The sequence below is a fragment of the Pteronotus mesoamericanus genome, unplaced genomic scaffold (assembly GCF_021234165.1).
Source record: "Pteronotus mesoamericanus isolate MK-2021 breed Mesoamerican mustached bat unplaced genomic scaffold, CSHL_Meso_final contig_2, whole genome shotgun sequence".
Lineage (NCBI taxonomy): Eukaryota > Metazoa > Chordata > Mammalia > Chiroptera > Mormoopidae > Pteronotus > Pteronotus mesoamericanus.
Window position 1 is genome coordinate 21213903 of NW_026555084.1, and position 120093 is coordinate 21333995.

General features: G+C 42.7%; 2 protein-coding genes and 1 pseudogene across 5 annotated transcripts; 2 read left to right on the forward strand and 1 right to left on the reverse strand.

Moving 5' to 3' along the window:
• Positions 1 to 17224: 17224 nt before the first annotated feature.
• On the reverse strand, positions 17225 to 53689 carry NDFIP1 (Nedd4 family interacting protein 1). The gene is made up of 8 exons (XM_054568261.1): positions 53404 to 53689; positions 39416 to 39503; positions 34408 to 34538; positions 30686 to 30773; positions 29645 to 29769; positions 27689 to 27755; positions 24642 to 24747; positions 17225 to 18270 (listed from the first exon to the last, which is right to left on the reverse strand). Exons 1-7 carry the CDS (start codon positions 53464 to 53466, stop codon positions 24644 to 24646), a joined length of 666 nt encoding a protein of 221 aa, XP_054424236.1. The 5' UTR covers positions 53467 to 53689; the 3' UTR covers positions 17225 to 18270; positions 24642 to 24643.
• On the forward strand, positions 53496 to 91424 carry LOC129066309 (eukaryotic initiation factor 4A-I-like; annotated as a pseudogene).
• A 16616-nt stretch (positions 91425 to 108040) lies between these two features.
• Positions 108041 to 119013, forward strand: GNPDA1 (glucosamine-6-phosphate deaminase 1). 4 transcript variants are annotated; one of them, XM_054568262.1, is made up of 8 exons: positions 108672 to 108715; positions 109344 to 109498; positions 109578 to 109707; positions 112480 to 112581; positions 114035 to 114217; positions 115197 to 115381; positions 116987 to 117161; positions 117838 to 119013. In XM_054568262.1, exons 3-8 carry the CDS (start codon positions 109584 to 109586, stop codon positions 117936 to 117938), a joined length of 870 nt encoding a protein of 289 aa, XP_054424237.1. In that variant the 5' UTR covers positions 108672 to 108715; positions 109344 to 109498; positions 109578 to 109583; the 3' UTR covers positions 117939 to 119013. The 4 variants fall into 4 exon arrangements, with proteins under 4 accessions (XP_054424239.1, XP_054424238.1, XP_054424237.1 ...); XM_054568264.1 differs by lacking the exons at positions 108672 to 108715; positions 109344 to 109498 and adding an exon at positions 108041 to 108125; XM_054568263.1 differs by lacking the exon at positions 109344 to 109498 and having other exon boundaries at positions 108660 to 108715.
• The last annotated feature ends 1080 nt before the right edge of the window (positions 119014 to 120093 follow it).

Consider the following 120093-nt stretch of genomic DNA (forward strand, 5'->3'; position numbering starts at 1 on the left):
TTTCAACAGGATGTTTCCAGGACTTGCCTTCTCCTCACCCTCTCCCCACCTCTGACCCCACCCCAGGTATTTGCAAAGCTAGTTGTCTAAATACCACTGAACAATGACATTTTTTTACAATGACCTTGGTTTGTCCTGTTACCTGTGAGAGAGAGAAAGAGAGGAAGAAAGAAAGAGAATGGAAGGAAGGAAGGAAGGAAGGAAGGAAGGAAGGAAGGAAGGAAGGAAGGAAGGAAGGAGGGGCAGAAAAGAAAGAAAACTGCCTGGGTAGAAAGCTTCATAACGAGGTACTGTTACACCATGGTTTGGGTCAGACCTGGGATGAAATCCCAGCTACAACTTCCCAGCTGTAGGGCCTTGGGCAGACGACTTGACATTTCTATGCATATATTTCCTCTCCTGGAACACAGGTGTGGTAACATGCACCAGCCAGACGCATCGTAGGTGCTTGCTTTGTTCTGTTTGTCCTCACTTTGCAGTTTTCCCTAATTGCAATCCCCTGCGGCAAATGTCACAGATTGAGGACACACTGGGGAACACACAGGTGAGCAGTCTGCAAACTTTCGGGGCCAAGTTCACCAGTGATGCAGCTATATTTTAGCACCACAACCCTCAGTCTAATATAGACCCACAACTTGAGCCCAGGGGACCACAGGCACCCAGGAAGAGAGTGAAGACTTCCTGTTCTTCACTCTGATGCAGTTTTACATTTCACCGCCCTCAACAAACCACCACCCTGAGCCACATCACCCTGGATTAACCTCCACAGCTTTTGCAACCCACATCCACTCAGCACCAGGGAGGGTCCTGCTTGACCCTTACCCCCAGGACTGCCCTCTGGCTGTCCTCAAGATACATGGGGCACAGGCTCACCCAGTGAGGATTCAGCCATCTCTGAAAAAAGCCCAGTCTCCTCCCCTCCCTGCTGCTGAGCTCACCTGGGCAGGCTCAAACCAGCTGACACCTGCTTTCAGCCAAAAACCCAACAGTCAGGATGTTTCCACAACATGGGGGGAGGGGGGTGCAGAGGGAAGGGAGGAGGGATGGGAATTGGGATGCAACCTAAGCATTCACTAACAGATTATTAAAGTACATTCTGATACAGTCAGGTGATGGAATACAACTCAACCACTTAAAATGATGTGACGCCAGATTATGGCAAAAGATGTCCAGGATAGAGTGAAACAAAAAACAGGCTACAAGGAGTGTGCACAGTGTAATGCAGTTTGAAAGTTAAAATGAAACTTTTCCGTGCCTGTGTGTGTAAATTTTACACCTGTATACAGGGGTATGCACCAAAAACAGATTGTAAAGTGAACCAAAAAGATCACAGGGGCAATTACTCTGTGGTGGAGTTAGGTGTAATTATTTCATCCTTTGATTTGCTCATCAGTATTTTCAATAATGGCCATGCCTTACTTTTGAAAAGAGGGGGAAAAAAGAACTTTAAAAGAACGTTCAGAATCGCCTCACCTCTACTCCTTCTGGCTGAGTCACACCTCACAGAGAGAAGAGACGAAGGCCCAGGGTACCAACAGCACCCAACCCGGGTCCGCGGACATCCCTCCTCCGTGGGAGAGGAGTTCGCCGCCGCGGAGCGGACCCATCTCAGGGCCAGGATGGTCCTGGCAGGAGTCACTTTCTAACACGTCCCGACATGTGTTTCCAGTAACGCTGTTTGTGGCCGCTTTCTTCTCTTATCGCTCCTCTGTGACCTTTGCTGGTTACAGACTCACTGGCTGGAGCCAGGTGGATTTGTTTGATTTCTGTTGATGGTTATTAGGAAGAGGAAGTGCCAGAAGGGATTACCTCAAGTTTAAACCTATTTCCAGCAGAGTCCCGGGGCCTTTAATTACACATCTCGGGTCTGTTTGGTAAAGAAGTGGTCAAAGATGTGCTTTTTATCTCTCTCGGAATCTCCTGCAACTGGCAGCATTCCATCCGCGCCTGGTGTTTCTGTAAACTCGAGCCACGGCTCCCGGTGGGAGGAGGGGCGGTGTTGGCGAGTGGAGCGTGAACTTGAAGGCTGGCGTCATTTTTAGCAGCGCCGTACCTGTGAGTCCTTGGCCAGGCCCGGCCATTCGGGGGAACAGACTGTACGGGAAGACTAGAAACTGCGCCCCCAAGAGCTAGAACTCTGTTTTTGGGACCAGAACTACTGCAGTTCTCAGAGTTGTGTCCCTGACCAGCTACTGCTGACCCACAAGGATGAGGACGGTCAGAACGAGAAATGCCCAGCCCAATCCAACAGCAGATTTCTCTTTTTCACAGACTTTTTTTTTTTTTCCTTCTTCTCCACATCTCGGTAGAGGAATTCCTGAGACACCACAGGAGGTTCGGTTCCAGACCACTGCCGTAAAGCAAGTCTTGCCGTAAAGTAGGTCTTACCGTAAAGCAGGAGTTCCGGTAAAGCGGTTGATCTTGCTGTCAAAGGGTCTCGTTTTCAAATTATGAAACAGGCACTATCAGCGAAGCGCAATAAAGTAAAGCGCAATGAAAGAAAGCATGACTGTACTGAAATAGTAACGGCCAGAATCGCCACGGACAGGCAACCACTGTGTCTGAGGTGATCAAGATAACTAACTGGTCAGCTGAGGAGCAGAAAATACCACTTTTCTGCTGCCCGGGGTGCCTAGTCAGATGGCCAAGGAACAGGTGGTTCTCAGAAAGAACCTTTTCCACTCACTGATTTCCCCAGGCCGTTGAGATAAAACAAACTCACGCCGCCTACCCCTTTCCAAACGGGTAGGCTGCCATTCTCAGTCTCACTTGAGGGTGAGCGGGATGCCATATTACAAAGTGCTAATGGCCTGGCCCAGGCGAGTCGTTCAATTGGTAAGAATGTCAAGTGACACCAAAAGGTTGCAGGCTCAATTCCCGGTCAGGGTACATATCTATGTTGACTGTTCGATCCCCGGTAGGGGCGTTTTGGAGACAATCCGTTGATATTCCTCACACCGATGTTTGTTTCTTCCCCCACCTTCCTCTCTCTAAAATCAATAAACATATCCCCAGGTGAGGATTTAAAAAAAAAAGAAAGAAACCCAGAATTTTTTTTAAGTTGCTAAAGGCCCAAGACTGGGAAATCTAACATGTAAAATGCAATTTTTGCATTGGCGGGGGTGCGGTATGAGGTTGCTCTGTTACTGAAGGTCTGAGCACAATTTTGTTGTAACAGCAAAGTCAGGAAATCAGGAATTCTTTAGCTTCTTGTAAGACACAGAGATGTAAGTCAGATGCACACACAATTTCAGACCATACGACTTCAAATTTCCCTTTAATTTCTGTCTCAGAGGGGAAGAACTTGGCGAGAGACATTTGGTTAGAATACAAATGAGAACAAATGGAGTTTAGTCAGAAGCCTCTTTCAACTTTGGTTGGGACCCCTTAACCAATCAAATTCTGCTCCAGGCAAAGCTAGTTCTTTCCTCGCCCAGGACCCCAGCCATCCTCAGCCGGAGCACATAGCGAGGGAGCACAGATTCTCGCCCTAGTCCCGGGAGTCCGTCAACCCCTCAAAGCGAGCTAAGTAATAGTCTTCTTCTTGGCACCACTGTCTCATTAGAGCAGTGAGAACAAGCCCTGGTAGACACAGAACGTGGTCTCCACCAGGAGCCCTTTCTCTGGAGTCAACCCAGCCACCTCCCGGGCTCCCAGCATCACACTCCATGAGATGACCGGGCCTGAGTAGGAAAGGCTGCTGGGACTGGGGGTGTAAAGGCTGTTTAGTGCACCCACAGTTCCGATGCAGTGTAGACATACAGACTTCACATCTTACATCAGAACTGCCCATACACTGGCGGAACCATAAATGATTTAGGTGGGGCATAACATTTTTCATTTGATAGTTATATAGTTATTTCAGGGTGAATTCAAGAAAAATGAAACTGGCACTTCAATGGTTATTTCATGGACAGTGTCTAGGATGAAGCTAATAACATTTAATAATAAAAAAGTTATTAAATAGTAATTTAATAATATAAGCAGTATATAAATAGGGCAAAATTCATGAAGCTAATTTTTAGATGGCTAAAGTTTGGGACAATTCTATGCCAGTTAAACAAATTAACCAATGTGCACAAGAAGCTCGAAGAAGTGTGTTGAAACACAGAGACAAACTTTCCATGGTACTAAGAGCTATGGAATCAGAAAGCCCAGGTTCAGATGTTATAGATCTATTATTTACTTGGCTCTGTGACTTTGGACAAATTGCAACTCTTTAAACCTCGGTTTCTTCATCTGTAAAACAGAAATAAAAATTCTGATTTCAAAAAATTATTCTGAGACTTAAATGAGGCAATCCTCATAAAGTGCTTTGCACAGCATCTGGTATAGAGTAAGTGCTTAGACAGTGGGAGTGATGATTATAAACAGAAAAGACTCATTTTAAAGCAGGCTACCCATCTATCTGTCTTGAAAATTTCCTTCCAAGAGGATGTAGCCCAAATAGTACAGGAGCATTTAGCCCTGTGGGTCCTGGAACCCCTCCCAGAGAAATATGTGTGCAGACACACTTGCAAATGCCAAAACTGCATACAGTTTTAAGCTGTTCACATTTGATACCTCCTTTCATCACTTCCTGAGCTGACTACAGACCTGGTTAGCTAAGATGGAGAGTCAGGGTATGGAGAGGTACCTCTACTCACTTCTGCCCCAAGAAGGCCTGGAGTCAGCCTACCTTCTGGATGCATTCCTAAACCAGACTTTGGTCCTCTCTGGGTACCTCTTTAAAAAAAAAAACAAAAAACAAAAACAAAAACAAAACCCACTTCACCCAGGGATATGTTTTTATTGATTTTAGAGAGAGAAAGGAAGAGAAAAAGAGAGAAAAACTGATGTGAGAGAAACATGGATCAATTGCCTCATGTATGAACCTGATGAAGGGATTAAGCCCTCAATTGAGGCACGTGCCCTACTGGGGATGGAATCTGCAACACTTTGGTGCACAAGACAATGTTCCAACCAAGTGAGACACCCAGCCAGGGCTCTCTGGGCGCCTCTTAACACACAGGCCACCACAGCTTTAGCCTCTACATGGGCAGAATGCAAATAAGATCTCAAGGACCCACACACCCGTACCCTCAATAACTGGCTAGTTCTCCCTGCCCTATCTTGGCACAGTACAGCCTGGCCTTGCAATTTTTAACTCAGTGATGATGGAGGTGGGTAAACTCAAGGGACTAGCAATGTACCTGGAAAATCATGGGCCCGGATAAGCTGCTGATACCGTGTGCCTGCATTTCCGCTGGTTCTATTTAAACACTGATAGACCCTTGGGCAAACAAAAAACCCTTTGTGTTCTGAGCATCCACAACTGCCATCCGGAGTCCATTCTAGACAAGGCCAAGGCTCAGGGTAGGCGGAGTCAGAGTGGGAGAGAGGCAAACTGTATTTGTACTTTATCAGATAAATGTACACAGGCCGGAGCAAGCTGATCTTCCATCCTGGGACTCTGAATCTTTGTCCCTGGCCTCTGCCCCACCTCATAGACCTTGTAACAATGGAGATGGAGAAAATATTTTCTAGGAAAATTCATTGCAGGTCCTGGAAGCAGGACAAAGGGGCTAGTTCAAGCTATGACCCACCTACATCGCACTAGTAAGTAAGAGATGAATGATTCAGCTCAGAAAGAAGTGCAGAGAGGAAGCTGGTGAGTTTACCTGCTCGCACTAATGTAAACCGGATGGAAAGTCAAGCCCAAAGAACTCCAAGCAAATCAGACTGCCATGAGGCCGGAGGACAGGGGTTGTTTCTCTTAACCATTTGACTCCTGGCTTATTTAGTAAACAGCATTTGTAAAGTAAGAGTTTTGAATGTGCATTTCTTTCTTGAATACAGAATGGATTAGAGCAGTTAGGCCAGGGCAGCAACTGGGAGCTTTGTTACAAATGCAGAGTCTTGAGCCCCAGACTGGACCTCCTAAACCAGAATCTGCATTTTAACAAGATTCCCGGGCAATTCGTATGTGTGGTATGGTTTGACAAGCACTGGCTGGAGTATTTATAAGGCTCCTGGAAAGGTGTATTAAAGGATAATAAAATAGTGTGCGTGGTTTCTTTTCAGGTTTGCAACAGATCTTAACCTAAATATGGAGTATAAAAAAATAAGGTTCAATTTAAAAGAATGAGACTAATTATAGGCTTGTAAATATAAAAAATTTTGCTTTCAGTTATCAGTTCTCCAATCTAAATGAAGAAATATTTCTCATGAATAGCTCAATATATATGACATAAATTGGGCTTCAAACACCCTCCTCTGGCATGACAACAGCCTTATTCTTGGAAGTCCAAAGACTACATGCTCTTCTCATTAAGTTTCAGAGCTGTACACATTAGAATTAGGGGCATTTTAAGAGATTAAAAAAGCACCCCAGATTTAGCATTATTGACAAAGGCAGATTTTACAAAAATTAGACTTGAAATATTTCCGTAATCGAAAGAGATTACCTTTGGGAAAAAGAGGGAGAGGGCAGAGAGGAAGAAGTATCAATCAGTGGTTAAGATCTGGATCCTTGCTCTATCTGCTGTGTGACTTTACCCAAGTTACTGGACTTCTCTGAGTCTACTCTCTCAATGTAAAATGGGGATAATAGCACTTCTGCTGTTGAATTATTACAGGTTTAAAAGACATTATGCATTACCCCTTGCTGGTGTGGTTCAGTGGATGGAGCGCCAGTCTGTGAACCAAAAGGTCACCAGTTTGAGTCCCGGTCAGGGCACATGCCTGGGTTGCCGGCCAGTCACCATTTGAGGGCATGAGAGAGGCAACCAATCGATGTTTCTCTCCCTCTCTTCCTCCTCTCTCTAAAAATAAATAAATTTTAAAAATATTGTTTTAGAAAAGATGTTATACATGAAAAGCACTATAATAGCATTTAGACATATTAAGTGCTGAATAAACGTAATCTATTAATAAGAAATTAGTATTGAAATACTGTCTCAAGGTGTCATTCTACATAATTTGAGAGAGTGGAGACACCAGGATTTTGCTCTGTCTCTGTCCAATGCTCTAAGAGCCTGCAGAAATCACTTCATTTGAGCAGTAGCTAGAAAGATTCCTATCTTTAGCTAGGCCAGCCTCATTGGCTTAGAGGGGAAATAAAAACACTGAAGTACAAGCTGGGGAGGCTGAGGCCAAGGTCAAGGTTCAGGCCAGATGGGGACAGAACAGTGAGGAGAGGTGTGCATGAGTCTAATTCATGCAGAACATGCAAGGACCAGCAAACGCTTAGGTGGCTGTGTTAGGGTGGATATTCCAGCCGTCTTGGCCAGAATCCCCCATTCCTATTTCCAGTAAAGGGGAGTTGGCAGGCTGGAAGCCTTGAGGGAAGAGAAAAGAATGTGTTAAAGATGAATCAAGAAGCGGCAGGAAAATAAAAAGAGGGAACAGAAGCAGGTGTGCACACAGAAGGGGCAGGTGTTGCATCGTTGCTAAGAGTTCACGCTCTGCAACAACACAAACCAAGTTAGTCTTGGCCTCACCACTCAAGAGCTGTAAAGGGCAGGTCAGTTAACCACTCTGAGCCTCCCTTCTTTTTAAGTATAAAAGGAGGGTAGTAGTACTACCCACCTCAAAGGTTTGGGATGATAATAAAATTGAGGTAAGGTGTGTGAAGAATGAAGGAGGGTACTTACTGGTGGGAAGTGCTCCATCAATGGTACCTATCACTCTATACATGATGGGCATCTATTACACAATAATAACACACATACATACTGTAAATTTAATCCCTGGGGTGAAGGAATTTGATGTGAATCTCAGGTCATCAGAGAAACTGGGTCTCTTTTGGACCTTTATCAGTGAAATGTTATAGGAGCCTTTGTTATAACTGCTGCAAAAAGCCTAGTCATTCTCCTTAGCAATGGAACAGTGGAAAGAAGAGGCAATAGAAGTCGGCTTAAAAAACACTATCATTTAAGATTCATTAGAACTAGTTGAAAAGCTGGAAAAGACAAGATAGTCTCCAGTGTAGCAAAAAGACTGTAAAAAATGTAATGTCTGACATAAGTATAAAGGCTTCAAAAGGGACCTCACCTCACCAGACTGTACTGGTAGGCAAGTACCACACTACGTAAAAATGGATAAATTCACAAAAACAAGGCCGAACGAGAACAAATAGTGGATTTTGGTAGTCAGATTAAAGGTGACTTTTAGATTTGTTGATTGTCTTTGCAAAATCAGGGTGTTTTTGTAAACTCCTGGAAGATCAAGGGGAAACAGTGAATGATGGGCTAACAGTTTCAGCCACGGTGAGCGGGGAGCTGTGGTACTCACCTCCAGGCAGCAGTTTCCAAACCCTCTTTTAACTGCAGAGCCTTTTTTTGGTAAATAAAATCTTGAGACCCCAATATATGAAGCAGATCAAATGCTGCTTTTATTAAGTAAATCCATTTATATGTTCAATTTTAACCCTTGTTCCACTTACATCTGTAAATGAGAGCACAGGTTGAATACACATTTGAATAAAGGCTGGAGATACTTTTGGAAGACAAAATTCCACTTAAACGCTTACAGAATCCTGTTTCTTGGAAGGTGGTTTAGAAACATTGAGAGAACTATAAAAAGTAGGGCTAGCCAACTGTTGGGTACTTTTCCACATAGACCCAAGGCTTGCCGTGGATTCACGCACAAGTTCTTTATGTTCATGTTAAGTGGGGAAGAACAGTGAGCAGGGGACACCCCAATGTCTTCTGTTTAATGATCGACCCAGATAGCGCAGAGGGGTATGGAGAAGTGGCGAGCCTGAGGACACTGCAACAAAGGCCACATCCACGAAAAGCTCCCAGATGAAAGGAGGAAACAGGTAAGTCATACCTGGGCAGGCTTGGATTTGTGGGGCGGAGGCACAGACATGCAGGCTGAGAACATCTACCTAGGAGCAGTCAGGAATGAGAACCAGAGGGCTTCGTGAAGGAAAAGCAAGCCTATGATTTTCTTGCTGGGTGAAGGAAGGCAGAAAGGAACGTGTGGGCTGACGTGGCCCAGGCATGATGTGGAGAAAGGAAAGGGAGACCCGGCCACTGAGGAAGTGGCCCTCGCTGCAGCTGTACAAAAGATACGTGTAGGAATTTAGGGCAGGAAAAGGCAAAGAGTAGAGTATCTAAGAAGCACAGAAAACCTCGTCAGGGGAGGTGCAGAGAAGCTGGCAGAGAACAGGGGAAGGAATAGCAAAGAATTTAAGGCAAGTGCAGAAAGAAACAAGGTAAAGGCTGAGAGTTCAAAGGAGGCTTTGAAGACCTAAATCCACACACAGAGATAGTGGATAGCAGATTTTGTAATATAATACAAATGGCCCAAGAAAAAAGGAGACCAGAATTTTAGCCTGTAGAACCGAGGAAAGGAAATGAGAGTTCGTTGATTGGATTTACAGAGTTTTGATGTGATGAGTGTTGAAAAATTATTTGCCTCAGGAGGGAGGCTTTGGTTGCTTGCTGGTAAAGAACTCGTAATAATCCCTTTTATAGTAATCTGCGAGGATCAAACGAACATGTATATAAATATCACGTCCTACATAAACACATGATGGTATTACCAGAAAAGCAAGAGGAAGTCATATTCTCATCTGGGCTGCAAAAACTTAGGAGGAAGAGGGGTCTGATTTATCAGGGATGATCTAATGACAGCCTTTAGCAAAGAAGGAATGAGGACAGAGAAGTTAGGAAGGCTACGTGGTTCTGAGAAGGGAATGAATGCCCTTGGTTTCAATTACAGGTTTGGGCTTTTCACGTCCTGCCCTGGGATCCAATGCTGTTGCTGGTTGGAGAGCTGTGTTCTCTGCGCCAGGCACTTCCCCTACACTGTTCTATCTAGAACTAAAGATGGCCCTGGGAGAAAACATTCTGGTACACAGGTTAGGAAACCAGAGCTTGGATAGGGCGAGCAAATGACTCAAGATTATACAGCTAGAGAGAGTTGGAAGGAGTGAGTGTTCAAGCCCTAGCCTAGTTGACTGCTGCTCACCTTTCCCTCCGCACCTGGCTTTCCAGGTCCCAGACTCGCAGCACCTGAGGTGCTTCCAGCTTCACCCTCCCAGGCTCCCTCAGGAGTGGCTTCCCCAAGTGGCAGTCATCTTTCCTTCCTTGGGGGTATTTGGTTTTATAAAGATCTTCAGTGCCGTTCTGGTGAAAACGAGAGGTAGATAATTATAACTTGAAAAGTATGAAAAGCTTCTTCTACTACAACACAAATAAGGCAGGTAAAATGGTGATGTACTAAGATTCCTTGGACAGGAAAGCACTTTGTCTTCTGTCTTGCCCAACCTTCTCCCTAGACCAGAACCTCCTGGTGGCTAGGGGCTGTCTTGTACAAATCCTGCATGCGCTATAGCCAGCATGAGGTCATGTATGTTGTAATCAGATAATAAAAATGAAAATTTATTAAATGAAGGCCTAAAACAACTATATGCAAGAAGCTAGAGCATTTCAATTGTGCAATCCACTGTACAGCATAATACCTATAGTTAACGATATTGTATTATATACTTAAAAATTTGCTAAGAGGGAAAGAAATTTGCTGAGAGTAGATCTTTCTGGTGAGAAGAGTTCTTCTCATTGAAAAAAGATGATAATAATAATAAATAGTGTAGGAGAAACTTTTGGAGGTGACAGATATGTTTATGACATAGTCGTGGCGATGATTTCCCAGAGGTGTATTTATCAGCAAAACCGTCAAGGTCTATACATTAAATATGTACAGCTTTTTTTTTTGTCAATCATACCTCGAAGAAGTGGTTTTAAAATAAATAAAAAGAAAAAAAGAAGACAGAGCATGAGTATTTCTAACATATAGAAACTGTATTTTCAAAAGTAAACATTTATCACTCGTAACACAGGTGATTTTCCAAATTTCATCTGTAAGTCATTCCGAGGGGAATAAAATACTGCAGCTGGAGGTGAAGCCAAGGCAACTTGGAGCCCAAAGATGTAGGGAAGGTGTCTTGGCTTCTCCTCATCTGTCTGATGTCACCAGAGCCACGCTCTCGAGGGCCAGCTTGGATAAACTTATGACCTCTGTTTGGCCCTGTGTTCCTAAAAATTTTATGGGTAGGTCACTAATAAACTAAGTGTGTAAATGCTCCACCATCTAGTTAAAAAATAATAACCTCATTGCTACTGGAGTTGACTTACACTACATATTTTCTGCAAAACACATTTGTTTACCTTTCTTTCTAATAAAATACAACCGGCAATAAGTAAAAGGCAGTAAAAGTATCCATGGTTTGCTATTAAAACATGATATGTTTTTAACGACAATTTTTAGTATACTGTTTTTGGATGGATCAGGTATTACTTGAAAATAAGCACCCAGTGTGGGCATGATTGAGATTGGCACTAAGGTACAAATAAAATAATGTGTCCTAAGTACAAAGTGTCTATACTCAGAGAACTTGAACGTCTCCCTCTGAAAGATCATATTGCACTTTAAAATGGCCCATATACTTCTACCAATGAGTCACTTGCATAAAAATGCCACCATAAAACACATTAGTCTTTTTGGTGGGTTGTTTTTTTTTTAAGGTTTAAACTATAGTCTAGTGAATTTAGTTCATCACACTCTTACATAAATGCTACAGTCGGGGGTGAAAGAGTCTTTGGGATTTCAGGGATTTTCTTTTTTTGTAAAGAAAACTTCTTGAGGGGGTATCCAACCACTTCTTGGAGACATAATCATATGTAAATAAAAGTGACCCGAAAAAGAGAGGAATTAAAAAAAAAATCCTTAGTCACTCTTTAAATTTATTCTTCAAATTAGACCAACCCTTTTACAGGGGGCTCCTAGCGATCAGCTGGCAGTCTTGTCCTGCAAGTGTCAGGGATGAAAGCTGGGCACAGAGCAAAAGGCGCCGATTTGCTCCTGTCTTCGCGGGACCTCCTTTCCTAGCGAATCAGACTCCACTTCATCCAGAGCCCTCCTCACCCATCCAATCATCCTCCCCCTCCACCCATGAAGGGTTCTTAAAGATAACATTAGGCAATGCCACCTAAACAAAATCCCTTCAGAATATACAAAGGTTTGGAAATGGCTTCAGAAACTAGAGAGTGGTTTTCTGTTTTCTTATTTTGGAATTCTGAGCAAAGTGCAACATTTTTTGATCATTGGATCTTAAAAAGAAAAAATGTAGCAGTAGGTAATAAGCCACCCAAGTTAGGTTTACAAATTTAGACACACTCTTTTCTCTCTTGCAAACTATTCAGGACAGTGCTCCCAGAAAGTCACCACATGAAAGGGAACACAGCCTGGGAACGGCAGACGTGACATCTGTTGAACTTACTGTTCCATCTGTCGCTGACATGGGCCACATATAAACCTCTGGAGCTGTTGAGGACTTCAAGGGGTCTCCTAATCCATTCTTTTTTCCTTTACCCTCAGACTGTTCCAAACAAGGAGGATCTACCCTATTTTTAAAGAGCCCACAATCACTCTTAGGCAAATATTTAGAAATTAATTTCCCTATGGCCTTTCCCCACAGCTCTGCGGACACAGTCCTTCTCATACCCCTGGTATAAAGGGAGGAACATATTGTAGCCATGAGCTTTGAGAAGACTTATGTAAAGACAAAACAATTCGTAATTTTACCCAAAAATCAATGCCATGAAAGTATACTAAAGAAAAACCAACTCCCAGTGAGAAGCGTTAGTAAATTTCTTCTATTCAACCTTCTTCTGCAGAGAGTGAAGATTTGAAATGAGTCCTCGCCTATTATCCTTATTTGGAAGCTCTATGAACTGCTGCAGGAACCAAGTCTGACCATTTGTAATTCTACAGGATGGGTGTTAGAAAAACACTGATTTAAAAAAAAAAAAAGTTTGCTTTTAATACTTAAATCTAGGGAACTGCTGCTAAATCACTGAAGTGCTTAAGGTCCCAAACAAGTAGGGGACCTAGTACAGATTAAATGCCATTTCACACATATAGCCTCAGGGACAACATACACAACCACCCCAAACAAGGCTTTTCTCATACATGTGCCCATGGGGATGCAGACCTAAGGCTTGAGAGTCACTGAGTCAGGCTTAGAAAAAAAATGGACTGCTAATTTTGTTTCTTTAGGCCACCAGTGCCCACTTTTGTTTTCCTTTCAACAACTGTGTAGTACCAAATGATGCTAGTAATTAAAGGGTTGGTGAAAATATTGATCTATCCAGTGGCTCACTTAGTAATTTATTTGCAACCTCAGTTAAAATGTAAACTGGAAATAAATCATCAATGGAAAAACCCTCAGTGTTGATAGCCAAAGAAGAAAACATACCAAAATGACATCTAAACCCAGTGACTGATAAATACAGCCTGTAAAGCATGCTGTCAAAAATGAAGACGTGGAAATCAGGAAGCAGATGGCAAAATTCTTTCTGAAACCTCATTTAAAGGGAACATTTCAGGCATTTCTGACTGCTGTGCAAAGGGGAAAAACGGATGTTTCATCAAGTGTAACTCTGAGTTATGATAACAAGTTGCTCCAATGTTCTCTATTTGGCTCAGAAGTAACTGGCTTACGTCGGGGAAGCAGCTCTTGGTAGGGGGCATGAACGCAGACCCCAGTGTGCAAGGTGAAAGACCGCTGCAGCTCAGGATGCATTCCAGAACTAGAAGGCAGCACACTTCCTTGGTTCTATAGTTTAGCTGATAATGCTTTGTGCCAAGAAATCCCCTTTTCTATTTGAGAGATTTCTTTTAGGTTTTTGACCCAATTTCTCATTTCCCAGACTGTGTATACCTCTTGTGAACCTGCCAGACAACTAATGAATAACAGTAACTACTCTCTCCTCAGATCTCCATCACTACTTTGTAGGACTTCAAGGAAACCGCTTTTCTTGGTTTTGGTGTCTATAAACCTGCAATCACATGTGGGTGGAGGAAAGTTTGTGAAACACTTCATTTCCAACATAAATGATCCAAACAATCAGTTTTGGAGCAGGATGAACACCACACAATGCCGGGTTGGGAGATGTCCATTTCACACAATTGCCTCTGTTTCTGACCTGGATGGAATCCTGCATAAATCCAAGAGAATTCTCTACATGTCATATATTCTCTACTCAGGTTTAAGAGCTTTGCATTTAGGTTTACATCTTACTAATTTACAAATTGATGAACTTAAGAATTAAAACTCAAAATCAGGAAACATGCTTTTTGGTAAAAAACCCAAACAGATATTTAAATGAAAACAGGTATCAATCCAAAACTTGAGTATTATCTCCATTATACAAGTGACAAGGTCTGAGGATAACTAAAGGACTGAAGGGACCAGAATGCCATACAGTAGATGGAACATCTCAAGTTTCATAGACAGGGAACTGTCCTCACACAGACAGCTCGCCATTCACATGGTTTCCGTGAGAGCAGGTCTTTCTTTAGGCCACGAAGCTGCAGGTGATACAATGCTACAGAATAACATTATAGAAGAGAATAAAAGAACTATAGAATAGGGTTCTAGAATAGCCTCTTTTTAGAAGAGGGGTGAAACAAAACCAGTTTCTGTCACTATCTTTTCCTGCTAAAAACCTTTTACTCTCAACCTAAACTTACTGTCTCCTTTGGCAATTCCTGGTCTGTTCCTTTGACATGTCCTCCACTTTGTAGCAGAGCCTACAAAGAACCAACATTCAGACGCTACCTGTCAAAGAGCATTTTTTGAGGGTGCCCTATAGGAGTACAAATACACACAGGTCTACAGGTGTATGCAAAAGGGAAATCTAAACCAAGAATACTTTAGTTTTGGCTTAACAAGTACTCTCACTCAATCTACCTTACAGGCTATAAATATTACTCGGGCTTATAAATATGCAAAACAAATTTTTAACAGTGCACAAACCATCTACAGAAACACATTTTGTATTCTGATAGGCCTCTCAATATCCCTCAAATCATCTTCAGAAAGCTTGAAAAGGTGAAAATCTGCATAGTTGAAAACACCAGCAGAATCTAAAAATTGTTAAAGTGCATCTTGTACATGATTTACACGGATGCATCACTGAGGCGTCAAGAACCAGATTTGAGGAGGTAATAGAAGCCACAATTACCTTTTCATAAAATACTCCTTCATGCTTTACATAAGCATACAGTTCTATGTCTACTCTTGGCATGTTTCAAAAGTTGATTCTTGGTATTTACTAGGATCAGAGCCAAGTGATTGTCAGTACCTACCATGCCAACCCTTAAGAAGGTCAGACACTGGGAACAGGTGCGAGGGATGGACTCAAAGCTGAGGCCGGTGTGGTGTATGTTTTTGTAGATCTTCACCTGAGAATCTTGCCACCTCAGGCAACCACTTAAATAATTACTTCTATTGGTCCCAAAACTCCCTTTCATTAGTTATTTCTTCCTTTAAATATGAACAATTTACAGCTAAGTGGAATATATCCTAGTATAATATAGAGAAGGCCAAAAAAAATTTCATCTGTGCTTCTAATGGCTCATGATGGACCACAGCTAAAGTCAGATAGTTTTTACTTACCACAAATGCCAAACTAGAAATCTTGCTGTTTCTTTAAAATTTGGAACAGAATTGATCCCATTAGTAAAGATACTCATTCTCATCACTTTTTTAACAAGTAAATCTTAGTAACACCTTTTCTTCTCACACAAAGCAATCTAATTTTCCAGAAACAAAAAAAAAAGGAATGGCTAGGTAGAACCCTTTAGACATAGTTTGTATAATTCCAAATGGTAATAAGTAAAAAAAGTGAGGAGCCTCTGGGTCACGGGTGAGCCCTGGCTGTCCCTTGGCCCAGGGTCAAAAGCCAGTTTATTTCACAACCTTGGGTGAGCAACAGTGGTTCTTCAATATGCCCTTTCAAGTAACTTACTTTAAAGACACACCTTTTTAATAAGAGGCTTATTGTTAATAATAAGCCTACCCACAGGAGACAGAAAAGAATGGGAAAGAAAAAACTAAAAGTGTACAGTATAAACATTTTTATCCTGAATAGTAAGGACTATAGGTGATATAGTGGTACCAACTTTATGCGTGTGAAAAGGCTTTAATTTTTAAAACATTTAAAAGAAAAAATCATCTTCATGAGTACTTTTAAAGCATATCAAACTGTAGGCTTACATTTGACAAAATCTTATGCACCACCAAATATGTAGAAATAGGAATTCCAAATATTTCAGTTCTCTGAATACACAGAACCAAATAAAGCAAAAGGACCTAAAGAATAAACATGAACTGAGTCCACAATGTTTGAGTTAGTGTGATTTAGGGCCCTTCTATTTTGTCCTGTAAGATAATTTAAATAGTTCCCTCTGTTGCACATGTCCACACATTCAGTTCAGATTGTTAGAGATATAGCCACTCCAAAACTTAGAACATTATAGGCTATATATTCTTCCAAACTCTATTGTTGATATCATCTAACTCAAATTTTAAAATCTTCAAAGAAACTTCCGCGAAGGCCCTGCTTATCTATTGCAAAATATAACTTTTAAACAAGAACATATTATCCTATTACTTACAATAATCAATAAATTAGAATGATTATTGCTGTGTCAGTCCAGGAGGAACTCGGTTTCCCTGTTTGGCTTTCAAACAACCTACACGCCGTGCATCACGCCCTGACACCCCGAACAGACCTCCTGCGCAGACCCAGCCGCTCCGCAGCGGCAGGTAAGTGATACGCACAGCTCTCCCACCATGTGAGTGCTGTTTGTGTGTTCCTTGACCATTTTGCTGCATTTTTTTCCTTTATATTTTATTTGTGTAAGTGGAAGAAGGAAAGAAATCAAATGGCTGACATTGTAAGTCACTGGTCTCTAAATTTAACATAATTGAGAATAGAAATCAGAAGGCATGAGGACTCTTTTGCCTCTATTGGGTACTCACAGGACTTAAACCAGTTGGCTGTGGTCAACTGAGAAAACAGGCGAATGCCGGGAACATGCAGAAAATATTGAAAATGAGTTATCTGAGATTATGTCTAAAAAATGAAGCATAACTAGGAATCCAGGGTGACTTAATATCTCTACAACTCCTCCCTATTCTAGTCCATTATCTTTTGAAGAACCCATTTTCACATACATTTCTAGGAACGTACTGTGTGTGATATAAAAGAAGGGAACTTCCTGTGCTGAAAAAGAAGAAAAAAATTGCCCAAGACCAATTTATTTTATATTTATAGAATGATTCTGTATGAATCTGTATGAATGAAAATTAGGAAAAAAATTGCCTTAGCAACAATCAACAAATGCAAACTAAGAAATTAAACACTAATCTACAGCAAGAGTTGCTACACAAGAGACGTTTATTAATGTTCTGTTGTATTTACAGTTTTAACATAGCAAACCAAGGTGAATAACCACTTGGCAGAAAGCACATCATTCTACATTTATAACACATCAGTTTCTGCTAACACATTATAAAAGCAAGTAGTACATACAGTATGTTAGGGATCATCTCAAAAGTTCCAAGTTAATTCCGTCTTTTCTCATATCAGCTAATCCCTTCCCTCCTCCTAGCCCTAGGTCTAATCATCAGGAGATAAGAGAAAAAGAAAAAAGAGGGATAGGGACTCTAATCATACAGAAAGTAACAAGAATTGTATTTTAGTAATTAAGCTGTATTTGTCCCTGTCCTTTCTATTTTAAACAGTGACAACACATTTACAATCCCTTAGGTACACAACAAAGAACAATAGGTACAGCAAAATTTAGAATACAGACTATAAAATTAATGCTTATTACTTACCAATTAAGAACATGTTCTTGACCATACCTTGAATGTAGTTTGCACTATGGTTTTGCTTCCAGGTGTTCACAGTACAATTGAATAAAGTTCTAGATTAATTTTAACAGCAAATATGAGTTATGTGCAGAAATGCAGTCATAACTAAAGTTTTAACTTTTGAGAAAACCCCTTTAGAATGGCCAGCATTACACATATCTTACACTAAAATATTTAATTTCAAAGTCATTTTGAGATGGAGGATGAATAAAGCAAGATTGCCCCCTACTGACTACAGGGACACGGTTCATGCTATTTAAAATGACTACAAACAATAGATAAGGCATTATTAATACATCACAGACTTGATTGCGAGAGCTTTTTCAAACATTAACCACTAATGATTCCATGATTACAGAATTCTGCATTAACTATTAAAATTTTACACCTAGGAACAAATAAAGAGAAATGATCTTTTTCAACAGTACTTTATTTTTTTAGAGCAGGTGATTATTCCTCTGTGTTCTGCATCTTGATTCACTTCCTGCAGGTGTTCTCTTGCTTCTTGAGAGAGAATTCATAAATGCAGGAAGACCTTTGCCAGAAAACATCTGCCAGAGAAGGATATTGAATATTGAAACTCTAGTTAGTTTGCTATTTTGGCGGAGAGAAGGATGTGGTCACAAAAGAAGGCAGGATGTTTAGAGACGCAAGAAGTACATTTTAACATAGCTTTAAGATTACTATACACTGACATCATAGCATTCAATAAACATTAAATTTTCAGTTCTTCAAGTTATCAAGGACTCGAGAACTAGAAAGAACTTGAATGCTTTCTCTAAAACCCATGAAGTTAGGGGCCTCACTCTCCAAATTTCCTAACAAAAGAACGGAATGCAAGTAGCGATTCCTTCATTTAACCTCAACCAATGACTGAAACTTGGGGACAAAGAAACAATAGGAACCAAGTACACAGGTCATTTTCCTAATATACCTGAAGGCACTGTTTACTCTGCCAATTCTGCCAGATCCCACATAAGGAAAGTTTCCAGTAAGGATGCCAATGATGTCACGCTGCCTTAGAGCAAAGCAAAGGTAAAAAAAACACAAGTATCACATGTACTTTTTAAAAATCAACTAGAAAAATCAAAGTATTTTTGGGTTGTATGTCTAAAAAGAAAAAAAGGAGGATAAGAAGAAATCTGTAGCCCCAAACTATTGGGTTGGCTAAAAAGCTTGTTTAACTGAATAAAGTTCTAGATAAATTTTAACAGCAAATATGAATTATGTGCAGAAATGCAGTCATAACGAAAGTTTTAACTTTTTCGTACAGTTTTTTCCTGTACGATGGCTCTAGTGCTTAGTTGTCTTTAACTTCATTAGAAACAATTTCGTTAAATTGTACTGTGACAGCTGTCACATCAGTGTGCATTAAAAAAACTTAACAAAATTGGTGAAATTTTGTGCAGCCATTTTAGTATTGAAGATGGAAGAATATATGCAACATTTGCATCACATTATGCTTTATTATTTTAAGAAAGACAAAAACACAACTGAAACGCAAAAAAAATTGTGCAGTGTATGAAGAACGTGCTGTGACTGATCAAATGTGTCAAAAGTAGTTTGCTAAGTTTCTTGGCACAACGGACATTTTGGCCAAACAATTCTTTGCTGTGGGGCTGTCTTATGCAATGGAAGATGTTTAGCAGCAGCCTACTAGAAGCCAATAGCAGGAGAGAGCTGACCTACTCAAAATATCCAAATCAATCAAGTTATTGGTGAAAATGAAACATGTCTTTTATTTTACGGAAAAAACTAAATGGGCTTTCTGGCTAACCCAATATTTTTTAAAATAAAATGTACATGACTGAAATAAATGCTCTTGAGCATCATGTCCATATATTTTGTTAAATGCAGTTTTCATCCAATATTTTGAGGCATTTCTGTATTGGCTAATATAATAAATTGTTTTGGTTCTCATGGAAATAATGGGAAAAAGTACAAGTAGCTACCCATATTAATGCTAAAAAAAGAACCACTAAAGAGATATATTAACTACTGAACAAATATTCATTGAGAAAGTACTTTGTGCTACTCAGCACCACATGAGAGTTGGAGGGCTCACATATAGGCAGGCCCTTAGCTTCCTTTCTATCTTTCCAAATTATTGTAAAAGTCACAAGCAGTCCTTTTATATCTTTTTTGATTAGGTTACTGTGTAAATCTTTGAAAGGCTGACAAACAGAGAAGCTATAATACTGGAGGAAATCAATGTAATTCTTTTTAAATGGTTAATATTTTCCCAAACTCAAAATTCAGTTGGTGTTTTGAATTGAAGCAAACCAGTGATATTGGCACAAGTGCAACTTTTCTTTAGACTGAGAGACCTCAAAATGTGCAGGGACAAAGACGCAAGAATTTAAGGAATTCTAAAAGCCAAGCAGAAGCAAAAAGAAAATTGGTAGACTGATGTCTAAGGGGGTTTTTTGCAATGAGCCTAGACTCAATACAAACCCAAGTAACTTCAGTTTTATCAGTTTCCATAAATATATTTTTAAAAAAAACTAATGTAATAATCCTTAGGTTGAAACACTAGCATTTTCAGGAATATAAAACACGGCCCAGATGACTACCTGGTCTCTTTCATTAGTGCGTGCTGCTGCCCCAGAAGTTAATTACCACAGATTCCTCAAAGTCAGAGTCTCCCAAGAAACATTAAATACCCACTAAGAGGACCTAGATGGATTACTAAGGGTGATCTTCAGGACCACATAGACTCAGAATGAAAAAGGCTTCAGGGGGCACTCACTGCTCTCTAAGACCTGGAGGAGACCTGTTCAGATCAAACCGACTCACAGTTTGTTACAAAAACAATGGTGGAACAAGAACTGGAGGACAGACAGGTTTTAGGGGCTGGGGATAACTTTACTAAGCTGCAGATCACGCTTCAGAAACAAAAGGAATCCTACAGCCTACAAATCATTTAATTTCAAGAGGAAGACATAATTTCTTATTGGACATTGTGATTTTTTTTTTTAGAAAAGCAAAAACTGCACTGGAAACATTTCTGCTGACTTGCTACTTTAGATCACAGTCCAATAAATCAAACTTTAACTTGAGGTGAATTTTCTCTAATAAGAGAGGTATTAGGGGGCAGGGGGAAAGTACAGAAAAGGGGAAACGAAAGCATTTGGAAAAGTATCTGATGCCTGGAAGGCGCGGCTCAGCAGGTCACAGCAGCAACCACCTGACTGCAAAGGGCCTCGCATCTCATTAACGTGGCAGCTCACAAACCCTCTTTCTTCCTATTTGAGATGTTGCTAAAGTAACAGAATTTAAAATCTATTACGTTTCATATGCACAAGTGCTTCTGGAAGAGCATTTATATACCAGTCAACTGTTTTACCACCTTACAGCTACTTAATTACCCTTCAGTTACCTGGCACAGCCAGAGAATGTATTCTCCAGTTAACTGGTAAATAAGTATGACCACCTTACATTTTTTAGCATTTCAGATACAGATGTAGAAGGCGTGTTTCTTTTCCACAACAGAAGGAACATTCTGTTGTTTCGCTTCCTCGCAGTCACACTGCCCCTTCTCCTTGATGCAAGTGAGCCACCTCCGGCAGCTCCTTCCGGCTTTTCTCCGTGTGGGGTAGGAAACCAGACTTCCTTTTGTAACTCTAAATGGGCTTCAAAAGGGAACTTGCAAACTGCCCCTATGATAGTAGCACGTGGGATTTGGTGTTAGGCTTTTGTAATAGTTACTTTGGTTTATTGGAAAGAGGCCTCTGGGGTCATTTCAAGAGGCGGGGTGGGGAGATGAAGGGGGTGGTGTGTGTGTGGTGTGGTGTGGTATGTGTGTGTGTGTGTGTGTAGTGGTGCGTGCGTGTGTGTGTGTGTGTGTGTGTCCATCCGCGTCCAAATTACATCTTTTGGGTAGCCAGAACAGAAAGGTCACTATTCTTATACCTTGTTCCAGGGAAATACTAGATCTTCATACAGCATGGGAATTAAGTTATTTTGTTATAGCAAAGTTATTTTTAAAATTCCCTACCTTTGTCTCTCTGGCAAAAAGTAAGCCTCCAGCTAGCTTTTAACTAGTGACATCTCCATTAAAGAAAGAAGTCTCAATGAAAGAAAATAAAATCTTTATACATGATGGTTTTCTAACACATCTTTAAACTTAATTAAACTAAATTTCCTCTGAACTACAGAAAGAAAACATTCTATATTCAAATCTGAGTGGACAGTTCTTATCCCTGTCAATGGACAAAAGAAATTCCGTCTCATGGGATGTTACAGCTTATCCCCTCTGGGGATACCGAAAATTAGTAAGGAAGTCATTAGAATTCTAAATGCTGCTCTAAATCCCCAAACCCTTAATTTAGAGCTCTGAATTTTCTGGGCATGTCAGGAATGATTTCAAATCAACTAGAATGGCAAAGTCAGGCAGAAAGCAAAGAAACCCTATTCTGCCCTCCAATGGGGATGCTCAGAGGCCGCTAAGTTTCCGAGAATGCCTAAGGCACTGTAAGGCTTCTGACCGCAAAATACAGGGACAAGCACAGCTCCAACAGCATTATTACTGAGGACTGCCTAGTTCAAACCATAACCCTAAAGATGCTTTATTTTAAACTTAAGATACTTCCATGAAACATTTCACAGATTTCAGAAAATCAAAACAAAGTCAACCAATTTATGAACTCCTACGTATGGTCCCTAACAACTCAGGAGCACTGAGAAGTTCAGGCTCCCCATCTGGCTCTCTGTTATGTGTCAGCAGCAAGGTGAGGAAGGCGTGCCATCCTTAGGAAAAATCGAAATCTCTCTCTAATGTAAGAATGAAGAGACCAGACAGAGGTGTACTCTCAACCCATTTGGAAATTCAAAGCGGCCTTTGATAAGACTTAGAGAAAATATTGTTTAAAAAAAAAATCTGTCCCCTTAGTATACTCTGGATGAGGGAAAATCCAAGACTGCAGGTGATTTCAGAGGCCTTTGTAAGAAGGTGAGCAGTGGCAACCCCCAAAAATCAATTTCTGAATCTTTGGCAGGTAAGAGTGAAACCTAAGGCTTGGAAGTGACTGTAAAATATAATAAGACATAGAGAAAAGATGGCAATGGTAACTGCATAAAGCTGCACAGAACACCTGATAAGCCCCTTACAGCTACGATGCCCCAGACACAAACAGAGACCCAGCACAGGCACTAGGGTCGAGGCCAGCGGCCTCCATGTCCCTCCGTGTCCGGACTTTGTAACCTAGTTCAAATTCGTGCCACACACTTGTAAACACACAGCAAATCATAACCATTCTTTTTAGAAAAATCATGAACACAATGGTATCCTTAATAACTAAAATTTAATTTTCAAATAAAGTGAATATTTCCTTGAAGAAACCAACTTTAGCCAAGACAAGGCTAAGTTATTTGTATATTTTAACTTTTATAAGAAATGTCTTATGAATACACCTTACCCTGTATGTATCTGAGCTTATCTATCACTAAAGCCTTCTGTTACTTACATAAAAGTATATTCAACTATACATGTAAAATGCTTAACACAATATCTGATACATGGAAAAGTTGATATTTGTTACTTGAACTCAAGTTCTCATATTATTCTGTTGCTTAAAAACTTTCAATGCTATCCCACCAACTGGCAAATTAAATATGATGAATACTTTCTTTTCTAGAAACACGCTTTCTGAGACCTAAACAAGTCTTCACAATTGAGAAATCCACCCTTAGCATATGATTAGCTCTATAAACTATGACATCCCAACAGTGAATACAGAACAAACTGACTGATGTTCACATGGGGTCAGCCTTGAATTGAGCCAACATGTCACTCGGTTTTGATGCTTCTCTATGAATTCTGTTGGCTCCATGGCAAATGGGCTTAGTACTCAAGATATTTGAGAACACTGTTCAACCTGGCTTTCTAGCCTGGACCCCCAACACTCCTTTGTGCTGTAATCAAAATGCTGTCCCTTGAGCAAGCCTCCTCCTTCCTAGCCAATTTCTGCCCTCCACCCTGCCTCCAGCCTCCGGTGATTCTGAAATTCTTCCCCACTCTAGCTAATCTCCACTAATATATATTCTACCTACCATTTAAGGCTTATCTCAATTGCTACACCCTTTCCAAAGTCTTGCCTGAGAACTTCAACTGTCCTGGGCCCCAAGTATTGCTCAAGATACCTAGGAGCCAGGCCCAGACTGATCCACCATCAACAGTGTTAAGGAACAAAGAGTGACATCCGGGAAGGCCTATTAGATGTTGGTCCCAGAGAGGCCTCTCTGGGGCACTCTTTCCCAAGACCCACTTCATCTTTTGTAGCTACTGATGTCAGGATAGAATCAGCCTCTGGGGAAAAAACCCCTGTGAATCACAGAGCTTCTGGGGGGCTTGGTCTCCCTCTTCTGGGCAGGGAGCAGGCCCTTTCTGCCATTCCTTTCGTTTGACCCTCCCCATCACCAGCATGGTAAAATCTGGGTGGAACCCTGAAACAAGGCATCAGGGAAGCCTCCCTAAGTTTTAAGAAATGGAAGGCTTGGTGGGCTTGCTAGTAGCCCAGGCCAAAGGAGTTCCTAAAGAGCTCTGTGGTCTCTCCCAGCTCAGGGGTTTGGAGGCCCTACATAATTACCGAGTGACTAGGCCTGAAAGTCTCCTTCCTGCTACTGTTTTCTGGAACTGGTACAACCCTGAGTCCCAGCCCAATACCCCGGCTCCCTGATGACTCAGACCCCTGCCTTGAGAGACCGTTTTCTCTTGTGGCAGTTTTTCTAACTTACCTTTTCCCATGGCTTTTTGTAGAAATTCCCCTCACTAAAACGACTAAAAAGCAAGGGCTATGGCTTCCCTACCTTCTCTATATCCTCTACCACAGGAGGTAGCTCTACTCTAAAATCTCAACAGAAATTTGCAACGTGTCACATGATTACACTGACATTAGAACAAAGTTCGTTTTTATTTTAATACCTTTAATATATAAAGAGAACTCTGGTCCTGGGGAGATTTGAGAAAGTTTCTGGCATCTTCCGGACCTTTGCATAATTGATAAATCCTCTGAGAAACAGGAGAAAGCCTAATTTAAAAAAGAAAAGTCAATAATAAGTTTATAATTTCCACATTAAGTCCCCTCCCCAAAAATGTCCCTCTTGGTAGCATTATTTCATCGTTTTTCTGCTAAAAATTATCAAAACATGAACAATTCCCTCCAAAGGATTTCCACATCAGATTTTTCATTTCTCAGTGAGAAAAACATAATCTCAAGAGTCAAATAAAAGTCTCCTTTGCACATTCAGAATCTAATTCATCTGAAAAGGAAATACAGAAGGGGCCAAACATTTACATTTGAAAGCTTCAATGAAAAGCATTATCAAAACCTATCTTCTGAATTCCAAAAAAAGCATTCCAAGATAACTAACCCCCCAAACCCACCCCCAAAAAAGAGAGGTTATGAACTGTTTTTTCTCAAGTAAAAAGAAACCTCATCCTTGTCATGGGATTTTTTCTCCCAGCCACAGTATGTCATGTTGACCACTAGATGTCAGGATCCCCTTGCCTAATACCGCAATTCTCTTCTCAACTCTAAACTCTTATTTCTTTATTCTCAAAAAAATACAGACAAATAGGCACTCTGCCATTTAGTTACCAGGCAGGTAAAAGAGCAAGACTGATTTTGTATGGCTACAGCAGAGTCTATACTTCCCCAGACGCCGGCACCTCCCGAGTCAGCTGGGAGGCGACACGCCTGTGCCCACGGTAGCTCAGACCTGCCGGGCCCTCCTCCTCAGGAGATCTCGGTCCCTGAGTCTTACATACATTTTTAAACACCTTTATGGAGATAAACTTTACATACCATAAAGTCCCCCCATTTAATGCACATGATTCATTGAGTTTTAGTATAGTTATGGAGTTCTACAACCAAAACCATAATACATTTTTAGCACATTTTTTTAATTACCCTTAAAAAGAAAAATCTGTACCCATTAGCAGTCACTACCCATTTGCCTGCACCATGCTCGCCTCTCCCCAGCTGTAGGATACATTTTAAAATATACGGAGTAGTAGAAAACTCTTTTTACTCATATAAAACAGATTTTTGGCTGTAACACCATTCTGTTCAGGGCAAGAGGCAACAATGCTACGGAGCAGGGGTCCACCTCTCCATGCCCGGGGGGGGGCGACGGGACCCCAGTGAATAGAGAGCACAGAGCCTGCACAGAAGAGAAGCTACCACTCAGCTCCTGAAAAAGAGTGGGTACCATGCGGGAATTAGACGTTTTGCTAGATATTTCAACTTTAAAAAAAAAAAAATCGTATGTTTTATGTAAAAACTCTTCATTTTTAAATAATGGCAACTAATCTAAAAAGCTTCTGAAAATAACTGTTGAACAAACAAACCACAACTATAGGCCAGATGCACTATATGAGTGACCAGCTTAAGATTATGTATTATGGTTTTTCCTGTACAGGCCTGGTCCTTACAGGAAAAACTCCAAAAAAGTTGGTTCTCTCCTATAAGAGAATTTGCAAAAATGACCCAAACACTGGGTCTGAGTGCACTAAGTAAACATCCAAAGTCTTACCACTTCTTGCTTACTAGTAAGCAGTAAGATAGCAAGAATGATCAATTTTAAGTATTATAAGCTTATGTCCCATAAAACTTAAATAGAAGAAGGAAATCAGTCCATTACATTTCTTTAAATTATCTATGCTATCAACAATCAACCTGACAATATGCTCAACGGCTCTTCTTTAGTCCATTCAGGATCTGCTTGGACTTTAGGCTTGGGAGAAGAGGAGTCAGTCTTTCCCTTAAAGATACGGTTCAGAGAATAAGCAAGCCAAGGAACTATCCCTCCAAAGTAACTCTCCTGTAGATCACTTTCATTATTAAGCTTCTCAACAATAGTGGGGAAAGGGATCACTCTTTCTCTTTCCTTGGAATTCCAATGACTAATAGTAGAGTAGATGATGTATTGGGGAGGTAAGGGATGGCATGAGGAATGATTTGTATTTTCTAAATGAAATTTAGGGTCTGCAGCGCATGGCTATCACCCTAGACAAAGAAGACAGGTCCTGAATGTATTGACCACCTGGTGGACACAGCGCTACGCTGTGTTGGCCAGACCGCTTAGCAGCACTGCCATCAGGGATCTTAATTAAGGGGGCAACAAAAAGGCCTAAAACAGGAAACAGGAAAAAGGGCTGTCACAGAAGCGGAGCAAGGCAATTTACCTCTAGGAGCTACAGGACCGTCCTGCTATTGTTTTATAGAATTGATGGTGGTCTCTTATTATCAAAAATATTTTCTTCACAAAGAATGAAGAAACCAACAGTATTTGCCTCAATGTTCATTTCTTTGCTTTAAAATATCTTGGAAGAAAATATTTTAAAATAAAAATAAATATTTAGAGTAAAAAATAAAATCTTAAGACTGATAACCTGAAATGTCTGATTTACTCCCCCCCCAAAAAATAAATTAAAAATAAAGGTCTTGTGCCTATCACAAAATAATTCTCATTCTCACTAATAATAAACCAAAGGATTCTGGAAACCCAGTAGTGGTTCTTCCAAAAGTAATGTTTAGCAGGGCTAATATTTTCTGTTTTCTACTGACAGATCCAACACATATACTCATAAGCAGTTCAACTGGTTACAACACGCTTATAAGCAAATTGGGGTTAAGTCTGTGAACACTTTATGGCAATGATTCACAAGGGGGGAAAAGTCCACAGACTATCGAGTCATCTCATCATGTGGCCCACTCGTCCCACGGGGAACCTGAGAAATGAACATGAATGGGTTACAAAAAACCTGCAACTACTAAGAGACATTTTATTAACGTGCATATTATTCTAACGGTGACAACAGCCTGATCTTTGAGAGAAAGTTTTTAAATTCTACTTATTCTTGACATATATTACAGTATAGTAAGCACAATGAGGATTTACTAAAAGTAATTTTACTCTAAAATTTAACAACCTTTTCTCTCCTTTGTCTATGTTAAAAGCACTTACCTAAAACCAGGAACACCCACCAGAGCCAATACTGACCATCAAAATATCCAGGGAAATAAGTGGAAAACTGAAAAATAAACCGAAACATTTCATAGCAGCTGAGCAGATACAACTTCACATTTTAACTTATGGGCACACTAAATATAAGACTTTATTTTGTACACAAATGCTGTTATTTAGCTTTTAAAAATTAAACTATTTTATACATTACTGCTCTGAAATGCTTATGACATAAACAAATATATTTACTTTCATGGAAAAGCAATCTTGAAATGATAAAGTCAGCTTTACAGATTTCTTGTTTTGAAAAGTGCTCAAATCTGTTTCATTTTAAAAATCTTTTCCCACATAATATTGGTCCTTTAAGAAATATGTTTTAATGATATTTTTTCTTTGCTCACCCAGTGCTAAAACCAACTGTTTGGCCTCCTTTCTAGTGAGCTCTGAGTTTATTCCTATTCCTCCAGCCGCGCCTTGACCTTGAAAGCCTCCTAATGATAGCCCTTTCCTTTACCAGGGATGTGGCACATGATGTTATTCTGGACAAGGGGAACTGAAGGCTGCTGAGAAGGCTTCTTTGCTCTTAAAGAGAAAATGAAAAGAAGCAATGGTTCCCTTTCTTCTGTTGAGCACTGTTGTGTTTCTGATGCAATGCCTTAAACTCCAGGAAGGAGCGGCTATACGCAGGTGCTGAACAGAAGTCTCCGTTGTCCCTGATGATGTCAGTGAAACACTGATTTAACTAACCTCCATGTCAGGAACTGTTTTCATAGGTGATAAATCTTCCTACTATTTTCTAAGCCATTTTGAACTAAGTTTTCTGCAGACAAAGCATCCTAACTGATACAAATCGATTCATTAAATTTAGTTTAAAATTTAGTCAATTTAGTTAAAAACTTAGTAAAAACAAAATTTGGTAACTTATCTCAGTTTTTTATTGGAGGTTTTGGTGTTCAAAAATTTAATACAGTTTGAGCACTAAAATACAGCATGTTATTGCTTACTAATGTAACAATTAAGATTTAGAGAAAGAATGAAAAGCCTCTTTAGGGCTTGGGTTCTTAACCTAAAGTCCTCATTTTAGATGAGTATATATTAGCTATCTGGAGAAAAAGCCCATAACTTTTATCAGACTCTCAAAGGAACCTGGAATCCTAAAAAATGTTAGTGACTTCTTTAGAATAAATAAGTTTGAAAAACTCTAGTGGTCAGTCAACACCCATTATTTAGTTAATAATGCCAATTTATGATGAATACATTGGTTTTATCTATATAGTTGTCAATAGCAATTAACTTATTTGAAATCAGAGGACACTTTAAGAGACTAGATCTTTTATAATTTTGAATTACTTGATACAATTCTAACTGCTAACTTCCAAACAAATCACTGAAGATACCTCTAATTTTCTTTACAGATATGACCCCATAATGGAGTGGCACTTGTCAAACAGTTCTGACTCCCCAAACATTCCAGCATAGCCAGTGATGCTCCTGATAGCCACCCTGGGAGGGAGCAAGGAAGAGAGGGAGGAAGCAGGGAGGAAAGGAGAGAGAGAAGGGGGGCGGAAAAGATACACTGAAACTAAAGTAATGACAGGAAGGCCAGCTTTTGACAAGACACCAGAAAGGTAATAACCTTCCTTTTATTATAAAACCAACTAATTTCAGAACAAACATGTATTATAAACATTAAAAACAGAGAAAGTAGATGGTGAAAAACCTGTAAGACAGATGCCCCTGGGCCACCAATAATCACTAGATTAGACTACAAAGCTTGTATGCATGAACCAGTTGCCACCGATACAGGTTCATCTTCATGAAACCAGAACAAAGACAAACCAAAAATCATTTTAAATGTTGACATAATGCAAGAAAAGCAAATGAAAAATCAAATATTCCAAGTTATTCTACTTATTGTTTCTCTACAGAGCCCATCTTGTCCAGTGTACAACTTACCCTGACAATCAGGATCCACTTAATTAGAGAGAGACCAAATCCTGAAATGGCCCCATACCTTCCTGCAGCTGAAGTGGTCAGGCAAAAAGACAGGAAAAACCCAATCCAGTTAAAGAGGAACGCCACTGCAAAGGCAGAGAGGAGAAGAGACGTCAGGTGTGCCCTGCTACTCACGGAGCACCAGTGCCCCCTGACCTGCTTCTGTTTAAGTGTTTTCCCCAAAGATAAAAAGGCGGCCGGCCAGGCCTCCATGCCCCTGACCCCGCACATCCCCGAAGCAAACAAGAAAACATCCCCTCTGAAACCAGGTAATACACTAATACATCTACTGCTGCTCACTTTCAAAAGTACCTTAACACTCACCAAACTAGTATACTTATGACTTTACTGTATGTGTTATACTTCAGGAAATAAATGCTTTAAATACTAAGTTAGTGGTCCCAAATAATCTGATTCAGGTCATTCATCCTCCTGCTTCTATAAATTTTGACACTTTACATACATAACATCACCTCTAAAAGCATGGCATTTCCTTCGTATCTTTTTAATACAACAAATAAAAGAAATAAAGTTGCTCGCTTTTAAGTGAAGCACATAGAAAGATAAATGCAAAATAACACCAAGTGGGAGAAAAAAACCACGCTGACTTTGACCTATTAGAAAACAGAAGCTTGCAAAACAAAATGCATCAGACAGCAGCACTTAATGTCTAGTCAACAGGTCAGGTGTGAGTAGGCGCACAGCTAAGGGGCCCTTGCAGACCTGAAAGATAAGGCTTAGCTCATACAGAAATGCAGCATCTGATTACTGCTTTAATTATTTAGTTATTTTAATATTTTCCATAGATATTCACAGAAGTAGAAGATAAAGAGAACGGATATTAAAAGTGTACTAAGCTCTGACATTTCAGTAAAAGGCACCAAATAACTATAATGTATTAAAATATTAGTTCAAACAGCTACTTTAATTCAGTTAGATTTAGCCATAATCCAAAGCAGTCTGGTCTGTGGGACATGCCTCTCCTACGTGGTATGTACTTACTGAAAAAAGTTAACATAAAAATCCCATCGTTTCCTATCCTCAGCTGGTCAGCATCATCAAAATCATCCCGAGCCACAAAATCCTCATCCTACACAAAAAGAAAAAAATAAGGTATATTCACAATGAATTATTTCTAGGCAAAGGAAAGACATCTAGAAAAAGAGAAAAGGATGAAAGTTTAAGTACCAAGAAGAAATTTTAGTACTTTGACTCAATTCAAAACTATAAGCATTAAGACTCAGTATGTTTTTAAAATTTCATTTTACACCTGAAACTTATGTTATGATCCTGTTACCTCAATAAAAAATAAATTTTAAAAAGAGACCTAAAAATTTTTTATTAATTTTTTTTCATTTCATTGCCTTAAAGGAAGGTATAGAGGAAAAAAACCAAATCTTTCTTCTAGCTCTAGTTTTTTCAACAAAAGATTTTTTCATTTTTATAACCCAAATTCTTTTAACGATACGCTTCAAAAATCATAAAAATTCACAAAGTTCCTTTTTTATACATACACCTTTAAAAAATGAGAAAATTTACTTACACATTTGGCTTAAATTCTAGAATGTCAATAGTCCAGGCCCTGTTTAGGGCCCAGAATATCAGCAGCCCAGGGCCTGTGAAGGAGCTACAGCTGCGCAGCACAAGTGCTTTGTGAGACTGACAGAGGGAAGCGGGGACAGCATGATCGCACGTGGAGAGTCTACAGGGCTGCCCGCTGCTCAGCTCCGTCACCATGTGTTTATATTGGGACACAGGTCTGAAAGCACCTCACTTCCAACTGTATTGGCAGACAGGATCTCTTCCATCCTAACTGCCGGTCTAGAAGGAACACTACTTTGACCACCATTGACACCAACATATGGTAGCCTACCTTTTCAATTAATGTAGGTATGAGTTGAGATACTGAAAAATAAATGAATATACACATAAAAGTGGTAGACTTGTACACAATCCAATGAGGGTTCCTTAAATTAAACAAACAAACAAAAAAAAAACTTTATAGGCAACCAACATGTGCTCTGCACAGAAAGGGGGCTTGGAAATCCACAGCAAGCTGTTAACAGGGTTTCCCCTGGGGGGTGGGAACTAGAGAAAGGGAAGGGTCAGTGGAAGCTTCCATTCCTAACTTAACACATTTTCTCTGTTGTTCAAAATTTTTATAAGAATGCATTTTATGTTTTTTAAAATACTAAATATCTAGAATTCTGACTTCATATTAGCAGAATAAATAAAGCTTTGCCAAATTAGAAACTAATTACGTTTTTTGCATAATTACTCCAAGATATACTACAAAAATACATGGAAATAATTTCCAATACAGACAGTCCCCAACTTATGATGGTTTGACTTTCTATTTTTCAACTATATGGTGGTGTGAAATGATATACATTAATAGAAACTGGCTAGGCTAAGATATGATATTTGTTGGGTAAGTTAATCAAATGTATTTTTACCTTACAATATTTTCAACCTTCAATAGATTTATCAGGACATAACCCCACCGAACATCAAGAACCACCTATATAATATTGCAAATGCCCCCTACCAATTGTTGCCAGATTAATATTTCTAAAACATCATACCTGTCTTACCATACCCCTGCTCAAAAACTCTGAAGCCCTGGCTAATCTGGCTCAGTTGGTTGGAGCATCATCCCGTAACTGAAAGATTGCGGGTTCGATTCCTGGTCTGGGCTCATACAATCCTCAGTCTAGGTGCGTGTGGGAGGCTATCAATCCATGTTTCTCTCATATCGATGTTTTTCTCTCTCCTTTCCTCTCTTCCTTCCTCTCTCTCTATAAGTAATAAAAAAGTGTCCTCAGATGAAGATCAAAATTTTGTGTGGGTTTTTTTTTCTTTAGGTCTGTGTGACCTACAAATAAATCTAAATGCCTCAGCCTAACATTCAGGAGATCCTACAACCTACAGATCTGTTCACAAACTCTTTGCTCAAGCAAAGCCAATTACTACATCCACAAAACTTGCCCTGCACCTGGCTGAATTTATACCTGCTTTCTGGGCTTTTCCCTCTGGACCATTCTTATTCACCATCTTCCCCTGATCACACAATAAAAAGTCACAGTTCTTATTGCTCACCGCTCCTACGCTGCTCCTTAGATATGGGTATTTGTGGGTTTTTTCCCCAGCTGGATTTTAAGCTCTTGTGTGGCAGAAACACTGTCTTATACAAAGCTTTCTACATACCCACTGCAAAATACATAGCACGCACTGTATGAAGGAGTGCTCTACATAGGTTTGCTGAATATAGAACCCTTTAAAGATGTTTCTAAATACAGGAGTGGGCAAAAGTAGGTTAACAGTTGTAAGTACACAAAATGGTTTATTATTGTATTATTCTTTATTAATTATATTATTTGTATTATAACTGTAAACCTCCTTTTGCCCACCTCTGTATGTACAGTTGTAAAATAAAAGCATTCTAAAGAGTTCTGTGATTAGCCAAAGCTAATCTCCTGGCCTATTTCCATAGGTCAGTTGCCATGTATTCCAACAGGTCTACAGAGTACATACAAGGACTCTGGAGCCTAGAATATCTGGATTTGGCTCTCATCTATGTTACTTACTAGCTACACAACTTTGGGCAAACGACTTAATCTCTCTGGGACTCAGTTTTTGCATTTGCAAATGGGGATAATATAATCCCTATCTTGTGAGGTTACTGAGAGTACTGGAAATAATATATAAAATACTATATAAAAGTACCAAGCATAGGACCAATCACGTTGTTTCCAATACATGGTAGTTACATTAAGACTGTTTTGTCCTCAGACAGGAAGTGCCACAAGGTTTCTTAGTTTCTCCCTGGAATGCACATCACCATCATCCTAGACCAGATTTATAAACTATTATTTCTGCCAAGCAGTGGTTTTAAGAGCCCCAAACCTAAAGGTATGGTCTGTAAACAATTCGTTACTCTAAGGCCTGAACTTTTGGGGCCTGTGGCATTACACTGCCCAGACTGAGCTACATACAGTTCTTTCTTATCTTTCATTCCAGTTTCCTGCCAGAACTAGAGTCTGGAGGCCTGATCACCCCACATTTCTGGGGACACTACCCTACTTCCCATTCTCCCAAGATCTGGTCCAAGGCCCTACCTGTATCAACTTCCACCTGGATGAATATTTAAACCACATCTACATCATTTACAGGTCTGGCATCAAGAACCAAGAGTGCTAGCTTTCATCACACGCCATCTGCACTCCCATGAATTAACACCAGGCCAGATGGGATCTGAATTCACTGCGCCCCGACAGACGGTGTAATCTGGACCGGTCATGGCACAGGGGTCATCTTAGATCATTGTGAGGACCCTTTAATTCCATAAACATGCACTTATTTATTATTTCCATAGATCTCCCTCACAGCTATCTATGCAACACCAAAAATTTAAGCGTGCAGAATCAAGACGAAGTCAATGTATTTCCTAAATGAGCCCCTGCTCCGAGACTTTCCCACCATGCCAGGAGACTTGGGAGAGTGGTGGCAGCAGTAAAGACTCAGAGGAAACGAGCTGGCCTGACCAGCGGTTCTCTGTTCATGTGTACATTTTACCTCATCATTTTCAGGAAGAGGTAAGAGTTTATTATCCCAAAATAAAATGTGCTTGTTTTTAAAAATTCGGTGTACTTTTACTAATCAATGAAATCATACATAATAAATCAAAGTGGATAATGAAGATAACTTGATTCCCATGGACTTACTCTTCCAGGAACCAAAGGGATAGTAGCTTCGGCCTTGGTCCTCTCGGCTTCATCGTAAGTGGGCAGTGTTGTAGCCACGTTGTAAGACGGGGGCTTTGGAAACCCAGACTCATCTTTGTAGTCAAAATATACTGCAGAACAAAAGGGAGTCACAAGTATCTGATGATTAGTTGAATACAGGGAAAAAAAGGACTCCTACGAACTCTGGCAAAAAAAAAACAAACCAGGCACCATAACAGCACATATAAAATAACTGATTCAAAGATGTCCACTAATAAAAGACTAGGAATGGTTTTTAAATTTATCTACTTTTCAATTATTTAAATTCCAGACTCACTTTGCTCTCCTAAGTGATTTGAACTCTTTTTTTCAATTGTTATGTGGTATACTCACAAAGGCATAATTATTATTAATAAAAATAGTGGCATAAGAAAAACACTTAAACTAAAAATACTTCACCCGTGTGTGTTTGTAAATCTGTACCGTAGTTTCCTCCCATTTATAAACATAAAAATCAACTTAAAAAGAAGTTAAAATTCATTCCTCACATGTTTGTTTTGGTACTTTGATTTTTTTCACATTATTTTTTCCATGTATTGTTTTCTATGGCGTGCCTAAGGTAACTGAGGTACAGAGCCATTATTTATCTGCATTAAATCTTTAATTTCCTCTTCTTAATGCTGTATCTTCATTCTCATTGAACTCTATTATAAAAGATTCAATATTTATTATTACAAAAAAAGTCTATTTACAAATCGATTAAATTTCTATACAATTTTTTAAAAAACAAAATTTTGAAAATAATTCCTATAGTTCATCAAGATTAACATTTTTCTTTTTTTTCTCTTTGGTTAATTGTAATTAACTTCCTATTTTACTATAATTTGATAATTACCGAAATTAATGATCAATCAATACAATTCACCTCATTAACAGAAAAAAGAAAAAATTCTATTCTTCACATGCGCAGAAAAGGCATTTGATAAAATTCAATACCTACTAAGAAGAAAACACTTAGCCAATTAGGAATTTTAAAAAACTTCCTTAATCTGACCACAAATCTCTGAAAAACCTAGGGTAAATGTCATAATGGTAAATTTTTAAAAGCCTTCTACCTTAAGATTACAGACTTAGATAAAAATGCCCAATATCACCACTTTAATCAAACATTATCTCAGAGGTGCTACTAGCTGATGCAATACGGCAATAAAATAATTGGAAAGGAAGAAATAACGGTCCTAATCATGGATGACACAATTGCGTACAAAGAAAACCCACGGGTACCCATCTGTAGACAAGCCAATGGAATATATAAATTAAGCAAAGTCTCTGAGTACCTACGTAATATAAACTATCAGTGGTATTTCCATATACCAGCAACAAAGAGAAAATAAAAAAATATATATTCCATTTATAATAGCATCAAAATACAGTGAATACCTAGGAATAAATCTAATAAAAAAATGCAAGATCTTAATGTTGACATGTACAAAATATTATTGAGAGAAATTAAAGGGGATCTTAATAGATAGATATGTCATGTTTACAGACTGGAAAATGCAATACTATAAAGATGTTAATTCTCTTCAAACTAATCCACAGAGTCAATGTAATCCCAACTAACATTCCAGAAGGGTTTTTGTTTTGTTCCATTTTATAAAAACTGACGAACTGATTCTAAAATATACATAGTCAAGAAGAACCAAAGCAATCTTAAAGAACAAAAAGGCTCAAAGACCTATATTAGATATCAAGATTATAGAGCTCCACAAATTAAGACAGTAGGGCACAGGTACAAAGATAAAAAAAGAAAAAATAGACCAAAGAACAGAATATTGAGTCCAGAAAAAGATCCCCAGATATATGGTCAGCTATTTTATGACAAAGATCACACTGTGGTACAATGGTGAAAAAATGGTTTTCTCAAGAAATGGTGCTGGACCAACTGGATATCCATTTGGAAAAACAACTTAATCTTAACTGCTACCTCACTCTATATAGGAAAAAACAACTCCAGGTGGAATGCAGATCTAAATGGGAAAAATAAAATATCAAAGATTTTAGAAGAAAATATAGGAAACTGTATTATTGAAACTAAAGTTCCACCTAATCCAATTTAAGGAACTTGGCTTTTTTCCATGTCAAAATAACTAAATAACTATTTAACATATATACATGCACACACATATATGCAGGTATACACATACACACATGTATTATATATTATAAAATATTCCATATATAACTTCCTATAAAATTTTAGTTTTAATCAAATCATACTGAAGTCACATCACAAAAAGAAATGTGCAAGTTGAATTAGCCCACTGCCATTGTGATTTTTAATATGTGAATAAAACTGGTAATTACAACCTTAAAAGTTGAGAAACATAAGAACATTTTTATTTCCCTATTTCAAAAGATTTTTAGAAAATGGAATCCATCCCTTACTGGTGTGGTTCAGTGGGCTGGGCATCATCCGCAAACTGAAAAGTCACCGGTTCCATCCCCGGTCGGGGTACAAGCCTGGGGTTACAAGCCAGGTTCCCGGCTGGGAGTGTGCGAGAGGCAACCAACGATCGTTTCTCTCGCACATCACTGTTTCTCTCCCTCCCTTCCCCTCTTTCTAAAAGTACATAAATAAAATCTTTAAAAAACAGAATCCATCCATATACATATCATAAAATTTTAAGTTTCCAGAAAAAGTTTTATGACAATCTTTTCAAGTTTATTTAGTACATTCAAAACAAAAAAATCTAATATTTGTTAGACTGTTCAAATTTATATATCACAAACTAAAATAGGTAAAGTGAATATACTAAACAATGACTTGTGATTTTTCTCCCCCACAACATGTGTGTTGCATTCTGTTTCTGTTTTTCTCATAAATGGACTAATAAATATACACAGTAAACATTTACCTAAAAAAAAAAGCCATGTTAATTTAATAAAGGCAAGAAGGCCATTTAAGCCATTTTAGAGGTTTCCTTTTAAAAAAGTAAAAATGGAAAACCCTTGTTCATAAATAATAAAAAGAATTAATAGTTTTGAGCAACTTATGATCTCTAAAAACCTATTTCCCTGACCTGGAACTAAAAGAGCTCATAGAGACCCAGGAAGTGAAAGGTTTTTTGTTTGCTTTTTTTTTTTAAGGCCTCTATGGAGTCAGATAAAATGCCACAAAACCCAAAGACTTTATTCAAGAGAGTTCTTCAGGCCTCATTCTACAGTTTACTCTTCCTCTACACCCAATCTTAAGAAGTTCTGTTATTTGCTGTTGAGGCCCACAGCAAGATTAATGAAAAATGAAAGAGGAAAAAGACCTCACGTTGACAGCAAAATGAGATGTGATCTTACAGCAAGGGGGGATTTGATTCTTGAGCCAAGAAGTTCTACGAGTCTCAATGAACAAAAGCATCACTACAGTACAGAATAAAATACATTCCAGAGAACTGTTTCTGTTGTAATCATAAAGAAAATTTTAAACAAAGAATAGGAGGTGTCAGTGACTAAGGGAATGATGTGGTTGAGAAAGATTTCTATCTAAAATGGTTGTAAGTTTTTACAGAGCAGAAACTAAGATATTCAGAAAAAATTACCTCCTATAAATATAAAGGACATTTATCATTAATAAAACAGGAATCCTATTTCTTATTAACCAGTTGAAATTTTCACTAACGTGTTTAATGTACGACGAGTACTGACAGTCTGGGCAGAGATGAGAGCACAGGAAACAGCACTGCAGTTCTTCGCCCAGTCTTGCTGTTGTCGTCTTAATTTAATTCCATGAGACACCTTAGAATTCTTCCAAAACCTGAAGTTAGCACTATTAGTTTCAGATACTTAAAAATAAAAGTAACTTAACTAATCCACGAAGACAGGGTTCAAAATTTGAAGCCAGAGTAGAGGTGAGAAATTTTTCAAGTTCTTCCTAATTATAATGGCAGCCTCGGGGCCACAGAGACTACCAATAGATTTCTTAAAATCCTTACCTGAGGGTATGTTTATTGGTTTGAGAGGGAAAGAAGGGGGAGGGAGGGGGGAAGAGAGAAACGCTGATATGAGAGAAACAGCGAATGCTTGCCTCTCACACCCGCCCTGACTAGGGATCGAACCCACATTCTGATGTGAGGGATGACACTCCCATCAACTGAGCCACCTGGCCAGGGCAAGACTACCAATAGATTTAATCTCACAACACTGGCGACAGCTGCCCGAAGTGCTGTTTGAAAAGCATTCTGAGGCTGTCTGGTATGAACCCTGTCTTCGACTTGACTATCCACCCTGGGGTAGGCTGAGTTCAGTTGGGGCACCATGGGCCACGTACTTGCCACTCTGCTTCAGTTGTGTTTTAGAGAATATGAAAGAGGTTTCATTAAAACTGGTCAGCTTTCAGCAATTAAAGCAGAACTAGTTATCAGGAAGCTCTAGTTACCAAAAGTCCTCAACTGTTGAGATTTTTTTCTTCTTCCCCCTCCCTCTACACATATACATGAAAATTAAAAAGATAATCTTGCATACTATGGGAAGATGAAAGGTCAATTAAGGATGGTTTAAACTATGAGGAATGTTTAAATTAGAGGAACAGAATGAGTTAGGAGACTTCTAGTTTGTTTGTTTTTTTAAAGAATTTACGAGCATAAAAAAACATAATATACTATATTCTACACCATAGGTACTAGAGTCACAAAGAGCAAAAGAGCTAATGAGGAAACTATAAAAACAACAAAAATTAGGTGATCACCTGGTTCCTGAATTTCTACTTCTTTTATAATAAGAGTCTGTTGGAATGAAATTGAGTTCCACAAAAAAAAAACCTACTGAAAAGGGGTTTGACCTGTTCTTCTCAACAGTAACTCGAGTTTGTTCCACCTCAGGCTGTGAACTAATTATAACGTCAAAGACTACTTATGGACAGCTGACACAAAGGTAAACACCAATGAACACACACTGGACCCAAGTCCGTGGCCAAGTGCGTGTCAGGAGCTCTGCGGGCACCTCCGGCACCTACCTGCGCTCTCCGCGGAGATGCTGCTGTAAGGAGGGGGAGCGTCGCCTGCAGCCTGTTCAGGCTCTCCCGGCTCTTCCTCATTCTGCAACTACATAAAAATGTCATGTTTTAATGCAAGTATAAAGCCAGTAAGACAGAAGAACCTGAAAATTGAAATAGCTTTTCTAGAAAACTAGTTGTCAGTGTCTTTCAAAAGCCTTAAAAAGTGCAAATCCATTACAAAGTATTCTGCTCCCAAGAATTTATCCTAAGGCAATACTCAGACAGAGGCAAAAGGGCAGATACACAGGATGGGGCAAAAGCAGGTTCATGCTGTGAGTACACAGAACACAGGCTTTATTCTTGTATTATTATTTATTAATTATTGTATTATTTTCCATACAAATAACTGTAAATGTGCTTTGTTACACCTTGTAAATGCCACTGCAGAAAAAATTAGAAACAACCTAAATTCCAATCATGGGAAACATTAAATAAATTACAGTTCACCTTGCAAAAGCCTACTTAAGCAGCCTAAAAATGAAAATGAAGAAAATTTGATGACTTGAACAGATGGATATTCATGCTATACTGGCACATGAAAAAAAGCTATATTTACCAAACGGTATGCATTATACAATTTGGTTTTGAAAGACATATATAATGGAAAGAAGGTCTAGAATGATAGGCTTCTACAGTTTACACTGTTTATCTTCAGGTGATGTGATTACAGAGGATTTTTAAAATTTTTTATGTATGTTCTCATTTTTTTGTAGTCAACATTTATCACTTGCATAATTTTTAAGTTATAAAAATAATCTAATAATAATATGTTAAGACAAAGACAAATAACAGCAAACCAAGGTTTACTGTTAAAACCAGTTTGCACACAGAAATTAGATCTTAAGACATTTACAAAAACAAAATTCTATCTAATTCTACATATAATCTGTCAATATATCTCAGCAACCTCCTCACTAGTCAAATGTACAGCTTCAGTTAGTTACTTCAACTCACACTGAAATTGTGTCTTCCTGCCATAGCCCATATGGTTAGTCTACCCAATTCATCTTCATAGAACAAAAACATCAGATTTAATTTTTCCAGCATGACAGCTGACTACAGCTCATTTAAAAGATAAACTGGCTGAGAATGGGAATCACTCTTCCATTCTTTGTTAAAGTAGTGACAAAATATTCACTGGGGTTCTGGGTCCTGGCTGAAAACCCCCATTTTCTCTTTGGTGAGCATAATACATACAGTCAACTAAGCCACTTATAAAATACACCAGCTCTAAAGCATCTGCTACAAAGAACTGTATCTTGAATTGAGAGAGAAAAAGAGAGAGCCTGACCTCTCAAAACATGAAGTAGAACTTTCCAGGTCATTACATTTTAACCAATCCCTATGCTATTCAAAATTGAAAGCCTATGAAACTTTTCTGATTGATACTGGAAAGCATTCAATTTCAAATAAATTCCTTTGCCAAATTTCCATAAACATCTACCATCTGATCAAATTTTAAAAAACCATGTAATCTAATGTTAAACTTAAAGCATTCCCAAAAAAATCACTGTATTCTAACCTAAGGTGTTGTACAATACAAACTGTTGTATTGTAACCTAACCTTCCTTTTAAAGGAAGGCATATGGGCAATAGACCAATAGTAAACCCAATGTTCCTAGGACACTAAATCACTAAATTATTTAAATAGAGCTCCTGAGGCCATGGTTCATTTGCAATACTTTTAACATTATCTGAAGCTCTGGAGAAGGTATTATTCTCAGCCTACTCCCACCTAACCATTCTTGTGCCTTGGGAGTGTTGCAAAAAGAAGCAAGAGGCTGCTGTAAAAACAGAGGCAAAATGTTGCCTTAATGTACTGTAGCCATAATGTTTTTTAAACCTGGCTTTGCTATCTTTGACCTGTTTTATATTTCCTGAGCTTGGTCAAATAACCATGTTGCCTCTGCATAATTTAGGTTTTGGAAAGTAAGCATGACAATTCTAAGAAATACAGAGGTCCAAAGAATAAAGAGGTATGATATGCCAGTATCTACAAGATAGGCTGCCTGTTTCCTAGCAACCTGGAAATGAGAAATTTGATCAGCCCACACCAGGGTAACAGATAACAGCAAAGAAATTCCAGCCGTCTCAGAAACCCCCATTTTCTCTTTGGTGAGCAAGAAAGAAACATTTATAGGTGACGTTTTTTGCGCCATAGAAATTCACCACTTCAGAATCATGTAGTAAGACAAAAAACAACAAAAAACACCCACTCTGACTACATACTGGGAAGACCCTAAGACCTCACTGTGCAGGTTTGTTTTAATAATGCTGCCAAGTTTAGGCTCCGTCAAGAAAGGTGTTTAAAATACTAAAATGTGGGAAGAAAAGAGGCCATCTCCTTCAAGAACTATTTAGTGACCACCATCTGCTAAATAACTGAATCCCTAAACATACATCTTTTTATACTTTGGGGGCATCCAAGGCCATGATTTTGACTCTGTCAGCCAAACAAGTCAGGTACACTAATGAAGGTGGAGGGACGGGGGTGTACACTCCAACTGGGGTGGGGATTAGAGTCAGGGTTTCTTATTTGGTTCCAAAATGTACTTTTAAGGTTCCGTTCTCCGGGCTCACGCCTCCCTGCCACAGCCCTGGGGCTTTCCCCTGGGGCTCTCTCCGGAAAGAAGCGGCATTGTCACTTTGGAGCTGGGGTTGGAAAGAGGCCCAGTCTCTTCCATCAACTGGGTCAGTGGGAGCCTTGGTACAACCTACCTGTCCCAGAGCCCTGGCTGTGGGGATAATGTGAGAGGCAGGACTGAAAGGTGCCGGGACCTCCTGCTTTCTCCCTGCTCTGTGCTGTTGGCTGGGGGACCCTGAAATCCTGTAACTGTGACAGACCATAAACACCTGTTGGGGGCTGGATTCTTTTGTCATTTTTTAAAAATAATTCCGATCAATTTTACTATCTCTAAATAAGTGAAAATGGCTTTTTTCCCAACATTTATACAATTATCTATGTATGCTATGTAAAGTACTACATTTAGTACAAAACTACCTATAATTACCTATATCTCCATTGCTGAGATAGGAATAATCCAACAATCTGAAAATTCAGATGGGCTTTCCCTTTATCACACCCCAGACTGGGCCTCAAGCCCACTTTCTTGACGCGCCTCTCTAAACTCTGAGAAGATTCCGTCACGGCTCCCCAGAAGAACCCTAGAACTCGACCATGCTCGCACTTTAGATTTATCACTCTCTGCTGTCATACCTCTTGGCATTGATCACCTGCAATTTATTGTTTAATATTCAGCTACAAATCGGTAGTAATGATATTTTGCCCTTTAGCTTTAGCCTATGAAATATAGCACATCTAAGTAATGGACGTCTTTCTTCTTACTACATCCCTCTGCAGCCTATCTGTACTGTTGCTATTAAAAATAAATATATGACATTTCAGCTAAACAAGTTTAAAGAATCTCCCAAATCGAAATCATTCATAACTCTCATTACTAATAAAAACAAACCTGAATTTAACAAGTCTAAAGACACATATCCTACTGGTTTCTTATTTGAGTTCCCACCCCAGCAAGAACACTTCCTCACTACTCCCCCCTAAGTAGTTCTAAAGATAATCTTCAACTTAGAAGTGAGTTATTTTTAAGCAATAGCAGAGGCATGGCTAGGACTAGGCCTAAGTAAGGAGCAACATCTACAATTGTGCCAATGGCAGTGCCTACAGGCACTTAAAGTCTTCATTAGATTCTCTCTGTTTACTAAGAATAGGATGACAAAAAAAACAAAAAAAAACAAAAAAACCAAACCCCTACTAAACCACAAAGAGGAAAAACTATGAATCCTTGTAGACAAGAAGAGGTATCAAAATATACCACATAATTCACATGAACACAAGCATGTGGAAAATAATGCTGAACTAACTAGAAATTCCATGAAGTACAAGTATTTGTATACCACTCATTACTTTTTTTCTTGGTTGAGTCCTATTTAAACAGCAAGAAAATTTTAAGTTATTTTTGTTGTATTTTTTAAAATTTATTGGGATGACATTGGTTAGGTTTCAAGTGCAGAGAATTCAAAATCCTTTCTTTTAAGTGATTATCAGTAAGTCTCAGAACATCCTGGACCAATGCCTAAACTCTAGCTTTACGTGATTTAACCACTTCTAATTTTAGAGTAAATTTATAAAACTTTTACCTTAAAATGCAATTTTTAAACCTCTCATTACCAACCCACTACTTCTGCATACTCTTTAAATCCTACCAAATGAGACGCTATAATTACCAGAAAGTAAACAGCACATCTATTTAGCCCTGGCTCTGCTATTGCATAAACAACTGACTATGCTATTTTACTCTGTGTTCAGAAACAGCCAAAGTTTGTGAGGACTGTACATTTTCTATTATCTTATACAGACTGTAGATTTTTAATTGTATACTGACTATAAATTGTGTTATTCTAACATCACCCAAATTCTTTATATTCTAGAACAGTCCTCTATTAATTGTTATTAATTAGGGGATAACATTTAATATAAGGTATATAATTCTGACAAAGAGAATCTCAACAATTAAAAGACCGTAATTTTTAAAAGGGTAAAAAACTTAATGAAAGATATATAGATGGCAGTCTACACATGATCCTCAATTTGATTAGTTATCAGAGAAATGCAAATCAAAACCACTCAGACACCACTTCACACCCACTAAGATGGCCATAAAAAATTAAAAAGGAAAATAACAAGCATTGTTGAGTATATGGACAAAGTGGAACACTTACACACTTACACACTACTGGTGGGAAGGTAAAGTGCTGCAGCCACTATGGAAAAGTTTAGCAGGTCCTCTAAAAGCTAAACAGAGTTGCAAACAGAGCTAGCACTTACACTACTAATTATATACCTAAGAGAACTGAAAACCAATTTTCACAGAAAAAAGCACACATGAATGTTCACAGAAGCATTATTTGTAATAGTCAAAATGTTCGTCAACTGATGAATGGGTAAACGGAATATGGTATACCCACACAACAGGACAGATAGGAATAGCCTGTCCAGTCTGAAAAGGATGAGGGAGTGACGCATGCTACAACATAGATGAAACTTGAAAACACTGCGCTAAGCAAAAGAAACCAGTCACGAAGACCACATACTACTGTCAGGTGCTATTTATATAAAATGTCCAGAAGAGGCTTCCAAAGGAGATAGAAAGTACCTCAGGGGTTACCAGGTGCTGAAGAAGAAAAGAAGGGAGAGTGACTACTACATCAAATGTAAGCACTGTGTTGTGATTCAAGCTTTCCACTCTCTCTGCTGCCTTTCTTCTGCCATGGCTCGTAACGTTCCTCCTGGATAGTCAGAAATTTGAATATTTCATTCAATGAAATTTTACCGGGCACTACTACATACCAGGATCGCACCAGTCTGTGACTATTTTCCCTTAATGTTTCTGAAAGGACACTTCCATTTTTTCATTGATTTACTAGAAAGACGGTTGTTATTTTAAGCTATAGTATCATTTAGGCTGGTAATTTGGGATGTTAAGAATGTAATTTGATGAGATGTGTTTAATAATGCTTTATGTACAATTATTAGGATCAGCATCTGTCAACAAGATCATACAATTTTTTCATTAACTCTATTAACAGAAGCACTATTCCTAGATGCTATTACAGTAAAATAGCAAAGGAAGTACTTTCTTAGATACATATGATAGACACAGAACAACCAGGTGAACCTTACATGCCAGTGAGAAGCAATCCTGGGGAACGGGGCACCTGAAGGGAGCTCTGAGTTCTGGCAATGCTGCTTCTTGATCTGGGTGCTAGTTAAATGTGTTTTCCGCTTGTGAAGATTTACTGAGCTGTACCTTTACGATCTGTATATGTTTCACTATATAAATCGTACTTCACTAATGATTCAGGAAGTGGGGGAGAAGGAGCCTGTCAGAGAATTAGTGACGTAGACCGTGAGCTCTGTGGGCTGGGACCTTTGCACGGTGGATGGTTGCATTTACCCCAGCACCTAACCATGTGTGGCTCACCAAGGATACCTTATTAGCACATGTTGACTAAATGCCATCTTAACTCACCAGTTCACATTTATTAAAAACAACCAACCAGCATATCCAAAAAAATGGAATCTTTTACACTAAGGAGACAATGAAATAGAATGTGCAAACTCTGACGGGGACATGCCCGCAACTCAGGGATGTGCGCAGACTGCGTGCAGCCCGCATGGCTTTGCAAGCCCATGAGCTGCTGGAGCTCCCTGTCAGGCTCAGAGGTTCCAAAGCAACACTTGCTGCTGCCCAGGATGACTGTGCATGTGGCCCAATACAAAATCATAAATTTGATTAAAACATTATGAAGTGTATGTGTGTGTGTGTGTGTGTGTGTGAGTGATTACGTGTCGCAATGTATTTAATGCGTGGCCCAAGACAACTCTTCTTCCAGTGTGGTGCAGACGCCAAAAGGCTGGACACCCCTAGCAGAGCCCGACAGGGCAGTGACTATGGTGGGACAAGGTATTCTACGCACGAGAGCCTGCCTTAATTTACGCCTAGGCATGAGATCCCCTCCTCCTGCGAGGACAGTGAGCCAAGAGGGAAGTGAATTAGGCATTTCATGTTGTTCCCTTTACCCCATCATTACAGATGTTTCATTATGCAAGTATTTAGCTGCCAGGTTAATTTATCACCACTCAATGATTACGTCAGACCATGACTGATATGAGGTCTGAGGACACAACAGTGAACATGGCTGGTGTTTCTGACCTCACCAAGTCTGTAACTTAGCCAAAAAAGGACAATCAAAAAATTACAATATGGCTAAAATTATAATGTTCCAGTTAAACACACACATTTGCCCTTCCAAAATCCTCTTAAATGTAAATGCTAGTAAAGTTTTGTTAATTTTAAGGCAAAATTAAAAAATTGTTTCTCTCACACACTGATGTTTCTCTCCCTCTCTTTCTCCCTCCCTTCCCCTCTAAGAATAAATAAAATCTTTTTTAAAAAAATTAAATAAAATAAAATAATTAAACGATAACTGAGCACTGTCAAAGGGACACAGGCGCCAACTGAAAGAGTTCCCACTGGCCAAAGCTGGAGCAATTTGAATAATAAAGAAGTACTGGACTGTCATCCAAAGAATAAAATAAATGAGTCCATACTGATATCATTGAATAAATAAATTAATGAAGGAGACAAATGCCCCATCCAGAAAATTTCCAGGTAATTTACATAGATGCCCTCAGTGTGGTGGTGGGGATAACTCTCCAATCCTTAAGGGTAGATTACACATAGTGACTTCCTTCCAAAGAGCACAGCATGAAAAGGTGGGGGGAGGTAGTTTTGCAGTAGAGAAGCCTGACAAACTCCACTTCAATCAGGTGACCACCATCAACACCAACAGTGGCAAGTCAGGCTGAGAGCATGTTCTTGACAAGAGGTGATGAGAACAGCACTGCACTCGTATGGTCTTCTGCCCCCAAAACCTACAACCCCAGACTAATCGTGAGAAAAGCATCAGACAAATCTCAACTGAGGGACATTTTACAAATACGTGACCAACACTCCTGTATCGAAAAACAAGGAAAATTTGAGAAACTATCACAGAGGAGTCTAAAGAGACAGGACGACCAAATGTAAGGTGGTAACCAGTATGGGATCCTGGAACAGAGAAAGGAAGTTAGGTGAAAACTGAAAGTCTAAAATGTGGACTTTAGTTAACAATATATCAATATTGGTTCATTAACTGTCATAAATGTACCACGTGGATATAAAATGTTCATAGGGGAAACTGGGTCTGGGATATATGAAAACTGTACTATCTTCTCAGTGTTTCTGAAATTCTAAAAACACATCAAAGAGTAAAGTTTATTTAAAAATATACAGGGTCCAGCACAAATAACACCCTTTTTTTAATTACAAAATCATAAACATGGTCTGGAACATAACAATATCACACTCAAGCACACCATATGGCATTTTAGGTGAAATGTTCAAATTAAAAGTATAAATTATTACACCCATATTATTACCCTACCAACCACACTCAAGCAGGCCGTACTTCTGCTGGACCCTGTATTTTGAATCAAAGAAAAAAGCCTGAAGAATGTACACCAAACTTGAATTAAGGGAAATCCAGTTTGCCTTTACAAAGTTACTGTTTGACTCCAGTGAATGAAGAATGGATCTGTGTACTATTGTACAATGAGAAATGTTTAATTTTAAATGCCACATGTAAGCACTGAATGATAAAAATGAAATTGTTATTAAACAGAACCACTCCCTAAACGCTTGTATTTCTATTAATAAACTATCCTATCTCTGGAAAGGCCTCCAAATCACATTCAAGCTTCTGATTAACTACTAATATTACTGCAATACATGAATTTAAAAGAAAAACTGTCAAAGATTATACTAAATTGCTGGGTGGGGTACATACAAAAATATATGTGAAAAGAACTTCTTTAATTAGTAAGTAAATATTCCACTAGATTCATCCTTAACATCAATCAGTATTTAGAGCTAGTATTTAGAACTTTTAATATAAACTGCGTTATTTAGAAAAAAGAAATCAGCCTAACTGTAACAGCAGGATGTGCTCAGTGATGTTTGATGACATACTCGGTGAAGGCAAGAGTCACACTGTACTTGTACCTCGGCAGCCACTGGGAGCAATTATAAATGGATTATATATAAAAAAAGACAACTAGAGAATGCAAACTTGATATATGATATTTACCAATTGCCTAAGCATATTGGCAAAAATGACTTGAGAATAAAGATAAGACTATTGAGCGGATTTACAGCATTAATCTCTAATTAAAATGTTAAAAGCTGCTTTATCTAAATGGGCATCATCCACTATTACTACAAGAATACGGCTCCCCTAAACAGTGTACTTGCTCAAAGGCAACATAATAATAAATCATTAAGAAACCAAAGTAATTATTTTAAAGCCCTAAGAATAAATTAGAAGATGTGTCACTTGAATCTCTTCAAGCCTTTCTCTTTTATAAAAATACAAAATTACTATCATGGTGGGATTTATTTCACAATATAATTGAATGAAAAGTAATGTAATATAATTGGTGCGTAGGATAAAGTTATGTGCAGACAAACTAGATTTCCTAGAGCGCCTCAACCAGGCCTTGATTCCTACCCAAGCCAGGAGCTCTGCCCTGTTTCCAGGGCAAAGGTAGAATAATTAAACCAATTAAATCTCCCTTAACTAGTAGTCAACCAGGAGGACCAGGAAAAGAAATAAGAATGGATCAGTAGCAATCCATCACTGCCTTCACATACTTCCGAGTATCCATAGGTAATGGAGAGTGAGCAAAACACAAAGGCTAGTTAGACTTGCAGCTCCTGCCACTCACAAATCCTGATTCTCTATTAGTAACAAACTACAGAAGTGCTCTTACAATATACTTACCACGTGACAATATCTGCTTAAAACATCATACCATTATTTTTAAGAGTCACACATAGAAATATTGCTGGATGAAATATTATCATTTCTAGGATTTGCTTCAAATGGTGGGAAGTATAAATGAAACAAGATTAGCCATTTGTTGCTAACTGTTGAATATAAGTGATGAAGGCATAAGGGTTATTATAGCATATTTTTGTATATATTTTAAATGTTCATAGTAAAAGTTGAAAATGCAAGTAAGTGTTGGGAAATTACTACAACTCAGTAACAAAAAGCAAACAACCCAATTCAAAAAATGGGCAGAGAAGTTAAATACGCATTTCTCTAAAGACAGACAAATGGCCAATAAGCACTTTAAAAAGATGCTCAATATCACTAATCACTAGGGAAATGCAAACCAAAACCACAATGAGATACCATTTCACACCCATTAGGATGACTTTATCAAAAAGAGAAACAGAAAATAACAAAAGCTGATGAGTATGTGAAAAAACTGAAGCCATTAGGCATTGCTGTTGGGAATGTAAAATGGTGAACTTGTATGGAAAACAATATGGCAGGTCCTCAAAATATTAAAAATAGCATTTCTATATACACCAGCATATCATTTCCGAGTATATATCCAAAAGAATTTAAAGTGGGGACTCAAGAGACTTGTACGCCCATGTTCATAGCAGCATTATTTACAATGATCATAAGGTGAAAGAAAGAAAAAGGTGAAAGCATCCCAAGTGCCCATCTACGGGAGGGTGGATAAACAAAATATAGCATATACATATAATGGAATATTATTCAGCCTTAGAACAGAAGGAAATTCTGGTCCATGCTACAATATGGATCGACCTTGACGACATCAGGCTAAGTGAAGCCAGCCAGTCACAAGAGGACAAACATTATATGATTCCACTTATATGAGGTACTTGAAGTAATCAAGTTCATAGAAAGTAGAATGATGGCTATCAGGGACTGGAGAAGGAAATGGGGAGTTGTTACTTAATGGGCGCGTAGTTTCAGTTGGGGAAGAAGAAAAAGTTCTGGGAATGGATGGCGGTAATGGTTGCCCAACAATGTGAATGTATTTAATGCCACTAAACAGGTTATTCACTTAAAAATGGTTAAAATAGTAAATTTTACACACATATATTTACCACAATTTTTAAATTTTTAAAGAAATAATTTTACCCAGATTCTCAATGTTTTTATAAAAGTTTTCTTTGATCATTGGCCATATGGGTCACAAATACAGTAAAATAACCCTAAAATCTTGATATAACATTCTAAGGGGTACTGCATTATGTAATTATAATAACTTTTGAAACTAAAAAAAATTAAACCACATGGGCACTGTTTGGCCCTCCCTTCAGGATCCCGACTCTATCTGAACATGAATTATGGTTTGGCCTACCAGAGATGAAATTCTTCCCCTTCTTCCGCATTCCTGAGAGAACTTATCCAAAAAGATATTCCGAATTGCTGGGACTTTATAAAGAAAAAAAAGAAGACATTCCTAAAGCTGCTCCATAATGTCATCAAACTACAATACAAACGTATCAGCGATGCTCACAAGTGGACAACTTTTGCAGGCAGTGAGTCAAGTCTAAAACTAAGCATTCTGCAGTCTATTTTTAAGGCTACGTGGCAGTGTCCTAACTGCCCATTTATACAGGATTCAAATCCAAATGTCTCAAGACATTGCAGGAAGTATTTGGCAAAATTCATGTTATAGGCAAAGATCTCTTCCAGTGAGGCAAAGTGGACGTGCAATGGAACACTTAGGGATCTCAACAATGGGCCTACCTAGACCTTTCTCAAACGGTGCTTTGGAATGTCTGGACACACAATCTGTTTCAAAGTGCAAAAGAGGGAGAGGGTAGATGAAGCTGCAAGGAAGCAATGAGCCGAGTTTTTCTGTGTAGTCTGCCATGATGCTAAATTCAAGTTGTGCACATACTGCGCTACCAATAAAGGCTTTTAAGGAGAAAATTTTGTTTGCGTTTATGAATGAATCATACAGTTTTCATTGCATTTACTTCAATAGAAGACAAACTCAATTTGATTAAACAGATCAAACAGAAATCAGAACAGTCTTTTTTAACAACCAAAGAGTGTCATGTTCCTATTAAGTTGTCTGGATAACTCACCAACTTCTTATAATTCAAAAGTCTTTTAAATACATATATTCTCTGACCAATTATTTCCACATCTAGAAATTTATACTAAGGAAACAGATGGAGATGTATGTAAAAGAAACTACAGTGAATAAAAAAAATGTAAACATCCTTAGTGACCAACAATGGGCAACTGGTTAAATTGTGTGAGGCCATATAATTACATGCTATACAGAAATGAAAATGTGATCTCATCTTATTATATTGTGGGCCTCTGTACATACATGTACCTAAATATACACCCAAATTTGTGCATGCATGTGTCTGTGAACATGATACATATAAACACATGGGTATGTAAACATAACTGTGTGCACATATGTATAAAGTGCATGCAAAGCATAATCAGGGACCCATGGAACTGCACCTGTGGTACAAAGACATGCCTGTATATGTACATATGGGTGCATATATATCTACATATGCCTATATTTGGACCGTGAGCCTGTGTTTTAAGTAGGTGAGTATGTAGTTATCCTTGTAATCGCTACTTAGAAACTGCGACCTTGAGCAAGGATTAAGTGAAATAATGGATGTAAAGTACTTATTACCATGATTGGAGCATAGTAAATGCTCACAGTAAATCAGTATTAGCTTTCCTTCTCTGTACACATATATACAGATCTATACTTACATGTATTTACATAGCTATAAATTCAGAAATACACATAAAAATATTAAGTTGGGTTATCTATGGATGATAGATAGGCTTTTGTTGTGAGGTTTTTGGGTTTTTTTGTGGCTTTCATATTTTCCAATTTTTCTAAAATATTATTTCTCTTTTTCACTCTCTTTTGAAGCTTATTTCTTCAAAATAATGATCGGCTCTCCCTGGCATACCTCAATTATGTGTATTTAAAGCTATTAAATACTACACCAAGAAATGCATGCTTTTGATACTCCACTAAATTTTTTGTATTCTAGCAGTATGTGAGCACTACCTAATAGCTCAAGAAGATGGCAGTACGAAGAAAAGCCACAGCATTTTGCTTGTTTGCCTTATCCAAGGCAAATGAAAAGAATGAATTAATCACACCACGGGGTACAGATGATTTGCAAACATTTTGGTGACAGTTAAGTGACACCTGTCATTAGTATTTTATTAAAGCAGAGAGGAACCCAGAGTCTTTCCCAAGGTCATACAAAAAAAGCAAATGCCAGACCCCAGGCTGTGAGAGATCTAAGGACTAGTCTGCTCTGCCACAATTTGGGCGTGTTTATAAAACCAAGAATCTAAATTCTTAACCAGTCATTTCGGGAGTCCAGCTGGAGGAAGGAGGAAATGACAACACAAGGCTAATAGCAACAAAACACACCAGTAACTGGCCACACCAGGGTTAATTAGAATGTATTAATCACTGTTTTTCCTCGTTTCTAAAATATAGACAGAACATTTCATTTCACAGAAGCACAACTGACATTTTACGCAAATTATACTAAGCATTTGAAACACGACAAAACGCAAACAATTATTGCGGTCCAAATCAACATCAATTACTACCTGGCTCAATTCCCACAAAACCCCTGCAGAAGGTCTCTGAATTTCCGAAGGAAACCTGGCTACAGGGAGTGGCGAATCAAACGAGCAGCTCTTTCCCCTAGGGCATCAACTTATAAATCATACCCCAGATAATAATCCAATCATCCCCCATACATTTTCTCCCCAGGTATGCTGTTAAACCTCGTGGATCGACATTTCCATGCTATTAAAACACACACCCAGGCACACGCCCTGCAGCCTTCCACACAGCGCGACATTTTGGGACATCATCAAAGTTGAACACCGCCTTTTCCAAATTTACTGCAAAATGTAGGCTTGTCTCTCGCCTCATTTTTGACTTTTGTCCTAAAACGGAGGTGAGGGGGATGGGTTTCGGAAAGGCTCTGAAACCCTGAGTAATCGCATCTCCCTGCGGGGGGCTGTCGGCGGCAGTGGCAGCGATTTTAATCTTTTCTCTCCGCCCAGTTTTCTTTTCCATTTCATGCTTCATTTTTATTTTCCTGCCCAATGACGTCAAACCAAAAGTAGAAAGTGGAAAACCTAATGTCCCCAGGTCGATGTCCCCAGATCGACGTCCCCGGGCGCTGGAGGGTTCTGAACTGGGGACCCTTCCGCCGTGGGAAATGCAGGAAACGCGGCGGGGCACAGGTTTTCCCACCTCCTGCGTCCAGCCCGAGGTCGCGGGGGGACGCGGCCGGCCCGCGGCGGCCTCGAATCCGAGCCCGGGGCCCGCCGGGCCCGCCCAGGCCCAGCGCGGCCTCCCAAGCCGCGGCGTCGAGCTGGCCACAGGCGGGATTAGAGAGGCGAGAGGCGGCCGGCGGGGAGGGCAGGGCCGGGGTCCCCGGCCCAGGGAGAGACTCGGTGCTGCTCACCTGCTGGTACCGGCTGCCGCAGGCCGGCTCCACCGCAGCCAGAGCCGCCAACGCCAACGCCATGGCGCAGCCGGCCGCAGGGAAGAAGGCGGATGAGCAAGCGAGCTGAACGAAGGGGCGCGGGCGCCGCGGCCGGTGAGCGCTGGGAGACCGAGGGGTCGCGCCTCGAGTGGGTCTCGATGGCCGCCGCCGTTTCCAGGCAAGCCGCTCTTCTCGGGCTGTGAGCACCACCGCCTCGGAGGCTCCGAAACGGCCCCTGGGGAAGAGGCGGGGACCACGACGACGACGCTGCGCCGCCGCCCCGCCCCCGACTCGCGCAGCCCCGCGGTGCCTCTGTCCGGGTGGGAGTCGCCTCTCCTCCCGAGCCTCCCAGGCTGAAGCGTAGAGTTCCAGTCCACTGAAAACGAATTGCTCACAGGCCACCACCGAGAGGGTGACGCCGGTGATGAGACCTCGTAGCCAGCACTGAGCTGCTCCTACGTACCAGTCCTCATCACACACAGGGGCCACAGCCCCATTAAGACAGAGGTCTTTAACCCCCGGGAAGGTTGACGGTTTGTACAGCAGCGACCTGATCCCTGGTATCTGGCCGCAGAATCTATCTCGGTTCTTATCTACTCACTCCTTTCCTGTCTCCTAGATCAGGGGTGAGTCAAATACAGGGCAGAGGTCAGTCCAATGACCGTGGAAAGTATATGAAAGTCAAATTTCAATGTCCATAAATTAAGTTTTTTCAGAACACAGCCGCTCCCAGTGGTTTAGCGTGACATACAAACCCTAAATTACTTGCTATTGGGCCCTTTGCAGAAAAAGCCTGCTGACCCTAAATCCTCTAAAACTTCTTAGATCTCAAAGCCTGTTTAGCGTTGGTGATGTTATTAGCATCCTCATTTCCACGCAGTCCTTTAAGTGTTTTAACAGCCTTATCCGTGGATATAGACATGATCTTTTCTGAACCAAAGTTCTTGGAGGAGCTGACAAGAAAAGCAAAACTTCCAAGAGTGAGCCATGCTATCAGTCCAGGTTGCTGTTACACATGCAGAAGTGCTGAGGGAAGTGAGAGCTTGCCTGCTGGAGAGCTGAGAGGACACAGGCATAGCCGCCATGTAGGATATAATTATTACTGCTTCACACATGAGAAAGTGATGCCTGAAGAGGTAAAATATTTGAGCCAATAACACAGAGCTAGTGAGGGCTAACGCTGGAATGTAAACCCATTCAGCTGGCTTTGTAAACCATTATCACGCAGCGAAATTGTAAACTTTGTGGACAAGAGTATTTGTCTTTTAACTATTTTGATATCTCCCATAGCATATAGCATAGTATAGCTTATCTAGCAATTTGTGGTGTCTTGTTTCGTTCTATCACACCCAGCCATCTGGGATTGCTTCTACTCACAGGACCAACACAGAAGAAAACTTGACCTTTGAGGCTTATTGTGATTTCTTCTTGATTGCCTTTCCACGCTGGTGGTGTAAGGTTAGCATTAATATGGTTATTGGTTTAGCGTTTAATTTCAAGTCTAGCTCACTATATATTTTCAAATACAGCTGTGTTTTGAAACTACTCTGAAGTTTCCGTACCAAGGAACCAATTGTAATCAATAAAATTTCTAGATATTTGTCTTCCTCACTTTGCGTTCTCTGCTAGTATACAAACACCTAAATATCTGTCCCTATTTCCAATGACATGCCAACCTGAGAGTCCCAAAGTGATACACTCCTTACTCTGTCCCTCAGTTGTTTTTAATCCAGAAAAAAAAAATCTTTAAATGTAATAAAGTACAGTGGATCATCCCAAACATAATGTCCTACCTTGTGGTCTTACATAAGCGGGGGACCGGTGGGGGGAGTCAAATTTGAAATTTTTAAAAATCTCATCAGTAGAAAGTAGAAATCCAGACTTCTTTGCTCAGATGTTCTAAACTTACATGTAAGAAGGAACAAAAAAGATGGCTGTGGTGCCACACACGGCTACTGGAACTACAGCTGCCATCTTTATGCATGTCTGCAGCACTGTGGCTTTTGTGGAAAAAGTTGCTACCCTTCCCATCTACTTCTTTCCTAAACCACTTTCTCCCTCAATAGCTACACACTCCCTGCATATGGACATAGATATTTATCACAATATAAATATGGGACTTTCTTACAGAAATTATTTCCTCCCAAAAGAAAAAAGTTGATGTCCAGTTTCCAACTGCTCTTGCCTGCTCCTTTTCTGATGTCCTGAACCAAAATATTTTGTGTTAGCAGTAAAGACTAGTTTTTTTCCTCTGAGTTTTCCCCAAAGTCTTTAGTAAGTAAATTAAGATAATTTGTGTTGATTCAATGGGTGGATATATGGGGAGATTGAGAAATTGAGTCTCCACCGTATAAGGTCTCCAGTTGGCAAGCAGATTGTACAGGGAAGGGAAAAACTCTGAATCTCTCTGACTCATGGATCCCTGCCTGCTGCAAGCCAAGCAGATGGGAAGATACTCCAAGGCTGTAAAACTGCACTCTTTGGCTTCATCTCGAGATGTTGTCAAGAGAGTTTCCACAGCGAAAGTTATTATTTTCAGATTGCTGCACTTAGAAACTTATTTCCCCACAGAATAACAGTAATAATTTCCATGTGCAATACTTTTTATGTGAATTGCTGACTCTGAATCATCCATCCTGAGAGAAAAGAAAAATATTGTGGACAAGTAAGAGCATAGCTCATGCCTGTTTTTCTTCATTTCCCCAGTTTAGACAAAAATTTCCTCTGGATAGATGAGGCCTTCTGTCTTTCACACCCACCTGAGTCCTATGCAGCACTGAGCTCAGTGAGTAACCAAGAAGGGTTTGTTAAATTTTAAACAAAGCCCCATTGGTCGAATATCTCATTTCAGGCCTTAAATGTCTCCAGCTAATCTTTACAGGGCTCCAACTGAAACATGGAGTTCCATTCCTACTGACCTTCTACTCCTTTTTATTCCCACTGCACTACTACAAGTTTCATTAAAGGCGAAAGGTCATATCTTCATATTCAACTAAAGGAATTGTTCACTGATGATTACTACTGTTCGTGGGGCACCTCCTGGGCCTTTGACCCTTTACTACATCATCTCCTTAGTCCTCAGGACAAATCCATTCTGCAGGTGCAGAAACTAAGGAAATACACATCTCTTGCTCAGCTAGTGAGTGATCGAACCACAAATGAAACTGAGATCTGTTTGACTACATGCCTTGAGGACTGCTCTGGGCGCAAAGGGAAATGCAGGACATAAAAGGAATAGGTCCCCCCTTGGGGTCTTCACGATGAAATTGAGAAGGTAGTAAACACATATTCAAAATATTTTTAATGTGAAAATTACAAGTTAATTACATCTGTGTTGAGCGACATTAACTAATGCTGAGAGATGGTGTAGAGAATTATGTGACCAGGTGGAATAATCAGGTAAGAATTGAGAGGAACAGGCTTTGAATGAGAAAAAGGCTTTGTTGTGATGGGAAAAAGGGAAGGCATATCAAGTCATGAGTATGCTTGTACAGAAACTCAGGACAAGGGCCAGCAAACTTCTAAGTAAGGGGATAAGCAGTAAATACTTTGGACTCTACGGGCCACAAGTTTTCTATTGCAACTACACTCTGCCATTGTATTGTAAACACAGCAATAGACCATACCAAACAAATCAGCACAGCTGTGTCCCAATAAAACTTAATTTATGGAAACTGAAAGTTGAAGTTCCTACTATTTTCATATGTCATGAAATATTATTTTTCTTTGGATTTTTTCAACAATTTGAAAATGTGAAAACTATTCTTAACTCTCAGATGATCCAAGAACAGGCGGAGGGCTGGGTTTGGCTCCCAGAGAGTAGTCTGCCAACCCCTTAGCTCAGTAGCAGGACACAAAAAGTTTACATGCTAAGAGCTCGAGTAGGAAGTTTAAATCACAGCGTAATGCAGAAGACCTCATGGAGAGGCACGGAAAAAAGAGAAGAGGATGAGAATTTATAAAAGACCTTAAACCATAAATGGCTTGTGCAAAATGTGAGAGGATAAGGTTTAGCTGAGTAGGAATTCAACACAGATTCCTGGTTCCATGGTTTACCTTCTTGCTACTGGAACATAATTTATTCATTCATTCCACAAATATTAATTTAGCACCAATATGGGCAAGTATTATGGCCTTCCGCATAGAAGCTGAAACTATAAAAGAATAGTTTCTCATTTACTCTCCAAAATGAAATTAAGAAATGCTAAGGGTGGTTATTTACTTATTTTAGTTGCATATCTCAAGTTTCAGTATACCACGTCTTTATTTTCATTCATCTCAGTATTTTCTAATTTCCCTTGTGATTTCTTCTTTGACTGATTGGTTATTTAGTAGTGTGATTTAATTTCCATATATCTGTGCATTTCCCAAATTTCTTAGTTATTGATTTCTAATTTTACTCCATTATGGTTAGAGGACATATTTTATATTATTTTAATTCTTTAAAGTTGCTGCGGTTTGTTTTATGCCCTAGCATGTGATCTATCATGGAGAATCTTCCATGTCCACTAGACAAGAATGTATATACTAGTATTGTTGGGTGGAGTATATATTAGTTTTAATTGACTTAGCATGTAATTCAAGTCTTCTATTTCCTTGTTGATCTTTTGCATACTTGTTCTAGCCATTATTGAAAGTAGATTGTTGAAGTCTCCAAGTATCATTGTTGAATTGTCTGTTTCTCCCTTCAGTTGTGTCAGTTTTGCTTCATAGATTTCAATGCTCTATTGTTAGATGCATGTATGTTTATAGTATTTATTTATTTTACACACTGCCTTGATCCCAAAACTATTCAAGTGGTTGCAGGATAGTAGGAAATCATAGATTATAAGTAGATAAGAAAGAAAAAGCAAAACAAGAGTAACACGTGAAATAGACTTTCCCTTCTTGTTCTCTGTTGTCTCCATGTGAACAGAACCTGGCACACAGTAGGCCCTTGTAGGAGTGAAATAACATAAAGAATGAGGTTAACACAAAAATGAAGTTCTACGTGTTATAAGTGCCCCATAAATTCGGGGTGCAGTTGAAGTGGGCACCTGATTGGTTATACAATTGATATTAACCCTGAGGTAAATAAAACAAGAGAAGATACCAAAACCAATGAGAAAATTTCTCCCAAGTGTCCTTACTAACATTTAATCACAAAGATGCCGACCCTTGTGTCCCAAACAGGATATATTCTTTAAGTTTTGGGAATCTCCCCAGCCAGGAGGGATGCTACAGCTGATGCGTATATTGACTACCATATTTGCCTGCGCAACTGTGCACTGCCGTGTTTCAGGGACAGCCATCCCATTACAGTCTAGGCAATTACCATACCACCCTACCCTACCTGTATACAACCTGTGCAACTCTAGGATGTGACCCCGTAAAATCTTTGAGTGATTCCTCCCCTGACAAATGGCTCACGTTGTATTTAGGGGTGTTGTGAGTGGCATGAGGAACAGTGAAGTGTCCACAAGGAGATCAAGTGTCTGATCCTCATCTTTGGACACCATGTACCAACCAATTGTTATAACTAAGTGCTTTGAAAAAGAAGAACAAGGTGAGTAGGGAAAGCTCTTAACTCTCAAACCCTGAGGCTGATTAGTGAGGTAAGAAAAGGGTTTCTCACATTTCCCAGGACGGTAGTTTTCTTCCTGTGTTTAGGGAATATCATAAGAAACACAATTACACGAGGGAAATACTAAAGCTGGGAGCTCTGCGCTGCCAGTGGTGTGTCAGGGGAGAAAAAACTAGTGCTAATTATGACACAGAAGAGAGGCGACCTGCCAGGGGCCCCCACTGGAAGGAACTGACGTTGGCTTCAACTCAGCAGCAGCTTGAGGGCACAAAGGCTGGTTCCTGGGGTCTTTGGGGAACTTGCACTGGTGACTAAAGCAGGCCTCAGGCAACGCACATAGAGAACCTCCAGTTCTAAAGAAGAGTACACAGGACTAGGACATAGATAATGCCTTAGTTTTAGGCAGAAATCTGGCCCATCACTCAAGCACTCCTCTCTAACATATCCTGTGTGGGGCTCTCCCTCATCCCATCCTCAGTAAAGCCCCCGATGGGAAGACAAGCCCCCTTCTCTGCTGAATGCCTCCCCTGGGCTCAGCAGTGCTGTGTATAATAGGGTAGGGGTGCAGGGTGGGATGGCACCTTGGAAGCAGAGTCTTTCCAGACTTGAGTGTGATACAGCAGGTCACAAAAACTAGGATTTCAATTTTAAGTGGTATAATAGGCCCCCTGCTAAGTGGCTGAATGGAAGCTGATCTGGGCTCTTAAAACATCCTCTTGTCTTGTCTTTCTATTTCCTATTAAACCAAAGCCACTCCAAGAGCAGTCACGGTCAATGTACTATACTAGTCTACAAAACTCCATAATACCCGATTAAAGTCCCACTGTTGTTTTTCACTGTAAAAAGTTTTAAAGCATATTTGTTATTGTTCACTGCCCTAACAGGGGTGTTCTGATGTCACTGCCCCCAAGAACATTACTTTAACAACTCACGTGTATTGACTACTTACTTCTGCCAGGGTCTGTACCAAGCAGTTTACATTTATTATCTTTTTTTTTTTTTTTTACTACTTGCAGTAAACATATAAAGTGGAGTCTCTTTCTATCTATATTCTATGGATGAAGAAACAAGTCACACAGAGGCTAATTATCTTGCCTATGTCTGTGTGAAAATTAGGGCTAAAAGGGTTTTACAAGTCCTTTGGTGATTGTTCACCCTATAGATGAGGAAACTGAGCTCCGAGAGGTTGAGTCACGCATCCACAATCACAGGGCCAGGAGAAGGCAGGACTGATACCCAACACAAGGCTCATCTCAGCCTTGAACCGCACCCTTGAACACTCTGGGTTGACACATCGCCCCAGACTCCTGTTCTCTGAGTCTGTGGTCCAGTTCTTTATTGTTTGAGGACACATGTCATCCCCAAGTCTGTTGTCATCATGCAATCAAACTCTGATTCTTGGGGGGGAGGGCATCCTGTTCTCTCTGTATCAGATTGATGTTGACATCAAATTTTGTGACTCAGAATACGCAGAAGTGCTCTGACCCTTAGAACTTTCCCCACAGGAAACCCACCAGGTGCTCTGTTACCTTTTGGGGTTTTTTTGTGGGTGGTAGAGAACACATCTAAAAATAGATTTGTCCCCAGCTCTCCCAGAAGAGGCTGGCAGCCCAAAAATGTCAGCTTCTTCTCCCTTTCAAAACGCAGACATCACTTCCTGGAGCAAAGCCCTTCCTTCCCAACCCAGCAGTTACCTAAGGAGAAGGCTTCCTCCCACCTGGAGACCAGACTTCCTTCTTGGGTAAGGGAGAGAAGTGTCTCTTGACAGCCGGAAAGGAAAAAACCGTTTTTATGAACGTGGCAAAAATCACTCTTCTAAAGCCAAGTGACTTCAAGGAAGAAGGTGTGGGTCTCTGACCTAGTCTTTTGCCTCCTGAAGTTCAACTAATTGGAACAATATATTAAAAGTGCTTTGTAAATTACAGGTACCAGGAACGATCGCATGTCTGTGCAAGTGTTCCTCCATCTTCAAAATAGCAGCGAGCAGAAGGGATGACTTTTCTTTGATACTTTGGGTGACACAGATTTTCCAGCGCAGGGACCCAGGGAGTTTGCTTGGCCTGGGCTGTCTGCTAGTAGCAAACTGCTCGTGTGCTGAGATGAGGTTAGGCCCACTGCATAAAAGCAGTTCTGAGGCTGGGTTCATGCCAGTTAAAATGGGGTGCAGATGCTAGAATGAGTCAAATGAGTTTCAATCAGCCAACAGATTGAGAAGACAGGGAGAGAGCCTTGTGTGGCCACGGGAGGCCCTCCCAAGTAAGGTGCTGCCGCTGTGCGAACCTGGAGTCAGTTCTCGAGACAAAGACAAGGTGGCTAGCTTCTTGCCAGGGGTACATGATGATTCAGCTCCATGAAACACTTTGTCATGTTAGAGGTGTTTCCAATTCTTTTATTTTATTCCTGCGTTCATGCATTCAATAAATAGATACTCAATTCTTACTCCGTGGGCAGCCTTCTCTGTTTAAAAAGCTCTTCTGTTGCCTGCCTGTGTACAAAGCCCACACATGGTGAGTATAGCTTGAAGGTAAACAGGCTGTGTTTAAATACAAGAAGTTGTATTTAAAGTTGTGCCTATTTCCATTGCATCCACTCCCTGCCACCCTCCCTGACCCTCGCCATAAACTAGAGGGCACTTTGGGGATATTTTCTATTCCTGGCAACAATTGTGTTCCTGGAAAGCACTGTTTTCAGAATGTCATTGTACTCTTTTTGTAGTATTTGCTACAGTATTATTACAGTATTTGTTGACCATTCTAATGCTTACCTCCATGAGAGAGTCTACGGGAATATAAAAGCAGTAACAACAACACAAACACACACATCACGAAGAAGAGCAAGAACTGCTGGATGTGCCTGGGTTTTAGGTACTTATAATGGCATGGTCAAGTGAAGGGGAATACTTGAAATAGTTAATGCCCAAAGGCAGGGGACATGCATCTGACTCATCCCGCCCTTCCATGCCCAGGAGAGATGACAAGAATAATAGATCACAACACTCCCACTGAGGGTAGACGCCCTGAAGAGTCCTCCTCAACACAGTGCTCTGAACACTGGCTGCCAGTTGTCTGGAGTTGGCAGGTAAAACACAATCCATCTATCTCCTCTTTCCATCCATGTATTTTTGATCAAATTCAACCGTTAGAAAAAGGAAGAAATGGCATGGTTGGGAAAGATGACTTAGGCAAGGCTAATTTTAGCAGTATCCTGAAGGACTGATCAAATTTGGGTAGAGCTGGTAAACAGGGAAGAGGAGGGAGGAAAAAATTGTATTTGCTGTAATAAAACTTTTTGGATTTTTAAAAGAGGTAGTCAAATCTGTTTTCTCTTTCTCTTTTTTTAATGACTTCTTGGCTTTCACATAGCAATTTATTCTGGGGTAAGGAATATGGTAGGAGTCCAGGTTTTTTGTGTTTTTTTTTTAATGGTTAGCTAGATCTTATAGCATGTATTGAATAATCATTTCAAAATTTCCTTATCAGGTACAAGATCTTCATATATACTTGTGCTTATTTCTGGATCCCTGATTCTTTTTTATTCTTTTGTTCATACATGATATTGGGAATCCTGCTTTTAAGAAAACTCAAATCACAAAAACCTCAGTGTACAAATGAGATAAACTAACGGGATAGAATTTTTTAGGTTGCAAAGAGCAAGCTGTCCTAATTGTCCCTGAAGTAAGTCCATTTTTTAAAAGCTTAAATTTATACATATCTTTCTAAATAACAACTTATTGGCACATAATTCTCATGCTACACAACTCATCGATTTAAAATTCAGTGGCTTTCAGTATATCTGAAATGTGCAATCTTGACCACAATCAATTTTAAAACGTTTGCATTACTCCTAAAGAAACCCCGCATTAATTAGCAGTCACTTCCCATTTTCTCCCATCCCCCTTCAGCCATAGACAACCACTAATCTACTTTTTGTCTGGATAGATTTGCCTATTCTGGATATTTCATATAAATGAAATCATACAATATGTGGTCTTTTGGATCTGACTTCTTTCACTAAGAGCAATGTTTTCAAAAGTCATCCATAATTTAACATGTATCTGTACCTTCTTTTTAAAAATTGAGGTCACATGAAATTAACAATTTAAAACTGTACAGTTCAGTGGCATTTAGTACCTTCACCATGTTGTGCAACCATCACCTCTCTCTAGTTCTAAAACATTTTCATCACCGCCAGAGGCAACCCCAACTCACTAAGCGGTCACTCCCTATTCCCCTCGACCTCACCGAGTCCAGGCAACCACTAAACAACTTCTTGTCTCCACAGATATGCCTGTTCTATATCTGTGGATATTTCCTATAAACAGAACGATACAACATGTGACCTTTTGTGTCTGGCTTCTTCTACTTAGCATATAGTTTTCAAAGTTCACCGTATTAGAGCATGAGTATCCAAGCTTCATTTCTTTTCCTTGTTGAGTGTTCTGTAGTATGGATGTACTTGATGGACATTTTGGTCATTTCGAATTTCTGGCAATTACCGATAACACTGCTATGATCATTCATGTACACATTTTGTGTGAACTATACAATTCTTTTAAAAGGAGCATTAACTTTTGTATAAAGTTATATACTTTGCAATACTAGTCCTGTGTACCATCTGTTCAGGATGATTACAAAGTTTATTTGCTCATAGCCTTGTTTCTTTAAAGCCAAATATAATTTTATGTTGGAGCTTTAATCCTATCAGTCTATGCTAGTTTGAACTACTATTAAGTTAATTAAGAAATGAAGAAATTAATTAAGAAAAACTGCAATGCAGTGAAGGTCATGAGTAGGTGGGTGCTCAAAAGGATCCAATGAAAATGATGGAGGTGGTGGTAAAGTACAATGAAGTACCAGAGTCTCTAATTACACTTTAAAGTTCTTTTCTTTGCACAAATAGGATCCCGGTAATTTCTTCCATTTGTTTATGGGCTAGAGGTTCCATTTTTAAACTAGCTTAAACATTTAATAGGTTTTGCCTGTTAATCCCACCATTAACAGGATTGCCAGAGACAAGGTCCAATGAAAGAAATCAAAGAAGCAAACAGACAGACATAGTTTCCTAATGGACTCAGCTCCCACACTAGACTCAAGTTCTTTTTTAAAAAAAAATTTTTTATGAAATTTATTGGAATGACATTGGTTAATAAAATTATATGGGTTTCAAATGTACAATTCTATAATATGTCATCTGTATATTGTATCTTGCGTTTACCGCCCAAAGTCAAGTCTCCTTCCATCACCTCTTATCCCCTCTTTTACCTTCTTCTACCTTCCCCAACCAGACTCTAAGTTCTCGAGAACAAGGACTGGAAGCCAATACATGTAATGTATTTGTTAAATTAAAAAAAAAAAAAAAAAAAAAAGGAAATCCTAGCTGCCGCCCCACCCACCCCTTACATCCCTTTGCTGATGCTCCCCCGCAGACCCTAGCCTCACCAGTTCTAAGGGACAAGACGGGCAGATTCTCAAATTTTGACCTAAGGCAGGTGTAGCTAGAAGATTGTCTTCAGTGTTTAGGGGATGGGAGGGGATAGCATCCACAGCAGGAAGCCAAATGATTCAGTCATGTCCTCCACCTGCCATGCACGAAAGGAAAGTAATTTCTTCATACTTGGAGTTTGTACCAAGAAACAAAAACAAACAAAGAGCTTAAATACCAAATCAGATCGACCTGACCCAAACCCCAAAGGTGGCTGCGCGACGAAGAGACGCAGCACTGTGAGCTTCCCGCCGTCCTCCCAGGGCTCCCTGACCCCTCAGTGTCGTCTCATTGCAGCTCCGGGAGCAGCAGGAGAAGCCACCGTTCGATGCTGCTATTTTAAGCACTGAGTCTGGGTAGTAGATGCTGGCAGTGGACACTAGGCTTTGTGCCGGCAGCACCTTCACAGGCCACACAGCCCTGCATTCACCCCCGAGTCCCGTCGGAGACAAACTGTAGCGAGGTTCACAAAGCCCCCTTTGGGAAGAGGCCTCTTTGCCAGCATTAGTTAAACCTTGGCAGACAGGCCAGGCCAGAAGTGACATGTTCCATCTCTAAGTGCCTGAGAAATCCCTTGGAAAACTCAGCCCCGACTAAAAAGCTGCGGTTGTGGATGTGCAAGTGGCTGGCTCCTTTTGTACCAGGTACTTGGTAATCAGTTCAGCTGTGTCTTCCTTGGGGTGGGGGCGCGGGCCACCCTGGCGCCTCACAGAGCCCTTGAGACCCTAAAGATGAAATTGCTGTCGATCTCAGTGGACCGAGCCCTAATCCAATCTCCCTCTTAGTCATAGAAGCTCTGCAAGGGTGCGGAGTGACAGGGCCACCATCTACAAGGGGTGGGGGAGTCCTTTTGGTTAGTTGGCCCTCAGTTTTTCTCTGGTTTTAGCTCCTATTCTGATGAAATGATTGTGATTTTCCCCCTGTCCCAGAACAAACAGAGCTGTCTCCCCCTGTTCCTTGCTAATTTCATGCCCCATCAGGTTTCCTGTCCTCTCATGTTTCCATTAGACCCTGTTTCCACCTTTGGGGTGTGGGAACATTCCAGGGAGCACACTGAGATGTGCTGGCATGCTGGGGGGCGGGGGAGGCTACCACCAACCTGGGGCAGACTTGTCGCTTGGCGACACCCACCCCCAAGGAGCTTGCTCCCCAGACTCCGCACCTGCTCCCCCAGGGCGGCCGGGGCTCACCAGTCACCGCAAAGCCTGGAGTCGGCCTCTGGGTTCTTCTCAACAGCACCCCAGGCGGCCAGCGGCAGCAGAACTTAATGGGCACTGTTTGGCAGTCCTAGTGATTTAGTACAATAATAGAAAAAGAAAAAATAAATCTGTCCCCTAAATTGGATTCAGCTTCACACTGTTGCTCGGATTATGTTCCCTGTACATGTAGTACCGTTTTATGAGGCTTCCCAAGATCAAAAGTCTGCAGGTGAAAGGGCCCCTTCCTCCTTTCAAGAGGAGGGAAATCGCTCCAAAAACATCTTTTAAAAATAAGCCTTAACATTTTTAAGCATAGAGAAATACAGAGAAGAAAACATTTAGTGGCTCATGTTCTCATTGGTCAGATCACTCCTGTTGATATTAGATAATAAGTATAACAATTCTAATAGTCACCACAGGTGCTGAGCCCAGGGAAGCAGCCATGCTTCCCTATCAGCAAGGTGTCTTCAGAGGAGGAGCCTCTCTCTCTCTTTCTCTCTCTCTATATATAGTCAAAATTTTAAACATTAAAGTATATAATAACAAGCGATAACTTCTTTTTCTGCTCCTCCTAATGGTAACAATTATTAATTAGTAATAATTTTTCATGGGTCCTTTCAGGAAAAGTATATATTTATGTATGTATGTATATTTATGCATTTATATAGATATGTGTGTATATACAAAAATATATACTCTTTTTTAATTTCCAAAAGCATAGGGAGAGGGATTGCATTATCCATTACATTCTACACCTTGCATTTTTCTTACTAAGTAATACAACTTGGCATTCTTTCCCGATCCACCTCATTCATTTTATTTGCACATGGTTTTCTAACATATGGATGTGTCATAATTTATTTAACTAGTACCCTATCAATGACAAAACATCTTTTAAAGAGTTCAGTGTGCACCTTGGCAGTTGATATGCTATTCGTCCATATGAAGGAAGGACCCCTATTTCATTCATTCATTCAAAATCCTGCAGCTGCAAAGATTATTCAGCTTGGTCCACAACATCAGGCAAATACAAGTACAAAGCAAAGCATCCGCAGAGCTGGGGGCGGGTTGTGGAATGAAAAGTCATTTGCAATGCACCAGAATGAAGATCCCTTGCAATGATCATAAGCTGTAAACACTGCCAGTCTGCGAAGACAGCCACATGATTGGGCCACGTGGTATCGCCCTGGATGATGTCAACGCAGCATTGCTTCAAATCAGAGACTTCAGATCAACAATATCTCAGAAGGCTTACAGCCCTGAAAATGCTTTACTTTAATCATAATCGGTATATTCACTATAGCTGCTGAGTCCACTAAATCAGTCACGCTTTGCTGTCTCCAAGGTGCCCGGATAGTGGGACCACCGTTATGTCTATATATACCTTTCAGTCCTCCAGGGAAAGAGACCTTTGCTTTGTCCAGCTTTAACATTGCCAGGAAATTAAGGTGATCAGTTCAGGTGAAATTGAAACTGGCCTCATTTAACCACTTGTTAACTGTGGCATGTCACCTAACCATTCTAAGACTATAGAATGATAGCTAGCCCATACGGTTGTTGGGATGATTAGCTGGGACAATTTACGTCTACAGGTAAACATATGGTATGCTCCCACTTGTATATTTAAACACATAGATAATATGTTAACCTGTAAATAGAGATGTCTGGAAATATGTTTACCAACATGTAAAACTTGGTTTTCTCTGGGGGTGGAATTTCTGGAGATTTTAATTTATTTTATTTTATTTTTCTTTACTTTCTTTTACTTCCTTTTATTTTATATTTTTACCACACTGCTTGGGTTTGTTTAGGGGATCGAAAAAAAAATTTTTAATGATTTTGTTTATTTATTTTTAGAGAGGGGAAGAGAGGGAGAGAAACATCAATGTGTATTTGCCTCTTGTGCTCCCCCCTACTGGGGACCTGCCCCACAACCCAGGCATATGCCCTGAATGGGAATCAAACTGGTGACCCTTCAGTTCATAGGCTGGCACTCAGTCTACTGAGCCACACCAGCCATGACAAATGTACATAATATTCTTATATATTACAAGAGGCTTCCAAGAAAACTCTTGTATTACTTATCAGAAGGGGGAGATTCAGCAGACATATATTCTTTGCCCTTAAGTCTTGCCCTTGTTTCTGCCTGAAGCAAGAAAATGATAGTTAAAGGGTTAGGAGCCATCTTAGCAAATGTAAGAGCCATCTGCTAATAATGACAGAAAAGCAGAAGAAACCACGTCCTTGATCACTTCACGGAGATGATATAATAATCCTGTGCCACATACCCTAGACTTTGTGTGACATGAGAAAAATAAACCTTTAGTGGGTTAAGCCACTATTGTTAGGATTCAGTTACATGCAGACAAATGCAGTCCTAAGCGAATACACTACCTTATAGGGTTGCTGTGAGGATTCACATAAGATGTTGGTCATGCACTTAGTCCAGTGCCTGGAACATAGGCCTAACTTAATATACATTGGTTGATGAGATCCGATTTTCTTCCTAGTAAGAGGGATTAGGGATTGAAAATCTGTCACAGACCATGGACTATAATAGCAAGTTAGAAATTTTATTCATTCATTTGTAAAGTTCTTCCAATCATGCTTGGCACACGAGAAACACTTTATAAATATTTGATAAATAGATACATTCCTATCAAATGTTTATTGAATGTCTACAACATGCCAGGCCCTGTTCTAGAAACAAGAAATACAGCAATGAACAAGACAGTGTTTGTGCTCTTATAGTACTTCCATTTTAGAAAGAGCATGAGATGATGAACAATCAGCAAATGGATGAATAAACAAGAAATTGGCATGAAAACAAAAGAGAATTGGTGTGATAGAGACACCAGAGCTCCTTGGGTGGGGTATTCAGGGAAGGCCTCTTGGAGGGGGTGACACTGAAGGTAAGACCTTGTCCATAAGAAGGAGCCAACTCTACAAATCTGCAGGAAGCACATCGCAAAAAGAGGGAGGCTGGTCAAAGACCTTAAGGTAGGTATGAGTTTGGTGTTATGGAAGAATAGTCTTTCAGAAATCACCAAAAGTTTGTGTTTGCATTTGCAACCACAGAGAAAAAAATGCATATGCAGGACAAATCTACATTTTATGTGGCCTGAAACTTTTGTAATTTGGAGGATACTCTTTAAGAATGATAATACAAAAGTACAAATACACAATGAAGTTTTGAAAGAAGACTTTGCAAGTGAGAAGCTCTGAAGCTTAAGCTTTGTAAACCTCATGGAAAATTCATTCCTGTTTAGACCTGAGGTGATCAAAGGAAAGTAGGTTGAAGTATGAGTTGCTCAGACTCCTTTCGTAGCCAGATACCCATCTGAGCTCGATGATGTGAAAAAAAAGTTGGTATTCTTCATAAGGATTTGAGACATCTCCCAGGGCCCAGGGATGAGACTCTCGCTGGGCCAGACACACACGGCAGCCAGAACGCAAACACCACAGGACGCCCCGTGTTTCATCTCTTCCTTTTCTAAACCTACGCGTGTGCTTTGTTCTAATCTTTCTCTTTGAAGATCAGCTGCGTCTGCTTTTCTGACCCACGGAGCAGAGCAGCCTGGCCTCCCAGAGCACTCTGGTTTGCGAGTTACAGCTCCAACCCTGCAGTTCCCAACCCGGCCTCCCAAGAAAGCCTCCTGATGGACAGGCTTGAGTCAGGTGTCCATCCTCGGGGCAAAAAAAATCACTGTGGCAACTAGGAGGCCGCTCAACCCTGAGATGGGGACACTGGCAGGCACCTGAAAAAGAGGAATCGTGTGAGTCAGGGAGCAAACCCAAGAGGTGTCCGACTGTAGAGCCGCACCGCCCAATAGAAACATAATGTGACACACAAATGTGAGCCACATGTGACTTAAAATTTTCTAGCAGACACAATAAAGAAGTACAAAGAAATAGATGAGATTAATTTTGATAATACATTCCATTTTGCCCAAGATGTACAAAATATAATTGCTTTAACATATACTCAAGACAAAAATATTTGGCATTCTCTTTTATACAGGGTCCAGCACAAATAACACCCCTTTTAATTACAGAATCTTTTATTACAAAATCATAAGCATGTAATTCTGTAACATAACAATATTACCCTCAAGCACACCATATGACATTTTAGGTGAAATGTTGAAATTAAAACTATAAATTATTACACCCATATTATTACCCTACCAACCACATTCAAGCAGGCCTTACTTCTGCTGGACCCTATGTATGTCTTTGAAATTCATTGTGTGTTTTACACTTAGAGCACATCTCAATTTGGACTAGCAGCGCTTCAAGTGCTCAGTAGCCACATGGGCCTAATGGCTACTATAGTGGACATGCAGGTCTAGATTTCTGGGCTGACATCTGATTGATCTTACCCTACTCACATATGACACAGCAGGCCCAAGTCGGTAGTGATCAAATGTGACGTTCTCTTGCCTGATGCAGTTGCACGTCTGCTCTTAGGCTCTGGTAAATGTGCAGGATTAATCATCACTGGCTTTCAGAGTGCACACAGCCCAAGAACAGTTGCTGCCAAATTGCAATTACAGAGTTCTTTCTTTGATGGATTCAGAGTTAATGTCTTTGTACTTCCTTTATTCCAGAAATGAAATTAAAGCCACTCCCTCTCACACACACAAAAGGCCCACTGAAACTGCAGCTCTATCAGCAAATCGTTCAGCTTTGGTAGGAAGGTCATTAGGCTGGTTTTATATAGAGCCCATAAAGCATCAGGAAAGCAGATAAATGTCAAAATCCTGGTCACTCAGCTGCACTTCAGCTCAGCCTCCCGAAGGTAATAAATGCATATCTCCAAAGTGTGTCTGCTTTCTCTTCAATTTACTGCATCCAGGTAAATAAGTTCTACTCCTTTTTCATTACATGCATATTTCCCCCCAAGTTTTAGCCAACACAGATGTATATAGGTCAGATCTGCTCCATTGCACTTTGAGAGCCTGGCTTCTATTCTGTCTATAGGTTTTCAGCGGAGTTTTGTTGGAAAGATCAGATATGACTCGATGAGAAGTCTCTTATTTCTCTGTCTGAAGGCAATGTGTCTGATTGCCTAATAATTTGGTAGCTACTATACCATATTTTGCTGTGTATAATGCGCTCCCATCTATACTGCACACCCATGTTTTGGGCCCAAATGTTCAGGGAAAAAAAAAGCCTTTCATTTTAATTTTTTTAATTCAATTATTTATTTATATTAAGAAACAAAACTGATTATTGTATTCCAGGGTATTATTTTGCATACAGATATCATTATTGCTTTGTAGAGTTACACTTTTAATGCATAAGCATAAATAAAAGAATTAAAAACACTTATATAGATACAGAATTAGTACTATTCATGTATAATGTGCATCCTTATATTTTTCCCTCAAATATTTGGGCAACAAAGTGCTCATTATACACTGCAAAATATGGTACATCAAGCACATATTATGTGCCAGGCAATGTGCTAAGTGATTACAGACATTATGTCATTTAATTTTTGTCACAACACGTAGGGGAGTACTATTATTAACACCCCCATTTTATAGAGGAGGAAACTGTGGTTTGAGAGAAGGTTAAATGACTTGCCTAACATCATGTCATCACTAAGTTTCTAAAATAGAAGGCCATCCGGGCTCACTCCCAGGGGCCAGCGCTTTCTCCAAGGGCTTGGGGCAGGTGTCTAAGAAGACAGTCAGAACGAGGTCATGAGTGGACAGAGCTAGAAGGCGGCAAAACACAGCTTCTCTAAAGTGGGGAAAATAAAGGCAGATATGCAGATGCTGGGGGAGGGGGCAGCTGACCAGTCCTGGCAAAGAAGGGCTGGACCCCAGTCTGCCACCATTGTGAACCTGCTCTGACCTTACTCAGCAGTCTTGAACAAGCCACCTGACTTTCAGTGATGTAAAGATAACGGCTTTGCCATGTCTCCCTGAGGACCTATTTGGATTAACTAGTTAATGGTTAAATAGTGCTTTGAGCAGGCAAAGGGCTCAATAAAAATCTCTACCAGGGCCTTTTTAGCACAGAACCAAGTCCCTGTTAATGATAAATGTTACAAGAAGATCAAGCCCTCTTCAGTTTTATTGCTTTAATTGAGCCATTTGGCAATATGAGGCCAGACAAGAAAATAATAGCATACCCACATTAATTAGTCAACTTGATTCTGACAGACAACAACAATAATGTTCTCAGAATCTGAATTTAATGTTGGTAACCTCAGGTGGAGGACAGGCATTGGACAAGTATTTGTTGAATGACTAAATGCCAGGATTCAACGTTTACGCAAGTCCCTACTGTGTGCCAGACGGTGGATGGCACATAGCAGATTTCTCCTTCAATGAGTGCACAGTCAGCAATAAAGCAAACTTTTGATCAATCCTGTTTGATAGAAAACTATCAAACAATTTCTCATAGCAAGGAGAAATTGAAAATTTGACAGTAGCTCTCTTGGCAGGGTGGCTCTGGAAGACTGAAATCTCCATTTGTCAAACACAGCATAAGTAAAAGAATTTTCAGGAGCTATTCTGACAACAAATATAAAATTCAAAATATGCAGAATATGCAGAAAATTAGCATCCTTTAAAGGACCACATACAGACAAGGCAAGAGTGAGTAAATTTCTAGTTAGAGGTGAAAGTCATCCCTCAATCACATAACACCCCCACAAACTCTTAACTGTGTGGATATGTTCAAGTTTCCAGAGAAATAACCAAGCTGGGCCAGCTGGTATCAAAAGGAGCCAGGCCCTGTCAATCCGTTAATGCCTTAACTCATGTGAGATAAACACAAGAAAAGTCATTGCCAGGTTACACTATTGTCTCAAACCACATTGACTCATTCATGCTTTTATTTATTCAACTAAAATAAATTCAGAGCCCGCGGTATGCCAGGCACTGTCCTAGACGTCAGTGAAGCATGAATCAAACAAAGACCACCTGTCGTCCTAGAACTTACATTTTAGCAACTACTTTCAACTCACCAACAGAACCCATGTACTCTTCAGTTTGTAGTTCAACAAAATGAAAAAGCCTTTTGGGCTAGCACTCAGATGTTCCTATTATGTTGATTCATTCTCTCAGCAAATATTTACTGAGTAACTACTGGGCCACTCTGGAGTGATATAAAAGTGTGTGAAGACAGATTTCGTGGAACTCACTGTATAGTTGGAAACAAAGCATTTATAGGGAGAAAAAAACCCAAAACACTGCAAAGGCATTAAATGCTATGAACAAGGCAAATAGACTGCTGTGCAAGTTCAGCCTCAGAGAGGAAGTAAGTAGGTGGCATTTGAATTAGGATTTAAAGGATTGAGTATTATTTGCACATGTAAAATAAGAGGAAGGTGGGGCATACTAGAGTGATGGACAGTCTGTAACTGATCTTATTTTCTAATATACATATTGGTAAAATGAGGTTATGAAAACTTCTGTGGACTGTGTCCCCAAAATTTACACTGACACTCTAATCCTTGGCGACATGGTATTTGGAGGTGGGGCCTTTGGGAAGTAATAGGTCACGAGGGTGGAGCCTTCCTATTGGGATCGGTTCCCTTATCAGGTCACGAGAGAGATTTGTCTCTTGACCACATGGGAACACAGCAAGAGAACACCATCTATAAATCCAGAAAAGGGCTTTCACCAGAACGCTGATCTCAGACTTGCAGCCTCCAGAACTGTGAGAAATAAATGTCAGCCATTTAAGCCACCCCGTCTGCGGCATCTTGTTATCAAGCACAAACGGCCTAAGACAAACGCAACAACTTCAACTTGCTTTAAAGGTTTTTTATCTAAATGAAGTTTTAGAGCAGCAACCATCCTCAATGCAACTGAACACTCAAGGTCAACCTACAATGAAGAGTCAGAGAGTGGCGAATTCATTTCATCTTACATGGCCACCATGGAACTGGCTGCTAGAAGCCGCTGTGTTAAGGTTGCGCCAAAAAGGGCCAGGGAGGGTTAGCGATGCTGGCCACCGGCCCAGGATTCCCAAGTTGGGGCTGATTTCTGTGCCATCCCTGTGTTCAGGACCGACTCTCTGAGTCGCCGTGAGGAATGCTGTGCATAAAAGTTTTAAAACTGTTTTAGCGACAGAACTCTTTGAGCCAATGAGATCTTACTCAACATTCCAAAACTGTAAAGGGTGGAGCTGTCCTCCTGGAAACAGGGAAGGGGGAGGGCGGTCTAGAGTCCCACCCGCGGACCCTCCTCCTCTCTGATCACCTGGGTCACAGCCTGAGACATTACTGCTTTTTGAGACTGAGGCTTTCCGTGTTGCAAGAAGAACGGCATTTAATAGCTTGTTACTATTAAATTCCACAAGAGGGATGATAAGCACCATTTCACAGTGGCAGAAACTGAGCTCTAAGGAGGTTAAGGGCTAAGCCACAGGTTCACAACAGGTCGGGTATGATGAAGTCAAGACACGGAGGCCAGGCCACCTCCCTCTTTCTTGAGTGTCACACGTCTCTAAGTCTGCAGCTCCCTCAGAGCTTGCGATGCACTGAACACCAAGGACTTCCAAAGAAGAGAGCTGAGGTGTGTTGAAATAAACTCAAGGAAAGTGGAGCGGGGCGGCGGGGGTGGGGGGGCGGCCCTTCCTCTCTGTCTGAAACCCTGAAACTCTACCTTGCTCGGCCTCCACTCCACGTATCATTTCCACAAGTCCCTTTGTGAGGACGCAGTAGAGGCCTGCCCCGCGGGCAGCGCCTGCACAGACTCAGGTTTCCCTCTCACTTGGTGAGCTGTGGCGCCCTGAGCCTGCCCCCGCTCCTCTGTCCTCAGCTGCATCTAAGGAGAGCCTGTCCTCTCTGCCTGCACCTGAGCATGGGGGTGCCGCCGCAGAGGGCTGACACAGGGTGGTCCCAGGGAGTCCCCCCAAAGGGATTTACAAACTCCAAAGCATGGCCAGTGTCCCACCAAGCCCACCCTGCTCATCACCTCCACCGCCACTTCTAGCCTGAACCACAGTGGCTGCCTCCCCTCCCACCTCCTCTCCCCCTGCCCCCTCTGGCCTCACCGAGTCCATCTTCTGCAGGGTAGGCAGAGATCTTTTCATAATGCAGATCCAATCGGGTCACTGCTGTGCTTAAAACCTTCGACAGCTTCCTGTTGTCCTTAGTACCCATGGGAAGAGCACGCACTTGTAAGAAAATGTGTGCGTGTGCACGTACATTCTCAAAGGAGGGTTTACAATATTTAAACTGGCACGTAATGTTATTTCAGGCTCCACGTGAGACACAGAAGGGCATATTTATTTATTCATGTATATATGTATATATTTTAGAGTTTTCGTTTATTTATTTTTAGAGGGAGGAAAAGAAAGGGAAAAAGAGAAAGAGAAATATCAATCGGTTGCCTCTCGCATGTCCCCAGCTGGGGACCTGGCCCACAACCCAGGCCTGCACCCTGACTGGGAATTGAACCTGAGGCCTTTTAGTCTGCAGGATGACCAAAACCCACCAAGCCACACCAGTCAGGGCTATTCCTTTATATTTATTTAGATTCTGCTCACTTTGCAGAGGAATTGGAGTGGCTGTGTGTATATAATATGTTCAACAACAGGGAGTTTTCTCAGCTGCATTCTGGAAACATCAATACCATGGTGTGACCCAACTCCAGCATAAAATAATAATAAACTATTGTTTTATTATCCTAAACCCCCCCAAAGGAAACTAAGGGACAAGATGCCTGCAGAGGTGCTCTGGCACAGCATCAGGATGATTTCTAGATCACCAAAAGTGCATTCCCAGGTGACTTAGGAGAAACTGAGTCACCACCTGAGACAGTAGCCTGTGTCAACATCCTGTTAGCAGTGGCGCCTCGGTCCCTAAGTCAAGAAATCCCCCCAATCGTGTTGTTAGAACTTAGAAAAGGGCCCTTTCTAACTATTATTCCTTGGTGGTCCAGTTTTATTTTTAGTTTTTTTTAAAAAGTACTTATTTTAAATTAGGCAACACAGACGTTTCAAAATTCCAAAGATCAGAGTGCCTGTAACAAAGACTCCCCCCCCCCCCGTCTTCCAGCCACCCCATGGCCTCTCCCAGAAGCAATCACTGTTACTAGTTTCTTGAAATAGTTTATGCATACATAAGTGTGCATGTCCACAGTGTTTATTTTCATTCAAATAGTGGAATTCTATTCACAATGTCCTGTGTCTTGCTTGTTTTCCCCCACCTTGCTTCTCAGTCAATGGTTTGTTGTGAGACCCACTTCATTACACATGACGTTGGAACTGTGGCGGGGCTGTGCGCTCGTGGTTCTCCGTGGGCACGAGAGACTTGGTTGCGGCTAAACTGTAGCTTGGGGCTGGGGAGCTGGGTGTGCATGTACGCGGGCTGACCTTGTTCGTCAGCTAGAGAAGGGCAGCTCTGGGGCCAACAGGGCAGGGGGCGCCGACCTGGGGTCAGACAACCAGCCTCAGAGACACATTTATTTTTAGGGCTTTTAAATCATTTTTAATGACAAGGAAATACACGAATATATTCCCACTGGGGGAAAAAAAGGTCAAACAAGACAGTTGAAATAAAAGCCCAGTTGACTCCCCAAACCCACATCCATTTTACTCAGCAGTATCCACTGCAGCCGATTTGGTAGTTTGTGTGTTTTGAGCCTTTTGTTTTGTGGGGAAGGTTGTATCTGTTCTGTTTTCCTACACAAAGTCATATTTTAATATACTCTACAACTGCTTGCCTCATTTAGCATTTTGTCTTGGCCTTATTTCCACCTCGGAGAATGCAGACCTGCTTGTTCTTTGCAACCACACATTAGGAGTCCATTGCAGGGATGTAGCATGGTTTATGTAAGGGTTTCCTGTTGATTCAGGTTGTCCCTAATTTTTTGTTGTTACACCCAGTGCTGTATGCAAAAACTATGCACAGGTAAAGTAATTTCTCTAAAATACGGAAGAGAAATTTTGGAGGAAAAAGGTAGGCACCTTTAAAATTTTAAGATACTCCCAAATTACCCTTCAAAAAGGAAGTTCGCGGTCTCCGTGAAGCAGTGACACAGTAAATTGTACAAGTTTGGTTTGACTCTTAGAGATTGTAATCTGAAATTGATGGGTTCACAGGCAAAAAGAGGCATGCAAATCCACAGGATAATGCAAACTCTGAAAAATAAATAAAGCGCCATTTGCCCGGTTATCAAGGATTGGGGCAGAGAACTGCCGCGGGGCGTGAAGGACTGTTGGGCGAGCAGCCCCCTCCTCACAATTGCCTTCTCCAGGCCCCGCTCCTCTTCCCTCCTACTCTGTGGTTTAAAAAGCAATAGGGAAGTGTGGAGGGAGAGAGTTGGGGCTTGAGTGGGAGTGAGGCAGAGCAAAATGAGTATCTGCTCTAACAGAGACTTCGGGGGGCCGCCATTGGCAGACCCTTCGAGCCAACTGCTGACGGCTGTTTGTACCGGCCCAGATGGACTTTCCATTCCACTGGGCCTCTGTTGGGAGACAGCCCTCAGACTGAGATGTGATGAAATCATGAGCAGAGTTCCTCAAGTTCTCCACATTACCCTCTCCTTCAACATCCAGTAAAACGGCTTCTTCCCCATTGCACAGCCTATGGCGAGGCCAGCTCCCTCCCTAGGATTTCTGCAGGATCCATGGTTGCTTCTGTTCTCCTGACCACTTCCTGTCCCTATCCTGTTCTTGAATGTGCTATCACCTCTCCGTTCTCACCTCTTGCCTGTGCTTATCAGCACTGCAATTCCTTCCTTATTCTCCCAAATACCAACAATTTTACTTAGAGTTGTGGGGACAGAAGAGGGGTCATAGCACAGTGAGAACAGGAAACACCTCACAACAAATAACAGGCAACACTCTCCTGAAAACCCCCTCGATCACTGCATCCTGGCAGGTGCCTCTAACTGAATGTCTCAGGGCAACTGGCCAGGTCACCTCCCCTTTCCCAAGAAAAGATTCCCAAATCTCTTCCGATTCCACTGACCAGGAAACAGTTCTTCGATTCCTATTGCTTTATTCTAATTTGTGCCAGCAATTGAACTCTTTTGGTCTTGAAGAGTGGTTAACAGACTCCATTTGTTCAAATTTGTACTCTGCTACACATTTCCTGTGTGATCTTTGGCAAGTTACTTAGCCTCTCTGAGCTCCAGTTTCTTAATACAGTATGCAACAGGGGTTACTTTAGAATGTGTTTAAAGCACTTAGCACAGTCCATTGTACATGAGTTCCTATCATGTCCATGAGGATATCATCTCTCATGCTGGGAAATAACCTCTCGAGGTATTTACCTCTCAAAAGAGCAGTTATTGCCCTGTGTGAGTTCAGCCACCACCCTAGGACACCCAGCGGTTGACTTTTAAGATAATTATTTTCTTCCCCATGAGTGAGTTATAGGAAAGCTTCTGCCCTGGCCGGGTGTTTCAGTTGGTGGGAGTGTTGTCCTGTAAACCAAAAGGATACAGTTTCAGTTCCCGGTCAGGGCACAGACCTAGGCTGCACGTTCAATCCCTGATCAGAGTGCATGCAGGGGGCAACCAACTGATGCTTCCCTCTCTTGTTGATATTTCTCTCCCTCTCTTTCTCCCGTCCTTCCCCTCTCTAAAATCAAGCAACATGTCCTCAGGCAAGGATTAAAAAAATACTACTACTTTTTTTTAAGAAAAAGAAAGCTTCCTTTCAGCTTAGCTCCTCAGAAGCGTTGCTTATGAAATGCTGTAGTTCTCAGGGGCTTCATGTTGACCATGATGAGAGGCTCCGGACCCACCAGTGAGCCCCCCAGGGCCACGGAGCTGAGAGTCAGTGCGATCGCGGCCCTTTGCACCTTTCACAGGCGGCACCTCCGCCCACTCAGGGGTTCATATTGGACACTTGGGAATCGTCCTTTCCCTTATCCCCTCCCCTCAGCCCCCAGCAAGATTTTTGGGGTTAACTTGTGATTTCCACAACCACCCCCCCCAGCAGCTCCCACCTGGGCCACTGCCACAGTCTCCTCGCTGGTCCCCCTGCTGCCGCCCTGGCCTTCCTGCAGCCTGTTGTCCACCAGACCAGCAGAGTCCTGTAAAACCATCAGTCAGATCACTTCCCTCTCCTGCTGGACTCCCGGCAGTCCCTCCCGCTGCCTTCAGAGTAACACCCAGGCTCCACAACAAGACTGAAAGGGCTCTGTCTCATTGCCCCGCTGCTTCTCCAGCCCCATCTTCTGCTACCCTCACAACTCACCGCCTTTCTCCTGCTCTAAATGCCAGGCCCCACCCGCCTGAGCCTTTGCACTGGCTCTTCGCTAGAACAGTCCTCCCGGGATGCAGCTCCACTGGCTCCTCGGCTTGCCGATTTTAGCACGGAAAGACCTTCCCTGTCTCTCACTCTAATCAGCCGACCCCCTCCAATTTCTCCAGATCCTACCACCCTGTATATTACCTCCCCGATCTCTCTGTTCATATGTTTATTGTCTGCTCTCCACAAAACGGGGGGCTTCATGTGGGCAGGTGCTTTGCCTGTCTTGTTCCCTGTTCTGCCCCTAGCACCTTGCGCCGTAGGTACGCAGTACACACTTGTTGAATGAATGAATGAACGAACGAACGAACAAACGAATGAATAAATCAACGAGGAACCTAGATCACTGCAGCAAAAGGGCAGAGCTGCTGCCTCCAATGCTGATTTCCACGCAGCCGCTGCTTTCTCCCCCCTACCAGAGAGCCCACCAAGTTGCCATAGCAACAGCGGATTGCGTCAGAGTCCAAACAGGGATGTCTGTATCTCTTAGCACTTCTGGGCAGGGCAAAGAGCAGGAGGGGGTGGGCCCATAGTTGTATCCTTGCTCTGTCTGCCTCTGGCCTGTCCTGCTGTCTCTGAGCAGGGCACCCTCCTCTGTCCCTCCACCCACTTACTGAACAAGTGAGGAAGAGACACTCCCTCCAGAGTGTTCTCTTCTGTTCTCTCTCTCCTGCTGTGGGAGAGGATGGGAACGGATGGCTTCATCTTTGTATCCTGTTCAGGCCCACGGATTGGCCAGAAGAACAAAGGGGAAAGATTCTCTGATAGCTCACAGCTTTCAAACGTTTTCTTCCCAAATGGCACTTTGCTAGTCTAACGGGTCACCTCCTGGAGTTTTTGAGTCTCTGTTGGTGGCTTTTTTGGTCCCCCTAAACTTGACAACACATGGCTTTTGCTCCCCGGAAGCTAAAGGCCCTTTGAGGAGACTGCTAGGAAACAGTTTATGTTATTTGTCAAAACAATAACATAGCACCTAGTACGCACTAAGTGGAGGTGTGGCATGCAGCACTTCTCACAATCCCTATAGCTGCCTGGAAAAAAACACATTCACGGTCCCTCCTTACATGCAAGCATAGCTGCTCCATCGTTCCTGGGGTCACTGAGCTGCTACGAGGCCAAGCTGACATGTGAACACGGCACTCTCAGACTTGGAAACTCAAGCCACGGCCACTGCTCTACACTGGGCGGCACAAACAGCTTCAGGGAATGACACGTTTAGCTTCCCCAGCCCCAGCCAGTCCCCTGGGTCCTCCTGTGGTCCTTTCCCGGCCATGGTGGCCAGCAGTTGGCTCTGACCCCATGACCATCACCCCCACAGGGATCTGACAGCAGCCCGCTCAGAGAGGGAACAAAGGCACCTCTTTTAGCCCCTTCTTTAGAAACCTTGACTCCTCGCTTCACAAGCAGCCCCTCGGATTGGTTGCTGCCATGGCAACTGGCCTCCGATCTCTGTCCAATTATGTCAGCCCAAACCACAGTGCCTCTCTGTCCATTTCCTGCCCGAGTGCCCTAGCCTGCCAGCCCAGCCCCTCTGACCTCCGGGCAGCTTTGAATGCCTAAGCTTTCTATTTACAGCTGCTTTTCAATTCCCTGGTCCTGCCTGAAACCTTTGTACTCTGCACTGAGCCTCTCCTCCCAGCAGCCCATTTGCCACGCCGGGGTCCCTGCTCTCTGTCTGTGGTTTCTGAAGCACCGACTGTGTGTCCAGTACACTTGCACACCCCAGACTGATAGCGTGGACACACAAATTTCAAACATCTGGACTTAGTATCTGGCACCATGATCTTTCTGCTGCAACTGTGACCTTGTAGGGTCTACAGTACCCTGATTTCCAGGCTGACTTCTTTGTTCATTCGTTTATCATTCATCGATCCATGAGCCCCTGCTATGTTTCAGGCTCTAGGGACACCACAGTAAATAAGCGAGGGCAACTGTGCATTTTGGGGGGGAAGGGGGTGATAAAAGCAAACGGGTCAACAGACAAATACACATGATGTTGGATAGTCTTAAGTGTGAAGATAAAGGAACTGAGAAGCTCCAGTCCTCCGGATGGACTTTTTCTCTGTCCTCATCCAAGCTCCCCACCTCCAGGAGAGGGGTGCAGATACCGGGGACGGGGACATGGTGTGTGGTGTCCAGGGGGCACCCTTGGACGCAAATGGCAGAGACTGAGCTTAGGGAAAAGGTTCCGGAGGCAGTGGTGCAGCTGGGGGCTGGAGGCCCAGAAGTCCTCAGGACTCCTTCGTCACCTCCTCTCTCCCTGGGTCATCGGCTTCCTTGCTTCTCCTTGCGGTGGCTTCTCCCACAACATGGGAGGTGTGGCTGCGGACAGAGCCTATGAATTTTACTTTCTACAGCCTCAATCATGGAAGACAGCCGGGCCTCAAGCATTCCTCCATTCCAAGACCAAAGCTCCATGGGAAGAGATGCATTGGCCCGGATCAGAGGTTCCCAGGCCTGGACTAATGAGGAAAGGCCGAGGATGATAGATCGGAGCTCTGACGATGAGGCTCCCGAGTTCCGGGTAGCTCCCTATGGTTGGGACGGCGAGTATCCCAGGGTCCAGACCACCCGTATGAAGTGAGGCCCACCCAGGTGTGTGCCCCTCGTTTCCTCACCCTCACGCCACCCCTGCGGCTTTCCCACTTTTATGGCCTCCATTCTGTTTGTGAGAGGCAGCTTTGTGGCTACTGCCCCACTTCCATCCCAAACCTTAAGGTCACCTTCTGCTCAGAGGGCTTCTCTTCCTGCCTCACCCGTGTCACCCTCATAGAGGGCCGCCTGCTCCATGCAGGACCCCAAGTCACCACCAGCGCTGACTGTTGTGTGCAGCAGGTTTTTCTGAAGTTTTGGGGATGACAGATAGGGAACAGACAGTAGCTCAGAACTAACTTGAACTCCACCCATAGGATCAATTCTCACTGTCTTCTGTCATTACTGCTCAGACTAAGGACATCACATTGTTTCCTTCCCTACTTGACCTCCTCCCCCGACCCCCGCTCCCAACAAGAACTCGCAGCAGGTCCCCTCAAATTCCTATTTCTTTTTATTGAAGGGGTAGTCACCTTTCTGCTTCCACTCAGATCAGTCCCCTGAGCCTACCCGGGTGTAACCTGAAAACACAATAAGGTGCTTTGCGAAACCAAAGACTCTTCAGTTTGAGCATATAAAAGTCAGGAAAAGTTTTGGAACTGAAGTCACTGGTTTAACTTACCCACTACCAAATTCTTAGGGCTCCACTTCACACCCACCAGAGCAAGCACAGGAGGTGGGGGTGGAGGGCTCATGCACAGACTGCGGTTTGCCCGCCTCAACGCTGAGCTCTGGCAAGGGTGACCAGGAAAACGCGCACATGGTAAATCCCACTACACGCCTTTGAGGTTAGATGGGGTTGCGTGCTCGGATCCCTTAGACCTCTTTCGAAGGATGGGCTCAGCAGGTCACACACTAGTCCAGCACTTTGAGGGCGACCCAGAGGGAAAATGAACAGCCACCAGACTATAGAGGTCAGGGATGCCTCAGTAAGGGATACAAAATATATTTCAGAGAAGAGAAAGAGTAACAAGAATGTCCTCTCCCACCGTCAGTTATATTTTCCAGCTGAAGAAGTTCAAGTCTGTGCCTGCATCCCAGTGCCTGCCCTGTCCACTCTCGGTGCTGTGGAGTCAGCAAGTCCTGGACTTTTAGTCGAGTTGTCTCCTCTAAATCCCACCCCTGAGTATGTGAAGACTCAAGGATGACAGTTATCTGGGAAGCTGTGCCCTTCCTTCCCTGTTTCCAGCTGCCTGAAGCTATTTCTGTGAACAATCAGAGCCCTCCCTCGTGGCCTTGGAAAACCCGTGCAGGGCGGATGCCCACAAGGGGACTCATGCACGGTGCCGGCATCTTGTCATAAAGGCCATTTTTAATTTTCTAGAGGGGTGGGAGGCAGGGGTGGGGGATACCAGCGGCCCATTCTGCTTCTGTTCTCTTTTCCCCCAGAGAGTTCGTAGGAGAATGATCAAAACCTTGGTGCTCATTCCTTAGAAGCCCAGTTTTCTTCTCATTAACGCAGGACTCCTGAAGTCTGGACTTTTTAATGGACTCCAGACTTTGTGACCTGAGCAAACTGCAGACTGTTTCTGCAAATGCATTTGACTTTGAATCTAGGGGCCAGGCTACCTGGTCACTGAGATCTCTTCCCCTTCTTACTAGAGGGAAGTAACCCATAGGGTGGCAGGAGAATGGCTGCAGAAACCAGGTGGCTTTGGGGGTCCAGCGTGGATGAAGTCTCACTCTGCGCAAATCCCTCATACCTCAGGGCCTTGCTTCTCTTGTGTGTTAAATGCGTTGTTTGACAGGGGAAGTTTCCTAACCACTCACTCATCCTGCCATATGTTTTGTCACACCTGGGTACCACCTGTACTGTTATATAATGAGTTCTTTAAAAATCCAATTGCCTTTTTAACTTGGCTTTATGCTAAGCAATATATCCACAAAATCACATATGTGAAGTGCTAGTTTTATTTCTTCTACTATTCCCTACAATAAATACTTGTTTTTAATCATGCTTATGTGTGTGCCTGCTGACACCGTGCTGAGTACCATCCGCATGTACCGCCCTTTGGGGAACACCAAACTGGAGCATCTCTTCAGCTCCAAAACATGTCTTCGCCGCTATTGTGGAATTCTAATAGTCCCCAAAAGGAAAAGCAATTTCAGTCAGATATATATAGATATCTGAATAGATATCTATATATATATATATAAATTTTATATATATAAATCTATATATATATAAATTTCCTAAGCCAACAGCCAGCATGACCCTTGAAACAAAATGGTCATGTTTTGACATTTCTCTTCCTTCACAGTTTCCAGAGCCCGAGGAGTTTAGTGGCCCTGCCCACTGCTCTTCCCTTAGAGGCACCTGGAGTTCATGAGGCCTCAGTCCCAGATTGCCCCAGGCCTGCCCCGTGTCAGGTGGGGGGATTGCCGTGGCCCAGTGGGAAAGGGCGGGCCCCTCGCTCCCCACCGCCCCCAGGGACGGGTGGGTTGGTGCTTCCTCCTAAGCAAGCGATCCCAAGGTTGGAGCAAGTCTTTATGGGTTGGCAGCTTGGGTTCCCTTCACCCCGCACTCCTTCCTGGAACTGTTTGGATGACACAGTCCAAGAGACTCATGGGGATCCTTGGCTGGGAACTCTCTTCTCTGGTAAGAAGCTGGCAAGCAACAGAGGGGAGAGCTGGGCGTCTGCTGGGGAGGGAAACAGAAGGAGTTTCCCGGGTGAACGAGGGGCACCTGCACAATGAAACAAAAAACAAAATGAATCACCAGTTGAATCATCAGGGTTGATGTTCCATTATCTCAGGGATTCTCTGGTCTGGCTGACCGTCAGAATCATTTGAAGGTTTTTAAAAAGAAATGTAAACATGTGGCACATCTATACGATAGAATTCTACTCAGCCATAAGAAAGGAAAAAATGCTGCCATTTGCAACGCATGGTTGGATCTTGAGAGTATCATGTGAAAGCAAAGTCAGTCAGGTGGAAAAGGGTAAGAACCATATGATGTTGCTTATATGTGGGATATGAAACAGAAAGCAACAAATAAACAAACAAAACAAACTCATAGACACAGAAACCAGAGTGGGGGGGAAATGAAGTGGTTAAAGGGGGTCAAATATATGGTGACAGAAGGGAACTAGATATTGAGGGGTGAGCACAAAATGCAATATACAGAAGACGTATTATAGAATTGTATACTGGAAGCCTTTATTATGTTATTAGCCAATGTCATCCCAATAAATTAAATAAACAAATAAACTTTAAAAGTATTCCCAGGGCTCTGGCTGGTGTGGCTCAGTTGGTTGGAGTGTTGTCCCAGGCACTGAAAGGTTGTGGGTTGGGTTCCCAGTCAGGGCACAGGCCTAGGTTGCCAGTTCAGTCCCCGGTCAGGGTGCACACGGGAGGCAACCAATCAATGTTTTGCTCTCTCTCTCTTTCCCTCTATTTCTCTCTCTTTCTCTCTCTCTCTCTCTCTCTTTTTCTTCCCCCTTCCTCTCTATCTCTCTCTAAAATCAATAAATGGTGAGAAGTTTTAAGCAAAACTTTAAAAATAAATAATAAAAATAAAAATATCTCTATGCTATTATGCAACAATTCCACTCCTTGGTATTTTTCCCATGATAAATGAAAATATATCTATACCAACTATATTCACATAGCCAAAACAACCCTAAAAAGCCCCTTGGTAGGTCAAGAAACAAACTGAGAAATAGTCATGTGGTGAAATACTTCTCAGTAACAAAAAAGGAGTGAACTGTTATATGATACATGTAGCAAATGGATGAATCCAAAAAACAGTATAAGAAGAAAAAGAAACCAGACACAAAAAAGTACATACTGTATAATTCCACTGATACAACGTTCAAAAACAGGCAAAACTTATCTATAGCGATAGAACTCACAACAGTGGTTATTCACAACACAGCATTCGCAACATCACAACACAGGATGGAAATGGATTTAACTTTCTGAGACCATGGAAATGTTCTCTATCTGTACATTTGTCAAAATTCACCTAGTTATACTCTGAAGATCTGTGCATTGCACTGTACGTAAGTTTTACCTACATTTAAAAAACAACACTAAAAAATATACCCTCTGGTCTCATCCCATTCATACTGAATCAGAATGTCCAGCAGTACGATCTGATTCAGTAGAGCTAAGTCAGGGAACTTTTGGCTCCTAAGAAAGCTTTGGCTGACTTTCTCATAGTTTACCAGAATTGTGGAAATTATAGGGCTGGTGCTAGAAAGAAACAGCTATTGCTTAGTGAGCGCTTACTCTATTCTCAAATTCTTCCAATAACCCAGCAAAGCAGGTATTAGTTTCTCCACTTTACAGATTAAAAAACAAAAACAAAAAACTGAGCGCAAGACATTTGCCCAAATCAGACAGCCGGGAAGTAGCAAAAGTCCTCAGCCCAAGTTGTCCTTACTACAAATACCCTATTCTTTCTGTCGTTCATTTGTTTGACTTTTGGGGGGGAGGCGTGCTTTTTTTTTTTTTATTGATTTTTAGAGAGAGAGAGGAAGGGAGAGAAAGAATCATCTATTTGTTGCTCCATTTTTTTCCTGCATTCATTGGTTGATTCTTGTATGTTCCCTGACCAGGGATCAAACCCACCATCCCCAACCGTGGCGTAGCAAGTGAATGTTCCAACCAACTGAGATACCTGGCCAGAGCCATTGTTTTTTTCTTTTGTTCATTCATTCGTTCATTCATTCATTCACTCATTCATTCAATCAATCAAACACCAATACCAGTTGTGTCTTCTTGAGCCAGCCCAGGGAGCCAGGCCCTGTGCGGGGCATTAAGCCAGGTCACCTCCCAGAGAAGACAGGAGTGATGGGTGCGGGAGATGAGATGACCTTTGTGAGGCAGCATTTACCTTTGTTTTGTAGACTTGGGGAGGAAATGGGATCCCAGGCCTCTTTAGATTTTAATTATTCAGGTGGTTTGGGGAAAGGCACGAGGTTTATGGTTATATAAGCATAACTAAAGGAAGCCTCTGTTGCTTACTTTGGGAACATTCCAGAAGCTAACACCAATAGCAAGTCATGTTAAAAATGGGTTAAAATCATTATCGGATTATGAATAATTCACAAGGCACCCCCTGTTACCCATTACATTTTGTTCTACATAATTGCTTCCTGGAAATCTGCTCCCAGTGCAGAGAATTGGGAGCATGCATGAAATTGAATATTTCTGCCCTTGACAAGTAAATTTAAACAAAATTGTGAATTAGTTTCAGTCCACTGCTACCTATCCCCTTTGAGTTGATAGGAGTGGTTCTTTACTCCAGAAAAATAACTGAGCAAGCAAAAAATGGTCTAGCTCCTTGGAAAGGGAGGTCAGCCCCAGCTCCCAGCCGTACCAGACAGCGTCCAATGTTCTCATTATTGTGGAGGATTCGGAGCTCGGGGAGGGATGCATCAGAGTCAAACCACAAAATGTACTCTGCATGGTGCAATATAAAGATGAGAATGACCAGGATAATACATCTTTTTTTTTTTTAATTGAGCTGTATCCCACATTCCAAAAATTCATCCCTTTTAATGTCTACAAGTCACCTTTCCCCAGCCCCTAGCAACCATCCATCTACTTCTATTTGCCCTTTACAGACATTTCACATAAACGGAATCATGCAACGTGTTGCCTTTTGTGACTGCCTCCTTTCACTTAGCCTCCTACTTTCAAAGTTCATCCATGCTCTTGCAGGAATGTGAACTGCATTCCACCTATTGTTGAATAATATTCCATTGTATAGATACACCCCATTTTGCTGATTCATTCATCAGTTAATGTAAATTGGGTTTTTCCCTGTTTAGGCTATTATAACTAGTATACTGCTATGAACATTCGTGTACAGTTTTGTGGAAACGTATGTTTTCAGTTCCCTAAGGTTTATACCCGTCTGCCCAGGGGTGGGATCGCTGGGTCATAAGGTCACTCTCAAATTTTTTAGGGAAGTGTCAAACTGTTTCCCACCACGGTCGCTCCACCTTAACATTCCCACCAGCAATGTACCAGGGTTCTGCCCTTTTCTAGCAGTACCTCCTTCTCTAGCAACACCCTGACTTGATCTTGTCAAAATTTACATGTCCTATGTATTATTCACAGCTAATCTACATTACTGGTTTCATGTGTCATCCCTTTGGATAAGACATTCACAATTGAAGAAGAGCTTTCTGGAGATACACTAATACATTATTCAGGACACTTTCAAATTCAAATTGTCTGAAGCAAAAAGGAGATTTACTTACTTAGGTAGCTGGGAAGATAGGAAGGTAGTTCCCAGGTCTAAGGAGGGGTTATGGGAATGAAAGCTTCAGGGTGAATCTCTCGCCCTCTGGCTCTAACTGCCCCCGCCTTTCCGAATCTCCCCCTTGTTTCTTGCTTCTCTGGTGGCCTCTACTCTCTCTCTCTCATCCCTGTAGCCTCTGCTTGGCCTCTCCACACCAGGTTCTTTCCAAATTCAAGAATGGGGCTGCCGGCAGCTCAGACGGACATCCTCCTCGCTTAGGAGCTCTGATCTAGGGACAGGAACCCTCTCTGTCCCAGCATCAAGTATGCCATGCCCGTCCCTGGGTCAGTCATGTGTCCAGGGAAATGGAGGCCAATGCCTGGCCCACACTAGCACCCACACCCACATCCGTGGCCAGATCAGAAGAAGAGGGTGGATGCACAAGGCGAGGGGGCGGGAGGGGCATGCTGGGCAACCGAAAACAACCCCAGCCAAAGACCTCAAGTCAAAGGGGAAGCTCTAGTGTTACAGATTTTCGACATCACAGCAGACACGTAGAAGGATACTGCAGGGCAGGAGGACATGAAATGACCGCATGACTTACTCCCTCTGAGCTGGGAGCCAGCGGCTCTGGGGTAACGGAAGATACGGAGTCCCTGGAAAACCAACAGGCACCTTACAGGTTACAGGCCGACACGCATCAGGGCAGCACGGGGGGACCAGGGCAGGCCCGGGGCCTAAGCCGATGACGGCCTCCTTAGTCATTTCACTGTGTGCAATTTCACTTTTTCCAAGTGAGTGGAACTGAATCTTCCAGAAATGGAGAAACAACTTCAGTAATTGAAAGCATTTTTTAAATTTTACTTTCCGTGGTTTCTAAAATCTGAGAAGGATGCTCAAGAGACTTTCAAAACTTCTCAAATAAGGTTAAACGGACAGCTCTTAGAGCCCACACAATAAAAAGGAGAAAATGAGCTGAATCCTCAGATGGTAGAGCTGGAGGGGCCTGTGGGACCGCCTGGCCCCCACTCACTCTGCAGAGGGAGCAGTTGAGGCCAGGGCTGGCAGGGGCCTGTCTGGCCATGCAGATAAGAAGTGGCTGGCACTAAATCAAGGTCTCCCAGTCCGTGCCCTTTCTCCTTGATCAGGCCTCTTGTCTGCGCTCTCCCTTGTGAGCACAAACTGTGATAATAAAAGAATAGGGCTCCAAGGACTGGCTGGGCGGCTCAGTGGGTTGGAGTGTCATCCCATATACCAAAAAAGGTTGTGAGTTTGACTCCTGGTAAGGGTACGTACAGGAGGAAACCAATCTATGTTTCTCTCTTACATTGATGTCTCCCTTTCTCTCCCCCTCCCCTTCCTCTCTCTCTAAAAATCAATGGGAACGTGTCCGTGGGTGAGGATTAAAAAATACAGGTTCAGAGACATACTCAGGGCATAAGAAAGAGGTGCCATATGAATGCAAACATTTCCCAGTTTTGATTCATTCCTTGGGCATCACAGGAACCCAGGCTACGCTTTGGGGAGGATTCTTGCTGAAATCAGCATTGTTTGTGCCATATCTAGCTGTGAGTCACAAACTGCGCAGGAAGCATTTTAATGAGATTTCTGAGTGAGCGAGGAGACTTCTTAAGGGTCAGGAACAGAAAGAGGTACAGACATTTTTGTAACAGAAGTAAAGAGCTGAAATCAACAGATTCGATTTGAGTCCTGAAGCCGTGCAATGTTCTGTGGGCAGCACAGAGGCACCTCAGACCACGCCTCTCCTACCCATTTACAATCTAGTTACCCACGAGAGGGGACATATGCCTTTAGAATCTTTTTTTTTTGGGGGGGGGCACTAATTTGGGAGAACATTTTATACTGAGAATTTAGTTCTTGCCTTTCTTATACATTGCAAATATTTCTCTCCAGTTTTCATTTCTCCTTTATCTGGTTTTTCTCTTCTGAAATATTTAATTTTCATGTGATCATACCTATCATTTCCTTTGTGTTGCCTAAGCTTCCATGATTCAATATTCTTCTCTACTTCAATTTTTTTAAGCAGAGAAAATAATTTATTATAAAACCATGAACCTTCCCTTAAAAGCTCAAGTTTGCAATAACCTGAACATGATGGAATGGCGTTGCCACCAGAGTTTCTAAGGATCAGGTCTGTGAGTCGGGATTCCCGGAACGGGTGGGGGTTGGGTCAAGGGGTGAAGATGGCGTCATGCAAGGCCGGTTGCTCGTGGAAGAGCTGGCTGTTGGGATTTCTAACGGGGCCCAGTCAGCATGCTCATACTTTATACCAACAGATCCAGAGACAATGGCCGAACAGAATGGAGCCTGCAGGCAACATCAAAAATAACTGTAATGAGGTTGTTGACAGCTTTGACCATGAACCTCTCAGAGTCCCTCCTCCACAGCATCTATGCCTGTGGTTTTAAAATGCCCTCTGCCACCCAGCAGTGAGCTTCTTCCTTGTGTCCAGGATGCAGGGTAGTCATGGCTTTAGGAGACTACATGGGTGTCTCCTGCCACTCCTGCACTGGAGATGCCAACGTGAGAGCCGAGGTACAGAAGCTGCAGAGAGAAGCTCCGCGTAACATTGTGGGAACCCCAGGCCGCGTGTTTGGTATGCCGAACCGCAGATACCTGTCTTCCAAAAACGTCAAGATGTTTGTACTAGGCGAAGCTGATGAGATGTTAAGCTGTGGACCCAAGGACCCGATCTACAACATATTCCAAAAGCTCAACAGCAACACCCAGGTGGTTTTGCTCAGCTACAATGCCTTCTAATGTGCTCAAGGTGAACAAGAAATTCCTGAGGGACCCCTTCTGGGTTCTTGCCAAAAAGGAAGAGTTGACTCTGGAGGAGATCTGCCAATTCTACATCAGTGTGGAATGAGAGCAGGGGAAGCTGGACACACCGTGTGACTTGTATGAAGGAAACTCCTCAGGCCGTCATCTTTGTCAACACTCAAAGAAAGGCTGACAGGCTCACTGAAAAGGTGAACACCCTGGACTTCACTGTCTCTGCTGTGCATGGAGGTATGGACCAAAAGGACCGAGGTATAAATATGAGGGAGCTCTGCCCTGGCTCTAGTAGAGACACTGATATGTAGCAGGTTTCTCTCTCTCTCTTTCTTCCTTTCTTTCTTTCTTTCTTTCTTTCTTTCTTTCTCTTTCTTTCTTTCTTTCTTTCTTTCTTTCTTTCTTTCTTTCTTTCTTTCTTTCTTTCTTTCTTTCTTTCTTTCCTTCCTTCCTTCCTTCCTTCCTTCCTTCCTTCCTTCCTTCCTTCCTTCCTTCCTTCCTTCCTTCCTTTTCCTTCCTTCCTTTCTTGACTTTATTTATTTTTAGAGACAGGGTAAGGGAGGGCAAAAGAGAGGGAGAGAAACATCAATGTGACAGAGAAACATTGGCCACCTCCCCGTACATGCCCCAACTGGGGACCGAAACCACAATGCAGGCATGTGCCCTGACTGGGAATTGAACCAGTGACCTTTCGCCTTGAAGAACTATGCCCAACCAACTGAGCCACATGAGTCAGGGCACAGCAGGTTTCTTTAATTATTGACCATGACCTTCCCACCAACAGGGAAAACGCTACCCACAGATTTGTTCAGGGTGGATGCTTTGGCTCTAAGGGTGTGGCTATTAGTATGATGACAAAAGACAAGAGTCTTCGAGAATCAAGACCTTCTACAACACCTCCCTTGAGGCGATGCCCCTCAATGTTGCTGCCCTCATCTGAGAGGGGCTGGCCTGCCACCTCACCCCAGCTGGGATTCAGTCCTTGGGGGGCTGAGGAGGAGCAGGAACAGGGAGGGAAGGGAGCCAAAGGATAGACATCTATCGTGTCATTTTCTTTTTCTATTTTCTTTTTCTTTTGCATTAATGTCACTTTTTGAGGCAAAGAAGTAACTGTGATAATTTAAGATACCCTTTTCTTTGGGAGTAAGCTCTTGCCCCAGGCACGGTCTCTCCTCCCCAAAACACTCCCCTAACCTAGTCAGCCTCCAAACCCGGGAGGCTCTCTCTGCTCCAGGCAAATTCCTCTGAAAATGATCCATGGGGGCTATAATGTCACGCAACCTCGTTTACTGAACCAAATCTGGAGAGAGAACCTCTGAGTTAGGTGGCCCAGGAGATTCTCCCCAGGTGGGGAGGGGCAGGGGAGAAAAGAATAGTAGCCATTTTTACATTGTTTTGTATAGCATTTACTGATTCAGGAAGCAAATTCAAAATTCTGAGTAAAATTACTTAGAAGTTGAAAAAAAAAACAAAACCCAACAACCAGTTGCTCCCATATCTACCCTAGTTCAATTTTCATCTGAATTTTCTTTTAATACTTTTGTACTCTTAAATATTAAACCCTCTGGGACTTACGATGGTGTATGATGTGATGTAGGGATCCGTTGTTTTGTTACTGTTTCTTTTCCCCAAATGGTTAATCAGTTATCATAATAACTTATTGACTAATAATTCTCTTCACTCCCAGTAATGTTTTATAGAGGTGCACACCAGAAAAATGTATACCGGGTGGTTGTTATTTTAAAATATGTGCAGAAATCCATGACATTTCCCTTTAAAAAGTGGAATGTAATTCCCATCCCATTGAGTGTCAACTGGACTTAGCTATTTCTAGTGAATGCCCAAGAGTAAGGGGATTGATTAAATGATGGCACAACCATAAAATGGAACATTGTGTAGCTTTGAAACACTATGCTGTAGATGAATACTCAAAATATGAAAAGATGGTCATGGTAAATTTATTGTAGTATACCATTTGTATACACACTGATAAATGTGTGTGTGTGTGTGTGTGTGTGTGTTAACAGTAGTTGAGATGTTGGATGCTTTAATTGCCTTCATTTGTCTAGGTGTATATTCTACATATCAGCAAGGTAGGTGTACGTTACCTCGTAAAGAGGAAAAAATGGTAAGAGTTATTTTCAGTTCAAAAGTTGACTGCCTCTCCACTAGACGGCTGACATCAAAAGGACTACAATACCGAATGTTGGTGAGGACCGTCAGCCATGGAAGACGGGAGTATAAACTGTTACAACCACTTAGGAAACCTAGTTGGGCAGTATTAACAAAGAACATACTCTGCCCCATGACCCAGGGACATGGTATATACCCAATGCCTTTCCTGGGTATATACCATAGAAACAAGTGTTTGTGTTTATATATATACCAAAATATATGTACAAAAGCTTTCATCAGAGCCTAAGTAACAAGAGTCCAACACTAGAAAAACACCAGGGTTCGTCAGCAACAGAACAGGTAAAATCAATTGTTACCACAGAACAGTGAAAAAGAACAGATGACCACAACATGCTACAACATGGATGAATTTCACAGATTTAATGCTGAGGGAAAAAAGTCTGATACTAAAAAGCACATACTATATTATTCCATTTACATGAAGGTCAAGAACAGGCCAAGTGAACCTATGACGACAGAGATCAGAATAAGGGTTACCTTTAGGGATGGTACGAATGGGGGAGGACCAGGAGGGAACCTTCACGATGCTGTGAATGTTCTATACGTGCATGGTCCAAAAGAAACATAACACCAGCTGTACACATAATTAAAATTTCCTAGTAGCAACTTAAAGATCTACAATGAAACAGCAATATACCCAAGATACATGGCTATTCAATCACCACTTTTAAATGATCAGTGATGTATGTTTTCTTTTGTTTTTTGTCCTAAGTTGTCAAGACCGTATTCTACTCTTGCAGCACACCTCCGTCCCGGCCAGCCGCGCTGCAGCCGCCCGACAGCCACATGGCAGCTGGGAGCTGCTCTGCTGGACGGCTCGGGACTGTATCCTGACCTGAGTGCGTATATACTTAACGTAAAACTTCATCAAGCCGCACGTAAAAGATATAAAAGTTATGCCACAATAAAAGACGTAAACTTTTTCAAATAAACCTTTTTAAAAATTTATTTACTTTTAGAGAGAAGGGAAGGAAAGGAGGAGAAGGAGAGAAACATCGATGTGTGATACATAGATAGGTTGCCTCTGGCACACCCCCAACAGGTCACAGGCTGGCATTCAGTCCACTGAGCCACACCAGCCAGAGCTAAATAAACCTTTTTAAGAAGAGGGTTAGGAGACATATCAAGCAAAGAAAAACAGACTGTGGCTTTTCAGCTCAGCTGACCAGCCCTCTCTGGGAGCAGAGGACACTGTCCAGAGTCCCAAGGTCACCCACCAAGTCAGCTGATTTGCCAGCACTACAGAGTCTCCCCTGGGTGTGGTGGAGCAGGGTGTAGCTGGCTCCACGAAAAGAAGGAAGAGCAGGAACTTGGGGAAAATGCGCAGTGCTAATAGGGTGTGGAGTGATCCTAAATGCTTACACTCACCGCCTCCCAACTGTGCTTGCCCCCAGTGAAGAGGATGCACTGGGACTCAGAAAAGAGGCCAAGAAGGTCCTCATGGCCACAACTGACTCTTGTTCCACTCAAGCCTGAGAATCTACCTCCATAAATGTACTCTGAGCCCCATAATTTAAGCCAGTGTTCCCAAGGCGGGGTCGGGGTACATATACCTGATGATTGCAGTAGTATGCCAGTGTATCTTCCTTGGAGAAACATCTATCTAAGTCCTTTGCTAGTTTCTGAGTTTAAGTGGTTTTTGTTGTTGAGTTGCAGCAAGGTGTTTACATGCATTGATCCCTCTCTTCCCACAATGCCCCTAGAGCCTCCTCTTAATTTCCCAGGCGGGCGCTGACTCACGCTCAGCCTGCTCTACGGGCACCACAGAGGCAGACCAGACTGATAAATGAAACCTTTAATAGTAGCCAGAGGAAAGAAATAAACAAACGCAGAAAGGAGGGCGAGAAAGGTCAGCTAAAAGGACAAACAAACAGGGAGTAATTCTCTCAATCCAGTCCATACTAAATTAGGTACAAAATCTCAGTGCCTCAAATCCAAATATGCAGTGATTCATATGAATTTCACCACTGAATTCACAAGAGGAATGGGTCTTTGCGCCTTCTAGGAGCACCTTCCCTGCCGCCCCCCCCCCCCGCCCCCCTCAAATGAAGCAGCAGCAGCCAAGATCAGAAGAAAGAAGAAGAGTGAGGAGCCTGGAAAGGTTCTGGGTCCTGCGTGAGCAGCCTTCTGGGAGCAGAACTGTATCTGGGGGTGGCCAGAAGCAGGGAGAGTGATTGCTTCCCCGTCACGTTCTCCGGAGGTGGAGTCTTAGCAAAATAGTGTAGTAAGTAAGATGGTGTTAGTAAGTCAAGAGCATCTAGGATGAAAAGTTGTGCAGGGAATACATATGAGAACACACTCAGGAAGCACCTGTCCCTAAAAAGGCAGCCATCCACGAGGCACTTTAAACAGATTCCTCCCCAGATAGTGACCCTAGCCCTGCCCAAGGCTCCTTCCCATGATATTAGAATAAGATTATAGCTCTTCACCAGGACACATGCTAAATGCAGGTTCATGGGCACCATCTCCAGAGACATGGCTTCAGCGGGCCCCGGGTGGGGGCCAGGAACCTGCATTTTGACCCAGCTGCCCACAATGCCAGTGAGGCCAGTGGCTGGAGCCCACACTCAGAGCCCCTCTGGCTGGCTACTCTCAGCGTCAGAGACTCCCCTGGGATTCCCCCGTCTACGGGACAGCCATCATGGTCTCTGGTCCCCTTTCTTTCCTCAAGTCCCTCCCCAAATCCCCGAGTTTATGAGGAGAAAAGCTGGGGGTGTGTGGCTTATTTATCCCATGATAACAGGATTCTTCCCTTCCTAAAAGAATTTGCTAAGAGAGCCCTGTATTTTGTTAGGTGCTTGCCTTCATATGTTTGTTTGCCTCATTAAGAGCGTGTGGGAGAAGTTCGGCAGATGGCATTCAGAGGAGTGATAGAGAGCATTTTAGAGCCATTGGCAAGCTGAACATCACTGGCAATGAAGATAAAATGAGAATCGGAAGCTAAAGTTACAGAGAGAATAGGACTTGATTTATATTCTGTTCAAGAACGCTCCCATTTGTAACTGTAATAATAATGACTCATGAGACTCAGGCCCTGCACTGAGTGCTTTCTCCCTTAATTCATTAGAAACATATTTACATATGAACAAGTACGTAGATAAGCAAGCACAAAAATAAAACCAGAGGCCGCATCTACAGATGGTGGCAGGTCAGTCGGTCGGGCAGTGCAGCCCTCTGGCTTGGCACATGAGCTCTACGCAGCCCCAAGTTCTGGCTCTGTCGTTCAGCAACTGTGTGGCCTTAGCACAAAACATCCCTGGGCCTCATGTCCTCATCTGTCAAATAAGGAAGCACGTACCTCACAGGGCTGCTCTGTAGATTAAATGACACGTGCAAAGCCCTTGGCACAGTCTTGCGTGTAGTAAAACAGCTACCAATGTTTTTCATGGTTGTTACTGTCATTATTACTGCCAGAGTAGAGGGTGAGCCCCCTGTCCTGAAGCAGGGTGACTAGGATCTACAGCCACTTCTGACTTCACACGTCCCACGAAGATCCAGCGGAATCAGGGGTGGGGGCCGGTGGCTGCCATTCCCGCGCCACCGATGCGGAGGTGGTGCCCGGAGCTGGGAGCCCCTCCGCGCCCCCCGCCGCCTCCCGCCTCCAGCGTTCATCGAGCTGGGTGACTTCCCGTGCCCAGACAGTATGTCCTAGAAACTGCAAAGATCCATAAAACAGGTACGAGGTCGCTTTAAGAATTAAATGAGATCATAGACAAACAGTGCCTGGCTAAAAGTCAGTATTTAATCATTATTATAATCTATAATTTTGTAAGATATTTGCTGTAGTGTCTTTAGAAACATAACATTAATTGAGCACCACTCCAAGAGCCCCACCCTTGGGTCTGAGCGCCGAACACTTTCACCTTTTCCTGAGGGCGGCAGTCTACTTTCCTTTGGGGAACTTCACCCCTCCATCCCGCCACCCTGGCAGGGCTGCCAGTCACGGTCGCAGTCGTCTAATCCAGCCCCCGACAGTCCGATTAAAGCCTAAGTAGCCGGAGGCCACCAGGCCCGGCCTGCCGCAGGCTGGTGGGGCCTGACGTCTTCACTCGATGCGAGGAGGTGCGGCATCCCAGAGGCCTGCGGAAGGAGGGCAGCTCTTTTGGGTTCTGGCTCAAGGATTCTGAGTGGGGGTTAAGTGAAGCAGGAATCGCTTCTGTTCCGGCTGCTCTTTCGGACACAGGATGGAAAAAAGCAGAGATTAACTAGGGATTGAGTGCTGTCATGAGGTGAGGACAGCTGAGCAGGTGGTTAGCCCCAGTGGTAGATGAGAACAGCAAAGCAGGCCTTTGCTTTTGTCATAGGTCAGAAAGCAGTGGTCACCCAACGAGAGGTCCTCATGACATCTCACAGCTGCGGCATGACTTGGGGACACTTATGGGCTTGTTCATGTGTTCCCTGTTGGCTTTGCATCTGACTTGCTCTTCTCTCCCCTCCAGGCTGACTTGTTTCTTCTGCACTCCAAGCTGACTCGTCACTTTTAGTCGCAGACTGGGCTTGGTTCTCTCAGGCACAAGTGAGACTTTGTACAAAGACACCCTTCCTCAAGGCACTTCCCTATTATTTGCTAGGAAATTGTCATAATGAGAATTCCAACCTCTGATGACTGTGACATAAAGGACACCCCCCGCCCCCCGGAGTTGTGCAAAGCCCAGCACCGCCCTGCCGCACAGCCCAGAGTTGGGGCAATTCCGGCACTCTCAGCTGGGAGACAAAGGTCAGAGCAGGCTCATCAAAGGCGCAGCCCTGGGGAGGCAGAGCAAAAGGCCGCCGGTGCTGAGATGCTTGTCACTGCCTGGCCTCTTCCCCAACTCCCAGAGAACTGATCGGTTAGTTATTCTTTCAGTCCTGGGAGCTTTCCCAGTAATCCTTGTTAGACCAAGCCACTCAATTTCTGCTGCTTGCCACCCCAGAACTCTAAATGACATACCTCTTTCTGTAGGCCCCGCATTGGCTGCTGGGGATAGAGAGGAATAAGATGTAGGCCCACCCAAATGCACTCACTAACTACTTGTGATGAAAGGAGTGTTACTCTCATGACAAAAAAAGATCATTCCCTTTGCAAAGTAATTTGCTCCTTGGTCTGCCCTTCCTCCCCCAATCCCTCATTCTGGAAATTTCATGATGGCTAATCATATCCCCACTGCTTGGCCACAAAAAGCCCTCAGCAGATTCAATGAATGAATGAGTGAATGAATGAATGAATGAATGAAAGGAGGACATGGTCATCTCCATTCTACAGATAGGAAAATTGAGCCTTAGAAGCTCATAGTTAGCCTTGTACATCCTCTCAACAGAGATTAAAAATCTGGTTAGTCTGTGCCTTCTCTCCTCTACAGCACACCAGGGTTCCTTTATGCACCTTAGAAAGGAGCCCTCCTTTTCCTGGATAGGAGAAAGCCAAGGTACAAGGAAAGATTCTCATGTCAAAATATCACAGTCCAATTTGGCGGGTCCTCCAAAGTTAAACACAGAATTACCATATCCAGCAACTCCACTCCTAGGTACATACTTCTAAGAACTGCAAACAGGTACTCAAAGAAGTACATGCACATGCATACTCATTATCTGCAATAGCTAACAGGTGGCAACTGCCCAAATGTCCACCAATGAATGAATGGATAAACAAATTGTGGTGTATGCATGCAATGGAATGTTATTCAGCCATAAAAAGGAAAAAAGTACTGATACATATTACAATGCAAATATACATCAAAAACAATAGGCTAAATGAAAGAAGCCAGATAAAAAGGAATCATATATTGTATGATTCCACTTATATAAAATATCCAGAATAGGTAAATCCAGAAACAGAACACAGATTTGGTTATCAGAGGCCAGAGAGAAGGGGAGGTGGAGAAACTGCTTCATGGGCAGGGGTTTTCCTTAAGGAGTGATGAAAGTTTTGGGACTAAACAGCAGAGGTGTTATGTAACATTGTGAGTGTACTAAATGCCACTGAATTTTTCACTTTAAGATGGTTAATTTTGTCATGGAAATTTCATCTCCATTTAAAAACACACATTCCAGGAGTTATGCGGGCACTCAGAAACAGCCAGCGTTTCCCAGGGCACGTCTCCCAGCCCCAGGCACACAGTAGGTATGTAATAAATGCTTGATGCTTCTCACTGGGTTTTAGGCTGTGCTGGAGGAGCTCTCCCGTGGAGGGCCTATGATCACACGGTGAGGAGTACAGAGAGCCTAGGTTCAAACCCCTGATCACCCACCGCCGTGACCTTGGATGAATTTCTAAGTCTCTGTATGCTACTTTGCTCATCAGTAAAATTGGAATAACTGCGCCTATCTCATAAGGTTGTTCTAAGGACTAGATTATAATGCACACAAAGCACTTGAACAGTCCCTAGGACACAATAAATGCGCAGCAAGTATCCGCTGCTATGATAATGGTGATTATCTGCTACAGTGGGTTCCACTGCTCTCAACCCCTCTATTTTCAAAGGTTTTTGCCACACTCTCCCCTGGTAACACGCTTTGTGCTGCGGAGATCTGTTTTTGCCAGGAAAGAAGCTGTTATACTCCAAGTGGACAGACTCCCAGGTGAGGAGACCTCAGGCAGAGAAATTCCAAGGACACCCTGGAGGACCCTTCCTGGTTTTTATTTCCCGCAGCAGCAGGGAGCCCCCAGGAAGGGAGCTCAGTGCAGGATGACTTAGAGGGGCTCTGCCCCTTTGGCTGCTTGTGCGATTTAGGGCATTTCGTGTGGGCTCTGTTTCTCGCTCACTTGCTGCGTGGGATGCCATCGCTCCCCCTCCGCCGCCCCCGCCAGGCGCAGGCTGGCTCCTGTGCTCTGTGACGTGGAGGAGACTTGAGGTGTGGGGCACGTTCCACACAGCTGGTCGGCCAGCCTCAGACGTCCACCCTGGGGCAGAAGGGTCACCAGGCTCAGAAAACACCCTGTCCACAACCCCTCCCCCCGCCGGAACATATCAAACCTGTGCCTCTTATCCCTGCCCAGGCCACACATTTGATATTTAGAAAATCATGTATTAAAATAATTAAACTTGTTTAGTATGGGTAATGCATTCACAAAGGATAAACAAATCAAAGGCCGTAATGGAGAGAAGATACAGGCTGACCTAGTTTTGAATCTCTGTTGGTAGTGCGGGCACAGCTAGTTATGAGCCCTGGAAGGCTCCGCTTCCTTATCCATGCCATGAAAAGGCCTCTGCTCCCTGCCCCTCAGCCTCTCAGTTCCCCTCTCCAAAGAAATCACAGTTATTTCTTGTATATCCTTCCAGAGATGGCCTATGCATATAGGAACATATAGTTATTCCTATTTCCATGACCCCACACATACTTTAGCACAAATGATACTATACATGGGAGTTCTACATCTTGCGTTTTAAAAAAACCTAACTATCTATTGTGGTAGTCTTCATATTAGTTCACAGAACGCCAGCTCCTTTTTAAGGCTGTATTGTATTCCATTTTATAGGCACATAAAACTTTATCAAACCAGTTCACAATTGATGGACATGGAGGCTGCTTCCAATATTTTCCTTTAACAAGCAGGACTACAAAGAATGCCCTTCTAGAAGCAAATGAGAACCAGGCTTTCTTCTCTTAGAGGGGGGGCTTGCTTCCTTTCCCATTGCACTTTCCCCACCGGGGTGCCTGTAATGCAGGACGTGCCCCGCATTCTGTATTGACCATCAGGACACCCTGTGTAGCTTGTATTCAGCTTTTTTTCCAAAAAATTACAAAAATGCATCAGAGCAGTTTCCTCTACAGTAACGGAAACTTAAATCTCTTAAATGGCAACACTAGCTGAAAAGCATATGGCCACGAATAAAGGCCTGGACAATTTCTTATGGTTTCCTGAAGGTCTGCCTAAGGAAAGTACAAAACGAGAGACTGGGAATTAAAGGTACATCTTTTCCCAGAAAAGAAAGGAAAACACTGTTGTTGTTGGTTTTTTTTTTTGGTTTTTTGTTTTTTGTTTTTGTTTTGGCCAAGCCGTGAATAGTAACTACCCTTAGTTAATAATAACTTACGATTTTTATTCTGAAAATCAGCCAATCAGCAGTACTCTCACCTCAGTAACTGGGCTTCTGAAAGTGAGCAAACCCAAGATAGACCCTAGTTTCTGACAGTCAGCCAATCAGTGACAGCCCCCACGCTAGACGACAGCCAATCAGCAAATGCCTCACTCCAGGGCAGTGTTTGAAGGCAGCGAGTCAAAGGCAGACTTGTTCCAGATACACTAACGCAGCTGAAAGACCTTACATCCTTAAGCACCTGCGCTGGGCCTCCCAAAACCTTACCTTAAATCAGTTCTAGTTTTGTTGGGGAGGCTTTGCCTTAGAAACACAATTCTCGCTCAAACAGGAAGTTCACGTTCTTTGGATAAGATGTCCAGTTCAATTTCATGAATTTGGAGCCCTTTTAACAATTACAGATTCAGACTTGTGAGTGGCAGGTGCACTGTTGCAGCTGTGAGATTATCAAATTTGATCTCTCTGATTCTTAGAGCGGTTTCTATTATCTATTTTTGTGTGTATATTTGGACTCCAAATACTGAAAAACAAGCATGAATTTTGTGCAGAACTTTCTGAGTAGCATTTATTAAATGAGGAAAAATTCCATCTGAAGCTTTCTGTAGCATGCAATTGTTCATTTAACACAAAAAGGTGGAAAGTCAGATATAAACCAGCATATATTGACAGTTAAGCATAAGAAGTGTATGAGTTCTTCAATTAGGACTAAGAAAAGTGATAAACTTAACATTTTTAAAAGAGAAATTTAGAATAAGAAGATAAAATAATTGCAGCAGAAATGTAATGGAGTTCCACACCAGATGAAACTTCAGAAAGTGTAGCAAATTTTTTCAGAAACTCTGTTAATTGTTAATGATAAACACCCCCCCCCCCAAAAACAAAGGGACACAGGAAACTTTTAGAGGTGATGGATATGTCTACCTTGACTGTGGTGATGGTTCACAGATGTATGCCTATCTCCAAACTCATCAAATTATACAGATTACCCAGAGCAATATACACATTTAATGCAACCCGATCAAAATATTAATGTCATTTTTTAAATAGAACAAAAAATTATCAGATTTGTATAGAACCATAAAAGACCCTGAATAGCGAAAGCAATCCAGAGAAAAAAGAATGAAGCTGCAAGTATCACACTACTATACAATAATCAAATATTGAGCTACAATAATCAAAACAGCATGGTATTGGCAGTAAAACAGACACTCAGACCAAGGGAACAGAATTGAGAGCCCAGAAATAAGTCACATGTATATAGGTATATAATTTTTGGCAAAGGAGCCAAAAACACACAATGACGAAAAGAAAGCCTCTTCAATAAGTGGTGCTGGGAAAATTGAAAAGCCACATGTAAAAAAATGAAACTAGATTCCATTTTGTGTCCCCATGTACAAGAATTAATTCAAAATGGATCGAAGGCCTAAATATAAGATCTGAAACAACGAATTACCAATGAGATACCGACTCACACCTATTAGAATGGCTTTTATTAACAAGTCAGATAATAAGTGTTGGAGAGGTTGTAGAGAAAAAGAACCCCTCACTCACTGCTGGTGGGAATGTAAACTGGTACAGCCACGATGGAAAACAGTATGCTGGTTCCTCAAAAAGTTAAGAATAGAGTTACCACATGACCCAGCAATCCCTCTTCTAGGTATCTACCTGAAAAACTCAAAAGCATTTATTCAAAAAGATGTATGTACCCCTACATTCATTACAGCATTATCCATGGTGGCCAGGACACGCAGGTAACCAAAGTGACTTTTGATAGAGGAATGGATAAAGAAGATGTGGTACATATATACTATGGAATATTACTCAGCCAAAAGAAAGGCTGAAATACTGCCTTTGAAATACTGACAACATGGATGGACCCTGAGAATATTATGCTAAGCAAAATCAGTCAGTCAGGAAAAGCTAAGAACCATATGGTTTCACTCTCAAGTAGGATGTAAAACTGAAACTCATAGACACAAACAACAGTATAGTGGTTACCAGAGGGAAGGGGGTGGGCACTAGTAAAGGGTAAAGGGGAACAAATATATAGTGATAGGAAATAATTTGACTTTGGGTAGTGGGCACACAATGCAATATACAGATCATGTATCCTAGAAATGTACACTTGAAACCTATGTGATCTTATTAACCAATGTCACCCCAATAAAACACAATAAAATTAATTTAAAAAATAAATTTAAACATCTGGAATGTGGCAATTAAATATAATATTGATATTTGGATTTGCTGTGAGAGTGTATTTAAATATAGTCTGTAATCATATAAATGTATAGGTACAGTCCTTAGGGTTTACCTCGCAACAAGACAGAACTGTTGATTTAAATACTTGGTCTTTTCCATTGTGCCTTGTAGTGAATGGGCAGAAATTGTGTGTTAAAAAAAAAGAAGGTCTAAGTGATCCTAATTATTAATGAAAGAATGATGGTTGAAAAAATTACACATATTAAGTATATGTAGTATTTTGTATATACAAAGAGGTTAGTGAGAAATCTTTTATTACTTAGTTGGAGATAACACAGCTTTTGATGGATGTCTGCATAAGGGTACAAACTACGTTTACTCAAAGCTGAAGCAAAGCGTGGATAACTGCGGGAGGCGTTGCTCGTCTTGCCCATGTTCTGTATAATGCTGCTCAATAGCATCAGATGTCTTTTCTACTGAGACTGAAGTAACTGTCATGAAACTGTTCTCCTTCTGCAGCATTTGCACTGTTCTAACCGAGCTACTTAAGGATTTTGGTGATTTTGTTGGCATTCAGTAGTCTTCATTCCTCTCGCAAAGACCACTGGCTTTCTTTAACAAATGCCATCAAGAGGATCCTCCATGTATAGGAAGTTCTGACATTATACTTTGCTTCTGAAGAAAAAGACCACAAAATTCTGGCTGACTTTTGAAATAATGCTCTGGATGAAGTCTACTTATTTCTTTCTCAGTTTTCAATATCAATTTAGCAATAGGATTATGTAAATGAAAGGAAAGCAAACAGTGATGTTGAAGGTCTCCATTGCTTAAAGGAACTTGTTGAATATATTGAAGAATTAATGAAAAGTTTATCCCCTTTATTAGCAAAGATGTTTTTAAACGGGACAACATTATATATAAACAGGAAAATAAATTACAGGCCAAAATGGTTAATCACTTCGCGATGACTCTTTTGAAATGCATTTCATCCATTGAAAAATTCGACTATTTTTACATGGATGTTACTGAGTCCTCTTTCAGCACAGGAGTAGGTGGCATCATCATGTGTAGCTGAAGAAAAAAGGAACAAAAATTGATGACAGTGCTCCTTTTTGTTAGCGGACATTTGAAAAAATGTTGATCGAGAAATGCAGCAGTGGAACAGCAAGTCATGCTATGAAAGATGGTAGCAAATGCTTCAACCACCAAATTCGAAGAGCAAGTTGCAGAGTTGTTAACTTCATGCCAGCACACGTTCCACATACCGGCTCATAATGCTAATGCTGGCCATGATTTCACATTAATGAATGTTCAGTGGCCAAGGACCAAATAAGTTGGATGTGACCAATGCAGAAACCATGTGAAGACATAAATGGACATAGACTGCAATGTGGAGCAATTTCAAAAGCAAATGCTGCAAAAAGAGGAACCATTAAGGAGAACCAGCTCACTAGGGAGATATATTGAAAGAGATCTGTAATTTAGATACTTATAATGTATTTCAGATAAACAGCAAGTGTTTTTAGAGTAAGCATGTCTCATGCAATATTTTTCTTTTATCTCAAAGTGTATCTGCGTAGGCAATTAGAAGTCCTTCTGATTTAACTGGGTGTTCTGTGCCGCCACCCTTTGGTCGCCTCTGTCTGTAATGCCTCCATCCTTCTCTTCATGACCAAATCCTAATTGTCTTTCAAGGTCCACCTCAAAACCCCAGTGATAATGACTCTTGGCAATGGCGAACTGTGTCCATCAGGGCTCTTAAGTGTCTTACGTGTATTAAATCACTTATTCCTTCCTGAGGTAATCACCCTTGGTTACACTTGTACATAGTTTAAGGAAAATCCTATTTTTCCTTTCTTATGGATGAAGCAATTTGGGCACAAAGAAATTAAGTGACTTACCAGAAGGTACCCAATCAGCAAGTGGTAGAGTTGGGGTTAAAGCCAGATGGTGCGGCTCTGCAGCCGGTCCCTGCCTCAGCCACCGGCGTCTGTCCTGTTTGGCTCTACGAGGCCCTTTGAAGGCTCTGACCTGCTTTCCCATGGAACTTTTGAACCACACAATTGTGTGGTTTATTACATTGTTTTCTCTTGTGAAAGAGACTAAAATTACTGATTTGGGGCTCAGTTAACCCCTTTAAAAGGAATTTGGCAATAGCCAAGAGGTGAAGCAACCCAAGTGTCCAAGGCCAGAAGAATGGTAGAACAAAATGTGACATACACACATAATGGAATAATGTCCAGCCCTTAAAAGGAAGGAAGTTCTGACACCTGTTACAACAGAGACGCACCTTGAGGATGTTGGCTAAACGAAATAAGCCAGTCTCAAAAAGACAACGATTATGATTCCACGTATGTGAGGTATCTAGAGTAATCAAATTCACAGGGAAAGAAGCAGAACACTGGTTGCCAGGGGCTGGGGGAAGGAGGAAATGGAGGAGTTGTTGTTTAATGGGTAGAGTTTCAGCTTTTCAAGGTAAAAGAGTTCTAGGGGTGGGCTGCGTAACAGTGTGAATGCACTTAACTCCACTGAACTGTACACTTAAAAATGGTTAAGACAGTAAGCTTTATGTTTTATTTTTTACCACAATTAAAAATTTTGAAAAAGAAAAATGGGATTTTGCCTTCTCAGCTTCTCCCCCTCTCCTGCTCTCTAAGTAGACAGTTTTTGGCAGCTTCATGTCTCAGTTTTTGAGATGAGAAAGACGATGAGACAATGGAGAAGCCAAACCAAGGCACTTGCATTGAAAAGGACTGAGAGAAACCAACTATAAGATAGAGGAGAATGGAGGGTAAATTGAAGGGAGGGTGGGGCAGGAACCCACTTGGGCTGGTTCTGTGGGGTGGAGTGTGGGGGCAAAGAGAATTTTTAGTTAGGAAGAGCTTAGAGTGAACATGGAGAATGGCTTCCGGTAGCAGTGACAAGGAATGAGGCAAGGAGGATTTTAAGTTGCTCTGAGTTCTGATTTGGATCCTCTTTGATATTACTGTAGAGACATTAATAAACACTTTGTTTTTGTGGACTGGACTGTTGTTTTTGAACAGAACTCTGGAGAAAAAGTAAGATTAGGTTAAACTATGTAAAATTGCCAATATTTAAGTTTTTGACCCAGAAAAATGGCGTTTTCCCATGGTCAACCTAGTAACTGATATTTATTGAGCAATTACCATGTATCACGCACAGTTCCAAATGCTTTACGAGTGTCGACTTATTTACTCCTCATAACAACCTCATGAAGTAGCTACTATTATCCCCATTCTACAGTTGAGGAAACTGATGCAGAGATTAAGTGCCCGAGCTAATAAGTGGTCAATACACAACCTGAACCCATTGGGCTCCAGAACCAATGCTCTGAAACATGTGGGGCTTGGGCTTTTACTTGCAAGGCACCGAGCTAGGTGGTATGGGAAATGCAAAGGGCAGGGAGATACAGCTCTGATGCATGCAGGTAAGACATGGCCTCAGATTACTAGGTAGAAGACAGCAAGTGAAGTAACAGGAAGAAAGGCGCAGGGAAAGCCTTGGCGGCAGATTCCACAAACACGGGGAGGGCAGCACAATGCGGGAGGGCGGGGTGAGACGTGGCATTTCTCTCGTGGGTCAGGTGATGCACTGCCAGGCACAAGGGAGAGAGATAAGGGCTGAATCCCCTGCCCACCATGCTCTTGTGGAATTTTTCAGTGTATTAGTTATTTGTTGCTGCCTAACCAAATACTGTGTAAGTTTGCAGCTTAAAAAGAGTGTTTTTTATCTCACAGCTTCTGTGGGTCAGGAATTCAGGAGCAACTAAGCTGAGCGATTCTGGTTCAGCGTCTCTCATGCAATTGAACTGAAGACACTGGCCGCGCCTGCAGTCTTCTGAAGGCTTGGCCTGGGGCTGAAGGGTCCACTTCCAAGATGGCTGACCTACACAGGATTGGAAGGGGATCTCGTTTTCTTACCACCTGGGCTTTTCTACTTTCTCAGAGAGTAAAAATCTCAGAAGCCACCCTTGACTTCAGTGGCCAGAACTAGGTTACCCGTCCATCCCCTAGTGAGAGAAGCTGGCGGGGTATCTGACTTCCCAGCTTCTCCACCAGAAGCAGGGAGAAGGGAGGCTGTGATTGGCTGCTGGGTTAGCGTCTTCCAGGACTACCCAGCCAGAACCCATCATGGCCAGGGGCAGGGAGGGCTCTACTTGGTAGGGCCAGGTCCATCATACCCGCTTGAACCCACAAACCAAGCAGGATTTGCAGGGCAAAGAGCAGGATGTTTGCCCAAAGCAAGGCTGTTTATTAGAGCCTTCATACAAAAACATCCGCCCACACAAGAGGTGCAGAATGTCCTGCTGTAGGGATAAACACACAACTCTTTGACCTGGGAAGTAAGCTTTAGTTCTAAAACAAAAGGATGGGAGGAAGGGTGTGGGTGACAGTTTAAACCCAGGCGCGGGTGGGAGGAGTGTGAAGCGGGGCAGGAGGTCGGGGAACAGAGCATTTCAGGGTTACAGATCAGGCTGGAAGGACAGGAGAAGTCAGCGATAATCAAGGCTAGCCCTGAGTGCCGAGCTATGGTAGGATTTAATACTCACAACAGCCACGTGAGGTTGGTTTTACTTCATTCCCACTACATTCTCGGGTACCAGATAAGAAAATGGAGAGCTAGGGAAGGCGAGCCATTTGCTTCACTCCCCTCACTCAGGAAGTGGACACTGGCCAGACCAGAATTCAAACGCAGGTCTTTCTGTTTAGTCCCCAAACCATCTGACTCCAGAGCTTCCAGGCTTAAAAGGGACACAGACCTGGTTCCCTACAGAAAAGAAACAGGCCCTCTTTAAATCACACGAAGTTACTCTTCCTGGAAAGATCTGAAGGCAGCAGCTACATACCAGGGCCATGTTATCTGCTGTGTTTTAAGACTGGAGTTGGACTCTCACTGTGAAACATCTGCAATCCCCACACTGAGATGAGATTTCTGGCGGAATTCAAAACAAACTTTACTAACGCTGGGGCCAAAGAACAGGTCCCTCCAGCTGTAAAGGGATTAGCTCCACCGCCCTGTCTCAAGGCCTCACCCCAATACACCGACCTTCCGGAAGCCGGCCTGGAGCGGCAGCTGGGCCAAGGGGAGGGGTGAGCCCGGGGGCTGTCCATCCACACACCAGAGTCGCAGGCACTGGAGAATGTGGCTGGCCAGCTGGTGGTGGACGGTATGGGTGGTGTGTTCCCGTTGCTGTAAAATATAATGTAAGTCTATTCAAGGAAATGTAGAATATAATCTAAACTGCTATCTTCGGGTGGAGAGACCGGGGACGTACCTTTTTTCCTAGTATAAGAGGAGCTTTTAAAAAAAGACATAAAAGAACCAAATATATTTAAAACAATACAATAGTTGTAATATCTAGGTAAATAAGTGGCACCTAAAGAAGAAAAAATTAAAAGAAACTGAAGGCAAAGCCAGGCCCAACTCCGGAAGACTCTACGGAAAGGATTCTGCTCCTCCTCCCCGACCCTGCGCCCCGGCACTAAAACCCAGCCCCAGCCCCCGGGCTTGGGGACAGCAGGCCCGGGAGCCTCCAAGTCGCTGCCCTCCTACACAAAATAACGTCTCCACGCCCGCTCCGGCGGGCTGGGGCTGCGCCAGGGCCTGCGCGCCCCCGGCCTGCACAGACGGAGAGGGCGGACGGCCGCCAAGGGGTCAAAGACAGGGAGCTAGGTGCGGCCCGGCGGAGTCTGCTCCGTGGGCGGTGCCTGGCGCCGCGTGACCCGCGGCCGCGTGACTCGCGCGGGGCGGGCCCGCCGGCACTGTTGCTGCAGCCGCAGCGGGAGGTGTCTGCGTAAGTGGGGAGCCGGGCTACCGAGGACCCTCTTCGCGGGAAGGGGCAGGGGCGGGCGCGGGCGCGGGCGGGGTTCAGGCGTGCCCTTGCCTCCAACTCCCCGGGGCCGGGACCCCAGCGACTCGCGAGGACCCCACACCCAGACGGGGCCGGAGGGGCGATGGGAGTGCAGTCGGGTTGGGGGAAGCGCTCCTGCCCTCCACCGACGGCCGATTCGGTCACTTCTGCCCGGGGCTTCTCACTCTTAGCGCAGTGCAGGGGAGCAAATGCCCTCCTTCAGGAGCGATTACCTTTGCCTCTGTGTTCTGGGGGAAACTGAGGATCCACAAGCAAGGCCGGCCGGTCAGAGACCCCCCTCTCCAGTACTGAGAGAACGCATCTCTCCAGCAAACCCACGGCCCCCCACCGGCCCTGGTGGCCCACGATAAACCCTTGGCCCCTCTATTTCTTGAGGAGCCCGTGCGTAGAGACTACCCAGCGGGTGGGGCTGGAGGGGTGGGGAAGGGGAATGGGTCGAGCTACAAGATCAGGGCCAACGTAGACTATGGTTACATGCATTCTGTCATTTAATGTTCACCATCGTGACGTTTGCTAGGTAGACACTTATGTCCCGGTTTTCCCATTAGAGGAAACAGACTCAGGGAACTTTGGTCCTTAGACCAAGATCCTGCAGTAGGTAATCGAAGGAATCGCGATTAGAACCCAGATCTGTCCCCGCAGCGGCGCCTCCTGGTGGGGGAAGGAGGCACCGGGCCCAGCGGTCAGCTGGTCTCCGAACTGAAAGTGAGTGCCTTCCTCCCCTGCATCCCTCTCCCCCCAACACTTATTACCACTGAGTCCTTTTGTCACCTGCCGCCTGCAGGACAAGATGAAGCTCATCATCCTGGACCACTATTCTCAGGCCAGCGAGTGGGCCGCCAAATACATCAGGAACCGCATTATCCAGTTTAACCCAGGACCAGACAAGTACTTCACCCTGGGGCTCCCCACTGGTGCGTTGTGGGAGGGAGAGAGTCGGGGGAGAGAGTAGCAATTAGGGGACTTTAGAGGGCCAGTAGGTGGGCTCACTCAGCCAAGGGACGCTAAGGAGGGCCCTGAGGTGCTGGTGCTCTGAGTGAAAAGTCCCCAGCCCCCCGCAGGTGTAAAAGAGAAGACCCGGCTTCCTTTACCGGTTGGCTCGGCTGCTGCCTGGTCCGGACACTCCTGGAACAGGAAAAACTTGATTTTTGGCTATTTCCTAAGTAATTTCCTGTCAGCCATGGGTTAGCAGGATTAAGTCCCAGCACCATAAGGTATACATTTTATGTAATGAATGAATTTCTGTTCTGTGCACCTGGAGTGCTACCAGCGAGTGCCACCATCCTTGGGAGAACTGAGGAGATAGTCCCTCGAAGCATTTCCTGTGAGGCTTAATGAAACACAGGATCTACGTGAAAAACAGCCCCAGTTTCTCTGGGAAAAATCAGAATGTTGTCTTTATAGGGAGACATTTTTGACCCCAGCTCCTCAAAGCAGATGTGCTGCCTCTGTCCGTCAGAAGTGGGGTGGGTTAGTCCCAAAGGCCCAGCCACTGGAACAGCGGTCCAGCCTTTTCTGCAAGTGGCCAGTAATAAATATGTTACACTCCACTGGCCATTCAGCCTCTGTTGCAGCTACTTAATTGGCCCTTGTAGTTCACAAGCAGCCACAGGCAATCCCCAAATGAGTGAACATCAATAAAAGTCAGTGGACGAAGTTTGAGTCTATGTAATTTTCATGTCACAAAGTAATATTCTTTTGATTTTTAAACCGCCCCCCCTCAAATGTAAGAAACAGTTTTAGCTCATGAGCTGTACAAAGACAGCGGCAGCTGGATTGGCTGCGGGCTGCAGTCTGGCAGCCTCAGCACTGGAGGTTTGTGGGAGCAGCGTCTGTACTTGTGAAACCACTGTTGCTTCTGCTTCCGGCCACTTGGGGGCTGCACTGACATCCTGTTTTCTAGAGGGGTCAGAGTCGGGGCTCCTGCTGAAACCCTCCCTAGCTCCCCGTCAGCTGCAGAATCAGATCCAAGCTCTTCAGAGGGGCCTTCAGGGCCTTCCAGTACCTGCCCCCTCTGCCTGTCACACTTTAACTGGCACAGCATTTCCACACAGGTTCTTTGGACCATCCCTTCTGTTAGAGGGAGCACTGGACAGGGTTCCAGGTGGGACCCGCAGAAACCAACTCTGGCTCACTTAAATAGGAAGGCGTTTATTGGCTAGATATTGGGGAGCTCAGAGGACGGGAAGACTAGAGGCTTTGGAAAAGGGATGAGATGGTAAATGAACCAGCCCAGGGGAAGGACAGGGAAGCTGTGCAGCAAAGGCTGTTACAGGTGCTAGCGATACAGCGACAAACAAGAGAGACAAGTTTCTGCTTTCCTGAAGCTTAAATTGTAGTGGGAGAGACAGATAGTAAACAAGTTAATGAGCAAAATATAGTGTTAGATGGTGATAGGCAGGAAAGAGAGAAATGAAGCAAGGACAGGGGATCGGGAGGTGCCTGGGCAGGGGTGGCGGTTGCAGCGTTGGATATGGCAGTGAGGAAGATCTGAGAAAAATTTTGAGTAAAGGCCTAAAGAGGTGAGATGTAGCCATGCAGGCACCTGAAGGAAGAGCGCTGCTGGCGAAAGGAGTGTGTGAGGGCCCCGAGGCAGAATTGCTTAGAGCAGGATGAGTAAGCGGGGGAGAGGGAGTCCGGAGCCACGTTATGTAGAGCCTTGGTTAGGACTGGTTATTATTCCGAGTGAAACGAGATGTCATTGGTGGGTTGTAGAGAGAGTGATATGATTTGGGTGGGGTTCTATTCTTTCAATCTTTTTCTCTTAAAAATTTCATATATTCAGGAAAGCTGAAAGAATAGTACTGTACCATTGACCTAGATTCACCAGTTATTAACATTTTTGTCACATTTGTATTCATCTCTTCTGGCTCATGTTCTATCTACACACACAATTTTTCTCTTCCGAATTCACTGAAAGTAATTTCTAGACATCTTGACACTTTACTGCTAAATCCTTCAGCATCTATCTCCTTAGTTAAGGACATTCCCTTATATAACCACAATACCATTATCATACCTAAAAAAGTTAAAAACCATTCCATAATGTCATCAAATATACAGACTATATTAAACATTTTTTTGTAATTGTCCATATTTATCTTTTATCACTTAAAAAATTAATCCAATGTCCAGTCAGGCCTTGTGCTGATCTTGTCTTGTAGTCTCTAATGGTCCTCCTGTCTTTTTTATGTTTTATGACTGACTTTTCAATAAGCCTCAACCTGCAGTTTGCTGCTTCTCAGGGAAGTCTTCCCTGAACTCTCAGGCTGGCCAGTGCCTCGCTGTGGTACAGCTGACATTACAGCTTCTTGTCCCCACTCCGAGTCAGTGAGGTCTTCCAGAGGGGCTGCTATGTCTCTGGCTCCTTTGCCTGTCACGCACATAGTGGTTGCTCAGGGAGTGTCACGTCAGTAATTGAGCCTGATGTCCACTCGAGTACTAATTACAGTCATTTCAGTCATCGGTGTGCTGCATGCCGGGGATTTAGGAGTGAGCAAAACAGACACAGCTCTGCCCCTCTGGAACTTACAGTCTGGCAGGGACATAGGTAGGTAGACACGCAACTGAGGCACGACACGATTGGAGCATTTGGGGAGGACTTCAGATCTGACTCATTCCTGGGTGCCCTCTGGGCTTCCAGGAGCTGGGGGCTGAAGGGCGTTCTTGGCTGTGGCCTCTTGCAGGGAGCACCCCGCTTGGCTGCTACAAGAAGCTAATTGAGTACTATAAGAACGGAGACCTGTCCTTCAAATATGTGAAGACCTTTAACATGGACGAGTATGTGGGTGAGTTTTCCCTTTCAATCCTTACCTGATTCCAGGAGTCTGTCCTGGCCCTCACAGGCTCAGCTCAGGAGAGGAATCGAGTGTCTCAGGAAACCCGTGACATTTGGTGATACCGATCTCTTCCAGGCCTTGGTTTACTCAGCTATAAAATGAGGATAATAAAACTGACCTCATAGGTCATGAGCATTGAATGACAGGACAGATGTGGAGGCCTCTAATGTAGAGGAAACACATCCTAAATATTCAAGTAGTTTCTCCTCCGCCTCCTCCCCAGTTCCATGCCGCTTCCATTTAGGACAAATGATTGGAAGCGGGATGGTGGCTGGGGCGTGTCCCCGTGGGGTGGGCCTGTGTCTGGACTTTCTCTCCAGTGTCCGTCCTCTGGCGCCCCTTCTGTCAGGGACATTGGGAGGGGAGCTGAGACTGGCGTCCTTCCCCCTGCTGGAAAGGACACCGTGGTCTTCTGTCACCTCCTTCAGAGCCCCCCACCCACTCGTAATTTTGTAATGGCTTCGTTTGAAATACTATTTTTTAATTTGTAGCAAAATACACATAACATAAAATGTACCTTCCTAACCATTTTTATGTACATTCAGTAGCATTAAGCGCATGCATATTGTTGTACAACCAATCTGCACAGCTGCTTTCATTTTGTGAAACTGAAACTCTATACCCACTAAACACCAACTCCCCATTCCCACTCTCCGCAGTGCCTAGCAAACACCATTTTACTTTCTCTGTGCATTTGATTGCTCTTGGTACCTGATGCAACTGGAATCATATAGTAGTTTGTCTTTTTGTGACTGGCTTATTTCATTTAATGTAATGTCCTTGAGGTTCATCCACGCGGTAGCATGTGTCAGAATTTCCTTCCTTTTTAAGGCTTGCTGTAAACATTCTTGATGTTATTAAACACTGAATACTTGTTTAAACATTCTTTTTCTTCTTGGATGAAAAAAAGTCTCCTTTAGGGAAGCCCTGAGATCATTCTAACCAGCTGGTGTGCAAGCCGGGGCTCAGGCTAAGCAGGCATCACCGGGGGAAACTGTGGGGTCTGGGGGCACAGGGTGAGGGGTGTGCTTGCTTCCTGGGTGGGCCTCACCTCACCCATGGGTGCCTAGGACCTGCAGAGGCCCAGCGTACCCTGGCCTCCCGCCTGTGGTCCGTCCCTTGTGAAAAGGAGGTCAGAACGAGGGGATTCTTCAGGCCGATGGTGTCTAGCGACTCTGGCCCAATCCCGTAGTCACAGGTGGTGGTGGTGGTGGTTAGACACTTCGGGACATCAGCTCAGCCTGTCCTGAGGGGGTGAGGGTCAGAGGGCTGGTGCCCAAGGCTCCCTGCGTGGCATTTCCCTGAGAGCGCCACTGGGGGTCTGGGGATACCCCGGCACCATCCTGGGGAGGGAGGCCCTGGCTTGCCCTTGGCACATTTGAGTGTGGCCGCGGCCCCACAGGTCTTCCCCGAGACCACCCAGAGAGTTACCACTCCTTCATGTGGAACAACTTCTTCAAGCACACGGACATTCACCCAGAAAACACCCACATTCTGGATGGGAATGCGGCCGACCTGCAGGCTGAGTGCGACGCTTTTGAAGAGAAGATCAAGGCCGCAGGCGGAATTGAGCTATTTGTTGGAGGTGAGCGTGACACTCTGCAGGTGTCCGGGCCACACCCAGCTTGGTTAGAACACATTCCTGTCTCAAACAGCTTCTCTCTGTGCTAGTCACGGTGGGAGTCCCTCATTACCCTAGGCAGGGAAGGCAGAGTGGGACCCCTCGCTCCCTGCCCTGGTTCTGCTCAGTAGCTGTGTGACCTTGGATATCTCCTTTTCTGCACTTCAGTGCCTTGGGTGTAAACTGAGAAAATTGAATTTGGGCTCTGAGATTCCATTTCCCAATCTTAAAGCTTTATAGCTCAGTCATGGGATTTAGCTAAACAGTTCAAATCACAGGCTCATATAGTTCCAGAAGATTCCATACCCAGCCCCTGCATGCTATAGATAGCCAAGTGAACTCCAGGGAAGGTTTGTGGTTTGCCCACCATTAGCTGGCCAGCGCAGTGGAGACAAGGCAGGGACCTAAGGTGTTCCCTCTTGGATTTGTGCCCTTGTTCCTAACCTGGGTGCTCTCTACGTTGCCATCTGTGCCCGGCTCTGGAGTCACTCACAGGGGTATGAGCTGGACTCCTTTCTACTGCTCTAGATTTCACTTTACTTCAAGATGGGGAGGAAGAGGCCAGAACGCTCATGTTCTGAGGTTATACAAACTTGGCAGCCCTGGTGTTTGCAGGCCCCGTGTGTGACTCACCGTGACTCTGTCCCAGTAGCAAGAGCCCCGGCTATTTGCAGGAGAGAAGTAGAGGTCACACTGCGGTGATCTGGGGAGATAGCAGCTTTGTGGAGTGCCCCTTGCTTAGCTTTTTGAGGATGGTAGCAAGTTCACCATGGGCGGGAGGGGGTAAAAGGGAAGACCATATGCTTCGCGTACCTGCCTGGGGTCAATGAGAGGAGAGACGGTTCTGGGGGAGTTTTGCAGACCCTGGTGGGGAAGGAGAGGGTCCAGCCTTGCAGCTGTGGGTCGCTGGCACTGACAGGGCTGCCCTGTCTCCCCTGGGCAGGCATCGGCCCCGACGGACACATTGCCTTCAATGAGCCGGGCTCCAGTCTGGTGTCCAGGACCCGTGTGAAAACGCTGGCCATGGACACCATCCTGGCCAACGCAAGGTTCTTCGACGGAGATCTTGCCAAGGTGCCCACCATGGCCCTGACGGTGGGCGTGGGCACTGTCATGGATGCCAGAGAGGTAAGGGCACAAGGAGTCCACAGGCCTTCGCTGGGGGGTTCGACTGGTCGTCTTGTTCAGAAATGTTAACTGTACAGGTACCACCCGAATACACTTGTATTCAAAATGAAGACATAACTAAGGATAAAATCCCAACCAACCCTGCACGGTTCCTCCATCCTCTGGAGGGGGCCACTGGTTCCGGTGTGAGGTGACTCCTTGGCGCCCAGGCCCCTGCTCGCGCACCCCTTCCGGGCTTCTCGCAGGCAGAGGCGCCCAGCACCACTGACATCCGAGTCTGAATTTGCAGCTGCCCAGTGACTAAGAGGGACCCTCCGGCTCCCTGCACTTGGCGGGGTGTGTTTGAAGGGAACTCCTGTAGCCCTAGGATGTTTGTGGCTCTAGCACTGTGTTCAGGGATTCATAAACGTGCAAAAGAGTGATTGAAATATAAATGTCCTAAACTGAATTTAGTAAGGTTTTCCCTAGAAAGTTGGGTAACATTTGAAGTTTTTGTGGTTCCATTTTTTCTTCCTTGGGTATATTAAGTGAGGAGCAGATAGAGATATTTTAGCTTTAAGCTTCTATGCCCAAGTCTGTAAACAAACATCCATGTGAGAAAGGTTCCGTCTAAAGTGCACCTTTGTGCAACGTGCGCCGGTGCTGGGGCTGTTGGGTCGCCGTCAGTTGGTATCTCAGGCGGCCACCCCGCTGGTCTTGGGCTCACAGCTTGTAGGCCTTCCCTGTCGTCTTAGTGTGTCCTAACCTGAGAAAGAGCCTAGGATGGAAATCAGGAAACTCTCTTCTGAAATTATGTCTGGGGTCCTGAAGAGTCATATTCTCTCTATGCCTGTTTTCTCACCTTTTAAGGAAGGAACAGTAGTAAGTCCTCTTGATGACTCCATGGTACAAGTGAATCACAATGAGAGGAAATCCACAGAGCTGACATCTTTACAATCACTCTCTGGCACTTTTTTGGTATTGTAACTGCTGAAGAGAGCCTGTGCCTTTTTTTATTTAAACAAGAAGCATCACCCCAAGTCACATTGGTAGGTCTAATACTCAGAACTGAAAGTGACCAGGTTAAGGGGCAGCCTTGTTGGGATTGGGCCTCACCGCCCATGTGACTCTCAGCCTTGCTCCAAGGCCCCCCAAACCCCGGCAGATGGGACCCATCTTTCTGTTTGTGATTGTGACCACTCACCCAGCCTAGGACCTCCCAGCACTGAGTATCCGAACAGCTGGGATAAGAGGTGGGCCTTTGTATGGCATGTCTGTTCTCAGGGCACTTGCTGCACCATCAGAGGTGCCAGGGGGCCGTGTGGCGTGGTGGTCAGGACATGCACGTAGGGTCCTAAGACACTGGGGTGAGTTACTTACCCTGCCCCCCAACCACAGCCCATTTGCTTATCATAGAACAAGGGGCTAACGATGCTCCCTACTCAGACTACGGTGTGATGGCGCACGGGGAGCCCGCAGCACAGCAGGTGTTGCATGCGATCGACTTGCGATGATATAAAAACAGTAGTCCTTACAGCTGTTCGGGGTGGCCACACTCAAGTTCTGGTGCCTGAATTCCGGGTTTGCTGCTGCTCCTCCGTGATGGGCTTGTTCTCTGATCCCCAGGTGATGATCCTCATCACAGGTGCTCACAAGGCGTTCGCTCTGTACAAAGCCATCGAGGAGGGAGTGAATCACATGTGGACCGTGTCTGCCTTCCAGCAGCATCCCCGCACTGTGTTTGTGTGCGACGAGGACGCCACCCTGGAGCTGAAAGTGAAGACTGTCAAGTATTTCAAAGGTGAGGGCGGGGTGGGTCAGAGTAGGTGGCCAGGATATGCTGGCAGTGGGAAGCGGACCTAGCTTTCATGCTCTGGACATTTTAATCATCGCTCCTGTAAAAATCAAACCCTGTCCCAGAATACAGTCATTTCTCTTCCATCCGTAACTGTGAGGATCCATTCTGGAGAGCTGTTTACTCTGAGGAAGAAAGAAAATGAAAGTCCTAGTCCAAGGTCGCTGTGGTGACGTCTGCAGCACTGTTGAGCCTCGGGTGGTTTATCTTCCCAGCTCTAGCAGCACAGGCCTTTCCCAGGCCTTTTCTGAGAAAAGGCACCAGCTATCCTGAGAGTCTTGTTCTTCCACTTAAAGAGGACACACTGCTTTAAGCAAACGTGTGAGAAAATCCTCTTTAGTGAGCAGGCAACTTTGGAATTTGTTCTTTGCTGAAAAGATTAACCTTTTAATGGCCATCTCTCTTAGAGATCACATTTACCAAAGTCCTGTGGATCCCAGCATTCACAGGGAATCACCGATTCTTTCCCTAGGCTTTGGGTGTTCCATTTGGATCCACAGAGAAAACATGATGAATATCAGTTCTAGGACAAAACTTGAGAGCTCTTCGATACTCCTGTTGAAAGTTGTGGAACTCTGCCTCTACCTGAATTAACTACTTTTTGTTTTTAATTTTCTTGTAGGTTTAATGCTTGTTCATAACAAGTTGGTGGACCCCTTGTACAGTATCAAAGAGAAGGAAACAGAGAAAAGCCAGTCTTCTAAGAAACCATACAGTGATTAGCCTGTGCTAATCCTAGTGTCAAGTACCTCATGGGGACAGGCAGGTCTTTCTGGAAATTGCCCTTAGGAGGACAGAGCTGGCATTTCTTCAATCCAGTATGATTACTCCAGATAAATGAACATACTGTTCCTGGCTATAGGGCGTGAAGTCTAGTCGTGGAGTTTTGCTACAGGAAAAATGACTTGTAACTTAATCAGAAAAAAAAAAAAATCACTCCATAATTTTGATGTCTGCTCCACAGAAACTAGGGGTTTTTTGCTTTTTGTTCTGCCTCTGGCACTGTTCACGTTACAGCACACTCCTGTCAGGAATCTGTCATGTGCAGACTCAGTTCAGGGGAACAGGGGCATGTTGTACTGGACAAAGCCCCCTGGTGAGGCTTGAGAGCCCCTCTTGAGCAGGCCTGCCCCTTATTTGAGTCGCTGTTCCAGGTGAGTGAACAAACTCTCAGTGTCTAAAATCTGCATAAAGGGCAGTCAGTCTGTCTGGTCAGTAACAAGTGCCATGGGAAGAAAACTGCCCCTTTCTTTCCTTAGTCTCCCCCCTCCCCGCCAGTTGGCCTTTCCACGAACTCTGAGGACTCCTTTGGGGAGGATTTGGGAAGACAGGGCTAAAGAGAAGGCTTTGCTGATTAACTCAGAGCCTCAAGGGGCCCACAGACGTCAAACCCTCTCCCCCAAGGACCCTCCAGCATGGAGAGGAAGGCGGAAGCCCTTTTCCCACTAGAGTCCTGTGTTTTTGTCCCCAGGCCTCACCGTGGCTCCCCATTTTACGCTCACTAACACAAAGGCCCCCTGGGGCAACGGACACGGTCACTTCCAGTGCGGTGTCCAGCCAGGGCGGAGAGGGCTGGGGCAGGTGGCTCAACTATGAGAGTCGTCACAAGTGATGGTTCCCCCGCTTCCCTAGCAGCCAAGTGCCCAGATGACACACAGATGCTTCTGAAGTTGCCTTTCCCTGCCTATAACACCCTGCCCCGCTGACCCTCTTTTGAATGTGATTGTGCTGTCATTCTATTTTAAGCTACCAGATCAATGGGCTTGTTTACAATGTCATATTTTCTATTAAATCGAGTATTTTCAGATGCGTCAATTGTGTACTTTCTTCCCCCCGCCCCTGCCCAGGGGAAAAAAAGATCAGAAGACGGTCTGGGTGCGTAGGTATTTGGGGAGCTGCTGGCGAACCAAGCTGCGCCCTCCGCACACAGCTCTGCAGGACGTCACAGCTGCCGCTACTGTTGATCTTTTTCATTTACTGGGGGGAAAATAAACTATTGTATAAAAATGAAGCTCCTGTGTGAAAAATGACAGGAATGAACAGTTGAGCAATAAATTACCATGTTCTAATTGTACTTGGGAGCCAAACAATGATATGGCTGTTAAAAATAAGGCAGATCTGTGACCTGGAGGGACATAAAAACTGCATGGTATGGAAAATACTTTTTTTTTTTTTTAATTTAAAAACCAATGTAATGGAACATCTTAGGTCAATATAACCAATTGAAGTTAGGAGAAGGGTTTAATTCTTTACCAGTTATACTGATATATAATTTACATGCCCATAAATTCACCTCTTCTAAATATAAATTCAATGGTTTTTATTGTTTTGCATGGAGTTGTGCAAGTCCTCACCACACTCCATTTCTGTCACCTCAGAAGCTCCCTACTCCTGTCCCAGCCCAGGTGACCACTAGTCTGCCTTGTCTGCACACTGGCCTTTTCTGGACAGCTCATACAAATGGAATCACACAGCATGGCATGTTTGGGGCCTGGCTTCTTTATAATGTTTCTGAGGTGTATATAACAGACGGGCAGTCCATTCCTTTTTATTGCTGAAGAGCATTCCATTATATGAATATGCCATCTTGTTTATCCAGTAAAAAGGGGGATTGATTTTAAGAAGGTATGTTCTAGAAAAAATTAGAATGAAATGAAAAAGGAGTCAGTGATGACAGCCGAGCCGATGTCTGCATGAACCTGGCGCCTTAGAAGGTCCGTCCTTCCTGGGCTGTGTTACCCTGGTGGCTCAACAGCTGTGTCTTCCTGCGACACCAGGGCTTCCGTGAATCCCAGGCACACCTGGGCCTCTGGTACCACGCAGGGCTCCTGAGACAGGAGCTAATTATTACGTGTTTTGGGCAGGGGTCTTAGTGGGC

What these genes read in the sequence shown, in the direction of transcription:
- GNPDA1 (XM_054568264.1), top strand. Translation starts at nt 109,584, where the DNA reads ATGAAGCTCATCATCCTGGACCACTATTCTCAGGCCAGCGAGTGGGCC. An exon ending in TAACATGGACGAGTATGTGG is followed by an intron (nt 112,582 to 114,034) that starts GTGAGTTTTCCC and finishes GCGGCCCCACAG; the next exon opens with GTCTTCCCCGAGACCACCCA. An exon ending in GACTGTCAAGTATTTCAAAG is followed by an intron (nt 117,162 to 117,837) that starts GTGAGGGCGGGG and finishes ATTTTCTTGTAG; the next exon opens with GTTTAATGCTTGTTCATAAC.
- NDFIP1 (XM_054568261.1), bottom strand. Translation starts at nt 53,466, where the DNA reads ATGGCGTTGGCGTTGGCGGCTCTGGCTGCGGTGGAGCCGGCCTGCGGC. An exon ending in CATCTCCGCGGAGAGCGCAG is followed by an intron (nt 34,539 to 39,415) that starts GTAGGTGCCGGA and finishes TTTGTTCTGCAG; the next exon opens with TATATTTTGACTACAAAGAT. An exon ending in TCCCTTTGGTTCCTGGAAGA is followed by an intron (nt 30,774 to 34,407) that starts GTAAGTCCATGG and finishes CTTTTTGTGTAG; the next exon opens with GATGAGGATTTTGTGGCTCG.